Source organism: Rhinoderma darwinii, chromosome 6 (assembly GCF_050947455.1).
Source record: "Rhinoderma darwinii isolate aRhiDar2 chromosome 6, aRhiDar2.hap1, whole genome shotgun sequence".
Taxonomy (NCBI): Eukaryota; Metazoa; Chordata; class Amphibia; order Anura; family Rhinodermatidae; genus Rhinoderma; species Rhinoderma darwinii.
In genome coordinates, this window is record NC_134692.1 from 31,072,204 (window position 1) to 31,194,099 (window position 121,896).

General features: G+C 43.0%; 5 protein-coding genes across 11 annotated transcripts; 3 read left to right on the forward strand and 2 right to left on the reverse strand.

The window, feature by feature from the left end:
• Positions 1 to 3,363: 3,363 nt before the first annotated feature.
• Positions 3,364 to 20,652, forward strand: BBS5 (Bardet-Biedl syndrome 5). Its single transcript, XM_075831115.1, has 12 exons — positions 3,364 to 3,504; positions 8,364 to 8,446; positions 8,583 to 8,648; positions 9,110 to 9,159; positions 9,688 to 9,815; positions 11,223 to 11,358; positions 11,434 to 11,529; positions 12,938 to 13,000; positions 14,077 to 14,211; positions 16,708 to 16,791; positions 19,544 to 19,567; positions 19,671 to 20,652. Exons 1-12 carry the CDS (start codon positions 3,443 to 3,445, stop codon positions 19,770 to 19,772), a joined length of 1,029 nt encoding a protein of 342 aa, XP_075687230.1. The 5' UTR covers positions 3,364 to 3,442; the 3' UTR covers positions 19,773 to 20,652.
• Positions 20,653 to 25,549: 4,897 nt separating this feature from the next.
• On the forward strand, positions 25,550 to 40,302 carry KLHL41 (kelch like family member 41). The gene is made up of 6 exons (XM_075829411.1): positions 25,550 to 27,148; positions 30,672 to 30,829; positions 30,910 to 31,017; positions 32,043 to 32,228; positions 38,995 to 39,141; positions 40,107 to 40,302. The coding sequence occupies exons 1-6, from the start codon at positions 26,057 to 26,059 to the stop codon at positions 40,216 to 40,218; spliced, it is 1,803 nt and encodes a 600-aa protein (XP_075685526.1). The 5' UTR covers positions 25,550 to 26,056; the 3' UTR covers positions 40,219 to 40,302.
• A 2,482-nt stretch (positions 40,303 to 42,784) lies between these two features.
• LOC142655358 (FAST kinase domain-containing protein 1, mitochondrial-like) lies at positions 42,785 to 65,701 on the reverse strand. Of its 2 annotated transcripts, none has more exons than XM_075829409.1 (15): positions 65,505 to 65,701; positions 63,120 to 63,513; positions 60,943 to 61,011; positions 59,847 to 59,972; positions 58,005 to 58,403; positions 56,744 to 56,854; positions 56,409 to 56,540; positions 54,229 to 54,715; positions 53,606 to 53,720; positions 53,065 to 53,193; positions 51,075 to 51,206; positions 49,361 to 49,465; positions 47,440 to 47,560; positions 46,998 to 47,109; positions 42,785 to 42,923 (listed from the first exon to the last, which is right to left on the reverse strand). In XM_075829409.1, exons 2-15 carry the CDS (start codon positions 63,446 to 63,448, stop codon positions 42,834 to 42,836), a joined length of 2,457 nt encoding a protein of 818 aa, XP_075685524.1. In that variant the 5' UTR covers positions 63,449 to 63,513; positions 65,505 to 65,701; the 3' UTR covers positions 42,785 to 42,833. The 2 variants fall into 2 exon arrangements, with proteins under 2 accessions (XP_075685524.1, XP_075685525.1); XM_075829410.1 differs by having other exon boundaries at positions 65,454 to 65,701.
• A 2,237-nt stretch (positions 65,702 to 67,938) lies between these two features.
• On the reverse strand, positions 67,939 to 85,626 carry LOC142655360 (FAST kinase domain-containing protein 1, mitochondrial-like). 3 transcript variants are annotated; one of them, XM_075829413.1, is made up of 15 exons: positions 84,915 to 85,624; positions 83,082 to 83,557; positions 82,927 to 82,995; positions 82,151 to 82,276; positions 80,811 to 81,209; positions 79,076 to 79,186; positions 76,917 to 77,048; positions 75,132 to 75,621; positions 73,835 to 73,949; positions 71,349 to 71,477; positions 70,119 to 70,250; positions 69,890 to 70,003; positions 69,205 to 69,346; positions 68,196 to 68,310; positions 67,939 to 68,070 (listed from the first exon to the last, which is right to left on the reverse strand). In XM_075829413.1, exons 2-15 carry the CDS (start codon positions 83,414 to 83,416, stop codon positions 67,978 to 67,980), a joined length of 2,502 nt encoding a protein of 833 aa, XP_075685528.1. In that variant the 5' UTR covers positions 83,417 to 83,557; positions 84,915 to 85,624; the 3' UTR covers positions 67,939 to 67,977. The 3 variants fall into 3 exon arrangements, with proteins under 3 accessions (XP_075685528.1, XP_075685527.1, XP_075685529.1); XM_075829412.1 differs by having other exon boundaries at positions 84,889 to 85,624; XM_075829414.1 differs by lacking the exons at positions 67,939 to 68,070; positions 68,196 to 68,310 and having other exon boundaries at positions 69,240 to 69,346; positions 69,894 to 70,003; positions 84,889 to 85,626.
• Positions 85,144 to 105,128, forward strand: PPIG (peptidylprolyl isomerase G). Of its 4 annotated transcripts, none has more exons than XM_075829415.1 (13): positions 85,144 to 85,455; positions 87,446 to 87,514; positions 90,373 to 90,447; positions 93,991 to 94,098; positions 94,187 to 94,231; positions 94,598 to 94,685; positions 95,541 to 95,570; positions 95,656 to 95,801; positions 96,339 to 96,528; positions 98,578 to 98,739; positions 99,204 to 99,273; positions 100,968 to 101,104; positions 102,609 to 105,128. In XM_075829415.1, coding segments are annotated over exons 1-13 (2,334 nt in total). In that variant the 5' UTR covers positions 85,144 to 85,454; the 3' UTR covers positions 103,822 to 105,128. The 4 variants fall into 4 exon arrangements, with proteins under 4 accessions (XP_075685530.1, XP_075685533.1, XP_075685531.1 ...); XM_075829418.1 differs by having other exon boundaries at positions 85,144 to 85,371; XM_075829416.1 differs by having other exon boundaries at positions 85,145 to 85,479.
• The last annotated feature ends 16,768 nt before the right edge of the window (positions 105,129 to 121,896 follow it).

Genomic DNA, 121,896 nt, shown 5'->3' on the forward strand with positions numbered 1-121,896 from the left:
ATATTTTAATGTTATTCTTTACACTAGTAATTATTAATTCAATAACCCAGAGGCATGGAAATGTCACCATAATTATAACATTGTTTCCCAGAGAATATACTTAAAGTGACCCTACGGTCTCAGGACAAAATTATAAATGTGATGGGGTATATGGAGAAATATTAACTGGTGCCCTCCAGTTGTGCCCCTCCGCCATGAATCCGCCATTTAGGTTCCCCCGTGCCATCCGAAAATGGCCGCAGCGCTTCTCAGACTAAGACACTCCCTTTGTTCACGGATTGGACGGAACTGCTCATGTGAGCAGCTCTGGCCAATCCGAGAACAGTGGGAGTGTCTCAGACTCGTAGTCTAAGAAGCGCTGTGGCCATTTTTAGACAGAAAAGAGGGGACCATTAAACTGCGAATCCATGGCAGAGGCACCAGTTGATATCACTTCATATACCCCATCATATTTAAAATGTTGGACCGGAGGGTCGCTGCAAGGTGAATATTCCCCTTAATTTCATAATAAAGAGAATGGAGCTCCATTTATTCTTATACAGAGTGTTACAAACCAGTTTTTTTTATCCATTGCCGAACCTTCCTCTGTAGGACACCTGTCCACACTATTCATTAATGTATACCTGTATACTTGTTTGTAGCTGATGACACCCGCTAACCTCTGAACTCTCTCTCCCTATTCCAATCACTGCCCTCTGATTGCTCACACTTCTGACACTCCCTCAATGGCGTCATCACTCACTTCCCTATATAAAGTAGTATCGGTCTCTGTCTCATTGTCAAAACCACTGGTTCATTCCCCCGTTGCTGGTTCCAGTGCACTCGCATTACTGCTTTGCCGTATTTCAATTTGCTGCTGCTGACGCATGCTGATATTCTTGTTCCCCAGACCTTGGATCAAGTCTCACCTTGCCGAATTACTTGATACCCCAACCTCTGCTTGCCTGATTATTCTTTAGATCGTCTTCTGTACTTTGCCTCAGTCTATATTTGCCACCTAAAAAGACTGCCCATGCTGCAAAGTCCACACCTCCTTGCGAGGTCCTGGTGAATATTGGAACTCTGGGTTAGCTAGTGCCAGTTCCTAGTGTCAAATGATTCACTTTCACGTTACACAGAGTTCTGAATTCCCTTCATAGACTTAAAGGGAACCTGTCCGGTGCTTTATGCAACTCTATCTGAGAGCAACATATGATAAAGGAAGACCAGCTGAGCTCTGATTCAAAGCAGAATTTTTGAGTAAAATTAAGAGTAATTGCAAAAAAAAACATGCCTAACAAGATATCCAGTGTCCTCGCTGCTTGCCACCTATAGGGTAGATTCACACATAGCTTAAAAATTCCGCCACATTTTTCATAAGAGAAATTGATATGCTGCAGATTGAGAATCCGCACCACAGGTCAATTATCGCACTTCTTATACTCTGATTTTTTCAGCAGCGTTTGGATGAGATTTGTTGAAATTTTATTCACTTTGCTTCTTCTGGAACAGAAGGGTCTCTGAGCAGTTCATGCTGCAATATGTTTTAGGCAATGGAGTATATAATGAAAATATGGGCATGTAGATATGCCTTGCGTTGTATCAATGTAGCACAGTAGTAACAGTGACACCTTAAAGGGAAACATCCAGTGAAAATTATCTTCTGTTACATCATTATACCTCCCAATTATTGTAAAGATAACTCATGCGGCAATTTTTATTACTTTAAGCCATACCCTATCACTGTCCATACACACCCAGTTCCCTTTGGGCCCCACACACAGTATCATGCCCCCCGACAGTATCATGCTACAGTAGTGACTACCACCCAATATCTTGCCCCCATAAAGTATCCTGCCTTCATAGTGCCCCCACACAATATCATTCCCCCATACACACACAATAATGCCCCCATATTGCTCCCCACACAGTATAATGCCCCAATAGTGCTCCCCACACAGTATAATGCCCCACACACCAGTATATTGCCACCATAGTGCCCCCCACACACACAGTAAAATTCCCCTATAGTGCTTCCACACAGTATAATGCCACTATAGTGCCTCACCACACAATATAATGCCCCCCATAGTGCCCCCCTCACACTGTATAATGACCTCATAGTGGCTCCACACATTATAATGCCCCTCATAGCGCACACAGACATAGTATGATGCTCCCCGAAGTGCTCCCCCGCACACAGTATAATGCCCCTTAGTGCCTGCACAGTATAATACGTCCATAGTATATCTTACACAGTACAATGCCCCCCATAGTGCCTCCTCACACTGTATAATACCCACATAGAGCCCCCATGCAGTATAATGCCCCCAATAGTGTCCCCTACACACAGTATAATGCCCCCAAAGTACCTCCCCACAGTATAATGCCCCAATAGTGCCTCCCCACACAGTATAATGCACGCATAGTGCCTCCCCGCAGTGTAATAGCCCCATAGTGCCTCCCCGCAGTGTAATAGCCCCATAGTGCCTCCCCACATTGTAACGCACCCATAGTAGAATGTCTCCATAGTGCACCCCGATAGTTTGGTGCCCCCACACACTGTATAATGCCTCCATATATTATAATGCCCCCACACAGTTTAATGCCACCTATAGTGCTTCCCCACAGAGTATAATGCCCCCAGTGTGCCCCCACACAGTATAATGCCTGTACGCAGTGTAATACCCCCATAGTACATCCCACACAGTCTACTGCCTCCCATAGTGCTTCCCCACAGAGTATAATGCCCCCATATTGAAATACTCACCTAGCCCTGTTCCCACGACGGTTGGGGGAGATCCCTCTGCAGGTCTCCTCCATTCTGTGCTGTTGTGCGACCATTCTGCGCCAAGCCGCTCACGCAGGCATCACATAGTAAATGGTGGAGCAGGGAGCTGACCATTGGGGTCAACGGTATCTGCGTCCTGAAATAAACAGGCCATATTTTCTTATCTCAGATAAGCCCTTTAAGCCCCTCTGCACACCTTGGAAATGTCGTGTCAAAGTCACACCCATATGAAGTGCGCTTTACATGACAGGCCCGTACAAAGAAAATGTGGGTATGCGCAAAATTTTTAAATGTCATCCAAAGATTTTCAGATTAAAAAAATACAATTAAAATATAATTATCACAGATCATTTGTTATCTCTAGGATATACATATATATGTAACCCGCAGTTTTTTATGCATACTACTCATATAACTTGTGATAGTGGAAACTCTAATCTTTGGCAACTAATTATCAGAAGAAAACTAATTCTGAAGTTACTGTAACACGCGGGGAATTATCTTCTACATAGCAACAAAAAGGGCTTCACTACGCGTGCGCTTTAAAGCCTCTATGCCGCATGCGCAGCATTAGTCAAAGCGCATGCGCATGCGCTTCATGTCTGGTCGCCTTGGTAACCGGACCTGGCTTCATTGCGTTCTCTCCGTACAGGCCGGAAACCTTAGCGCAGCATGTTGTCCGTTCTGGATGCCCTGTGGGAGGACCGGGATGTTCGGTTTGATATATCCCCGCAGTGAGTATAAGTCAGTTAATCTTATGGTAGTCTCGGTAATGTAGGACTACAGGTCGCAGCATCTCCTTAAAAGAGGGCATGCGACTTTGCATTTTTCATGTGATTCTGTATTCGTATAGCAAGTGACTAGTCGCAGGGACTCTCCTTGTGTGACTAATGTCTGAGGTGTCATGTGCAGGCTTACAGCTGCCCTAACTTTGCATTACATTACTGTATCTCTATATAGTCCTGTTCAGACCATGGGTCTTCACGCAGGTGAAATTGTCCACTGCCGCTCATATGGTACAGATTTTTACGATGCGGTTTTGAAATTCGTGTTGTGGAAAATAAAGAGGTGACGTCACTGCTAATCCACTGTAGAAATCCAAATACCAGCCACGGATTTCTGCTGCGGGTTCTTGGGCACATCCGCAATGGATTTTTGCAATAGAAAAATGTGCGCGCAGCCTATATCTCCAACTTCATACATATCTAACCAGTTCTTTCTGACCGATTCCAGCAATATTTGACAGAAATCCATTGGATGTCATATAACAGAGCTATATTCCTCTAGTAGCACTGCTGTCACAATGTTACGACTACAGAGGCCATACACAATAAATAAGTGTTCAGCCGACCGCTATTCCTCCCAACGCCACTATTCACATGTACACTTAAAAGTATTTTATTCGGGTGAGGGGAATAGACTTAGAACAATGGATTAAGGGCTTATTTACACGAATGTGCTATACATCCGTGCAACGCGCGTGGTTTTTACGGACATGTGCAAGTCTATGGGGCCGTGCAGACTGTCCGTGATTTTTGCGCAGCGCGTGTCCGCTGCGTAAAACTCACGACATGTTCTATATTTCGGCGTTTTTTGCGCATCACGCAGCCATTGAAGTCAATGGATGCGTGAAAATCACGCGCACCACAAGGAAGCACTTCCGTGGGACAAGCGTTATTCGCGCAACAGCAGTAAAAGAATGAATGTAAACAGAAAAGCACCACATGCTTTTCTGTTTACAAACATCCAAACGGAGTGTCATAATGATGGCGGCTGCGCGAAAACCACGCAGCCGCCCATCCATATGAACAGGGCACACGGAGCTGTCAAGTGCCTTTTGCGCACGCAAACACCCTAAGCACGTTAAAATCACGCATACCCAGCCCTTCTTTCCCCCAACATCTGAGAGTCGGGAGACCCCCACACACATTAGATCGTCAGCTGAAATTGGTGGTTTCAGTAATTGGGTGTAAGCGTAAGAAAATGCCATTTATATATACCTCCTGTATGTGTGTGTATATATATATATATATATATATATATCTCCTGTACTTATACAGTATATACAGTGTGTGTGTGTGTGTGTGTGTGTGTGTGTGTGTGTGTGTGTGTGTGTGTGTGTGTGTGTGTGTGTATATATATATATACCCCCTCCTGTGCATCTATATATACCTCCTTTTACATCTATATACACCTCCTGCACATCTATATACACCTCGTGTGTGTGTGTGTGTGTGTGTGTGTGTGTGTGTGTATATATGTATATATATACATATATATATTCCCCCTCATGTGCATCTATATACACCTCCTGTACATATATACACGCCTCCTGTCCCCATCGTAAACGACTTCTGGGTTCTGAGTCCTGCGTATTATTTGTAGGTATACGGTATATTTGCTTTATTATATTACATTTGTGTTTCCAAACTCCCAGCCTGTCCTTGTAAGTAATCTTATTAGGGGACTAGAAAATAAGCGGCTCCAAGTATCAGATTCCAAGTCGCTGTGTAAATCCCCTGACGTAATAGTGAAGGGTTCACATAAAATAAGTGTGGGAGCAAACAGTCATTTTATGGGTATTTTCAGTATTAAGATATTAAGTATTTATTAAGTCAATAATATGTTTTAATAGTAGACAATGGCAGACGTGTACAACTACCCAGGCATAAAGTGCATACGTCTGGTCATATGAAAGCAGTGTGCAAATAACCGAGTGTCACCTGGGTCAGATCTATCTATCTGCAGCTGTTTTCATGTAACAATCTCTGTAGTCTGAGATAATCCCTGGAGAAATTTTATGAATCTATGGGACATTTGTATGGACAGTGTTGGGATTCCTGGACGGTTTAGGATTGGAGTTTTAGGAGCCACACCAGATGCATTTTTCTCCCAAGTCACACTGGGGCTACAGACTACCGTAAAACAGGAATCTGCTAATTCTCCTACTAATACACTTAATTAAAGGCTTTATCCAGGTTGCGATTTTTTATTTATTTATTTTTTTAGTAGGGACCGGAAATGAGAAAAAATAAACCAAAAAAGCAATACTTACCTATGCTTGCCACCGGCGATCCATCGCTGTGGCTCCGGTGGCTTTATCAACGGTTGTTTACATGCACGTAGCATGTGAGCCAATCAAAGGGTTTAGCGGGGCTCAGTGGTGACAAATCGTATTCCTTGCATAATGGCAGAAATACAACACATGACCGCTGAGGCCTCTTATTGGCTGCAGCAGTCACATGCTACGTGCATGTAAACAACCACCAGGAGTGCCTCTGGAGCGCCAGCGCTGAATTGCCAGGGCAGGAATAGGTAAGTATAGCTTTTCTGGTTTATTTATTACATTTGCAGTCCCTACTAAAAAAAAATTCACATCCCAGATAACACCTTTGCTCTCCTCCAGAAGTAAGAAAACTGTCTCTCTAGTGCCACCTATAGGTACATGTTTCATTAGGGTATGTTCACACGCCCTATTTACGGACGTAATTCAGGCATTTTACGCCTGGAATTACACCCGTAAAAACAGCTCCAAACCGTCTGCAAACATCTGCCCATTGAATTCAATGGGTCTTACGATGTTCTGTGCAGACAGGTTTGTTTTTTACGCGCCGCTGTCAAAAGACGGCCGCCACAAAGAAGTGCATGTCACTTTTTGGGACGTAATTGGAGCCGTTTTTCATTGACTCCAATGAAAACCAGCTCCAATTACGTCCGTAAAAGACACGGCGAAAAACGCGTGCGCTTGTCAAAACGTCTGAAATTCAGGAGCTGTTTTTGCCTGAAAACAGCTCCGTAATTTCAGACGTAATTGGCGTTGCCGTGTGAACATACCCTTACTATTTAAATGGATAGGACTTTGACTTAGAAGGTAACTACCTATAGATGGCACCAGAGAGACCGTTTTCTTCAATCTGTACAAAGGGGCGAAAGCTGTCAATCGTCGGCGGCTAGGCAGGGGGGAGCGGCAGCTCATGAATAAGCAGACTCCTTCCTCCCAGCGCTCCCATCACGTTTCAACATTCAAAATGTAATATTTGCATACTTTTTTTCCTGGGAGCATTGCTCGTAAGACTCCCTACACCGGCTGGATCTCCTCAAGTAGTCTCTGTACCTTCCAAGAACTGCATCAAAGGCATTTAAACCAGTCAACCAGAACTCTACTGCAGTGATGAGGAGCAAAAACTCAGAAACAGCGCTGTGTACAGATGGGTGTCTCTGGTTTGGCTGATATGCTTAGTCATGTTTTAAGGCTTTTAAGGACCTTGTTCACACAGAGTTTTTTGACACATTTTTTGCCGCGGAAACAGTGGCAAAAAATGGCCGAAACTGCCTCCTATTGTTTTTAATGAGAGGTGGAAGCGTTTTTGCCCTATCTTGAGGCGTTTTCTGCCTCAAAAGCCCCATTGAAATCAAAGGGAGACGGAAAAAACGCCGCGAACGGCCAACGGCGACAAAACGGTGTGTGGTGCAAAACAACTTAAAAAAACTGGGGCTGATTTTTTCCAGGCAGAATTTTCTGCCTGCAAAAAACTCAGTGTGAACATAGCCTTAATGGGTCGGACATTGACTTACAGGGTAGTCACCTATAGGTGGCACCAGGGAGTTTTCCTCCTTCGGGAGGAGAGATAATTTGCATACTTTTTCTCAGGCAGCATTGCCTATAAGTGTAAGTTCACATCAGCGTCGGATTCCGTTTGATGTTTCCGTTCATCCATTCCGTCAGAGGAACTGATAAACGGAAACCATAGATTCTGTTTGCATTACCATTGATTTCAATGGTAATGCTTCCGTTGGAAATGGTTTCCGTTTGTTTCCGTTCCATAAGGAACCTTCACGATCGTACAGTATACAATCTTATACTGTATAAGATTACTGTCTGCTGGGGCCCTGTATCTAAGCCTAACGTGGAAGGGTTAGATACAGGGTCCATGTGTGATACTGTCTGTTAGACCCTGTATCTAAGCCTACCACAAGGCAGGCTTAGATACAGCACCCCAGTAGACCGTAACGTTACACTTTCCTGCGCTCGGGAAGGAAGATGGGTAAGTATGTGTCGTTACTATAGCAACAGGGGCCTGTGTATTTGATTACATAGGCCCCAGTTACTATAGTAACTTTTACAGATGCGGCGCGGGTGGCTGCGGCCCGGTCGCAATTGCGACCACTGCGACACGAATGTGCCAGTCGCCGGGGCACCGGGCCAAAGATCCGGGGCTTGGGGCCCGAAAGGCCCGGTGCCAGCAACGCCCCTGAAGTGGTAATGCAAAGGGAAGCTATGGTTTCCATTTGGCTTTACGTTCATCTGATGGAATGGATGAACAGAAACATCAACGGGACCCTACGCTGGTGTGAACGAGGCCTTAGACTCTTTACACCAGCTGGATCTCCACAAGAAGTATCAGTACCTTCCAAGAATTGCCCTATTAATGAATGTATATGCATATCTCCTTACACACTATTTATTACCTTATGCTTTTTAGGTTTAAATGTCATGTATGGGGACCAAAAATGCCATTTTATGATATGAAGGTCGGTTCTGTTGTTCTTCCACATTGACACCGTCCACCGGTAATGTGCTGTTGTATTTCAGACAAATGAAAATGAGACCAGGAGAAGTTCTTATAGACTGCTTAGACTCTATTGAAGACACCAAGGGGAACAACGGAGACAGAGGTAACTCTACCTTGTAATAAATATGCAGATTTTTTTTTCCTGTTTTTATTGGTGCAATGAAAAAAAAACCACTGCCCTTCAAATGGTTATAATATTTATTTACTCACTCGAATATTTTTTTGAATTTTTTTTTCAGGGAGGCTTTTAGTAACCAACCTGAGAATCATTTGGCATTCAATAGCATTGCCCAGAGTCAACCTTGGTACGTACGTACGACTGTATTTATTGAGTAAACCAGTCACCTGTCAGCCTCTGGCCACAGTGTATAAGAAATGTTCATCTCCGGTTTTAGGGCTCATTCAGACGAGCGTGTTCCTTGTCTGTGTGCTGTCCGTGGATATAACTGACCACACACGGACCCATGCAAGTCAATAGGACTATTCAGACATGCACAATTTTTCACGCCGTGAGTGTCCGCTGCGTGAAACTCAAGGCTGTCGGGCCTTGAAAATGTCTGAAAATAGAACCAGTTCTATTTTTTTGATGTCCAGTATTCACGGGCCATTAAAAGGTGGGTCGTGTGAATACACTAATAGAACTCCATTGTTTTTTTTGTTTTTTTTTATTGGTTTCGAATTTTTATAATAAACATAATAACTCCATTGTTTTAACTGTCGTGTGAATATGGCCATAATGTATTTTCTCTTTGCTTTTGTTTTCCAGCCGTTGGTTACAATTGCCTAATAAACATTACTACGAGAACAGCCAACTCCGTAAGTGTGGAACATTATGCATGATTTCATATTTCTGGTAAAATTCAAAACATTGGGGGAGATTTTTTAATAGTGTCTTAAAGATACAGTATAAAACTAGACCAGACAGGCAGAAACGGCACCAAATTGACCAGTGGTGCAGTGTATGAGAAATTTGGCGCATCTTGCAAGACATGCTCGACACTTTTCATTCTTATACCAAATCTTAGTTGGCTTTGTTTTCTTTTGGTGCCTTCGGTCATACCCCTTTTTATGAAATCATTGTTGTAGGCAGTTCATCTCCCGTTGCAAGAAAGGGGATTTGCTGCCGACATTAGGTAAACTGTTAATCATATTAACAATAGTCGGTGCCCATACAGTTTACATTGGCCCATGTAAAGGGCCTTTAAAAAAGCGCTAGTCGACCTGTGATTATCGACAATCGGCGCTTTTTATGGGCACAAACCTGCCAGTGTGAACCCACCTTAGTTGTGCTTTTATGAGGTGTGCTATTGTGTGTACGTAATTTAAATATTTTTGCTCGTTTAGAAATTGCGTGGCCAGACGGAAGCGCTCTACATCCTGACTAAATGCAACAACACTCGCTTCGAGTTTATTTTTACAAATGTGGTACCAGGAAGTCCGAGGTTATTCACTTCCGTTATTGCTGTACACAGGTAATTTCATTATGTTTTCTATTGTTTTATTTCTTACATTTCCAACGTTTTACACTTGAATTGGAACACGGAAACACTGACGGGCATAATACATTGCAGTACAGTTGTGCTATGTATTATGGAAGCGATCAGACAATCAAAAGTTCAAGTCCCTTAGTGGTTTCAATAAAGTTTTTGGGGAAAAAAAGTCAGAAATAAAAAAAATAAATCAATTTTTTCACATAAAAAATGTTTTATTAGGTAAAAAATTAAAACAAATACGTATTTGCCATTGATGCAAACAGAAAGACCTGTAGAATAAAATGATCACATTTTTTAGACTGCATAGAGAACGATAGTAAATTAGCGACCGCTGCATTTGAGTTGTTTACAGAGGGAGGGAGCACCCTCTGTCACCCATCGGCGGCCCACAAATACAATTAGCAAAGGCCCCTGGGTCTGCCCTGGCTATATACCTATTAGGACATGCCAGAGGCATAGATGGTCAGTTTTATACTGACAGGAAGTATACCAAAGCATTATATCTGCGATCTAAAGATTACCTAGTGAAGTCCCGTAGTGGGACTGAAAAAAGTATTAATGTGAAATAAAAATTAATACAAAGGTACACCTAAAAAAAAACCACATTTTTTCCCCATAAAAAAAATTGTTTTATTTAGTAACCGTGTAAAGATAAAATAAACGACACATATATGGTATCCCCGCAATCGTAATGACCCAAAAAATAAAGTTAGCATATTAATTAAACCACAAGGGGTACGCCGTAAAAAAACAAACCTCAAAAAACAACGGCAAAATTGCTATTTTTTTTCACCCCCCCTAAAAAATAAAAAGGTTAATCAAGAAGTCCCATGTACCCCAAAATGGTACCAATGAAGTCCCGCAAAAACAAGCCCTCATATGGTGACACTGACGAAAAATAAAAAGGTTATGGCTCCTGGAAAGTGGCGATGCAAAATAAAATTATTTTAGTTTAAGTATTTTTATACTGCAAAAGTAGTAAAACATAAAAAAAACTATACCTATTTGGTATTACCGTAATCGTACCGACCCATAGAATAAAGGTAGCATGTTATTTACGCCGCACGGTAAACGGCGTAAATGTAAAATGCATAGAACGATGGCTAAATTGCTGGATTTTTTTTTTTTTATATCCTCCCCCAAATAAAAAGTTAATAAAAAAATTCTATATACCCCAAAACATTGCCATTGAAAAATACAACTCATCCCACAAAAAAAAAAGTCCTTATACAGCCATGTCCACGTGAAAATAAAAAAGTTTTAGAGCTGTTTGAATGTGACAATGGAAAAACGAAAAAAATAGCTTGGTCATTATGGCCCTGAATGCATGCAGGGGGAAGGGGTTAAGGGGTAATTTGTTTTTATTTACTTTTTGTATTTTTATAGAGCTTATGAAACCTCTAAGATGTATCGAGATCTCAAACTAAGAGGTTCACTGATCCAAAATAAGCAACTTAGACTACTTCCTCGGGAACAAGTTTATGACAAAGTCAACGGAGTGTGGAACTTATCCAGTGACCAGGTAATAAGAATATTTTATCAAGGAAATTCAATTTTATTGGATAAAAAAAATAATAATTTTATGTTACTTTCACAGGGCAACTTGGGAACATTCTTTATAACTAACGTCAGAATAGTTTGGCATGCCAACATGAATGACAGCTTTAACGTCAGCATTCCTTACCTTCAAATCGTACGTTTTTAATTCTTCATGATTTTATTTGTAAATCAGATCACATCTCAATTAATAGTTTTTTTCCTGTGATTTCATAAACTTGATCACTATAAAAGAAGGATTAGACCTCCTGAGCCATGTATTTTAATGATATCAATACATAATAACAATCACCTTTATTTATATAGCCCCAACATATTGCGCAAAACTTTATAATTAGGGGAAGCAGTAAAAACCGTAAAAAATAAATTAATCTGACAATGAAACAAAAGAGGGAACCTCCTGATAATCATATTATACTTTTAATGAAAAAAAATGGACGCATTCGGGTCAGAAAGACATGCTTTAAAGTGTCAGTCCAGTTAAACTTTCCCACCCGAACTAACGTAGGGAGACGGTCCTGGGCGCTACAGTTGCCGGTGGCAACCGTACGATGCTCTGAGAATATCATGCACAGGTCCAATTGATTAGAATTGTACCCGTGCACGGTACTCTTCGTGCATCGTATCGTTGCCCCGGCAACTTTAGCGCCCAGTGTGCAGCGTCTCTTCTCGCCCTATTTCTAATACCTCGTCCTAGCTCATTTATCGCATAGAAAGTACTCTTTCTGCACCAATTACTGCTATGAAGAAAATGTTTGGGAAAATGGACCATCACAGCAAAACGGCTAGCAGTGCCCTATGTAACTGCCCCCCTTACACACGCTTATACCCATTCCCGCAACCAAATCTCAATTGCCGCTGCATAACTATAGTATCGTTGGACAAGCATGCAAAGGAGAAATGCTGTAGCCTGTGTTTGTACAATGGAAGGAATTTGAACAATTGGAGCTTTTGTGCAATTTCCGCCCCTCTAGGTGGAGCACTCACATAACTGTGTGCCCCTGACCACTGTGTAGGGAAGAATCATTAATATGTTAATGACATTTTCTGCCTAAAAAAAATATTATGTTTTGCAGTAAAAAGATTTACTGTGTGCAGTTAAAAGACTATTCCCACCTTAGACATTTATGGGATATGCCATAAATGCCTGATAGGTGCAGATCCAGAGCAGGGACTTGCACCTACTCCAGAACGGGTGTCAGCAGACCTATGTCCCGCATGCTTCGCAGTTGCATCGAGGGGGAGAATTAATGGATAGGTGAACGCTCTTTGTTTTGACTTTTATGGGTGTTTCAGCCACTTCCGCTATGGACATAGGTGCCGGTCCTAGAGCTGGGCCCCAACTATCAGACATTTATGGCATATCCCATGGATATGTTTATAAATGTCTAAGGTGGGATTAACCCTTTTAAAAACAATGTGAATCCCGCTTATCCTTACATGTTAATTAATATACTGTCTCATTTTAGTACATTTCATAAACAACTGTTTATATTGTGTATCCAGGTAGCTATTATTTTTTTTGTTTTTGTTTTCCAAACTAGCGCTCTATAAAGATACGAGACTCCAAGTTTGGCTTAGCTCTTGTGATTGAAAGCTCCCAGCAGGTGAAAGTTGTTTATTATTATTATTATTATATTATTAAATTTTTCAACAGTAGATAAAAGTTCTGTTGTTGATCTGTAAATAGGGGGGCTGAATGTTGGATTAGTATAGGAACATTTATGGAATGGAAGCAAAAAGTTAGAGAACAAATAATTACAGAACATATTCCTGTAATAGAAATCAGAAGAAATATACAGTATAATGGTGCAAAGTCTCAAGTCAAGATGTTCCCATGTTTCCTGGAAATCAGATGCAGGATTCATTTAATGTGACCATATACAGTACGTGGATTAAGAAATTAAGGCTTTAACCTTTCACCCCTTGATAAATCATTAGGGCCGGAATGAGGGATAAGCGAAGTAGGCGCCCACTGTAACCCATCGCACTTTCTTGTAGAAGTAATTGGCTTATTCAAGAAAGCGATCGTTGGACAGCATTGTATGTAAGAGAGCTAATAGTTGGAGCCGTTGGACCCTAGCACAGATATGTGGTAGCATGGACAGCCAGCCTTGTGTGCAAAACCACACGTGTGTGGAGGGGATGGAAATGGAGGGATATGTATTCTATATAAGACCGCCAGTCATTGGTGCGAAAGTTGGGGGCAAAATGGGACATCTATATGAGTGAATGTTTACCCAACAGCAATGTTGCTGCGCTTCAGGATGGGGGGGGGCGCATTCTGAAATCACTTGCTTAGGCACCAAGACCGCTCATCCTTCCCCTGAGACTAGTTACAAGATTACTGCAGTGCCTATTGGTTTGAAGATTCATAAACCGAGCAGTAGAGACTGGTGACATCTTTTCGCCACTCTTCCCAGCTATCTTACAGTGAATGTTTCAAGATCTCCGTCTATGAATCACAAAACCCTAAAAACATTTTGTTATTATATGGTCATCATCTTCTGATATTATTGTGATTCTTATATTGTCTTGGGTTCATATATGTTGTAATATTTCTGGGTGGGTTTACGTTTCTTACATTTTCTGTTCATTTTACTTTATTTTATAGATATTTATCTTGGACTTTGTCGTTTTTAAAAATTTATTCACCAATCTTGTACCTTTTCTTGTGGTTTAGAGTGGTGGGTATGTGCTCGGCTTTAAAATTGACCCGGTAGAGAAGCTCCAGGATTCTGTGAAAGAGATTAATTCACTGCACAGAGTCTACTCTGCAAGTCCCATATTTGGAGTAGAGTATGAGATGGAAGAAAAGGTAATTTGTAGTTTTCTTCTAAACTGTTTTTAATGGTTGACAGAAATCTCCAAGCAGCATCAAAGGGCCGCGCTCCAGAGTAGTACAGCCTGTTTGAATTGGGAATTTCTACATTTCCAAAATCGCAGACCCCACACTTATATATTTAGGAAATGGCACCACTACATGTAGATCACAGTTTTACGCAAGAAGGTGGAGAAATGTTGTAGTACTGTTCTACGGTGCCAGCAGAGGGAACAAGGGAAGACTGGCCATACACTTGACACACCTGTCAGGTTCGGCCGTCAGCTATTCCTCCACGCTCCCCTATACACGTGCTCGGCTCAGGAGTGTGAATGTGTTTTCAATAGAGAGAAGTAAGAAAGTCGCTGCCAGACTCCTCTGGCAGTGGCTTATCTACTTGCAAACAAAAGGATCGGGCATGTTTAAATTCAGCAGCCCGATCTAAACATTAGATGGTCGGCTGGTGCTGTCGAAATCGGCGGGTTTGGCCAAAATGAATCTAATGTGTATAGTCAGCTGAAAGCTCAGCGGCACCTTATAGCAGGTTCACACTTTATTCACCTACACACAGACCTTTTCAGGTACCTACATTTATAATGCTGTAATGTCTTTATGCCATGTCAGAACATGGTTTAAGATTTAAAGAGTTTGGCCGTAGATATCCATATCTTGCCCATATGGTGCTATTTTACAGTAATTACTGTACTTTTCAAAAATGTTTAAAAGGTAAATTCGGCTTACTTAAAAAAAAAATTTTTTTATATATATATATATATATATATATATATATATATACATATATACATATATGTTACTAAAACTTAAAGGAGTTCTCTGGTCACGGGGTGTTTTTTCATACTGATGACTTATCCACAGGATAGGTCAATTTAACTATAGAGATTCTCTGCTTCGGACAATTCCTACTTATTGTCCCTTGACAATAAGTTAATACAAAATATTGTGATATGCGCAGCTCACGGTTAAGTTCAGGTGTATCCGTTCCATAAAGGAGTTAATTAGTTCATCTACTGCTGTTACCTGTAGTACAAACATAACAACATGTTGACAATAAGCTGATCACAAAACGTTACAAACAACTGTAATGTGTGGCTAAACCTGGCAGGAAGTGTTCAATTTCCCTGCAGCGCCACCACAGGGGAAATTAAGCATTACACAGTGTCCATTCATATCAATTGGTTTTCTGTATAATGCAGGACACGTCCTCCAGAGTGAGAGACCTTTTTGGAGCCGTTCTCCACTTTGACCGATTGATCACTTCCACTCTGACCTCCTATTAATTTGGAATTTCCTAATAGGATATATGGAAATGAGTTTTCTATACTTAACAATTTGTTACTGTCTGAGCTGGTATGATGGGTTTGAAGCTTGATGTGTCTACTTCTGATTGAGGCAGACGGAGCAATGGTTGTCATTTTTATTTATCATTGATAGGACATTTCTGATTTACACGTCATACGCAAAAGTTACTAGATCCTTAAAAGTATATTAGACTTGATTTGTCACAGACCTAGTAAGTTACTGGAAGGCTTATGTGTGTTCTGTAAAACTTCTGGCACAGGGGCACATAACTGCACCGTGAATCATGTTAAAGGTCTTTTCAAGAATATACGTGTATAGTTGCCTGGAGAAGATTAGCTGTACCATAAATAAAATGACAAGGTGCCGTGCAGTGAGTTATTCACGGTGAGGTGCCTGTTACTCATGGTTGCCCCAGGACACTTTAGTTCCACTGTTCATGACTTAGCGTGACACCTCTAAACTGTCATTGGCATGAGATAGTGCGAACTATAATCCCTTTTAACATTCATAGTATGTTAAAGGGGTTGTCTGATTTAGAAAACCCATTTTAAAATACCCTATCAGAGAATTCTGAGTTAATAGATTGGGGTCCACCATTCAGGATCCCCATCTATTAACCAGAGCAAAGAGTGGCTAACAGAGCTTCTCTTTCTTTAGAGCACCCACCACGTCCGTGCTTTACACCATCAGCACATTGATTTCAATGGGAACTGTGTAAAGCTTCATGTCATCTGTGATGGCGCTGCTGGGTTACCCCTCAGATTATAGCTAATCACTAGGGGTGCCAACAGCAGAACACCCTCTGATCAGCTTATCATCAGGGGACCCTTCAAACAAAAAGATTGTCCTAAGTGAACAACCCCATTAATAACATGGTTACTCTTAATACTTGTAAAACTACTATAATCTCTCCCAGCGCTGAAGGGCAGAAAAGTTTGCTCAAACAAGTTCTATGCGATAAAGCCCGGAGAACAATGTTTAACAGTGGTGAATATATTTAAGAATATACTGGTGTGAGTGTGTTGAGCGTAGGACCCTGCTCCTATATTGTCTTAGCAGTACTGACCATTCTTTGTAAGAAATAAAAAGTGTCTTCTAAAATATTTACCGATACAGAAGGTTCTTTCTTAACTCAAAGTGAATAAAACTATTGTGCTTTGTCACATTTTTCAGCCACAGGCTCTGGAGGAACTAACAGTTGAACAGGTTCAGGATGATGTGGAGATAGAAGCGGATGAGCACACAGACGCATTTGTGGTAAGTGGTTTGAAGCTAGGTTCACCTTAAAGAGGCTCTGTCACCACATTATAAGTGCCCTATCTCCTACATAATGAGATCGGCGCTGTAATGTAGGTAACGGCAGTAGTTTTTATTTAGAAAAAACGATCTATTTTCACCAAGTTATGAGTGATTTTAGCTTTATGCTAATGACTTAATGTCCAACTGGGTGTGTTTTTACTTTTGACCAAGTGGGCGTTGTGGAGAGAAGTGTATGACGCTGACCAATCAGCGTCATACACTTCTCTCTATTCATGTAATCAGCACAGCATGTGCTGTCACATACACACACATTAACATTACTGAAGTGTCTTGACCGTGAATAGACATTGCTTCCAACCAGGACGGGATGTCTATTCACAATCCTGACACTTTGGTAACGTTTGTGTGGGACTTACAGCACATCGAGATCACGTTGTGCTGTCATTTGCAGCGTGATCTCGCGAGATTACGCTTGCTGTGCTGTAAGTCGCACACAAACGTTACTGAAGTGTCGAGATTGTGAATAGACATCCCATCCTAGCTGGAAGCTATGTCTATTCACTGTCAAGACACTTCAGTAACGTTAATGTGTGTGTATGTGGCTGCACATATTGAACAACGCAGGATCACTATGTGCAGAGTAAATGAATGGGGAGAAGTGTATGATGCTAATTGGTCAGCGTCATACACTTCTCTCCACAACGCCCACTTGGTCAAAAGTAAAAACACGCCCAGTTGGACATTAAGAAAGTAATTAGCATAAAGCTAAAATCGCTCATAACGTGGTAAATATAGATTGTTTTTCTAAATAAAAGGCACTGCTGTTACCTACATTACAGCGTCAATCTCATTATGTAAGAGATAGAGCACTTATAATGTGGTGACAGAGCCTCTTTAAAGTTGGCCGTACACTTGTTTGGCCGACATCTATTCCTCCCGACTCTCCCCATACATATGCACGCTCAGCTCAGCTCAGCTTAACAGGGAGAAGTGAGGAAGCCACTCCTAGACTCCTCTGGCAGCGGCTTATCTATTTGCAAACAAAGGATCGTGTATATTGAAATTCAACATGCCCGACCCTTCTCTCCCCCGACCTCTTGGGAGAGTCAGGATGTCACCATATACATTAGATGGTTGGCTAGTCCCGCCGAAATTGGCAGGTTTGGCTGACATGCATCTAATGTGTATGGCCAGCCATGGGCAACGCTCAGTTTTCGCAACGAGAATCTACAATAAAGTGCAGTGCAATACATGTGAATTGGGTTTTGAAACCTCATTAATATGTGGCGGATTTTTTCCCTTTGGATGTAAAGGTATGTTTGGGAATTATTTCCTTCTCTTTTGTTAGTCTCTGCTCGCATATGTGTTGGGGCTTCCAGTCACATTGTAAGCCACAGTGCTGAGTCGCATCTGTCGAACAACAGATCCTAAAGGACCACGTTGATTTATAGTGGTGTTGATTGGGATTTCCGTCATTTTGATGGCATGAATAGTTCTGCTTGCTGCACTATTCTGGCCGTTAACTCTAACTGATTTGCTGATGGAGCCTCTGACGCAAATGTGAACGTAGCCTTATGGAGTTCATTACCACCTTGAATGAAAAGACATAAATAGCAGATCTCCTAAACACAGTGAAGGCGACAAAATCCACAATTTATCTAATGTGTATATGAAAGACTTTTTTTTTTTTTTTGGAAATGTATGCGCAGTGTCAAAGAGTAAAATGAAAACTTTATTGGCAAGTAGAAAAATCACACCATGTAATTACATGCAAAGAGGTTGAAACCATCCCCTGCTTAAGGAAGTCAGAGCGGTCTGAGATCACAGACTTCACCGATGTAATCTTTGTATGTGCATGTACGTACATAATGTATGATATATAAGAATACCAAATTGATTGGATTATCCTTTTTAACCTATTTACATCAACATAAAAGAGAAATTGATCCAGAAGCTGCAACTCTGCTCTGCCCTAATAAGAGTTTACCTGGGAGGGCTGCGGCCGAGATCTTTAAGTCAAATATCTCCATTCTGACACTTAATTCCTGTTGTCTACTTTACAACGTAAAGTGACAAGTTATGGGTTTCAGTACTGCTTATTGTGTACAAAAAGATGTGTATGAAAATTATGAGGCTGTTTTCTTCAAGGGAAAACAGCCTCTGATTTTAAGGCATTTTTTAACTGAAAATGTGGTTGTTTTTTTATTTGAAGCCTATTTTGAGGGTTTTTTTTAGCTGTTTTTTGGGTCGTTTTTCATAGTGTTAATGGAAAATCGGCTCCAAAAACGCCTCAAGAAGTGACATTCTACTTATTTTTTAAGTGGCTTCTTTTTTACGAGGCGTTTTTTTTAATTCAGCAGCGTAAAAATACACCTCATATGAACAGCACAGTGTATTTCCCATTGAAATCAATGGGAAACTGCAGGAGTATTTCAAGCGTATTTTGGAGCGTAATACGAGGCTTCTACGCTCTAAAATAAACCGTGTGAACTTACTCTCATGCTGGCCATACACATTAGAACACGGGCCACAGAGGTGACCATCCATACTGACATCACCACTGCGGCCATTGCTGCAACCAAGGAACAGCGGGGAACATAGAACGGTCGATCGGATAGGGTATTTAAACCGTGGGTATGTGTCTATTTATAATTTTTATCCATGTAAAGTTCCCCTTTGAAAGCAGATCTATTTTGGAATTTGTATATCATCAATGTTCTCTGATATAGCATTGTTTTATGTTTTTCAGGCTTATTTTGCTGATGGGAACAAGGTACAGTAAGTTCTTGACATTTCAGTGTTAGTAATGTGCAGTTTTATGATATTGCAGCACATTTATTTCAGCTTTTTTTATTTATTTATTTTCGTCCTACAAGCAACAAGATCGTGAGCCAGTCTTTTCTGAAGAACTTGGCCTCGCCATTGAGAAGCTAAAGGACGGTTTCACTCTTCAAGGATTATGGGATGTCATGGTTTAATTTTGTCAGAGCTTGTAAAAAAAAAAAAAACTGGATATAAGATGTCATAACAACTTTGTATCTTAGGCTATAATACATTTTGTAAGATTTGTTGCTAGTTCTTTTTAAGGGCTATGTACACCTTTTTTCAAATCAGTTTTTTTTGTTTTTAAATAAAAATGTCTATCCATGTGATTGGTGCAACTTTCAAAATACTTTTTATTTAAAATAATTTTGCATTTTTGAGATACAACTGCTTTGTATTCTGTATATAGAGCAGCTGTACCTAGCGCTGAATCCTGTATCTGACAGCTGGTCAGGATCGAGCTGCTATCGATCACATCTAAGTTCATAACTTAGATGTGATCGATCACAGCTGGATCCTACATGTCAGAGACATGCAGGACCCGCTGACACTGAACCAGTCAGTCACGCGGACCTGACGGTTTCAGGTCTTAGCGCAAGATACAGCTGCTCTGTATACAGGATATAAAGCAGCTGTAGCTCAAAAAGTACAAATATTTTTTAATAAAATATGTTGAAAGTTGTACCAATCGCACTGATAAGACATTTTTATTAAAAAAAATTCAAAGGTGTATATAGCCGTTCTCTCATGATTGAATATTTTACACAGTGGTTTACCAGGGCTACTTGTGCCTATCCGGTAACTATATATTTGAGAATTAACATGTCAGAAAATGTCTATTTATGTATTTATTAAATATTCTATAGTATCCAATTTTATTTTGGATATAAAAAATTATAATACATTTCATTCCTTATGTAATGCTAAATGAAAGGTTTCTGCTTATCTGTTTGTCATTTACATATTTAGTTTTTTCTATCCGTCAGTTTTAAAACATTGTGAAATCAAGTAATATTTTTATCAATGATGTAATGTAATAGTCCTTGAAAAGTAAAAGCTTAGCAATATTTAATATTTGTAATTGTTACTATTTTTTCATTTGTTATCGCTGTTTATTAAATTTAAGGTTATTTGCATCTTTATAAAGTGATGGCATATCTCTAGGATCGGTGGGGGAATCTTATGAATGTAGGGGCCACAGTGCTGATTTAGTGCTGTGTCCCCTTATAGGTTTTCCCTACAGAGCGGCAAACCTGGACACCCGGCTTTGCAGGAAACTGTGGCATGGCCACATTCACTTGAATAGGGCCGTGCTGTGGTTCCCTGCACAGCTCTTTCACTTAGACTGTTGTAAGATATGCCAGTCTTAGAGAGCCAAACTTTTTCAGCATGGGGTCTTTTTGTGGAGTCTGAGTTAGGTGATCGACTAGGTAACCAGGGATAGATACAAGTGGCTCACAGAGAATGCTGCTGTACATTTTTTGCATGCTTTTTCTTCGGCTACCCCCATAATAGTGATAGCAGCTACAGTCAGCTACTTATTGTTCTTGTTCCACATCCATGCCTTAATACACGGCCATGTTACTTCTAACGCCCCTCTGCCCTGCTTTAAGCTATAGTCTATATTCGCTTTCAGGCACCCACACCAGCTGATATCACTGATCAAAACATATGACCGTATATGATATTTGACAAGGACTTTTTCACTAGAAAAGTCTGGTGACCTGCACGCTGAAATAACCATATGAGGAGACCGTTCTAACACCTTTGTTTTCAAAGCCGTCAGGGCAACAGTCTAGTGGTCCAGGATCGAGATCTATTGGTCCCTACACAGTTCTGAAGTTATCTATACTGCCCCCAGTGTTGGCCTCCAGAAAAGCTAACTTCAGAAATATAATGGAAAAGATGAACCCATGCAGGAATCTCACCCTAAGTAGATTACATCTGTATTCTATATGATCGATTGTGTAGCGTCCATGGCCACAGGCCGTCGGGTTTACTCACCTCCCGAAGCCATGGATCCGTGAGCGCTGGTCCCCATCTCCTTCCTAGGAGATGCCAGCGCTCACTTCCGCTCCGTTCTGCTGTGTCCCATAGGGTGCGCGTGCACGCTTGTGCCCGGCCTTAAAGGGCCAGCACGCGCATATCAGGAAATCATCAACGGCCCATGATTTCCTGGTCTATAAGAAGGCCCCAGCCCTTCTGATCCTTGCCTGAGTGTTGTTAGTTATCCCAAGTCTGTCTTGCAAATGGTCCCTTAGTGTTTCCCGTTCCAGTTATTACCCGTGCCTTGTTACCTGTTCCTGTATCCCGTGCTGTTCTTGTTCCTGTGCCTATCAGTGTCGGAGTCGTGTCACGTCCTGTGTCATCTGCCACATCCGGAGGAATTCGCCACGTCTGGCGCAACCTGCGGCACCTGTGTCATTCGCCACGTTTGGCGTTACCTGCTGAACCTATCTCCATCTGTACCAGAGCTGCGGCCACTGTCTGGACTATCCAGGTACCCTTGTGCGGGACATTGTATTGCTGGGGTTCCCTGTTGTTTGGCCAGCTGCCTCCCCGCTACAGCGGTACGGCCTAGTGGGTCCACAAACCTGCTACGTGACAGATTGCCATATAGGCTGTATATGTGCTCCTAGTTTATTCATCATTTAGTGGAATATATACTATAAGAAATCTGTTTTGTACTCCTGCTCGGATTAATTATCTAATGAACGTTCTATCTGAAGATACAATAGGTTAATTCAGTTTTAGTTGTAACAAAGCCCCTGTAGTATCAAATATTTAGAGCATACTGTAGTGTACTTCTAGTTTGGCGTCACACAAAATCCATCATGAAGTTGCATTTTCTACAACTCCCTAATACCTCTTGCACACGACCGAGTTCGGGCCATGAAAAATGATCCGCGTGTTGGACGCATTTCCCGGCCTGACCACGGTACAGATGAACGGGACTCCTGGCATCATAGTCCTTTATGAAGCTAGGAGCATCTACCTCCTCACGGAACTGCTCTTCCATACTGAATAAAATTATACAGTACAGAACAGCAGTTCCGTAGGGAGGCAGAGACTCCTAGCATCATAAAACATCTATGATGGCAGGAGTCCCGTTCACCTGTACTGTGGTCGGGCCGGGAAATGCGGCCAATACGCGGACCATTTTCCACGGCCCGAACTCTGTCGTGTGCACTTTTATGATCTAATTACTCCTGCCGCAAGTAATCTTCAGCAATAGCAGGGAAAGCTAATTTTTCTGTCCTCCTTGCAGCCTGTTAATGGACCATAGACTGTTTTAAGTCAGTCTGTGGCTTGTACTCCACAGGCAAACTAAAGGTTGTCCATAATTTGCCATGGTGATAAAAGCAAAGCATGTATGATTCAATATCCTAAAAAAATAAAAATGTAGTACCTTCAAACTAGAGGTCAAATGTTGTCTGTTCATAGAAAAAAAAATTACAAAAAAATGACCCTAGTATCTTTACTAGCACGGTTACTGGACATCCATGCAAAGCTATTAACCAAGTGTAAATACTATTGGGAGATTAGTGCATAGTGTGAGGTCAGATGTTTCCTGCCCTGTGTAGCATTTTCCTTCTATTTGGAGAGAATTAAGTCATGTATATTGTTATAAGCAGTGTGGTACAGCTGCCAGTCCTTTAGATCACCGGCTACCGTCTAACATGTGCTCAGCTAAACATGGACTCAATGTCAACTGAGCCCTTTGCTCAGCTGTTGTTTTAGCAGCTGACTGTCCCAGTGTGGTGTGGCAGGGGTGTGACAATTTACTGACAGAATTATCTAGAAAAATATTACTTTTAGGTGAATTAATTGGAAAAAATTCTTTTAAAGGTTTTTTCACGTAATTAATGCCACAGAAATACAACCTGCTCATCATCTGCAGATCTGAAATCCCTTTATTCATTGTGAGTACAGCTCTGGGGAGAGAGACTGCATTGTATTAATAAATCTCGCCCATTGGGTTTTTTGTTTGTGGCCTTTTGTTGCCATTTATTCCAAACCACATAGTCTAGGTGTGGTATTTTTTAGGGCGTTTCCCACCAACAGACCCAAAAACTGCAACTGCCTTTGTGACGCGTTTTGGTATGTTTTTTAAAACCGATAAGTACAAATATTATGTCTTTTTCTCATTTCAGATATTTAGGGCATATCCATTAGAGTTACAGAAACAGTCAATCACACTTACTTGGCTGTTCTTGTAACTCCCACAGAATGAAATGGAGAGGGATGTGCACAAGCTCGGCTACCTCTCCATTGATTCTCCACCTGGATGCTGTGGACACCTATCAGACATTTATGACATATCTGAGGGTATACTGCTTGTTGGCATGTCACCAAGCTGCTGCCTATATCCCTGAACTGAGGTACGTGACAGAGGTAACCGGTGAAACAGACGTGGAGATACCTTATTCTGGCACTGCTTGCTGGGAGTAACAAACCTCAAACCGGTCCGTTGGTGTCTGCTTGACAAAGCGACAAGTATGGTCCCAAAACGCGTTTCATCTGTACATACTTGGCAATCAATAAAATGTGAACATCTACAAATGGACCTGTTTGAAGTTTGTTACTCCCAGTGAGCAGCGCCAGAACGAATAATCCATTTTTTCTTCAAGTACCTTGCTCATCAGTCACCTCAGTAAGCACCACCTATGGTTTGTGACAAACTAAACTAAATGACTAAGTGAGGGCGTAATATTCCATTCCAAGATTTCACTGCTGCGGCTGCTTTGTTTAGACTTCGTTCACAACTTCGATCGAGCCTCCATCGCAGATTCCATCAAAAATCCCAGACAAAATAGCGCAGCATGCAGCAATATTTTGTATGGTAAAGCGATGGAAACTTGACTGGATCCATCCTACATTTCTACATTTCTATTGTTTCTGTTCCTATGATGGAAAAGAAACACGGAAATAAAAACGCAGATGGGAACAGAGCCTTAGGGGCAGCTAAATTTAGAAACATCAGTAACTTTCACTGCCAACATACATAACCTTAATCTCTAGAGACACTTTTCACAGTATACAGCAACGTAAGGAAATCAAATTTAAGATGTCGAATAATTATAATTTAAGAAAAAGCATATGAAGAAAGGGGCAGAAGTGGTCTGCGAAACGTATCAGTTGTAAATAAATTTATTACACCCAAAATTGTTAGCATTTTTATACAGAAATACATTGTATGACTATTTTTACAATCAACCGTAATCATGTACAGTGAAATTCCTTTAATCTGTCATTTGCTAATCCCAAATGTTTAATAAACCAGCTTTTTTTTTCCAGCACAGAACTGTAATATAATGAGAGATGTCACATGACCAGTTTAGGGTAGCAGATTTTGGGGGGCTGTACAAAAAGGTAAGCTTTTTATTGTCGCTTGGGTTGAGTCAGGAATAATAACAGCCAATCAGAAATCTCCATTCAGCGCTAGAGATTCATGATGAGAGGGAATATATAGAGTGGAGTTCTGGCGCCATTTCCAGCATGGAAGGTGCACTGTACAGACCTGCCTTACACAGCTAGATAGGTGTGTGTTACTAGTGCTAAGCCCAGTAACTAGCCACTAAAGAAATCAGTGTTTTAGGCTACTATTTAGTTAGCATAACAAATTTGGCGCTTTTCTACATGACTTTAATTAAAAATTAGTTTTTACTCTTTACAACACAGCTTTTATGTATCCTGTCTACATAGAAGCATTATTCTCTCGCAGACGATTCCGTCAGTTCAACTCGGCTGAGAGTGGGTCCTGTGCATCTCTGACACACAGGATCCACATAATATCGATCAGTTCATAACTTAGATGTGATCAATATTATGTGAATGCTGTGTCAGAGACACACAGGACCCGTTCTCACCCGAGCTGAACTGACGGAATCAGCTGAAAGAGAACAATACAGCTTCTTGGTATACAGGATATATAGACGATGTTGTATCGTAAAAAGTAAAACATTTTTATAATAAAAGTCAATTAAAAAGAAATCTTAAAAACACAGAAAAACATTGATTTAATAAAAAAGTGTACATAGCCTTTAAGGAAACGATAGCATTGTTTATTGCACATGTACACGATAATTAGATTATAATTTCCAGGAAACCCAGTAAGAGAATTAGATGCAAAATGTTATCCTTTCAATGCAACAGTCCGTTTTTACAAAGCTATCTCACCCTAGTAACAACCAAAATCTACAGTTGTTTCTTTCAATCTGTGACAGCTGCAGGAGCCATTCCTCTTTCCAAATTGGCCAACCTGAATTCCATATTGTAAGAGCCTGTACCTATATTTAGCAGGCAGGCTTAAATTGCAGAGAGTTTAAGCTTGGCAGAGTTCACAGATCAGCCCTTTTACTGCTTGACTTGGGAGCTGACAACAGCTAAGGCCTTTTTGCTTTCTCCCTGGAACCCTCTGCTCTTCAAGCAAAGAAAAATGGAACCCACCCGGGATTTAAAGGAAGAACTTAGGCTTTATCAATCAACTCTTCTTCAGGATGGACTGAAAGAACTTCTTGATGAGAATAAGTTTGTTGATTGCTTCCTGAAAGCTGGTGACAAAAGTCTATCTTGTCACAGGCTGATCCTTGCAGCCTGTAGTCCTTATTTCCGGGAGTTCTTCTTGTCTGATGAAATCGAAGAGAAGAAAAAAAATGTGGAGCTGGACAACGTCGACCCAAGTGTAATGGAAGCCATTCTTAAATACCTCTACTCGGCCGATATTGACCTTAACGATGGAAATGTCCAGGATATCTTTGCATTGGCCAGTCGTTTCCAGATCCCATCTGTCTTCACTGTGTGTGTCACCTACCTTCAAAGGCGCCTCTCACCTGCTAATTGCCTGGCTATCTTCAGGTTAGGTCTTCTTCTGGACTGTCCACGCCTTGCAGTCACTGCAAGAGACTATGTGAGTGACCGATTCAGTCAGATATGTGATGAAGATGATTTTTTGCAGCTTGCTCCACATGAATTGATAGCCGTTATTTCTAGTGATATGGTAAATGTTGAAAAAGAAGAAACCGTGTTTGAGGCCGTGATGAAATGGGCCAAGACGGACAAGGAGAACAAAGTGAAGAGTCTGGCTGATGTCTTTGACTGCATTCGATTTCGTCTTATGACCGAAAAATATTTTAAGGATCGTGTAGAAAAGGAGGAGTTGCTCAAAGAGGATCCTGAAATCCAGAAAAGGATTAAAGTTATTAAAGATGCCTTTGGAGGCAAACTGCCCGAGCCCTCCAAAGATAAGGCAGTAGCTGGTGATGTTGGGGATGAAGATTTACTTCCTGGATACCTGAATGACATTCCTAGACATGGCATGTTTGTAAAAGATCTTATCGTAATGGTCAGTGACACGGCTACAGTGGCTTATGATCCTGCAGAAAACGAATGCTTCTTGGTAGCCCTGTCTGAACAGATTCCAAGAAATCATTCCAGTATAGTCACCAAATCAAAACAAGTGTATGTCATTGGTGGTCTGTATGTGGATGATGAAAGTAAGGACAATCCTTTACAGTCCTACTTCTTCCAGGTATGTAGAGGTGAAGAGACTTTTTTTTATTATGTTATTAATAGATTTTATGAGTTCTTACCTTTTTGGTTGCAGAGCATTTTTATTCTTGAATTCATTCTTTATAATAGTTTAAGAGATTATGCCAAAAAGTTAAGTTCGGAAATACTAGGATTACTAGCATCCTGGAACTATTCTACATCTCTTAACCTCATGTAATTGTTAGGTCCAACATTCTGTGCTGATGGATTTCATAATATATCTTTATAGCAGTGAGCGCTACATTTTTGTAATACAGAGCTCCAAATCCCCGACATAGTCAAACGATCTCATTCTGGCTGCCTGTATCCATCACTAGAGGGTTCTTAGAAGCTTACTGCATACTATATTATTATTGAGATCCTTGCATAAACCGTATGCAGTAAGCTCCCCAAAGTGGTACCTGTAGGCAGTGAGAATGTTACGATTAAAGGGATGTTCCAGGACTTCAGGATAGCGCATCAATATCAGATTGGTGGACATCCGACTCCTGGCACCCCCACTGATCAGCTAATTGAAGGGGCCTCTTTACTGCTTACCAGGCACAGCTCCATACATTTGGTAGTGGATATGCCTGGTATTGCAGCTCAGTCCCATTCCCTAGACTAGGACTGATCTGCTCTGAGCTGCAATTCTAGACACAGCCACTATCGAATGTACGGAACTGTAGGAAGTCAGAGACCCCCACTGATCTGATATTGATCGCTTATCCTGAGGGCAAGCCATCAATATAAAACTCATTAGGCCCTGTTCAAACTGAGTTTTTTTGCCATAGAAACCATGGCAAAAAACGTCCGAAATTGCCTCCCATTGATTTCAATGGCAGGTGGAGGCAACAAGAAGCGACATGCCTTATCTTGAGGCTTTTCCGCCCAAAAAAGCCCATTGAAATCAATGGGAGATGGAAAAAAACGCCGCGAATGGCAAAAAATTCTCACGTTTTTTTCCTTTGCCTGTTGAAGAAAGAGAAAAAAAAAACTTTAAAAAAAAAAACACGAGCTGATTTTTGAAGGCAGAATTTTCTGCCTGCAAAAAACATCGTGTGAACAGGACTCTATGTCCATGCAGGGGATTTGGAGCTCTGATCTAGAAAACTGATGGCTATAAAGACATATTAAGAAAATGATCACCACATAAAAGAAACAAAATGATGTTCAAGGGTGGACATTCACTTTAAGACACTGATGAGCGCTGTTGTACAGATTATTTAGATTAAAAATGACTATATTTTATAACTGGCATGGGTTGCAATATCCCATTCAGTGCACACACACCATACTTACTGAGCTTACACATATGTCAGCATTACTTGTGTAGATAGCCAGGCTGGCCATAGGAATTAGATTATTGCTGGACAAAAGATCTTCTGCTGGCAGTTATTACACCTGCTCTCTCTTTACATGCACGTTCATTTCAGCTGAACTGTTATTTCTGTGGAGAGGGAAGAGTGGCCTATAAAAGCCAACATAACCGATGGTCTTTTTCCTGAGAATGAATGATGGGGTGAGATCTGGCAGCAGCAATGCAAGACAATTTGTTAGAAGATTCTGCTGATAATGGCAGGATCTGCTGACACCCATTTACGGGCAGTTTTTTTGTAATCTTGGCACATGGATATATTTTGGTCAAAGTGACCATAGACAGATTTATGGGGACTGCACATCTATCTTCGTATGAACTGATCAATAATGTCCTATCTTCGTTATATATATATATATATATATATATATGGTGTCTGAGGAGTCAAACCAAATGTCCATAGTTGCATTTGTATGTGGAGGATTATTTTAAAATCTACACATATCGCTCGCTACTCACTGGATTAATTGGGTCATGCATGATGCCACATGGTCATTCTAAGTCTTGACAGCTATTGAGACTCAAGACTCTGAATAACCATGTGGCATCATGCATGAACCAATTAATCCAGTGAGTAGTGATATGTGCAGATTGACGGCCATTGACCAGTTTGAGGTGTTATCTTCCATTTCCCATACAGTGACATCTGTGGTGCTGAAAGAGTCTGAGAACCAGAAGTCTTACTAGAGGTGCCATGAGTCATCCCATTGTGTATAACTGCCCTTCAGTAAAACCGTGCAAAGGCTAGGCTAGACGTAAAAAAAATAATAATATCGATCTCTCATATAAAGTATATATAAATAGAATACAATGAAACAATTAATCCAATATTAACACAAAATAATCCAAATTAACTCAATATATTAATAATTTACAAACATGGTGGTGGTGTAGCCATCAAATGGTGTCATTATATAGTAGTCAGAGGTTCTGCATGTTTGTGTATGTGGGATGTGCATGTTTGTCAGTTCGAGGTAGTTTATCTTGGGAAGAACAATGACTCATCTGAAAAATCCAACTCAAGTGATTGCTTTACCTCAAGATTTGTTGGCCTGAAGTACCCATAGACATAAAGATCTAATATCTATGAGAACTTTTAGGAAATTTAGACTGAAATATTTTTAGAGGTATCGTCTGGTTTAGAAAACCCATTTTCAAATACTCTGTTGGGGAATTCATAGTTAATAGAGTGGGGTTCCTCATTCAGAACCTCCATGCAAGAGTGGAGACTGGTACGAAGAACATCTCTCTCTGGAGGACCCAGCAGATCCATTCATTACATGAACATCCCATTCATTTCAATGGACACCTTGTAATGCTTTATTTCCCCTGTGGTGGCACTGCAGGGAAATTAAACACTGCTGCGGGGTACATAAGGTACCAGTATACCAGTACTAGGACACTCTATGATCAGTTTATTTCTGGTGGCTATTCTAACTAAAAGGGTGTGTCCAAAGTGGTCAACCCATTTAAGAATAGGCTATTATGGTAAAATGAATATACAACTGTGCATTTATGGACTTATTCTGTTATATTGGTAGCCACATACAGTATTTTACTAATAAAGGGTGTCTGTGGACAGCTTTAAAATATATTTTACTGCTTCACTAAAAAAAGATTAAGGTGAGAGCAGATTAGAAAACGTGGAAACATTTACATTGGTGGAGGAAAAGAAAGGAAAGACTGTCTTTAAAATATCTTTAAAAGGAAACAGTGTTCCAAGTTAATTCCAAACGAAATAAAAATACCAATGTGCACAGGGGTGGTTGCAGTATAAATTGGCCTACGCGTTTCGGACAACGGTCTTTTCCTTATTCATGGCTTGTACATAAACTTGGAACACTGTTTCCTTTTAAAGATATTCTAGCGCTGGATCGAAGGTTTTTTCCTTTCTTTTCCTCCACTATCTTGTCGTGTGCCGTCACAAATGATCCGAGATCAGTCTGGACTGAGACATCCTGTTGGTGAGCTGGAGGATTCCTCCTGTTTTTTCGTTTGAACCTTTACAATACTCAGGATGATAGGTAATTACAATGAATTTTACTCTTCATTAAATTATTTCTAATAAATCTTTAAAAATATGTACAAAATACATATGTCACGTTTACGTAATATCATATTTTAATTCCGTTCTTCTGTACTGCAGCTGGACAGCATTGGTGGGGAATGGATTGGACTGCCACCACTACCATCAGCCAGATGTCTTTTTGGGCTGGGTGAGGCCGACAACTGTATCTATGCCATCGCTGGCAAAGACCTGCAATCTGAAGAGTCACTTGATACAGTGTTTTCTTATGATGTTAAGTATGTTGTATATAGTTACCAAGCCCGTTACCATTTGACACCCCCCTGACGTGTTATTAAGTTTCTTTATGCTCTTTCAGATCAGTGGCTTGGAACGAGGCAAAGAAACTTCCCATCAAGGTTTATGGACATTCTGTAGTGTCACATAATGGGCTGATCTATTGTGTTGGAGGAAAAACAGATGACAAGTAAGTGTGTATATGATACAGTATTACTATAAAGGAGCGTCATTTTCCAGTGTAGTCTTCTAGTCGGTTTGTCCAGCACATGACCCTACATAATCTCCTAGTAGTGCTGAAGGATTTCAGATGCCCTATAGAGTGCTGTAGACCCATTGTTTATGCAGTTGGTACCTAGATCCACCAAAGTTATCGTCTGACATGTAGGAACATGATTTTTGGTGTTATTCTCCTTTTGGATCTTTGGAAACTAGTTGTTGCTTGATAAATATTGTTAGGGTCGGTTCATGACTCATCTGTTTCTAAGCTTTTTTGGAATCCCTTTGACTTCTTATATGTTTGTCAGGTTTCTGTTAGGTTATTTTCCAAGACGAATAAAGCAGATACTGACAGAAAGGGACCATGAAGCCTGTGTGAACAGTGCCTTCTACAACTAGTATATCTGAACACAAAATCCATATATTAATGGGATTACACCCTTGAAGCTACTGAAATTTGGTTATCTACCTCTAATATCAGATATAGCATGCTAGTTCATTTGCCAGTAATTGATGCCACTTTTACACCATTGTCAGATAATAAGCCCGCCATCTTGAATCAAGCTAGGAAGCTCAGCAACCCTTTCTCGGCGGAGGCCCTGCCTAAATCTCCCTATATGAGCTACAGCCATACTTGACGACAAACTATAAACATCCATCGAAATCATTGGATGCACTTTAATTTCAAAGGGTGCCTCCAGGGCAGGATTTTAGGAAAGGTAAAGAGGGCTAGTGTTCATGGGCTTCCACCATCAAGGGGACTGCACCTCCCCCCTTCTCCTTTGCCAATAGGTTATAGACTGTACTATTCCCTTATACCTGCACCATCGGCCCACCTGAGACTGGATAGTCATTTAAGAAAGGTCTCGTGAATATTTGGATAAACTAGCCATCTTCTGGACATAAGATAAGAGCGTGTGGTAAGGCCTATAAAGCCTACATTGATGGATTCCTGTGTCATGTGATGGAAAGCAAAGTATGTGTTTCTCATTACAGCAAATGTACGGGCAGACTGTTTACATTCAATCCCAAGAAAGGAGACTGGAAAGACCTTCCCCCAATGAAAACACCTCGCTCAATGTTTGGTGTTGCTGTCCATAAAGACAAGATCTTTGTTGCTGGTGGAGTCACAGAGGAAGGACTGACCGCATCAGTGGAAGCCTATGATATTACCACAAATAAGTAAGTATGAGGGAGAGACACTTGTACGCTTTCTGGGTAACCCAATAGCTCCACTTATATCCAGGACTTCTACCAAGAAGAATTTGGTGAGGTCTGTTACCAGACAAAGCTTTAAAGCCTCCACTACCGTGTAAGTTGAAGCTCATCTGGACTTAGTTTTTATTGCAAGGACTGAGTGAAATATTCTCTAAATTCCTCTAACTAACATGAGCACCATGGCATAGTCACTATGTTTAGCTGAATGTGAGGTTTCTTTCAACGGAACACAGTTTTACGTATGGAGGGCGCACGTTTTGTAGAAAAATTCGGAATTTAGAAAGCCCATTTACAGAAAATTTGTAGCTGCCATTTTTAAATGCTATGAAGTAGAAGCAAAATAGCTCTCCTCCAGAGAGAACAAAACCGCTCTCGTAGTCGCCTGTAGGTGGCACTAGAGTTTTTTCTTTCTTCTGGAGGAGAGCTATTTTGCATACTTTTTCCCATTGAGCACTGCCCTTAAGACTCCCTACAAGCTGGATCGCCGCAAGGATAATCAGTACCTTCCAAAAGATTAAGTGGTTACATTAAAGGGGTATTCACGTCATATAATATGGCTTAATACTATACCAAGAAGGGAATGGATCAAGTGTAGTACCTGCTCAAGCTGAGGTTAGTAATCATCTCTGCCGGTGGTTGATGGGCCATCGTAGAGGGATGACAGAATGCCGAGGTGAGGGCAGGGAGCCACAACGGTCATCGCTCTGGTGTACGCATTTGGTTTAAAGGTACCATTTGTAGGTGACTGCCGGATCGAGGTCAGGAGGTCGGGTAGTTTGGAAGCACGAGTTGCTATGTGCCCCAGGGCTGGTGACCCTGGGGTGCCCTAACTCACTGGGGGGTGGGATCCCACTGAGTGAAGGCACATTTGCATGCACCTTTATTCTCCGGGCCTTCTGGCTGAGAGATGAGGAATTTTTTATACCTGGCAGATGTAAAGGCTCTATCACAGCGCACATCCACTTACTTAATTTTGTTTTTTCACTATGTGTTTGTCACAAGGATTTTGGAATGCGGTGCCCTTTTGGGACCCTCCTGAGGTCTAGGGGGAAATTGTGTGGCCATCTGGTTCCGTTTTCCCCTGCACCTGGCCTCCCATCTTTGGAGTGGAGGTGCGAACTTGATGCAGGCTCCTAGGTTGACACTGGGGTGGCAGCCCAGGTAGAAGCCTAGGAGTGTGTTTGGGTCTCCCTAAGCTTCGGGGAGGGGGGGATCATCGATCCTCTAGGCCTATCGTTCCGAGGGTCGGGGAATGGTTATGCGGGGCCTCTCTCTTTTAAGAGAGGGGCTGCGATAGACAGTGGCGGATTAAGTAAACCATGGGCCCTGGGCTGTTCCTCAAGCTTGGGCCCCTTGTCCACCACCGCCCTGCCACGTCATGTCTATATTAAACACCACCTTTCTGTGTGAGCATTGACAAATGAGTGCTACGATTCCCCTTGTCAAAGAGCTGTGTCCCTACGTACTGTCTCCAACCATCGCTGACAGTATCACACTGTGTAGGGACACGTCCTCCTGACAAGGGGAATGGTAACACGCATTTGTCTATTAGTCCTGGGTACACAAAGACTTTATGTGGAATACAAGGATTTCCGATAACTGACATGTCAGGAGAGGGGACAGATCTATAAAGGCAATGACTCACAGGAGATGTCTTCACTGATGGGTCGTTCTCTTTTCTTCTCCATCTGACACAGACCGTTATGGCGACTTCTCCTGATGACTGCAGAGTTTCCTGATGAGAAATCTTTTCCCCTTGATTCTGTAGCCATTTTCAGCGTCTATAGCAACATAAAAATTCAGACATAAACACCATAAATTGTCTTATACCCCAGACCCCTAAGCAAATTAAGACCCCAGGCCCATACATTAACTCAAACCAATAAATTCAGTCCCCAAGAGGTAACTAAACTTTAAAAAAACATTTGGCGTGTCATAGTGAGAGTGATATGTCAGAAGTTTTTATCGATGGGGGTCCCAGCATTGAGACCACCACCGATCACTAAAACAAAGCAGCAGGAGTGCCCGGGTGAGCGCTGTTCCACTTCATTTCTGATTGTCTTTCCTCGTCGCGGTGTACGGACTCATAGACTTTCTGTTGTGCCCTTACACCGCATGCTCGGCTATCAGAGGAAAGACGATCAGAAACAAAGTGGCTCCTCACTCACCTGAGCGCTTCTGCCACTTTGTTTCAGCGATTGGTGGGGTCTCCGTGCCCGGACCCCCACCGATTAGAACATTTGACATATCACTATGACATGTAATTTTTTGAAAAAAGTTAGTTAGTTACCCTTTAAGCAGTCAGACACCCCTCCCCAGTGCATCTGACTGACTTCTGAGTGCCCTATGGGAGGGTCTAAGCGTCTGACACTTAGGGTGGATTTACACGAGCGTGTGCGTTTTGCACACGCAAAAAATGCGGCGTTTTGCGCGCGCAAAAGACACTTAACAGCTCCGTGTGTCATCACCATATGATGCGCGGCTGCGTGCCTTTCGCGCAGCCGCCATCATTATGACACTCTGTATGTTTGTAACACGTGGTGCTTTTCTGTTTGCAATCATAGGTTTACTGCTGTTGAGCAAATCACGCATGTCCCACGGAGGTGCCTCCATGTGACATGCGTGATTTTCACGCACCCATTGACTTCAATGGGTGCGTGTTGCACAAAAAACGCAGAAATATAGGACATGTCGTGAGTTTTACGTAGTGGACACACGCTGCGCAAAAATCACTGACGGTCTGCACTGCCCCATAGACTTGCATAGGTCCGTACGACGTTCGTGTAAATCCGCTCTTATGGCTCTGGGGGGGAAGGAGTTATTCCCCTACAGAACCCTCAACAGTCAATCAAACGCTCTGACCCCCCCCCCCCCCCCCTGCAGTATAATAACTACTGGGGGCTCTATGGGGGAGATTATACTGCAGGGGGGGGGGTTCTGAGCATCTGACTTACTGCAGAGGGCTCTATGGGTGGGAAATTATTTCACACACAAAAAATGTGAGATTAAACACCCTATATACAATTCACACTAACACCACACACTATATATTCAAACCACACACACTACACGCACACACTATATAGACTTACATTATAGACACTATAAACACAGCACACACGATAAACACAGCACACACGATAAACACAGCACACACGATAAACACAGCACACACGATAAACACAGCACACACGATAAACACAGCACACACGATAAACACAGCACACACGATAAACACAGCACACACTATATACACAGCACACACTATATACACAGCACACACTATATACACAGCACACCAGTGGCGTAGCTATAGGGGTCGCAGCGGTCGCAGTTGCGACCGGGCCCCTAAGCCTGAGGGGCCCACGGGCCCCCCTCGCCACACTTAGAGTGACCGTATCATTACTTCTTAGATAGAATTAATTTTTACACAGCGCAGGTGCAGCAGCGTGTGTACTCCCCCCTCCCTTCTTGTGCTCTGAGGCACTGGATTGGAGGAGACAGGGGAGGAGGAGTCTAGATACACACGCTCTGTAAGGAGAAGCTCCTTTCTCATCGCAGGTCATTTCCCCCACATCCATGTGAGTTCTGGACAGGAATCAGTTACACTGTCTTTCTTTAGTGGTTTTTCCTATACTGTGTTTGTGCTTTGCTGTCTCTCTCTGTTCTTTCTATCCTGCAAATAGAGGACAGAACGGGAGGATTCAGCAGTGAGAGCAGCGCAGACAGGACACTGATAAGAGGTTACTGAGTGTCATAATTCATTACAGGACAGCTCAGCCTCCAGTTATCGGGAAGACACTGATAAGGGGTCTAGAGGTTACTGTGGGTCATGAATGATTGCACATTACAGGTCTGGAGCTGTGCTGTAATGTGAAGCACACAGCTCTGTATGCCAGTGTCCATTAGGAAGCTATAGATAATAAAGAGGCTCCTCCTACAGGTTTATAAAGTTGTTTTTTTTGCCAGAATCATAAATTACCACCTATCTTTAGGATAAGTGATCATTTTGTTTTCGCTGGGACCCCCACCAATCATGAGAACTGGGGTTCCAAACCCCCCATTTCTCCTCACTGTAAGCAGGACATTGAATGGAGCAGCGGTCGTGCATGCACTCTACTTGCTCCATTCAAAGTCTGAGGGAATGACAGAAACAGCCGAGTACAGCACTCGGCTGTTTACGTCATTGTCATAGACCGTGAATGGTGCAGCGGGCGTATGCTCAACAGCCACTCCATTCAAGCTCCTCTTTACTGCAGGGGTGCAGTTAGGTGGATCTGAGGCTTTGTGACCCCTGGTCTCTCGATCACCTCCAGCAATAAGAGAATGATCAAATATACTGTGGATAGGTAATCATTTATGATTCTGGGAAAACCATTTTAAATATGTTGCAATTAATAAAATTATCAACTGCCCAGGTGGAATTTATCCTGTGTAGGAGGACATAGGGGGCAGCAATCCCTTTGTGGGGGCAAAAAAGTTGGTATTATGACTGTACAAGGCACAAAGGAGGGTATTACTGTGGGGCACAAAAAAGGCATTCTGATTTTGTGGTGGGACACTATTACTTTGTAGGGAACAAAAGGGGGCACTAGTACAGTTTGGGGCACAAATGGGGCCACTATTAAGGTGGAGGGGGCACTAAGAGGGATATTGGGGCTAGCAGCATAATTTGTAGTTTGTGTGAAGAGACAAGTTGTGGCTGGAAGAAGTCTTGCCGGTCTGGCCTGGATAGAGTAGAAAAGGGAAATCGGGATACAACTGTAGTGTATTCATTTTTCACTGTGTAGAGCTGGTATATGACCTTTATTTGGTGACTTCATTATTTAGGTATAGTATCATACATAGAACTGCTCCGCTTTAAGCCTGCCATGTTATAAAAGTTGTTTTATTCGTCTCTGATGTATATATTTTTGTTATGAGGGGTTACTTTAGAGACCCAGTAATGCAGCTGAAAGTTAGAGAAAAGATGCGTAGGGGGGCCCAAACTGAAATTTTGCACCTGGGCCCATGAGCCTTTAGCTACGCCCCTGCAGCACACACTATATAGACTTACATTATGACACACACACACACAAACACACATAAACACACACTTACCACAGTCTCTTCCTCTGCGGTGCTTGTCTCTGGCAGCCTCCAGGACCTTAATCATGTGACTGTGACGTCACCACAGGTCCTTCACCCTCTAGTTTCAGTTTTGCCGTTATCAGGCAGCTGCTGGAGGTTTAGACAGGAGGGACAGTGTACAGCTACACAGAGGAGCAGACTGTCAGGGAGACTCCAGCACCTGCCAATCACAATCTGACAGTCTGCTCTCTACAGCTGATGTGCTGTGCCCCTGTTCCCTGGCCGCAAATGACTCCCCCTGCACATCCCCCCCTCCTCTTCATCAGCAGCACGTGGGACCGATGACCGCTAGAATGCGGCCGGCAGCAGCCCTGGAGAGTTTTTTTTCACTTCTGTGCGGTTTGGGCAGCTATGGGCCCCCGTGCAGCCTTGGGCCCCGGGCGGCCGCCCGAAACGCCCATATGAGGATCCGCCACTGGCGATAGACCGTATCCGTGTGCACTTTTTGTGTGGCACCTCTGCACTTTGGTGATAGAAAGCACAGCTCAGGCTTTCAAAAAAATGGGGCTGTGTTGCCGTTCCCTGCACAACAGGAGGCCAGACGTGCCGCTGTACAGGGAAATATTTGGAGCCACACTTAACTAGCAATGCAGCCCATTCATTGTGCAGATCGGTGTGGGTCCCAGCAGTCTAATCACAAAAGACCATCCCTGTCCACATGTACCATTAGGGCATATGGATATTATAGTGGTGGTCCTCTGCTCAGCATACCCCTCTGTGAGCCAGAGCTGAGAGATAATAACAAACAGTGGCTTTCGCTCTGGCGGACGAACCGTCACATGATACTACATGTATAGCTGAAGGCAACTTCCCCCAGCAAATTCAGCCATTTGCCTGGGGTATTAGAATGTAACAACTTTTATCCAAAAAGGGCTTGTCTCACAAGTACCGTAATGGCTATGAAACTTCATAGAACATCCTGGTTAGTTAACCGTTGCTGTTGAAGCCATGCCCATTAATCCCAGGAGATAAGTGTGAAACCGCTACAAAAGAAAAAAGGTTCATGATGTCATATAATAGCCTTCTTGGCAAATTTATATGAGTGACACATCCTACAGTAATCCCAAGATTAAATCTAAACTTGACTGTGCCCACGTCTAGGTATCCATGAAACCCTTGGCTCTGGGATATGAGATTTGTCGATAGAACACAATGCACTTTCCAGTGACTGGTGGAAAAAATAATTCAATGTAATGGAATTCTTCACAACAAATGTTGCATATTGTTTCCGTAGAAACTTGTACAGATATTTGCATTATCATTTTTTGCCCAGTATAAATTCAGTGTAAAAGTTTTATTTTTGTATTCATACCCTTTGTAAAACATCAAGTAAAATGGGTTGTATGAGATTTAAAAAATATAGCTGCTTTCTTCCAGAAATAGCGCCACAGTTGTCTGTAGGCTGTGTCTGGTATTACAGCTCTATCCCAAACAAGTGAATCGGGCTAAGCTGCAAAACCAGACGCAGCCTATTGACAAGAGTGGCACAATTTCTGAAAGACAGCATATTTATCTCATCTTATACAATCCAATTCATTATTTTGAGTTTTGCCTATTTAATATTTCACTTTATGCCATACTTTTTTTTTTTTTTTTACAGATGGGAAACAATAACCGAATTTCCCCAAGAAAGAAGCTCTATCAACTTGGTCACTTCATTAGGATCTCTGTACGCAATTGGAGGATTTGCAATGGTTGAGCTAGAATCAAAAGAATTTGCACCTTCAGAGGTCACAGATGTATGGAAGTAAGTTGAGCTGATCCTAAACAAGGAATGTAGATTGCCCTGTTGGTGCTGTGTTGGTACACAAGGAAAATATATACATTTGAAAGGTACCTAGAAGCAGGCATAAAAGTTATTTTTCCGATGTACAGAATGGGAAAAATTTATAGGTTCTGACTGACCGCTTTCATGGTCAACAGTTTACAGTTTGAGGCCTATTTGGGGTTTCCCAAACTTAGACATTTAAGGCATATCCACAAGACTTGGATCCCATCTATCGGGAAAATGGGTCTCCCTTGACCCCTATTCCGTCAGCTGAGACTGAATAGAGAAGTTGCTCTGGAGGATCTGTCCTATCCTGTATTATACAGGCATCCCAGTGGTTTAAATGGACGCTGCAGGGAAATTAAACAGTCACGGCCAGGTTTCCCCACAGATTACAGCTGATGGCTGGAGGTCTTCAGGGTGACACCGCTTATTGTTAAAGAACCCTTTCAACAAGTAGGTACTGTCCAAGCGGACAACCCCGTTAAGGACTCTCGGAAACCTGGACGACAACTTATGTGGAAGCTGTGATGACAGAATGTCAGAATAGATGTAATAGGGAATGCGGAAAGGGGTTATCATTATAAAAGAACCCATTTAAGGACTCAAACCTGGACGACAACTTCTGTGGAACCTAGAATAACATTTCGTATTGTTGGTCACCCATCTTTCCCAGAATAGATAGAACTAGCAAAGGGCTACAAAAGTACTTATATGTACCAGTAATGTTTGGATTTTAGGGGTAAATATTTCTTTCGGAAACTGATCTATGGGTCCAGAAACTAGTGATCAATATTTTATGAAGTTCCCCAGGGATTTCAGTTTCTTCAGTCATTCAGTAGGCTATATGTGAACAGACTCCCCAAACGCCCATAAGAAGGTCATGTTTACTGTACAGTATAAGCGTGTTATCCATCTAAACTTACATTTCTGTGTTCCTCTAGGTTTGAAGATGACACGAAGGAATGGGGCGGAATGCTGAAGGAAATACGATACGCCTCCGGAGCCACCTGCCTCGACTCTCGCCTTAATCTTTTTAAACTGACAAAGTTGTAAGAATAGAGCGTGGCTTATGATGACACCATTGATTAAAGTATTACAATATTTTTGTTCTCTACTGCTTGTTTAAAACTAAAGAAAGGTTGTACATACATTTATAGTTAAATTAATAAAGTTTTGGAAATCAGAAATTCTTCTTATCATAAAATTCATGTCATTTAAAATCTGTAATCTGTTGGTCTATAATGTAGAAGTAATTGAAACGGCACCATCCTTAGCCTCGGGCTGTATCTGGTATTGCTGACCAGCACTATTTATTTCATTAGGAATGAGCTGCAATACCAGAGACGGCCTATGGAAAAATATTGCGCTAGTTCAGGAGAAAAAAAAAGAGCAGCCTTTTTTTGTTTGTTTTTTTAATCTGGACAACCCCTTTTATACATTTTGTGCTCATTACTCAGGGCCTTGCTGCCTAGCGCGCAGCTCCTCAGGTAGCCATTACTGGGCAGAAATGACGCTGCCTACCCAGCCAGGAGGAAACTCAGAGGGTCGCCGCTTAGAAATGGCAGCAGCAAATATCTCGTATATGACAAAATAAAAGCAGAATGTATGGCCACAAATATAGAACAACCACTTTAATTCCTATCTTTTAATAATATTATTATGCTTGCTACACAGGAAATGGGCTAGGTGATTATATTCATTCAGTCTTGGGGAAAAGACATTCTGGGGGGAGATATGATTAACATATGAATATATAAATGTCCCATATAAAGAATATTGTAAACCGATAAAAGGCACTTACGGGGGTCATTTGGCCAAAAAAAAGTTTTTTTAATCCATTTATCTATACTTTTAATTTGCCTTCCTTTGGATCAACCAGGGTTAACTTGGATTTCTTGGATGTTTTTTTCCTCCTTTTTATTATGCTCTCTCCTCCCTTGAATTTTAAGAGGCTCTGTCACCAGATTATCAAATCCCTATCTCCTATTGAATGTGATCGGCGCTGCAATGTAGATTACAGCAAAGTTTTGTTGTTTTTTTTAAAAAAAAATTTTGCCCAAGTTATGAGCAATTTTATATTTATGCAAATGAGCTTTTCAATGGACAACTGGGCGTGTTTTCTCGTTTTACCAACTGGGCGTGTATTGTGTTTATACCAACTGGGCGTGTATTGTATTTTTACCAACTGGGCGTGTATTGTGTTTATACCAACTGGGCGTGTATTGTATTTTTACCAACTGGGCGTGTATTGTGTTTTTACCAACTGGGCGTGTATTGTTTTTACCAACTGGGCGTTGTGAATAGAAGTGTATGACGCTGACAAATCAGAGTCATGCACTTCTCATCGTTCCCACACAGCGTGACGTCCCCCACAGGTCCTTCAACCTTGGCGTCGGACAGAGAAGATACATGGGCTCCAGCTGTCCGAGAGGGTAATATGCTCGTCCCTAGGGAGTTTACTATGCTTACCTGCACACAGTGATGCTGCTGCAGATTCAACTGTACTCTCTCAGACGCCTGGAGCCGATGTGTCTTCTCTCTTCCGACGCCAAGGTTGAAGGACCTGTGGGTGACGTCACGCTGTGTGTCTGCAGTGAAAGAAGCTGGGTGGGAACGATGAGGTCAGAACCGTCTGGCAGTGGCTTATTTTCCTCTCCCTTTGAGATAAACATGCACGCTGCACCGATCCAATCATGCATGTTTCTTTGGGATTAGAGGGAAGACCGCTGTCAGTTGACAACGATCTTTGGTGAACTTCAAGCATTAGGACAACCATAGTTCTGAAAAGGTCTGTTTGATGCAATATCGGCTAGTTTGTGGGTATAAACTACAATTATCATGAAAAGGTGGAGTTTCCCTTTAAATATTACTTTAGGCAAAATGCCCACCTATAGTCAAATTTAAGAGAAACTCCAGAAGGGGGGACTCAGTCCCCTGCCGGGCCCTCCCCATGTCCCCTAACAATTGACTACTTGGGAATTCACTGGGTTCCAGGCGCCAAACAAGAGCAGGTAGTACCGGTGTAGTCCCCCACAAACCGCAAGTTGTGTTGCTAAGCAACGGCCCAATCATTCTGACACTACTTTGCACACAGCATAGCTAACAAATTATTCATTTTGGAGTTTGAATGACTCACTAAGGATTACAAGTTAAATAGATTCTCCGCTTTGGATAATCTTTACTAGTTAGAAGGGTCCCTTGAAAATAAACTAATCACAAATTATCTCCCTAATGAGACACCAGTGATCAGCTGTTATCTGTGGGGAAACCTGCCAGTATGTGTTCAATTTCCCTGCAGCACCCCCACAGGGCAATTAAGCATTGCAGTGTGTCCAATTATTTCAATGGGTTGTCTGTGTAACGCTGGACGGAAGAGGAGCTTCAGAGTGAGACGCGCCTGTTTGTAACCGCTCTCCACTCTGGCCAAGAGATAAGGATCCCCCCTCTATTAACTCAGAATTCCCTAATGGGGTGCACGAAACTGGGTGTCCTCAACGGGACAACTCTTTTGAGGAAAAATGCGCTCCCCCCCCCCCCCTATAATTATGAAACAATTTATAAGGTAAATAATTTGTTGATTAAATCGCAAAAGGCCATAACAAACACTACAATGTCACAGAATAAAATATTTTATCTTTTTTTTTTTTGTTAAATTACAAAGTATAGTTTTAATGATCAGCATTAATCTTTTTCTTGAGGTACTGTAGCTGGTTCTCTCTTTCTGTTATGGTCACTGAATTCCACTCATAACTGGGTATCTGTAAGGCCAAGAAAAAAACAAAACAAATTTACTGATAATAATTGGAACATTATAAAGTTGAATATTTACATCTTCATACAATCTTAGGGACAGCCAATTCCTGACTGGTTCTTGTAGTTAAAGGTGTTTTCCGAGACTTTACATTCGTGGTCCATTATTAGGGTTAGGAACCAATGTGTGATAGGTGGGGGGTCCAGCCCTGTTTACTTCACGGGATCGCTTGATGGAAATATTTATGGGTGTATTGATTGTTTGTTAGTAGTCTTAAAGGCTATGTACACCTTTTGAAAGGTAAACATTTTTTTTTTCATAAAAAGGTTAGTCAGTGTGTTTGGTGCAACTTTGTAAATACTTTTTATTAAACATTAATTTTAACTATTTGAGATACAGCTGCTCTGCATTCTGTATACAGAGCAGCTGTATCTAGCGCTATTTACTGAACCTGTCTGTCCCACGAACCTGACGGGTTCAGTGACAGCGGGTCCTGCGTGCCTCTGACACGCAGGATCCACCAGTAAAACCATAACTTAATGTGATAGATAACAGGTGGATCCTGTGTGTCAGAGACATGCAGGACCCGCTGTCACTGAACCCGTCAGGTCCGCGGGACTGACAGGTTCAGTGAATAGCGCTGGATACAGCTGCTCTGTATATAGAATACAGAGCAGCTGTATCTCAAAAAGTAAAACAAATTTTGAATTAAAAAGTATTTATAAAGTTGCACCAAACACATTAACTAACCTTTTTATTAAAAAAACAAAAAACTGCCTTTCAAAAGGTTTCCATAGCCTTTAGGGCAGATTCACACGAACGTTGCGTTTTTGCGCGCGCAAACAACGCGGCGTTTTGCGAGCGCAAAAACCATTTGACAGCTGCGTGTGTCATGCGTGTCTGATGCGCGGCTGCGTGATTTGCGCGCAGCCGGCATCATAGAGATGAGGCTTGTCGACGCCCGTCACTGTCCAAGGTGCTGAAAGAGCTAAATCTTTCAGCACCCTCGACAGTGAATGCCGAACACAACAGCGAAAAACCTGTAAAAAAAAAAGATAAAGTTCCTACTTACCGAGAACTTCCCGGCCGTTGCCTTGGTGACGCGTCCTTGGTGACGCGTCCTTGGTGACGCGCCTCTCTTGACATCGGGCCCCACCTCTCTGGATGACACGGCAGTCCAAGTGACCGCTGCAGCCTGTGATTGGCTGCAGCCTGTGCTTGGCCTGTGATTGGCTGGAGCTGTCACTTGAACTGAAGTGTCATCCCGGGAGGTCGGACTGCAGGAAGGAGACAGGAGTAATCGGTAAGTTAGAACTTCGGGTTTTTTTACAGGTTAATGTATTTTGGGATCGCAAGTCACTGTCCATGGTGCTGAAACAGTTTAACTCTTTCAGCACCATGCACAGTGAATGTCTCCCGACGTCGCGGACCGGAAATTTTTTGGCCGGGTTCGGCCAAAACGAGTTTGGCCGAACCCGGTGAAGTTAGCTTCGGTTGTCGGGGTTCGCTCCTCGCAAAGACACTCCGTTTGGATGCTTGGAAACAGAAAAGCACGTGGTGCTTTTCTGTTTCCATTCATCCTTTTGACAGCTCGTGCGCTGTTTCAGTCTGTTCGCACGGAAGTGCTTCCGTGCGACCTGCCTGGTTTTCACGCACCCATTGACTTCAATGGGTGCGTGATGCGTGAAATACGCAGAGTTATTGAACCTGTCGCGCATTTTGCGCAGCGAACAAACGCTGCGCAAAATACACGGACTGTGTGTACTGCCCCATAGACTTCTATAGGGCATTGCGAAAACCACGCGCCCTACACGCTGCCAAATCACGCTCGTGTGAATCCCCCCTTAAGGGAAGGAAAACCACTGATACATGAGAAGTCTCTCCACTGTGAACTATATAATCACTGGTGTGACATCACCACCACTTTTTGTCTGCAGTTTTAATACATGAGATCTACTGAGTTAAGTTGCATACTTAAAAGGTGTTTTCCAAGATTTTTACACTGATGGTCTATCCTGTCAATGTGTGATTGGTGAGTTCCACCCCCTGAACCCCCACTGATCAGCAGAACAAAAGGGACAGCAGCGCCTTTACTGTAGTACCTGACAGAGCGACGTACATACATGTGCAGCTATGTAGGGTACTGCAGTTCGGCCCATTCAAGTGAACAGGGCTGAGCTGTAGTACCAGCCGTAGATACATGGACCTCCACATTCACACAATGATGGCCTAATCTAAGGACAGATCATCAATGTACAATCACAGAAAAACCCTAGTATACAACTGAACACAGAGAAAAAGTGGCACTGCTGTCCACCGCAATAAACCAGGTCACACCAGTGAGTATATAGTCTGCAGCGCAGAGAGGCCTCACTTGTCAGTGTTTCTCTCTCCCCTAAGACCCCTTTACGCGGAACAGTCTTACAAACCACCAACAAGCAGTTTATAGTAGATTAGGGCTTGGCAATTATGACCTAAATCAAAATCACGATTAATTGAACATATAACCTTGATTACGATTATTGAACATTTCTTTAGGCCACACCCTTTTTGCATGCCACGCCCTGTATTTGCATGCTACGCCATTGAATTAATATTTATCCTGAGCCTGCTGTATACTACTGTATATAATATACCCCGACACAGTATATTGCCCCATAATGCTCCCCACACAATATAATGCCCCCATAACTGTCCTACACACAATATAAAACCCCCATAATTGTCCACACAGTATAATGCCCCATAACTACCCCACCGCAGTATAATGCCTGATAACCGCCGCCCGCAATATAATGCCCCATAGCTGCCTCTACATAGTGTAATGCCCCCATAACTGACTTCCACGTAGTACAATGGCCCTATAGCTGCCCTAAAACAGTATAATGTCCCCATAGCTACACCCCAGACAGTATAAAGTCCCCCATTGCTGCCCTCACACTGTATAATGCCCCCACAGCTGCCCCCAATAGTGCCAGATAAAAATAATATACATACTCACCTAACCCCGTTCCAACAACGAGTGGAGGAGATCCCTGTGGTCTTTGTGTCACGGCACAGACCGGCGCAACGATGTCACTGCCACGCATCCGGCGATACCTAGTGAATAGTAGAGCAGGTCCCCTGTTCTACCATTGGATTCAACTGTATCTGCGTCCTGAAGATGCAGATACAGTTTAAACCGGGAAAAAATAATTGATAAAACTGGAAAGGCTTATGAATCTACTATAGGGCTGGGCAATTAATCGAAAAATAATCAAAATAGAAATTCAGCGCAATGATTCAACGTCATTCACAAGGTGACATTGATTAGTTTCGCTGAATTTCGATTATTTTTTTATTAATTGCCCAGCCCTATAGTAGATTCATAAGCCATTCCATCAGGCGATCTTTGCTGCCAGCGGGTGGTTGAGGATCATCATCATTGTACTCAAGAAAGCCATGTGCTAGGCAGTCATGCCTATTGTAAAGGTAAACATCACTACAAGCGGCATTTAGATTTATAGACCGAGCTGGAGATAATTTTTACGGTGGCGAAATCAAGCAAGATGCAAGATGTAAGATACAACAGTTTTATATTTTCCCTCATTCACACTGCCCAATTATTGTTACGATCGTTCGAAAACAAACAAAATGTGACGGTAATTACCCAGTGTAAACTGGACTTTAAACTCAATTAAAACAGGGAGCTTCCAAAAAAAGTGGCAGCACATAACTTTAGCCCTACTGGAACTGCTAACTGGCAGACAGGGCACACATAAGCATACCAGACAACAGTCCGATTTTTGTGAACCAAAAGGTGGTGATGCTGATGCAAATGTAAATTTAAAAAAAGGCATTTCTTGTCTGTCTGGGGGCGTGCCTGTGCTGAGCGGGGGCGTGCCTGTGCTGAGCGGAGGCGGAACTTTGAAACCACGGGGCAATTAGATTCAAATGTTTGGAGATATGAATAAGTGCGAGTTCTAAATAGGACATGGACAATCACTAGTTTCTCAATCATAATCTTTTCTACTTTAGTAAATCATTCACTGTGCGCTCTGCTGCATGACCACCCTCAGTTATACAATATTCTCCAATATACCTGAATGACATGGTATCCTAATATTTCCAAATGTCTTTTCTTCATTGCAAATTGTCCTTTTAGATGTGTATTTTGGCAAAAGGCCTTGGGACTAAGCAATTCCACTGCAAATCTGTAATATATAAAATAAATTAGTATTTACATGTACAATTGTGAATTTACTCGTAGAAATTAAAATAGTGAATCAGATTATTATTTTTATTCTAATAAAAAATAGTAGGTGTAGCGAAAGAGAAGGTTTACCACTCACACCGCGAATTAGAACTTGGAAGGGAAGAAGTGACAAAAAAAAAAGTTAGGGGACAAATAGAGTCCAAATTCTCGGCGAGGGTTATGGACAAATCTTGGGATTCCCAAAAACAGAAGTGATATTGTATGGTTGTTAATAATTCTTCCTGAGCTTTGTCCAAAATAAAAGTATCGTGGAGAAATTGATGCTGACCTTTGACCTCCTTCTATTAATTGACCATCAAGTTTATGCATCTTTATTGCATTATCAGACACACTGTCCGGCTCCTGGTATCGAATTGGATTTTTGTCCTTGTCCAAAATGAATTCAAAATCTAAGGCAATAAAATATCACAAACCATTAAATAGGTCTGAATACGGTTATAAATTTGACATATATAAGATATGAATAAAGTGCAAATAGCTGTAACACATGCTGCCACTCAGATAAATAGAGCAATCTAATTCTCCACAGCTGAATTCACAATTCTGCAGGCTACTGAGATTGAATGTTACAGCATTCCTTATTGAATTAGTGTCTGTACTGAGATTGTTCTGTTGAATGGCGTCCTGTGTGTATGAGGCCTTACGGTCGGGAACATTTGTTGTGGTTTAGAAAACTTGTGACATGTAAATTGGCCTTGACCCTTTCACTGCTAAGGACATATGTAAGAAGCTTGACTTTAAACACTTGCGGCAACTAGAATATTAGGAGCAGTCAGAATCTTCGCTTACAAATTATATGTATATATATATATATATATATATATATATATATATATATATATATATATTTATTTCGCTTTAGGTTCAATTATCAGGATACAGCACCGGTTTTGTGCCTCTGTAAGGTTGGGGTGGGAGAGGAGAAGCTGCAAGTGACATCAGGAAAAAAGATCACAGCCCGTCACTGCCATCTCTTCCCCTCGAACAGCCTTCCAGTGACCCCAGGGAGGGAGGGTAAGGGGGGGGGGGGGGATACAGGAATTTTTCTTCATGTTATTTTTGGTCTGTTCATTTTAATGATTTTGTAAACATATGTACATGTAGGCAATATGTGAACTCTGCACATATTCAACTTTTATTTTTAGGAGGTGTTGCGCTTCTCAGGCTCTTCTTGAGTCAGACTTTTAGCCACAACATGACTTTTTATGCATTAAAAATTACACCTTGACGCTAAATTGCATGAAAGCTCCTATGAGTGTAAAGTAGCATTTCCCAATGTGGCAGGTGTTCACTTTTAGAAAGTATAGTAGGGTATAATATGATTTTTTTTATTCTATTAGTCAGATTTTAGGTGTTTAGGTCAAAAGTGTGAAAATTGTCCCGGTAGTGAAAATGGTTAAAGTGAATCTTCACCTTTAATCACCATGTAATTTTTAGGTCCCAAATTCTGTGCTGATTAGTTGCTTAAAGGGGTTTTTCCATGAAGGACATTTATGAGATATTCACAGGATATGTCATAAATGTCAGATAGATGCGGGTCCCACCTCTAGGACCCGCACCTATACAGACTTAAATAAATAAAAAATTCTGTTTTCCTGCTGCTGCCACTAGCGCTCTATGAGCTTACTGTATACCGAGTAATTATTGAGTTCAATGTATAAGCAGTATGCAGTGAGTTACTTAGCTCCCTCTAGTGGTGACTGCAGGCAGCCAGAGAGTTATCTATTAAATGTATATCTATGCAGCGGATTCAGAGCTCTATTTCAGGAAAACAAGCTCCCACTGCTATAAAGATATATTAAGAAACTTATCAGCACAACATCGTGAATCTAGAAAAAAAAAATGGTATTCAAGGGTGGACATTCACATTAAAATGGTGTATTGTTTTTGTAGGGACCCATCTGAATGAGCTTGTGACACTGCCGAGAAATGCACACAATTTAGCGTCATTTCTTTGTGCGGAGATCTCAGGATTGTAGCGGTGTGTACTTTATGCTTACACATGCACATTCATACAGTATATTCTATCGATGTGCTGTGAACATTGACCTCTAGGTTTGCACTTGCTTTAGTAGTCCTCATAAGGTTGTAATAACACATCTTCGTTTTCTAGTGGTTCATAAAAAGTCTCTTTAAAGTGTAGTAACATCCCTAAATTTAACATAGTAATTTTCTTACTGACACCTTACCTATAGAATAACAGTATGGTGTTGTTACCAAGACCTTTGTATAATGCTTTCCTCCTAAAATTTCCTCCAGCAATTCCTGAAGCAGCTGGTGCATGGAACTCACCTCTGCAGAATAAAAAGCAGATAATAATAATTATTAAATTATTATATTATAATTATTATTGCTACTACTACAGAATATCAGAGTTAACTGTTCTATTTTAGAAGAAGGTCGTAACAGTCAATTTTCGGTCATCCTATTACCAACATGATCGAGAACCTACGTTTTTAAGCTTCCTCCAGGGTGTTCATGCCGTCTCTAGGGGGAACTTGTACTGTCTACATGTTGTGTTTTTATTTACATTAAAATTGGAAAAACCATCTTAAAAATGTCCTTTTTTTTATTTTAGATTTTAAATTTATATCTGAAGTATAGTTGCCGCATAACTCAGGTGACATAACACATCTTAGCCTTAAAGGCTTTAACTCTTTGAATTTTTTTATTAAATCAATATGTTTTGGGACTTAAAGCACTAACACAGCTGTCAGTTGTATTTGTCGGACAACGGCTCCTGCGTACCTCTACATATTTTTCTACACACTTTAGTTGACTAATTCGGTGCAGAGTAGAGATTAGATGTGGTCTTCTAACATCTTTTCTTAAAATAAAACAAATTTAAAAAAAAGTGACAATCAGAGAGCAAGTATGCTTTCTCATTGATAGGGGTGAGAACATGAACAAAAGTTCATCTGTAGCCATACAGGGACAGGAGAAAGATCACAGATCCTCTTCCTGTATGCTGCCAGCACTTTCGCTACCCCCACCCCCCCCCCCTCTGCTATTCACACGGCTGAAGTGAGAGCTGCAAGTAATTGCAGCACTCACCTTAACCTGCTCTAGATTGTGGTCGTGATTAAGATTCTGGCTTTAAAACAAGACCAAGATCGCAGCTTTAGCCTGAGATTGGGAGCCATTAGTAGCAGCTCCCCCTGCACCTGCAGACTCACTGCTGTCCAGGCCGTGCTTGGGCAAAACAGTAATGGCCTTCTCCTCTTGCCCAAGCACATTTGGGGATAATCAGTAGGAAGTTAATGTGCAGCACAGTGTATGATTATAGCCTTTGAGATACGTTGTGCTAAGAAAGACTGAACTAGAGAGCGTTGGGTCTTCCTCGTATAACATGATCTTCTGGAATGTGTATAATAAAAAAAAGTCCCCAATTGAGATATTAATCTGGTGATGAGATGAGTCAATCAAGGTCTAGACACCAAAAACTGGGTATTTTGGGGATGCAGATGTAAAATTTCAATTACCAATTACCAATAACAATGTTATGAGGGTATCACGAACTGTATTGTGACTGCAATTTTCTTTTGCGGAGATAACAAGTGGGTCTGGGTTTTTAAAGGGCCTGTCACCACTCAAGTGACCCCTATGTTATTCCTCCTTATACCACTCATGTAATAGACATATATTTGTCACATGGATTTACTATGCCTGCTGCGATACATACATAGTCAGCAATATTTGAATGTATAGGTGAGGTTATACTTTTCCGTTATCTATTGAATGCCAATAAAAATAAATGTGTTTATTTATTTTTGGCAGCAGTGTGGAAACTAGAGCCATTCTCCAACGCCTGACCCAAAAATTCAACAAAATGGCAGTAAATAAATAAATGACAGGCAGACAGAGATATGGCAGAGTTTATGGCTTCAGAAATGTGCCTCTTACCTTTTTTCTTCATGTGCTGACAGTATGGATCATGGAACCATGGAATCTGATATTCTGGATGCTCAATGCAAACCGCGCGATTCAATTCCATAAGACAATGCCGTAAACTCATGCTCTGAGCATGTGGAAAAGCTTAAAAACATACATTTTGGGGATAGTATCAGGGAAGTCGTTCTCAGCACGCACCTCTTGAAATGTACAAGACTAAATAAACAAAGACTAAGATCATATTTAGAACTTGCACTGTTTAAGGCTATGTTCACACTGAGTTTTTTGCAGGAGGAAAATTCTGCCTCAAAATTCAGTTTGGGATTTTGAGGCAGATTTTGACCTTCCTGCACGCCGTTTGCCGCGATTTTCGCAGCGTTTTTCGACCGCGCCCATTGAGTGCTACGGGCAAAAAACTCAGCGAAATACGCTTTCTCTGCCTCCCATTGATGTCAATGGGAGGTCAGAGGCGTAACCGCTCGAAGATAGGGCATGTCCCTACTTTCTCCCGCGAGGCGGTTTTACCGCTCGTGGGGGAAAACCGCCTCCGCCTCCCATTGAAATCAATGGGAGGCATTTTCGGCCGGTTTTTGATGAGTTTGCGGAGCGGTTTCCGCTCCAAAAATCTCGTCAAAATACTCAGTGTGAACAGGGCCTAAGGGGTCCAGTCAGTCCCGGACTACTCTGCCAATACCCAACATACTGCATGTGCGACTTATCTGACCTTTTACCGGATAACAAGCAATATCTGCATAGTGGAGTTGTCAAGAACATCTAACAAAAAGGGTAGCTGGTGTACAATCACGAGAGCTTACACGTAAGGACAGTACCAGGTTTACATCTCAGAAGGCCGGTCGGCACAGGCTGTCTGGCACCATCATTTCTGCCTATCAAGTAAGCCGACCTTAAAGGGGTTGTGAACTAAGATAAAATTCAGGACCTATCCTCAGTATGGGCCATCAATATATGATCAATGGGGTAGACTAACTCTGCTTTGTAGAGGATAATACATCAGGAATGACATTATCAGCAATCCAAAATCTACTCTTTGTAGCTAAATCTCATCCCTTGAAGATATTGCTACTCAGTCATGAGAGAAGCCAGATTTCCTTGGTCTTCCTGGCAGCCCTTTTACACTGGCCAATTAGCGGGCAAGCGAGCGTTGCCTATAATTGCCCTGTGTAAACAGGACATCGGTCATCTGCTGATTCTAGTTTTAAAAAAGTTAAATATTATCGTTGTCAGCGGCACACCTCCCTGTGTAAACAGGGAGACGAACTGCCGACATGATAATGTATGGGGACGAGCGATCAAAGTAAACGAGCACTTGTCCCCATACTAGCTCCTTGTGACAGGAGCAAGCGAGTGCCGATCACTGAGCGGTCTCGTTGGTCGCTGCTCGTTGCACCGGCCAAAATTGGACCTTAATTCTGCAGACAGTTTAGAGACTACAGACAAGACATAGATGTTAGGCTCTATTGATGCGGTGTTTGAGTCTTCCGTGGAGGGTATATGTTGGGAGTATTTCCCATTCGATGCTTCCAGCGGAAGGCTTCGATGTATGCCACTGTACACGCATGCAATGACATTCGTCGCCCGTAGGATCCCATTGTAAAAAACACAAAACGTATACAGCGTAAAAAAAAGAAATATGCCAACATATACCTTCTCGTCGTATGCTGAAAGGACAAACTATTGCCATATGTCTTGTCAATGGGGCCATATGGATATGTTTGACGTTGAGCAAATGCAATGTGACTATATCCTTAATGCTACTTGTAGTTTTTAATAGACTTCATGGGCAATTGTAGGGATTTCTCTTGCCTGGAGTGGCCCTCTACAATTTGTAAATCACTATACGTTTAGAAACATCTTACAGACCCTACAAAATCATTTATAACCAACGTGTGAGATATATATATATATATCACACACACACACACACACACATATAAATAAATATATGTATATATAAAGAAAAAAAAAACGGGAGTAGACTTACATGTCAACTGGACATCTAGTTGACGTAAGAATGTGATATTGAATACAGCATTAATTAATTCTTTTGGAAAGTGTTTTGCCAAAGTAAAGACGTAACAGATCTGCATCAAGCATGAAGGACTCAATAAATCTGTGCACAAACAAAAACATAAGAAAAACTATGTTACTATAGATATACTGGAAATTCAATGAATAAGGTCTATGTAACTCCATTGTAACGGACAACAAAAAAATCTTGTTCAGTCTGATCCTGCAGTCACACTCCCTTCCATCTAATCCATAATTAATGCTAAAGCAAATTCAAAAGGTTAGCAATAAACATTGGAGAAATTGAAAGAAATATGATCAGACTACACAGGGTTTGCTGTCTGTTACCATGGAGACACACAGTTCAGAGCAGTAAAATTTTTATTATAAAGTTGAATTATTTTATTTTAGGACGTATTGGGACAATTAAAATTGGTTGTGAAGGTGGACACACCCTTTGAGGATTGACCCGCTGAACACCACACAATATTACTGAAAAATATCCAGATACCTACCCTTATGCTTCAGTACATGTTGCAGACATATGTTAAAAAACTCTCTTCCTTGAGGTGGCTCATAATTTAGGACACTGAAAGGACGTAAAACTATAAGGATACCGGATGGATGAATCTGTAAGAAAGCAGATGGTTATAGAAAACTGGATTGGAGCAAAAAAATGAATTTGAAAGGGGCTGCCTCATGAAGACAACCCCCTTACCATATAGACTCTGGCCAGGAACCCAGTCTATTAACCAGATTCACTTTGGCAGACCCGACCAGTTCATGTATCACATTGACGGCCACAGCTTCCCCCAGCAATACAGCAAACCCCCAGCAGTTTCTGAAGCTGAACCCATAGCAATCATCTGCTCCCCGGGCCAGCTTCAATTTATAAAGGGGTTGTCTTCATGACTCTCATGGGCCACATTTAATTGTGACAATAAAAGATAATATACAATGTAACAAATCCCTATATACTTGAATAACCCTGTAAACAGTGAAATGTGGGAAGAACAAGTATCAAATAATTTGACTTTTCATCAGGTACAGCCCGTCGGCTCCGCTCAGGTCTCACCCCAATCCCCCCCCCCCCCCAACAACTTGAGAACTTGCCATATAGATTCTCTTCCTGAAATACCTTTGCAATATCCTCCATGGTCACTGATGCAACTCTGTGGAGTATTGGGGCTCGTGCATGGTTCATCTGTATTAAAAAAATAGAAACTTTTGTGACGTTCCTCCAGGTGATCTTATGCAGCAAGCGCTGGCAGGTATCCAATAATCCCTCTGTAAATTCTTCATCCATCCATTGCCTGGTCTTCACTTGTATACATTCTTCTAGCAGTAGGTCAAGGTTGTCCACATGTTGGAGTCTCACTAGTGCACAGCTGCTCAGTTTTTGGAGGAGTTCCCTGTGAGTTTTATGGTGATTCCCAAATGCACGAGGTGTTTTTGACAACTGCATGAGAAAGACGGCTATCTTTTCCATGCTTGGTAAATTGCATTGCTGGATTATAGTATCAATTTTAGAAAGGACAGCGTCATCCACCTGGTTAAGGTTCAACAGAGAAAGTGCTTTGGCCATTGTTGCCACCTCAGACGGTACAATGCTTGCAATTAGGTTCCTGCAGGGAAAAAAATTAATTCAGTATAAAAGAAAGTTAGTAACAGCAAGTGTTCAATTCCAAGTAGGGGAAATAAAGCGGAAAAAATCCTGCGGTCCTGAAGGCCAAAATAGGCACAGTCCTGAAGAACGTAAAATGTGGCTCATGATCTGCAAAAGGCTGGGAACCTGCTATGGATTTAACTGTTAGCCACATCTGGTGATGTAAAATGCAAAAACAGACAATTTCTAATAATAATTTTCCAGAATCATGGGGTAACAAGTTTTTTTAATTTATTGGTAAATCCTCACCATCAGCAGTGATCACACTCAACATTCTGGAGACACGTATGGCAACATTCACAGGAGATCAAAGCAATTGTGCGACTTATTCAAAAAAGTGGCCAAGGTAGGAGGGAGGCATAAAAAAATAAAAATAAGAGCCATTACCTCCCAGATCACTGGCGTTACAGCGCCGCCGCTCCGGTCCTCCCCACCACTGCTTATTGACATGGCTGCAGCAATGACGTGCCCGTATACCCACAGGATCGCTGTGACCGGTGATTGGCCGCAGCTATGACGTGCCCGTATACCCACAGGATCGCTGAGACCAGTGATTGGCCGCAGCGATGACGTGCCCGTATACCCACAGGATCGCTGAGATCAGTGATTGGCCGCAGTGATGAAGTGCCCGTATACCCACAGTATCGCTGAGACCAGTGATTGGCTGCAGCGATGACGTGCCCGTATACCCACAGGATCGCTGAGACCAGTGATTGGCTGCAGCGATGACGTGCCCGTATACCCACAGTATCGCTGAGACCAGTGATTGGCCGCAGCGATGACGTGCCCGTATACCCACAGGATCGCTGAGACCAGTGATTGGCCGCAGCGATGACGTGCCCGTATACCCACAGGATCGCTGAGATCAGTGATTGGCTGCAGCGATGAAGTGCCCGTATACCCACAGTATCGCTGAGACCAGTGATTGGCTGCAGCGATGACGTGCCCGTATACCCACAGGATCGCTGAGACCAGTGATTGGCTGTAGCGATGACGTGCCCGTATACCCACAGGATCGCTGAGATCAGTGATTGGCTGCAGCGATGACGTGCCCGTATACCCACAGGATCGCTGAGACCAGTGATTGGCCGCAGCGATGACGTGCCCGTATACCCACAGGATCGCTGAGATCAGTGATTGGCTGCAGCGATGAAGTGCCCGTATACCCACAGTATCACTGAGACCAGTTATTGGCTGCAGCGATGACGTGCCCGTATACCCACAGGATCGCCGAGACCAGTGATTGGCTGTAGCGATGACGTGCCCGTATACCCACAGGATCGCTGAGATCAGTGATTGGCTGCAGCGATGACGTGCCCGTATACCCACAGGATCGCTGAGACCAGTGATTGGCTGCAGCGATGACGTGCCCGTATACCCACAGAATCGCTGAGACCAGTGATTGGCTGCAGCGATGACGTGCCCGTATACCCACAGGATCGCTGAGACCAGTGATTGGCTGCGATCACTAGGGTATATGAGCACATCATTGGTTCAGCCATGCCAGTAAACAGCGGCGGGGAGGAAAAGGGGCGGCGGCAGTGAAAGGCCAGGATTTTGAGGCTAGTAATGGCTCTTTTATTTAATGCATCCCTCCTACCTTTGCCACTTTCTTTGAATAAGTCGGAAAACCCCTTTAACAAGATTCTTACTTATGCAGATGCCGTTGTAGTTCTTTTAATAGCTTGGTATTATGGTATGACAGTTGCACCAAGGCATCCGTTATATAAAACAGTTGTGTGGGTTTGCAGGTATCCAGATGTTTCTGCAAGAGGGAGCCAATTCTAAAGAAGGAAACAAAAAAACGGTCCATGAAATACATATTCATACTATGTCATTACACGTATACTACTACTATATACTATAATGTGACAGGATGCGCCTTTATGTGACCAAAAATTCCTCAATGTCATGAGATACTTTATACTTTAATTCTAGAAAAAACGAATAATTTTAGCAGAAAAGAGTGATAAAAAAAAATAATTACTTTTGGATAAGCACGTGATTTCTGCATTGCATTTCTACCATTGCTTTCAGAACAGCAAGTAATTGGTTCAGGTTCATCTCATCAATGAACGTCAGTAGCTGTTCTTCAAGTCTGGATGGAAACCAAATAAATGACATAAAAAAAATAATAATCATAGAATAAACACATACCCAAAACATCACTAAAACATACGAAATCTGGACCAAACAAGGGTTTTTAAATACATTTTTGTATTGACTTAAAGGCGTTGTTTGAGATTAGAAAAATAGTGTGCTTTTATCATTCTTGAATCCAGTGGTGGTCTGGGATCCCAGACTCTAACAATGTGATTATGTCGTTTTTAGGTCTAAAATGATGCATTGATTCATTTCTTAATATAGCGGAGGTTTTTTTATTTATTTTTTTTCATACAGAGCTCCAATTTTCTTGTCTATTTCAGTAGACATGATGCGTTCCCCATCCCAAACATTCTGGAGAATTTTTTCTTAGAAGCCTGCGTTGTGCCGTTCCTCTGTTATTCCTCCTGGAAACGTATGAATTAATGGTCAACTGGGTGTTACCATTCCCCCTGTCAAAAGGGTGTGTCCCGGCACACCCTGACACTATCAGCAATGATTGGATAATGTCAGACTGTGTAGGGACCTGTAGGAGTCACATAGGAACCAGTTAGGGTATGTGCACACGACAACGCCAAATACGTCTGAATCTACGGAGCTGTTTTCAGGAGAAATGAATTTCAGACATTTTTACAAGTGCACGCGTTTTTCGCGGCATCTTTTACGGATGTAATTGGAGCTGTTCTTCATTGGAGTCAATGAAAAACAACTCCAATTACGTCCCAAGAAGTGTCCAGCACTTCTTTTGACGATCCGTCTTTTTTACGCGCCGTCTTTTGACAGCGACGCGTAAAATAACAGGTCGTCTGCACAGAACATCGTAAAACCCATTGAAAGTAATGGGCAGATGTTTGTCGGCATAATGGAGTCGTTTTTTCAGACGTAATTCGGGGCGTAAAACGCCCGAATTACGTCTCAAACTTGGTCGTGTGAACATACCCTTAGATTCCCGCTCTTGTTTTTCAGAGGTCAAAAGTCAAAGCATAAATTATTATACCATTATGCCAATAAAATAAGTATGGAATTTCTTTTCATGTCTATATTCATCCAAGGAGTTGGATTATGATGAAGTGGAAGAAATAATTGACATGTGAGCTGTTTACTACAGGGGAGAGAGACGTTTATACGTTTTTATTGACACTCACCTGTCTCTTATATGAGGAGATGACACTTTACTTAAGGCATCAAACAACTCGGCAAAAGTCTCGGGATCATTACACGTCTCTATCATCTTAACAAGTCTCGGCTTTGCCATCATTGGGAAGTCTGAATCGGTTAAGCGCAGGTGTTGGTACGCTCCGGTAATGTTGGACAGGCTTTTGCCATCCATTGTGCCTATATTCTGTTTGAAGAACGTGCCATATTTGTCCAGCAGTGAGACATAGGTAAACTTATACTTGTAGAAAAGTCTCATCACCCTGAATGCATGTCGGATGCCGGACAGGTCAAATCTTTGGATGACGGATTCTGTCCTTAAGATCAGTCGTTCTTGCAGCATTGGGGAACTTACTGCTTGTAAGCAAACCAGGAGGCTGGACAATATACTGGAGAGCAAAAAATGTGACCATGTGATTAGGTTTAAAAAAAAACAAAACATTATTTGGGCTGTTACAGGTGTATTAGACCACATATACATTGGAAAAAATACAAAATAGAACAGCCCGAGATTAAATCCACCTTCAAATGCAATTTTACAATGGAAACCCACATGTATTTAAAAAATAACTTGACAAATCTTGTCCTTTTCCCCATACACATCCCAAGCTGCATTCTAATTTCTTCTTCCTGCTACGGAGAACTGATATGCCCAGTTCCAAAATGATGAAAATAGACCTGCCTTTAAAAGGTAATGTATCGTGTACATATATATATATACACTAGTTAAAACTATACACTGTAGCATTTTCTTTTTTTTTCTGATTGCTTATTATTTTTATTCTATTTTATGTACATGATTATGGGGGAAGCCTTTTTGCCGGAGTTGCTGCATTAAGCTGTGAACCTCAGTCAGATAACAGAATTTTTTTTCAAATATAGATAATGACATGGAAAAAAAAGCAAAAAAAAACACTGCTAAAAATGGGAAAAAAACTAAAAAACCAAATATTTCACTTTAATTAAACAATAGGTCAAATTCTGTCAATATATTCTCATTACAAGAACTTTTTAAATTGAAGCCAGCTCAGCCATTGGATGATATTGCTGGGGGAAGCTGCGCATGGCCATATATTTCTCCTATAGTGGCCAACCATTCATTATTAAAAAGGTTTCTCCCACGGACATTTATCACCTATACACAGTATAGATGATAAATGTATTATCGCTGGGGAACCCACCACTGGGACTTACACCGATCTCTAGAACGAGGGTCCCGACCTCCGTTACTCCTCACTCTGTAATCGCAAAAAAAAGGAGGATATTGCATGAAGCGGTGGTTGTGCATGTGCGGTGCCGCTCCATTTAATGACTATGGAGCTGACGGGGACAGCTGAGTACAGCGCTCTGCTGTTTCCATAATTCTCATAGAAATTTAATGCAGCGCACACACACGACCTCCGCTCCATTAAAATCCTCCTCACTGTGTTCGCGCAGTGAGGAGAAACAGAGCTCGGGACCCTCGTTCTAGGGATCCGTCGGGGTCTTAGTGGATAGGTGATAAATGTCCTTCGTGGGGAAAACCCCTTTAAATGCCGGCCATTCAAATAAATGACCAGCCATGTCTGGCTCCAAGAAGGGGCCCCTGAACATGGGAGCCCTTTATGATGGTCATACGTTTATAGTGGAAATCATGACGCTGTAGCATTACCATCATACGACAGATCCAAACAGCGTCTGACTAACAGGACCCTACTGACTTATAACGGGTCGGTCTGGATTTCTGTTCACTTTAGGACAAGAATAGCATTGTATGCTGTGCTAATTTTGTAATCATAAGTGACTGAAACCCCTACCGTATTATTCTGATAAAATTTTTTACATATACTCACGCAGGATCATCAGCATATTTCAAATTCTGGTCAACAATGTTGGCTATCTGTCCTAAAAGCGGACTAGTCGTCAGATCCTGTTTTTTCAAGCATACCGCAAACTTTGACAATGCTGGAAGGTCAAGTCTATGTGTAAAAAGAGAAAAAGTAAAAATTAAATATTTATGTCAAAAAGTGTTGCAGTGGATTAATAAATATTGAATTTGGCCCAAACGCTATGTTTTCTTAATGTATCTACACCAGAAAACGGGAATAAGACAACAGATAAATTTGCCCCAGATAAGAGAAGCCTAAGGCCCCTTCTACACAGGCAGATTTTCGCCCGGTAACGAGCGCCATAGACGATAACAGCATGTCTATTGGCGCTCATTTTCCACATTGATCCCGCAGTGATCAGACGTATGGGGACGAACGAGCGTTTCTACTATCGATCTTCCCCATACCTTTGCATCCTGTCGGCAGAACATCCCGTTTACACAGAGATTGCTGCCGACAAGCGACCATTTAAAAAAATGCAATCAGCCGTCAAACAAGCGTTTGCTCGTTTGTTAGCTGATCGCTGCCGTGTTCACAGGCCAATGATTGCGAATGACCGTTCGTACGAGCGTTCGTTCCCAAAATCATTGGCCGATGTAAAAGGATCGTAACTCTGCAGTTTTAGCCCTCAAATCTGTATTTTTTCACAATTTTCCTCAGTATTATCACGGGCTGTAATATCAAAACTACTGGGCACTTCCAATATTTGAAAGCAATTTGGGTCGTGAAAATGGGCGCTGATCAACAAGAAAGCTTGTTGATCGGCGCTCGTTTGCTCCTTTCACACGGAGCAATGACTGGTTATGATGGGGACGAGTGCTTGTTACTTCGCTCGTTCACCCCCATACATTTCCATGTCGGCAGCGCGTCTCCGTGCTTTCGTTCATCCCCATACATTTCCGTGATGTCGGCGGTGCTTACACAGGGAGATGTGCTGCCGACAACAATGATTTTTAATGCTGCATAAAAGAGCAGATCAGCCGGTGAACGTCGTTTGCCCGATCATTGTCCCGTGTAATAAGGCCTTTAGATTGTCAGAATCAGAAATAAACTAACTCACCTTTCTAATCTTCTCCAGCCTTCGACCACCAGCTGCTGTATTACTGAATCATGCGCCTCCACCTGAAACCTTGAAATAAACAAATAATTCATTAATACCGTGCAGTGTATTGGGGTACGTCCATCGGCTGTGGTGGTCCCACTATCACACCAGAGTAATCCGAATAAATGCATTTTTTTGCTGTAGTTTTGTCACAATTGATGGTCACTTATTGCAGATCTACCAGCTGGAGTTTTCGCTATTGAAGTCAATGGAGAAAAACGCAACAAAAGTACAAAATAGATGCTGGACAAAGGGCATAATGGTGTTGGAAAAAGCTAAAAGATGCCCCATAAACGGCATTACTTTCAACATCATAAGGCCGGATTTTGCTGTTTTTTTGTGGTGCTTTTTTTTTTATGCAGCCAGATGTTACATTAAAGTCTATAGTAACATATAAAATGCACTATATACAACTGCGTTTTTGTTTGTGTAATTTTTAAGGCAATTTTGTGAGTCAAATGCAGCATGCTTTGGGTATGGCGATTTTTTTTCATGCGTTTTTCCCTTAATCATTTCTATAGGACTTCAAAAATGGCAGAAAAATATTATGTACAAAATAACACTAAAAGAAAAATGCCACTAAAAAATATGTTACATTTTAATACTGTTAGCGTCTTTTGATGTCGTTTAAATTGCCAGAAAAATTGCGTGTGAAGGAGGCCTAAAGCGGACATCCTCTACTACAAGATGCGCTAGGCCCGCTGTGTACCCACCGTAAACAGCATTCACAGTGGATCTATAAGAAAAATTAATTAAGTTGCCTGTACCAACCAATCAGAATGCTGCTTTTATTTCTCACCCTGACTTAGAAAATGAGATCTGCAATCTCATTGATTGCAAAGGGGCTAGCGCAGAAATGTTTTTAGAAAATCTTACCTTGCTTCATCAATGTGGTAATACCATACCTCCCAACCGTCCCGGACTCAGCGGATTCCGGGGCAGTGTTTTCTGCTGTCCAGGGCGGCCAGGGGTATGTCCCAATGTCCTCAGGATGCAGATACAGTTGAACCCAATGATGAAGCAGGAAACATCAGCTCCCTGCTTCAGAATTAGTTCGGAGCAGAGAGCTCCTGCGCTCGCCAAGGACTCCTCGGCATAGCGCTTGGAGAAGCCCTTGACGTCACTGTCCCTACTGATTGAGCGGAACCCCCGATGACCTGGCCGGGGATTCCGCTCCTAGAGGAAACCCCTGAGGTCACTCTCCATATATGGACAGTGACAACAGGGCTCTGGCTGGGGATTCCGCACCTAGAGGGAGTCCCAATGGCGCTATCTACAGGGGGTTGTAGAACTATCCTTAAGGGGGGTGTGGCACTATCAACATGGACACTGTAGCACTATCTACAAGGGCACTGGCACTTTATATGTGGGCACTGGCACTAGGGGCAGCTTTGGTGGAATTATACTGTATAAGAGCAGTAGGGGGGTTTTATACTGTATGCGGGAAGCTTTCGGGGGCATTATGCTGTATGGGGACATAAAGCTGTATGGGGCCAGCTATGGGATATTATGCTGTATGGGGGAATTTGTTTGGGCATTATACTGCATGGGGGAATTTGTTTGGGAATTATACTGCATGGGGGAATCTGTGTTGGCATTATACTGTATGGAGGCATCTGTGTGGGCATTATACTGTATGGGGCATTATACTGTATGGTGGCAGTTATTTGGCATTATAATGTATGGGCAGCGCTATGGGAGCATTATACTGTGTGGGCTGAACCGGGTATGTATGGGCAGGATTGGGTGGGATTAGAGGCGTGGCTTAAAATGAAAAAAAATTGCCACGGTTGTCCCTCTTTGTGATACTTGAAAGTTGGGAAGTAGGGGTAATACTTAAAAGGCAAGAGAGTTGCATCATTGGTCGCTCAGTGTTTAGCACTATTATGTTACAGCACTAGGATCCTGAGTTCGAATCTGACCAAGGACAAGATCTGCAGTGGAGCGTGTATGTTTGCATGGCTTTCCCCTGGGTACTTTGGTTTCCTACCACATAGGTAACTAAGTAAATTGGGACAATCTCTGTACAATGCGCAGAATATTTTGGCGCTATATAAGCAACAGGAAATAAATAAAAGCAAATTATTTTTTACACTGACAATAATAACAGACAGGAAGCGTAGACAATCAGTTACCTTATTAAGGTGTACAAAACTTCCACCAATTCTTTGTCATCTAGAAGATCAATTTTGTTCTGCGCTAAAGTGCAAAGTAAAATGAATTCTGGGTGATCTCGAATTTGGCCAAAATATTTTTCTGGTTTTCCTTCCTGAAAATGCCAAAGCAGATTTACCGCACAGCTCACGTGATGTACCGTAAGTGCGGACCTGTTCATGCCAAGCAGCTGGAACACTTGATATTCCGTTGTGCATTTTTTTAACTGGTCCAATAATGGTTCTGTTTTTATGCTAGGAGTCTGAAGCAGTCGGAGTGAGAAAAGGAAGGTGCTCCTCCAACGAAACATGGCGGCAACGCTTATCTAGAGAGCAAAGAGGCGAACATTGTATTCCATGTCCTCATTCTGCACACCTGTAATAAAAGAGTTAGAATTGATTTTATATGAGACGATCATCTCCAGGAAATCAAATGACCATAGAGAATCAACGCAAAAGTGAATTCCATTTCTGGAATCAGCATCACACATGTCCCGAAAATAACCGCCATGCATCTCAATGGGAGCATGTATATTGTTCCAGCAGATGTTGGCGCTATATATTATTATTAATTATTATTATTATATTGCCAAATTTTCATAAGATGGTATATAGTGTTTTTTTATGCAGACTCTGCCAAACCCCGGACGGGGAACGTAGTGAGATGATAAAGCACCTAGTACCCAACAGTACTAACCACAATACAGTTCCCTATTGTGCACCAGAACATGTGCATGAGGCCTTAGACCAAGTTGCATTGTCAGTATTTTTGGCCCATGTTTTATCCACAAAAACGGATCCAACAATATACTGTACATTGGAGATTTATGAAAACTTACGAAGAACTAAAACGGACTTGTCACCAATAGCAACCAATCAGAGCTCAGCTTTAATTTCTTAAACGGTTTTGGAAAATCTAAAGCTGCACAGAGATTGGATGTAAGGCTGGGTTCACACTACCTATTTTCAGACGAAAACGAGGCGTATTATGCCTCGTTTTACGTCTGAAAATAAGGCTACAATACGTCGGCAAACATCTGCCCATTCATTTGAATGGGTTTGCCGACGTACTGTGCGACGACCTGTCATTTACGCGTCGTCGTTTGACAGCTGTCAAACGACGACGCGTAAATTCACTGCCTCTGCAAAGAAGTGCAGGACACTTATATACATTATATGCAGGACACTTCTTTGCAACGTAATTTGAGCCGTTCTTCATTGAAGTCAATGAAGAGCAGCTCAAGATTACGAGCGTCAAAGACGCCTCGCATTATGCGAGGAGAAGCTTTTAAGTCTGAAACGACGCAGAAAACAGTCTGTCTTTTCAGACGTAAAAGTCACTTCTCGTGTGCACATACTCTTAAGTGCAAAATGGACGGTTTTTCTGCCTTATTTTGTTAAATGAGGCCCGACTTTTGCAGTTACAAGATCTGAATGTCGAGTTACAACTTCTATGAGATTTAATTAGCATAAAACGTAGCACCAATGCCTTGGCCCCGAGTTACTTTTATTGTAATACAAGTTATATGCAATGCAGAAGTTGCAGTCAAGAGCAACATTTGTGCGAGTTAACGTGCACATGGTCTGTATGGCTGCAACTGTCTCGGAACAGTGTGATTGACATGCCTTAGAGTCTATTCACACGTCACGGTCATATCGTGGTAATTTTACAGTTTTACAAAAATTTGGACGAAAACTACAACTTGACCACACGTGTCCATAGAGCTCGTACTGTACACACATGAAAGCCGCAACACAGAATGGGTTATCTGGCTGACAAATAACTAAATTTTCAGACAGCCTATAAGCGAAACTCTGAGTTAATAGAGGGAGGGGGTTACTTGTTGAGGTTCCCCATTTATTAGCCAGAGAGGAGAGAAGTTATAAAGGGCATCTCTGCATCTGGAGGACTGGCATGTCTGTGTATTACATGGCAGTCCATTGATTCCATTGGGTGTAAACCTTCAATTCACTTGTAGTGACACTGCTGGGAAACTGAACCCTTGCTGCAAGGATCCCCAATAGATTACAGCGGATCACTGAGGACCCCAGCAGTGGGGCACCCTGTGACACCCAGCTTATAACCAGAGGTGCTTTCTGACAAAACGGTATTGACCATAGCAGGGATCTATTTTGACAGTAATTTATCCGCTTGTCAACATAAGAACCTCCCCATTTTACATATAAGAAATTGAAAATATTGTATATTATATTCAACGCTCACTGCAATAAAATAACTAAATACAACGCCGCTGTAAATACGGAAGGGGAACACAATAGTTCGTATTTAAAGCAATACAGTTAAAGCCATATGACCCAAAATGTCGCGCTTGTGACGTCATCTTGCAAGTCCTGTATTCCTTACACGCAACTTTCTTCCCCAAAGAAGACGGTCATTGAGTGTATTAAAGATGTAACGCCAGGAAGTTATAAATGAAGACACATGAACGGCACGTCAGGAATCGCCCTGTAGGAGCACGGACGCTGCAGCCCACGCTGATAGAAGGTCAGGATCCAGGCAGGACTCCTGTTAAGCGCCGAGTTGACTTTCACTGACGCTCACGTGTAGGGGAAGCGCTAGACAAAAGAAGCAAATAACCGAAATATCGATTTTCACTTTACCAAAGGATATAGCGAGTGATCGTGCACGCCCCCTGCTGGTAATTAAGTGTAATGTGCTGTAGTCGTGGACAGAAAATTTGGGCAAACTCATATGCAAGGAGAAAATAAAGAGTTCCCATGGCAACATATCACGCTGCTGCTTTCATTTTCCAAAAAAACAAAAATTACAGCTGTAAGCTCATTGACCACCATGACACCAGACCCCTAAACAAATACAGACCCCAGACATGACCCTCTAAATAGACATTCCAGGAGCGTTGTAAAGTCTGGGCAATACAATTGTTTCGCACACACAAAGTAGTCTACGATTTCTTTTTCGTTGTTCTGTAGATTCAGAATCCAATAGAGAAAAACCTCCATATGTCTCTGTATAAAATCAGAGCACACGGAGGTAAAGGCCCATATTTTTGTATGTACAACTCAAGAGGTTGCACACTTGCCAACAGTCCCGAATTTGACAGGACTGTCCCTATGTTTAAAGGGCAATACCGGCAAAATATTTGCCCCAGGCACTGCGCCGCAAGGGCAGGGAGGGGGGTGCTTAAGAGTCCATTCACATGTAGCATTTGAGGTGCAGTTACAACCGCATTAAAGAAACGCAAATTTCACCTGTAAAAACAGAAAGTTTCCGCCATAAGATAAAGCGCACATTTGACAACCATTTTATGTACCTTAGGTGTCCTCGGTTATCATATAAATAACTACACATTAGAAGATATTTATACATTTATCCATAATGGTCTAGGTGTGGTAATACAGAGGTTTATAGTGATATGCGGGATGTGCGATATCACTTTTTGCGTAACTTTAACCCCCAGTATACCAAACTTAGGCTTTGTTCACATCTGCGTTGGGGTCCCGTTCAGACAGAAACCTCCGACGGAACGTCCGAACAGGACCCTGAACAGACACAAACTGACACCGACGGAAACCAGGTTTCCATTTCCATCACCATTAATTTCAATGGTGACGGAGCAGATGCCCGTGGTTTCCGTTTGTCTCTTGTGCACCGGATCTGTCGTTTTGCCAAAAGCAATAGTGTAGTCGACTACGCTATGGTGATGGAAACGGAAACCTCTGGTTTCCGTCGGTGTCAGTTTGTGTCTGTCTCTGATGGAACGTCAGAACGGGATCCCAATGTAGATGTGAACAGAGCCTAACCCCCTGGTTATCTGGCAGGCTAGATTGGTTTTTTCTAGGATACCCTGATCAGATGCGCTGGTGCTCACAATTTTACAGATTTCGCTGTGAGTAGTGTTGGCTAGACTTCCACTCTTAGGCTGGGTTCACACGCGCACATTAACGTCCGTAATGGACGGACGTATTTCGGCCGTAAGTCCCGGACCGAACTCATTGCATGTACGATGCTAGGAGTCCCTGCCTCTCTGCAGGACAACTGTCCCGTACTGTAATCATGTTTTCAGTACGGGACAGTAGTTCCACGGAGAGGCAGGGACTCCTAGCATCGTACATAAGTATGATGCTAGGAGCCTGGCTCCCTGCACTGAGTTCGGTCCGGGACTTCCGGCCGAAATACGTCCGTCCATTACGGACGTTAATGTGCTCGTGTGAACCCAGCCTTACGTGTATACTCTGTGGCCTATTAGCCAAGCAGCATTTGTGTATGATCGCTGTATCCACACGTTTTATAATGCGCGGGACGCGGTTATGACGGATCGGGCAAGTTTGCCCATAACCAATATGGCGCTTGTAATGAGCTCTATAACAATGCGCAGGGACACACACAGCGGCTGCATTCGGCCCCACTAATCTGCACTTGAACCTGGAAATTATCGTTTCATTTTGGACATGCGCATTCAACTTTAGTGGACGCCGATAGTTGAGCGGAGGGGCAAGATCGAGGTTATTGAAACCTTGTATTCACACTTCATTATTTACACTTGTGAGCCTTTTTAATTAATTGTCACACTAAAAGTTACGTTCACTTCACTTTAATTTTGCCTATGTTTAACGTATACATCAGGGAAAAGCTCCCGATTTCTACATTAATCGTAGGCTGGGGTGTGATTTCATTAAGGGGTCCGGTCTGATCTAATTTAGAGTTCTGGACCCCTTTAATTTTCATTGCACTTTCACAAAAAAAATCTTAGAAATATGCATAAGCCATCAGTTTTATTGTAAGTGTTCTGCTCCTTTAATACAACACACAGATCATATATAAAAACTATTGTTTATTTACAAGTTTGCATAAAACACTCTACAGCTCATTAGCAAATATTTTCTTTCGGAGATAGTTAATCCAGGTATCCTTTGTTCCAAGTTCCATCGAATTCCATTCAAAACTAGGGATCTGTAAAACAGAAAAGATATTTACTGTGGGGGTCACAAATAACATAGTATTTATGGTCTTCAATATTATATACAGTATAGATGATCCAGAAAATGGAGACAAAGTACCAAATTCATACAACAAACCTGCACTACATAATACCCCAGGATCTCCAGATGTCTCCTCTTCATGGCATTTAAGCCTTTGATCTTGGAAGAGTTTCTGCAAAATGCCACAGGATTAAGAAACTCAATGGCGACTCTATAAAGATGAAGGAATGAACATGTGTTAGTATAGGATGTCCTTTAAAAGAATGACAGAAAAAAAAAAAAAAAAAAGTTCCTCAAGAAGAAAAAGTTCTAAGAACAATTTGGCTAGTGTCAATTTTTTACAGTTCATTTTTAGTGCATTTAAAAGGGAACCTGTGACGTTTAACATGGCGCCCTCTTCAGGCAGCATGTTATAAAGCAGTAGAAGATGAGCAAAGCAATATGTTTTGTGAGAAAAGATTCAGCATAATTTATTTAAATCCCTGCTCATTCTGGGCATGAGTCCAGTACTTCGTATTTGATATCCTTTCCTGTAGGACTGTACATACAGATAGCTGTCAATCACCGAGTAGGACCGCCCACTGGACTCCTAAGCTCAGAACCAGCTAAGATTTAAATAAATAAAAGTTATACTGAATTTTTTGGAGCAAAATTATATATCAATCTGCTCAGCTTCTCCTGCTCTATAACATGCAGCCCTCAGATAGAGCAGCATGTTCAAAGCCCTAGCTTCAACTTGGGAGAACTTGCACTGTCCTCATGTTGTGCTTTTAATACACGCAGCAAGGTGTACCATAGTCTTGGGGGTACTTTGATTTATTTCAGAGGAAGGACATCGCTTACGTATCACTGTATTAAGGTGACAGATTATCTTTAACGATGCAAAATTAAAAAAAGGAATTTTTTTGTGAAGTTTCTCCTAAAGATGATTATGGCAATTCAGTCATTTGTAGAGGTTTGGTAGCTGGGACCGCCACAGTCTAACCAGTCATAAAAGTCTTTCATTTCGAGGTTCTCCTCCTGATAAAGTAGGTGCATATTGTAAAAAGTTACACTGTGATCTAGCACTTGTGAAAAAAGAACAAAACAAAAAAGACATTGTTACCTCTGAGCTCCTTGTGGTAAAGATTTGTTATCCAATAACTGATTGTCCAGGCCCCACTGTACTTCTCCCACATTAGAGGAAAGCTTGTTCTCATCCATATACGCAATGGGCTTTTTATTTTTGCTCAGAATGCACTCAAAGTCTAAAGGAACCAATGATCACACGGTTAGAAACGTAGCAATAAAACATCGTCAAGAAACTCACATCAAATTTAATGTCGTTCCCCCCCCCCCCCCCCGGACATCCAAACGGCCTAATAGGGCACATAGAAAGAGGCTGGCATGAGAGCGTCTTTTACAATTCCACGCAATTTTTGTTTTAGAAGGCTCCCCTAATAAGCTGTTCGCATTTTTCCTTGGCACATCAGCGCTCCAGGGAAACCACCAGCGAGTGTTCTACTTCCCTGCAGCATCCCCACAGGGGAAATAAAGTATTACACAGTGCCCATATAATTCAATTTTTCTTCCATGTATCGCAGAGACTAGAGAAACTCTCCTTCTGGGTAATAGAAGACGGTCCTAAATAATGTATCATCCTCTGTTTATACAGAGTTTTTAATAGAGTATTTGAAAACGATAATATATTAAAATTAAAAAAAAGATTTGAGCAAAACATTCCATATATTGACATGTCTGACACATACCAATACACACACACAAATACAAAATACGTTTTAAAATCTTACCTACTGTATAGTAATATGGGGTAGTTACAAACATCTTTGCATAATTAATTCCTCCAAAGATATCTCCCAGATATAGGTGAATTTGAGGATATATGGATCTTTTGGTATTCGTATCTGAAAAAAAATAAATTATATAATTTCTTTTTTTTTTTACCCTAATGTCATAAAATTACTTTAATTTCCTCTTATCATGAGAAATCAAAGAAAAGCAAAGAAACCAGGCCCGCACCTCTTTGCTTCATCTGGCGACAGTATTCTTCGTGAAACCATGGGACTTGGTATTCAGGGCTCTCAAGGCAGACCGCTCGATTTAACTGCATCAGGCGCATTCGTATCTTAGCACTTCTGTCAGGTGGAAAGGCTGTAAACAATACGGATAGCGAATGAAGACAAATACTGCGATACATGAAAAATCACAGCACCTGAACAAAAGCTTTATAAATATTTGTTGCATAAAAGACTTTGTTGTGCAGGTCTGGCGTCCAGGATGTCTAATGCCCATACACATTAGATTAATGTTGACGGGTTCTGACTGTCCCCCGAGAGCGGATTTAGGAGGAGGGTGTCATATTGGATTTAAAATTTCTGATCGTTTTGTTCAGCAGAGAGATAAGTGGCGGCTAGAAACAGGGGCGCACTTATGGGAAAGTTCCTAAAAACACTGAGCAGTTTATGAGCTTAATGAAATAAAAAATATATTTCTGCTGCCACTAGAGGGAGCTCTTTGTATTTTGATTTATTATTGAATTCAATGGGAGCTGTATAAATCCCTATTCAATGAGCTCCTCCTAGTGGTATCTGCTGACAGACATTATATAACTATGAATGTGAAGCAGGGGATCTGTAGCTTTGTAATAGAAAAAAAAAAAAAGGAGATGTAACCCATTTAAATAATTCTGCCTTAAATCACCTCTATTGTCCCTTGCACAATCCCAAACCACATGGAATATTAGTTGTCAACTAGGGTTGCCGCTGAGAGATATCTAACAGCAGCTTGTCTCCCTCTTCACAATGAAATTAACATGCTCCCTCGGCTGGGCATACATGGTTATGGGAGACTAGGAGGATATAGCTGTTGGTCGAACAAAGGTATGACAGACAGTTATCGTCACCTGAATGGTAGGAGGCTGTAATACTGCACTTCTCCGCTACTAATGTGTCAGCGTTGTACAGTTTGGTGCTGTGGAAGAAGTGAAGGAGAAGCAGCATTTGCCGGAGCACCAAAGCCCCATCAAAAAGCTGATCGGCGAGGGTGTCAAGAGTAGGACCCCCACCGATCAGATATTTATTGTCTATACTGAGGATAGGCCATTAATTTTTTTCACTTGACATCCCCAGAGGACTTAGATATTATATAACTAGTCATAATGAATGACCAATACAGAATCTAAAGAGGTAAGACATGTAAAGTGAAGCATTTACCTATGTGAAGCCAATAAGAAAAACACATCACACTTACTGTCAAGTTCAGAATCCAATTTGCTTAGGAAACCAATGTGGAAAATTGATTTAATAAGCTCTTCCGGAAAATACTGAGCAACAGCAAGTGTGAATCCAACCAGAACCAAGAGATGGGGAGAGAAGGAATCTGGGAGATAAAACAAGACAAACACAAATAGATGGATAAAGACGTATGCCGAACAACTGCAGTTACACGATCATTCTTCTTAGAGAGATATTCGACCTACAAAAAAATAAAAAATAAATAAAAATAAAAATCACTTTCCACATCTTCCCACGCACTCCGTACTCATCTGGTTAAGAGGGACACATTTAGTTGCAGAAAATTCGCAGAATAATACAGCAGTAGCAGCAAAGTGAATGAGATTTGAACAAATCCCATCCACACGCAGCATAAATGATGAGTTTTTTCCGCAGCATGTCATTGGTATTTGCTGCTCTTTTGTTGCAGGTTTTACCCTTTGAATTCAACGGGGAGTTAAAACCTGCAACAAATAGCAGATGTTGCGATTTATCTGGCGGAAAAACTGATTCCGCCCGCAAAAAAAAATCGTATACTTACTCAGAATTCCGTGCTTCCTCATCAAAAGCTGCAGCGGTCACATGGGTTGAAGCATCATCCCATGAGGCCAGACTGCAGCACGTCAGAGGGACGCGTCGCTAAGGCTACACAAGTATAAAACTTTTTTTTTTATATGCATTTTTCCGCAGCAGACACTCCGGCCAAAAAACTGAACCACAATTTGTTGCGGTTTTTCAGGCGGAATTCCCTGCAGCGCCCAGGGCGGATACGCGGCGCGCTTTATAATCCTGTGGAAATCCTATGTAGAACAGAAAAGGACAGCCTTCTCTAAATTATTTTTTTTCCTGATCCATTATTTTACTTCTACAGGGACTAAAGTTCAAAAGCTGAAGTATTTACAGGGGATGACCACTTTGGATACTACCTTCTTGTTAATAGCCAGATCACAAAGTGCCTCAGCATAATCTGTGGGGAAACCGGACATTAATTGTTCAAATTCCCTGCAGCTCCACCCCAGGGAACATTAGGTATTACACATTGACCATTCAGGTCAATGGGTTGTCTATGTGATGAAGGACAGGACAGGTCCTCCAGAGCAAGAGAAGCTCTTTGCAACTGCTCTCCACTGTGATCAAGAGATAAGGATCCTGAACAGAGGACACCCCTCTAAACTCAGAATTCCCTAATAAGTTATATGACAATGGGTTTCTAAATGGAACCAGCCCTTTAAGAATCTTGAGGATGACTCCTTTTGACCACTCTAGGCAAATTCCATTCATTTTTAATGAAATGCATATTTATCCTATGGCCAAAAAAATTGCAGAAAATGCATTGTTGTGGCAATGTCTCTCTAATACACTAGCCATTGTCTTGGTGCGCTTACACGAATAGATCAGGGAACTGCATATATCAGCGATATATATCAGCGTTTGCCTAATATACACCTATTATACAGATCACGCCCTTCACAAGCATAAAAGATTCCTATACAGAAATTGGCTGTTTTATGGTAGCCTGTGTCTGCTGCTTCATAGGTAGAACAATGGCTGCTGTAAATGGCAGCCTGTCCTGATGATGGGTTTGGCAAGTGTAGGGAATATAAATTCCCTGCAAACTACTATGAGAGCAATCCTAATAATAGGATTATATTAAGATATTTGTATGTAAGCCCCGAATGTTTAAGAACTTATACTTTAAGACTTCCGAAATCTATTTGGAATAAGCTATTAAGCATAATGCGAATGATGCGTATTACATGCGGTTTTGCCCAAATCCGTAGTCTAATACAGTGCAATCCACACATAATCTCATCTACACGTTGCAGAATTTTAAAATCTGCAGAACGTCAATTCATCTCAGAATTGTATCTGACAAGTTTCTGAAAAACATACCAAAATCCACATCTGCTTCCGCATCAAAATGTTAAATTCGCATAGAAAAACATATTAAAATAAAAAACGCTGCAATATTAAGTGCGGATTTAACTGCATTTATCAGCAGTTTTGATGCAGATTTTCCTAGTAAAATTCCGCAACGTGTGGCTGTAAATGAATGGGCTACTTGGTAATACATGGCCCAGTGCACTCGGGCGGAAGTCGCTATTTCTTAGCGGCTCCCCACTCTGGCTAAGAGTGGGGAGTCCTGAGGGGGGACCCTGCTCTATGACATCAATATGCTATTTGAACAGGGGTCGTCTTTTTTTTTTTCCTCTTTCCAGATTATCATCAAAGTTACAGTTTTCGCATTTTATGGACCAGAAATTTTCCAAGCATTGTAACGTATGATAGTTTATTTTTATTTTTGCCATGACACTTGATAAAGGAGGATTTTTCTCAGGGACTGTAATGACACAAATTGATCTTTAGCGAAGGCACAGTCACCACTCCCACGAACAATAGCGTGACCACATCTCCACTCATACAAAACACGGTCAAGAAGGCAAAATGAAATTGTATACATACGGAGATTAGCGAGAATATGCTGAATGCACATATTAAAGAACTCTTCTTCTTGTGGCGGATCGTAGTTTAGATTGACAAAGGCGTATAAGATTCTGTTCAAATCAGTGGGATGAATCTGAAAAATGTAGAAACCGCAAAACATATAAGATGGTTTGATACCACTAGTTATCGGACAAGTCAGTATGAATAGGATTTATACATATATTAACAGTATAATCTATATACATTACATAACCCTAATAATAGTTATGACTTCCAAATTCCATACAGGGTTATATATGGTAAAATGGAGGGAAGAACTAGACACATTTTAAGCATTTGGCAGCAACAGAATCCTTAGTGAATCATTACTTAAAGTTTTTTTTATTGTCCGGATGCATCTGAAATGAAACCTGAAACAATTTTGCTAATGGTTCGGATGAAAAATGTTCTATCGTTGGGTTTAGCAGCTCCTATGCAGACCTATAAGTTTCCATGGTGACAAACTACAAACAAACTCTGCGTAGTCTTATTGTGCGGTCATACTTCCTTATATTGGAATAGGACTGCAGAATCTGACTGCATAGGATTTGTTTGTAGTCGGTTACATGGAGACGGATAGGTCTGCATATGAGCTGTATACGCAATACGATAAGATGTTTTTTTTTAAATCAGGACCAATTGCAAAGTTGTTTCATTCTAGATGATTTAGAACAATAAATTGGTTACAAACGTGAACGAAGCCTTTGAAGGGGCTGTCAGACAGGTAAAATACATTAACAAACTCTGATTGGCTGATCCTACTATAAATGCGTTCTGGCCAACTACCAACCAAAACAATCAACAACGGTTGTTTGCACAACACATTGTGCCTAACTAAATACATTATTGGCATTCATGGGGTATTTGTAGGATACGTCATAAACGTCTGATAGTTGGGGGTCCCACCTCTGTTGTGCATGTAGCGCTCTCTATTGTAGTCTATGGGAGTTGGGTGGACAGCTGAGCACACTGTTGGCAGGGGGGCATTCTACGCTGCCTCCATACATACACAATAGATTGGCGGCGGATCCCAACGAAATTGATGGGCTTAGCTGATATTTATTTATTCTATACGGTCACGCTTTCGGATACATTTCTCAATCATTGACCCCCTATGTTCCTCCAGGCTGAGTCGGGGTGAGATACTGGGAGTTTTTATTTAATTTTATTATTTGGAATTACAGACAGTTCCCATATTGTGTGTGACATTACCCGAATGTTAATTTCTGCGACATGCCCACGAAATACATACAACAAACTGAACGCATGCGTCTACCTTTGTAACATTCTCCACGGTGACTTCTGCAATTTTGTCCAGTAGTTCAGAACACGGTGTATTACAGTAACTAATAACCAGTGCCAAAAATGGAGCGTTCTTCCAAGTGACTTGATGCAGCAGACAGCGACAGGTGTGCAGTATGTCATCTATGAGCATATTCTGAAGCCACTGCCCATTCATCATGTACGTCAGTTCCTTTAACAGATTATCAATGTGGTCTATATTCTTGATTCTCTCCAGTCCGTGTCTGCTGACTTTATGGAGGACTTTTTCATACAACCCAGATTTATTTTGCCTGGACACCTGGACCGGCTGTAACCACCTGATGATGCTGTTCGCGATACTATTTAAATCGCTGAGATTACACTGAGGAATGATGGCATCGATCTTAGCAAGGACGGCTTCATCCACTTTTGTAAGGGTCAGCAACGACAAGGATCTGGTCATCATAACCACGGTGGTTGGCACATAACACGTCTTCATGTAGCTATGGAAATGTCATCGATTAGAAACAAATTATTTTTATCCATACATAAAAGTAAATTAAAAAAGCAAATGAACGCCTACAAGGGTTGTCACACAGCTTTCACAGACTCCTGAACGGCAACTTTAATAGTTATACACGAATACAGGAGAAGGGGGAAGTCACACTGACTAACTAGGCAGATTTGATGTTCGGCATTCTAGCAAAGCTGGATAAAAACTTTTTTTTTTTTACCAGTAATATGTAAAATGCTTGGCAGGGATTTAATTAGCGGAAGAAACAATTTACAGGGGTCGTCCAGGAATAGAAAAACATGTCTGCCTTCTTCCAAAAATAGCGCCACACCTGTCCACGGGTTGTATGTAGTATTCCAGCTCAGTCCCATTCACTTCAATGAAGCAGAGCAGCAGTAGCAGATACAACCGAGCACAGGTGTAGCGTTGTTTCTGGAAGAAAGCAGCCATGTTTTTCTATTCCTGATCAACCCTTTAAATGAGGCAGTTTCCCCTTCTCCTACTTAACCGTGACTTTCCCTAAAGAAAAATAAGGTGACTGCCGCCATCTTTAAAAAAGAAATAAAGAATAAATTATAATAAAAAAAATATTTAAAAAATAAATAAAAAAAATCAGACATGGTTGGATTCCTTGCATGGTCTAAGGTTGCTTGTGGCTTTTTTTTTTTACTGTAGGGAAACACTGAAGTCACGGCAGGAGTCACAATATTGCCGCTGTTTAACCGCTACTTGTGGGCGACGCCATGAAGCCCTAGTCTTCATCATGAAAGACTAAAAAAAATTGAATGGTATAAAATCTAATGAGAACATTTTGATAAGAAATGTATTAAATTGCATTAACGGTACTGCTCCGGTATACACCTATTACCTGAAGCGTCCGCTATTAAGAGGGAACCATTGGGTAATACAGGAGATCAAGGAAATCAAATTCTCCTAATCTGCTCTTCCAAGCTGCATGAACAGAACACAAGCATGGTTTATAGCCTCTGTAGTCAAAGGACTGAGGCTGACGACCATCACCAGGGGTCAGCAACCTTTGGCACTCCAGCTGTTGTGAAACTACAATTCCCAGCATGCCCTGACAGCCTTTGACTGGAATAATAAAGCCCTTGGTCAAAGAATGCTGGGAGTTGTAGTTTCACAACAGCTGGAGTGCCAAAGTTTGCTGACCGCTGATCTATACCGAGTATAGGAAACTGTATTCAGCTATTTTTTTCCCCACTACTTGCTCGTCCCCATCACCCACATACCTTCCGCTGGTTCATAGACGAAAGTCTTACTTACGCTGTTAAACGTTTCTGTAGATCTGCAAAGAGTTCATAACTTTGGCAGGGCAGGCACACCGCGGCATCAGTTATTTTACATAAATAAAATCGCTGATAAAGATCCAGATTTTCCTGGATGGCTGAGCAGATTCTAAACCGATACAAAAAGGAAGATGAGAAAACATCAACGCACATCAAGCAGCGACGTGAACACAGCATGAGAAAAGCGGAGAATCTTTTCAACTCCGAGGCAAGATTCTGCCTTCAATCCACAAATATTCAAGTATCGGCCAAGGAAAGATCAGCACAATTGAGAGAAAACCGACATTACTATGAAGACCCATAATCCTCAAAATCAAGACACCAGTTTAGCTTAAAGTGAATGGCCCCCTTTTAACACCTTGTGCCTAATTAATTAAAATAGTCTAAGAGAAAGCCTGGCCTTATTGCCCATAGCAACGAATTACAGAGCAGCTTTCATATTTCCATAACAGTTTAAGAAATAAAATCTGATCTCCGACTGGTTCAAATTGGCAACAAAGCCAATTTTTCTGCTAGACAATTTTGATGAATGAAGCCACATTTTAAAGGTCTAACATTCTGTACTTATAACTTTTATTTTATAAATTCTATCATTTTATAGCGCTCAGAGCTCTGTTCTTCTAAAATATGCCGATGTACTGTGTAGTTGTCGCGTTTAGAAACGTTGGCAGCCGGGAATGGGTTTAATGAGTGCAGTCCGGCATTCCCATGTCTGCTGGGGCATTAAGAGCCCCAGAATACACCCCCACTGTAAATAGCGCCACCTAAGCTCCCTCTAGGAGCGGAATTCCCAGGCAGCGCTCTGGCCAGTGGATTTCCCTCCTAGAGGGAGCCCCCGACGTCTCTCCATCCTCGCCGTAGATAGTGCCACCCCCTGCACATAGCGCCACCGCCCCTGTAGATAGCAACCTCCCTCCTTCCCCCTATAGATTGCACCACCTAAACTCCCACTAGGAGCGGAATCCCCGATGTCAGATCGCTCTGTGCCTATTTGGACAGTGACGTCAGGGGCTCTCTCTAGGAGCTGAATCCCAGTCACAGAGAAATCGGACACCGGGGATTTCGCTACTGGAGAAACCCCCGGCGTCACTATCCATAGATGGACAGTGACTTCAGGGGCTACTCCTGGAGAAAAATTTGCCACTGCCATTGACTATGACTTGTACATTTAAAGAGGCCCGGTCACCTCTGACATGTCTGTTTTAGTAAATGATTGCATTCCCCATGAAATAATTCTAGAGCATCTTTTCTAAGAACTCCACATTGTGCCGTTCATTTTTTATTTCTTATAGAAATGTATGTATGTCTAAATTGACAACTGGGTGTTACCAGTTGGGGGGGGGGGGGTGTCTCTACATAGACTGATACTATCCAATCAGTGCTGACAGAGTGAGACTATGTAGGGACACATCCATTTGACAAGGAGAATGATGACATCAGGAATGTATGAACACATTCCTAGGAGGAATAACAGAGGAATAGCACAACGCAGCGTTCTAAATAAATATTTACCAGAGTTGTTGTTTCATGGGGAATAAAAGTATTTACTTAAATAGACATGTCACGAGAAAAAAAACATTATGCAGTAAGCGCCCTCTAGTGGCAGCTGAGGGCAGTCAGAATTTTATCATTATTTAGCGCTCTCAGCATATTATTATTCACAGATTTAGAAATATTTAAAAAATAAATACAAATTTAAAAAAAAAAAAAAAAAAAACACACACAATGGTGTTCATTTATTTTATAGCAGCACAAAGCATATTAATGAACTGGAGAAATGTGAAAAAAGTAGTGATCACGTGGGCTGACCTTTTCTCCACTTTCAGTCACCAATCCAATTGAAAAGCATTAGAGTAAGCCTTTCGTAGTCGGCCCGATAACGGAGAAACACCTGACTGCACATTGAATGTGCCACTTCAATGGGAGAAAGGGCTGCAATACCTGTGAATACCTTCAAAACAGCTGATCGGCGGGGGTCCCGAAAGTCGGACCTCGACCCATCCGCTATTGATGGCCGATCCTGAGGATAGGCCATCAATTTTTAGTGGCTGGAAAACCCCTTTAATGTCTGTGGGGGCCTATGTTTATTATGCTAAAAGAAAAAAACTACATAGAAAAAAATTCCAAAAAAGTTACTTTTGAATGAGCACTGGATTTTTACATTCCGCATCTGCCATGCACTCTAGAATATACACTAAAGTGATATGATGGATTTTATCTGCCAGTATCACAAGGTCGTCTTCAAGCCTAGAGATAAAAAATAAAATTAAAAAAGTTCATATTTAATACACAAGCATAAGCGTAAGTAAGACAACAAAACTGTCAATTTTTTCGCTTTACTGAAGGTCTAATGATCACAGGAAAATATCCATTCTGCTGCTTTTGATAATTATATGAGTGACATCATACAAATGCGTTTGAAATTAAATAAATTAATTGAATCCGACATTTTATAATCCAGAAGGTTTGGTAATCTGGCACTTGCTTGCAGAAAAGAATTGTAATATAATGTGGGATTTGCAGAGGTCTGACCAAATAAGGAAATTCCTCTGAATATAAATTATAGTGGCAGATGGTTTACTACCTTTAATAGTGGGGTTTACATACTTTTCTATGACATTTTGATAATCCAGAATATATAATAATTCAGCATTAATCAGGTCACATATATATATATATATATTGAGGATTAAATTAAATTTACTGTATAATAAATATTCTCAGAATTTACTCAACCTTGTGTCTCAATCCCTCACCATTTTTAAACTCGTTTTATTGAATAACATACATAAGACATAAAGTGTAGTTGTTTCAAATACTACATTGCCATATACATAGGTGATCAGTATATGATTGGCGGGGGTCCGACACCCGGTCCCGCACCGATCAGCTGTTCTGCCTGCCGGAAGTTATGTAGGGGTCGGTGCCAGAAGTAGAAGGCTCCGACCACTGTATAGTTGCCATAATGGGTTACTGCAGCTCTGCCGCTATACAGTGGTCGGCGCCTTCTGCTTTCAGTACCGACGACTGCATACGTTTCGGCATCCGGAGCAGCTGATCAGTATGGGGTCCAGGTCTCGGACCACCAACGATCATATACTGATGACCTACGCTGTAGATAGATCATCAGTATGAGAAACAGCTCCTAAGCTGGACAACCCCTTTAATGAGAACATCTCCGGAATTGTTGCGTCTAAAAGGGGTTATCCGTGTTAAATTATAATTTTTTTATTTTTTTTTTGCAAACGGCTGCATATGTCCTACAATATAAAAACAAATTACTCACCTATTCTTTTCCCTGGCAATCCAGCGCTCATGCTCCGGCGGTCCTCCTGGTGTTGGTTTACATGCGGGCTGCATGTAACCGCTGCAGCCAATCATGTTCTGTATTCCTGGCATGAACACTCAGTTATGGGCACCATGATGACAGGAATATGACACGTCGCCGCTGAGATCTCTGATTGGTTGCAGTGGTCACATGCTGCCCGCAGGTAAACAAGCACCGGAAGGATCGTCGATGAGTCAGTGCTGTATTGGGAAAGAATGAGTACTGATTGTTTTTTTTTATTTTAGGATATTGCAGCCATTTGTAAAATAAAAAATAAAAAATTTAACAACCCGGATAACCCCTTTAAAGGAGTGTTGATTGGCATTTTGGGTGAAAATAGTAAAAGGGGAATTGCACCACATTTTATGAAATTTATTGAGGCAATTCTCAACATTTCTAAGATCCTTGTTTGCAGTCACTGAATGGGAACATTCCGGTTTACATGCAAAAGTTTAAAAAAACACCATACAATTCTAATCCTTTTTAGATCCAGTCTCGGCAGTCCTCCGAGGACTAAACATGATACATTTTATGGCCACTTACCTATTTCTTGTCTCTTGGGAAGCCATTGGAAACAAGGCACAAAATATTTTCCCAAAATGATCAGCCGTATTCCACAGGTTTGATAGTTCAAGCAAAGACGACTTCGCCATCACCTGAAATTCAAACTGCTTGAAGGACATTTGTCGGTACAAACCAGTAACGATGCACATGGTGTCCGTGCTCATTTTCTTTATGTCCCGTACAAAAATCTGGTTGCATTTATCCAAGAGAGGCTGGTAGTCATATTTCATGAAGAAGAGAAACTGGACAACCCTGCGTACACTGTGCACGTCTACGTAATCCCTCCTCTCCATTAAGGATTCGGCCTTTTTGATCAGTCGATGCTGCAACCTTGTTGAGGTGACCGGGAATGTCTTCATCATGAGACTGGATAAGATTCTAGTAAAAAAAAGTAGACACTGTGATCAGTGATCTTCACAGAACACATAAGGAGCGTAACGGCTCTATTACACGGATCAATGAGCGTTCATATGAACGCTCGTTCCCGATCATTGCTCTGTGCAAAACAGGGCAACGATCGGCCGATGAACAAGCAAACGCTCATTCATCAGCCGATCGCATGGTTTTTCAGCATTAAATATTATCTTGTCAGTGTAATCAGGTAGATGTGCTGCCGACATGAAGGAAATGTATGGGGAGCAAACGAGCGCCGATCAGCGAGCGGTCTCATCGATCGTTTTCATATATTGGGCCGTGTAATAGGACCCTGACAGAGAATGTCTTGCGTCTATCATTTCATAAGTGGAGTTGTTCATCTCATGCTGAGGAGTAACGGTCAGAATTTTACATGTCATCTGGTAATTCTCATCTAAAATGGACTCACAGGGTTGTCAGATTTAGAAAACCCGTTTTCAAATACCCCATCAGGGAATTCTGGGAAAAAGGGTCTCCCTAAACTTTTGTCAGAGCAAAAACCAGCGTCTCTCGCTCTGGAGAAACCACCATGCATTACAAGGACAAGGGGACCCCCATATTTCCACCTCTGGGACCTTCACCTATAAGAAATTGATGGCATATTTTGCAGGCATTCCATAAATATCTGTCATGAGACAACCCCCTTTAAAATAAGCAAGATTTACTAGGCAGCTGTGTAATAAGTGGTGAGCGCAAGGGTGACGTATCTTACAAGTTTTGACAACATATTGAGTATGGGGGTCCTTACAAACGCCCCCCAACCAACCCCTAGCATTCAGGTAAAGAACCACTTAACATTTCCATGTCAACTAATAATGTGATCAGGCACAACTCTGCTCCAGGTGCTTGAAATCACCAAATAACTCCTGAACTGAGAAGGATTCGGTGTACTGATGAATGCTCACCTGATATTTTGTATATTATCCAGGTTCGTGTTCACAGCATTGGCTACCTGTCCCATCAGTGGACTGGTGCCTAGATCTATTTTTTCCAAACAAACTGAAAATTTCGATAGGGTTTCCGACTCAAACCTAAAAAAGGTGAAAACACAAAAACATAAGCTGAATGATAATGTATAACTTCGTATAGTATATAGAAATGTTATGTAGAAATAACAGCCAATTTTATTATTTTACCTTTAAGCAGTTGTAAAACCTCTATGGATATGTAATAAAGACCCAGTTACACCAACGCTACCAAAACATTATACATACAATTAAAGGGAGCTTACCAGGGACCAGGTCCCTGCTTAAAGGGGTTGTCCAGTTTCAGAAAATTAACATTACTTTATGTAGAATTAAAAAAGTTATACAATTTTCCAGTATATTTTCTGTAATAATTCCTCATGGTTTTCAAGATCTCTGCTTGTTGTTTATTCCGTAGGAACATTCATTGTTTACATCCAGTGGATACAATTCTGTCCACGTGATGGACACACAGGTGTTGGGATCGTTAGGAGAGACAGCTGACACTGATACACACACTAACGAGCTGTGCACCTGTGTGTCCATCACATGACCATGGACAGAATTGTATCCACTGGAAGTAATCAATGATTGTTCCAACTGAATAACAAGCAGAGATCTTGAAAACCGTGAGGAATTAATACAGGAAGTATATTGTAAAAATGTATAACTTTTAATTATACATAAAAAAAAGCAATAATTAACAGCAAGCTTACCTTTCCAGTCTTCTCCAGCCTTCCACTAGCAGCTGCTGCACCAAAGAATCATGTGCGTCCACGTTAAACCTTGAAATATAAGATAGACAATAATAGATGAGGTGTCATGTAACAGTAGGACAATGGAGACGGTAATTACGGTCCTTACATCTTACCGTATTATAGCATACAACGTATTCACCAAGGTGGTGTCATTCATAAAGTCAATTTTATTTTCTGCCAGGATCCGAAGAGCAATAAATTCCGGGTGATTCCGGACAGCCTCGAAACTTAAGCTCACGCTCTGTTTCACCTTCTGAATTTCCCATAATGTGTTGATTGCGCACCCCACATGCTGTACCGTGAGCTTGGACTTATGGATCCCAACAAGTTGAAAAATCTGGAATTGATTTGTGCAGGTCAACAGCTGGTCCAGGAGTGGATCTGAACTTATACTACGCATCTGAAACAACCGCAGTGAAAAAGGCAATGCCTTCCTCCAGCAGAACATATCTGGACTATAGGAAAGGACTCCCAGGACTTCAGAGAAATCGAATACTTTTGGGTCTTCTTCTGCACCATCCTTTTGGAAAGTCGATGTACCTTTCTCACATTAGTTTAAGATCGGTTAAAAGATTTTTATTATAGCCATCTGTAAAGGAAAAAATAAAAAACAGTTGAGTACTCGCACATAAAAGCTGTTCCGATCACATTCACACTGAACAGCTGCATTTTTAGCATGTATGGTATTGCTACACATTTGGATCGGTTTAATGGATTTTTTTGTATAATTGTTTTATAAAGATAACCACTTTCCATATGCTCTACTAGGGCATATGGATATTATAGGGGTGGTACCACACACAGGACAACCTCCTCCTCCCCCGCTAGAGCAGGGAGCCACTAAGTAAGAACAGATACCACTCTGGCAGACCCTGCCCGTCCATTTATTACATGAACCGCCAATCATTTGAGTTGACGTAAAGTCCGCAGTAAAGACAAGGCTTGAAACACATAATTCTGCCATGTAAAAAGGGTTATTTCATTAAAGTCACTGGTGGCATACTGCTAGGATATACCACTAATGTCTGATCGCAGGGGTTCCAAACATGGTGACCCCAGCAGATGGCTATAAGAAGTGGAAGTTGTGCTACGAAAGGGTTATACAACTTTTCCTATTGGCACCGTTCAGCTTTCTCCAGGCAACCGTTATAGTTAAGGGTCATGAGCCCAGCAAACCGGAGAAAATTGAGAAGAGCTGTCAGGAAACTAAGTGGCACAGCATTGTCTTAGCACCACTGCCACTTCCTTCTAGTGAACAGCAACAGTCACAATAGTTAGACCCCCGCCGGACATTCCTATTAATAGGACACCGATGTCTTCCATAAAACAACCCCTATCACAAGCAGATATTTTAAGAATTGCTAATAGCGGGGTATAACCCTTCCCTTCAAGGTCTACTTTGTGATCATCTTTTTCCTGCAACAATCTTACAAGTTTTTATTTAATGAATGAGATAATTTTCCAATTTAATAACATATCACACACATAATCTGTCACTCGCAGTTAGGAAAACACGCAAGTTAATAGTCTATTTTATAAACAAAACAAATCTTTCCAACTAGAAGTGAGCAAACGGTTCACCAGATTCCAGGTTTGACAAACCGTTCACACAATACACCAGGTCATAGAACACAATGGGAATAACAATTTTCATATAATTTTAGAGAATCTAAAACACGACATATAGATCCACCGAATGAATTCTAGTGGCAGGCCGACAGCGGATAGTATGGCAAATCGGCGAAATGTGAATCATTGCAAAAACTTGCTCACCGCTACATCCAACCGCTACATCCAACCCTATGTTATAATTTGAATTGACACTCAGAGCTACAGGACAGGCCATAATAATAATATCAGAATACATGTTAAAAAAACCCTGCTAAATGTCTACATACCCACAACATAACACATGCTTACATTAACCTTGATGATTGGGAACACACCCGAGATTATTTTTTTTCTTCTGGATATAGAGGACAACTTAAACTCCTGAATGAGTCTCAAAGACATGTGTTAGTGTCATTCCTGGGCTCAACAACTTCCTGTCGCATAAGTGACGTCATCCTGCAAGTCCTGCATGATTCCACAGTTCATCGCACTAAGCATGTTTGGTTGGAGGTCAGGACATCAAACTAAAAGCAATCTCGCGAGAAAATCAGGTCGCAGTCACTACCAGTCGAAGACCGATCATCTCGTTCATCTTTTATGCTGGACGCCAAGCTTGGTCACGTGACCTATATCACAGCGGCCATCTTTCTCGAAGACTGCAGCGGTGGAGAAACGAGTTGATTGGCGTTCGTTAGCTCATGTCTATGAGGTCTTCGTGCTGAGGAGGGAGGCGGATCCGGGCCGGATGGTGTTCCACTACTTTGGTTCCCGCACTCTTTTGCCGCTATTTTCGTGAGTCCTTCCGCTGGTCAATTTATAGAAAAAGACGAGCTGGCCCTCGGCTGCGGCTTCTACGGTGTCCGCCGTCCGGACTGAGTTGAGTGCGCAACGACTGAGCCGGTAATGGCCGCATTCTGAGCAGAGAACTATGAAGTTTATTTACGTCTCTAGATCATTTCCGCAGGGCACATTACTAACCATCTATTCTATTACTTACAAATCCCAGAATGCATTGAGGGTTCAGAGCCTGATCGACAGAGCTGGACACCCTGAGGTACTACAAGTCCAAACATATGCTAATATCCGGAGCCTTTCATTAGTGGAGATTAGGAGAACTACAAGTCCCAGCTTGTCTTAGTTTCTACATATCCTGATGGGTATAGCCAGGTAGATGTAGAGAAGTGGTCTCCTGTGGCTCAGGGCATGTTGGGAGTTGTAGTTTTGAAACAGCTGGAGTACCCCAGGTTGGAAATCACTGCTGTGGAACTACAAGTCCAAGCATAGCTGAGCGCCACTAATCACTAACTTGCTTGTTTAGCTTGGCCAAACAGCATGTTATTTCTTTAAAAGTAGGTAAGTGGCTGTCGGGTATATTTGGCACCGCTTATCTTAGAGAAAACAATAGGATAAGATCGATTGTAATCCCTGTCCCGGCAGCGGCAGACTTTGGTTTCCAATCGTTCTGTACCTATAGACATTTTCTGCGCCAGCAAATATCTCACGTCTGTCCGCTTTGGTGTGGGTTAAAAAGTGTTTTTTTTTAATGTAGGCTAAACAGCAATTCTGGCATTTTGTTTTTTATTCTATTTTTTACAGCGTTCACCGTGCGGGTTAAATAATGTGATCGTTTTATAGTTAGGGTCGTTATGGACGCGGCGATACCAAGTACAAGTAACTTTTTTTTTTCATACTGAAGTATTTTATTTATTTCAAACTTAATTTAACTTTTTTTTTTTGTTTTGTTTTTTAGTCCCTCTAGGACTTTACTGTGCGATCTTTTGATCGCTATTATAATACACTGCAATAATTCTGTATTGCAGTGTATTATTGCCTGTCAGTGTAAAACTGACAGGCACCTGTTAGGCCATACCTCTGGCATGGCCTAACAGGCAATCACTAAAGGCAGATCTGGGGGCCTTTGTTAGGCCCGCAGTCTGCCATAGAAAGCATCGGCACCCCACAATGCACGCGGGGGAGCTCCTTCCCTCTAAAATCACTCAGATGCGGCGCTCGCTATTGAGCGCCGCATCTGAGGTGTTAAATATGATCGGAGAACGCTGCTAGTGGTCTCCGATCGTTGCCCTGAAGCCCGAGGCTGTTAGCAACAGAACGGGCTTCAGCAGCACCCCACACGATGCAGGAAAAATTCTTCTGAAGTGCCGACGTGAAAAAGCGGGACTTCAGAAAAGCTACCCTAGACGGCTGACGTAAAAAGGCTATACGCCGGTCGTTAAGGGGTTAAAATAAATAGTGATGTATTTAATCACGTCAAAAATAGTTTTCCAGGAATTTTTGAGCGGTACTGCTAGTGTTTTCTCTGGCTCTGTTCACACTGGTGCCATGGTTTCTGTTTATATTGTAAGCCGTGACCCACGGACCCCATTACTGGGCTTTGTCGCAACCTGCGCTTTTCTTGCTGTCAAGTGACAAATTCCTCGAGAGGCTCGCGCCACAAGTGTGAACAGAGTCTTATTCGTATGACTAGAGAGAATTTTTGTTATGATTACTCCATGAGAAGATAATCTATCCACAATAGAGGGGGGGGGATCTTAACGGGCATTTTACAAATCCATATCATTTGTTGGCACTCTTAGCTCTTATTCACACGAGCATCTTACAGCACTGTATAGATATCGTATATGGGTACGGATCCCGTCTGCAATGCAGGAAAAGTTTTCCCAGATGTACAGCATCTATGCAGGACTGTAACCTGTCCCTGTGGGGAAGTTGTTTGTGTGACTGGGGAGGGGGTCTATTGGAAATGTGTAATGTATACTTAATATGTTACTATGTTACCGTTCGCTGTTGGATGGAATGACCTCTAATCAATAATACATTTCTCATATTTTATTTTTATTTTTTTCAGTGGGAATCATGGGGATCAAAGTGCAGCGTCCTCGTTGTTTTTTCGACATAACAATTAACAATGTGCCAGGTAAGTGTGGGTTAAGTTACAGTTCTGCAGGCACATGATGTATGTAGAATGGCGCCTTCCTCTCCTTGATTGGTCAAGACGATAAACCTGACTCATTCCTTGACGCCTTTGTAATTCAGTTCTCTGTCAGGTGATCGGTCTTGGCCAGTCAGCCTAGTGGGAGCTGTTTCTGGATGCGGTGCACGCTTGCCTTTGTGCCTCCCCATTCAGGAACTTTGGTAAGGGGGCAAGTACTCGGTGAGGGGGCACCCATCATATATCTTAAAGATGCGCAACTCAAGGAGGTCTTTCTTTAAATATTTGCCTTATAGGGCATGTGTCGCAAAGACTGCACTCTTTTACTTAGAGCAGAGGTCACCATTGTTTTATAGAATGTTGTCAGACTTGACAGCTGATGGAAAGCCACACTGAATATTAAAGGAAAAATTCCTATTTAAGGGTTTTTCCCATAATCCATATTTATCACCTATCCACAGGATAGGCAATAAATATCTGATCGGTGGGGGTCCGACCACTAAAACCCCCACTGATCACGAGAGCAGGCTTATCTTGCCGTTCCTGGGCATACCCGACCACCTCTCCATTCCTTTTTTTGGGGCTGCCGAGAGCTGTCTTCTTCAGCCCCATAGAAATTAAAGGAGCAGTGGTCGAGCAGGTACAGTAATGCTATATTTATATGGGGCTCCCAGGAATGGCATGGTAAATTGCACATATTTTCCTGTGGATAGGTGATAAATATTGATTATGGGAAAACCCCTTCCCGCCCAATCACGTACAGTTACGTCATCAGCACTAGTGTGTATGCGCCTTCTCACGTAACGACGTGATGGAGTGGGCTCAGAAGCTGAGCCAGCACCATCACCAGCGAGTGTCAGCTGTATAGTACAGCTGACACCCCGCTGTAACGGCCAGGAACGGAGCTTGCCTGATTAACTCCTTAGATGCAGCGATCAAAATCGATCGCTGCATCTAGGTGGTTAGATTGCACCCGATGGTTGCTATGGCAACGATCAGCACCTGCGGAGGTGTCAAGACCCCTAGCTGGACAAAAAAAAGTTAAAAGAAAGTTAATAAAAATGTTGTAAAAAAGTTTCAAAAACGTCGACTGCCTTTTTTCCCCATAAGACATCCCACAGCTTTTTTGACAGAAAAATAAAAAAAACTTATGGCTCTCAGAATATGGGGACACAAAAAAAAGGGATTTTATCGTGTAAACGTAAAATATTAAAAAAAACTATGTACCTATGCTATCGCCGTAATCGTATCCACCCGCAGAATAAAGTAAATGTCATTCATAGCGCTTGGTGAACGCTGTAAAGAAAAATGGCTGCAGCGGAAAAGGGTTCAACCTATGAACGGTTTTATATGGCTCTTACCCTGATGTTAACTACCAGTAACACGGTTTAGACCCTGGCACCAAGTTATAGTAATACTATGGCATCCCTGGTACCACTGGTGCACAGTCGTATCAGCTAACAGCTGGGCAGCCACAGGCCAGGGGCCTGACAGTCATATGTGACTCCCAAGCCACTGGTGGGGTGAACTATTGTAGGGTATGGAACTTGGGTGTATGTGTAACCATAAGACATACCTGTTAGGCCTCATGCACACTTCCTTCACCTTTTTGACGGATCCGTGTGCCTGTTTTGTTATCCGTGTGGTTTCCATGTGCACTCCGTGTTTACGTTTCTGAGCGCCGAGCATGGTACTGTCCAGGGTGCTGAAAGAGCAGGGTTGTTCAGCGCTAGTCACTGTACAGGGTGCTGAAAGAGTTAATGGGCTGCACCGATCGGCGGTAACTCTTTTTCAGCACCCTGGACAGTGACTAGCGCTGAAGAATGACCATGCTCGGCGCTCGCAAAATACAATTCTAATGAAATAAAAAAAAATCAGGTCATACTTACCCAGAACTCCCTGCTTTTTCCTCCTGTCCGGCCTCCTGGGATGACGTTTCATCCCATGTCACCGCTGCAGCAAATCAGAGGCTGTAGTGGCGGTCACATGGGATAAAAGTCATAACAGAAGGCCGGACTGCATGACGTCAGAAGGCCGGCCTCTTGGGATGACGCTTCATCCCATGTGACCCCCTCTGCAGCCAATCGCAGGCTGCAGCGTCATACAGGAAGGTCGGACCGGAGGAAGAAGAGGGACTCGTCACCAAGACAACGACCGGGGTACGTATGAACTGCTTTTTATTTTATTTTTATCAGCAGCCTCTTCTCTCTATCAGTGCTGGATAGAGAGAAGTGGCTGCCGATTAGTGTAATATCTCTAATGTACTTCCGCCCGGCATTTGCAAGGCAACGGCTCGGTCACACACGGATGACTTCCGTGTGCCTCCACTTTTTTTGACGGCCCCATTGACTTGCATGGGTCTCACGGTCACGGAATCTCGGACCAAAGTAGGACATGCTCTACTTTTGATGGAACGGAGCAACTGGACCGTAAAAAAAAAACTGAAGTGTGCATGGCCCCATTGAAATGAATGGGTCAGGGTGCTAGCCGTCAGAAAAACAGCTAGCACCCTGAAGAAAAACACTGAAGTGTGCATGAAGCCTTAGAGCCTTTTCAGGCTGACCGTGTGAGGACCTTCCTGACCCAATGAATTGTTTAAAGAAGAATTTGCTTCTGTTTCCCTGAGCGGCCGTGCGTGTTTGCATATACGGCATTCTACAATTTGCCCTTCCGATTAACACCTCGTGAGGCCTTTGAGTGGGTCATATTTTGGTGAGCTTAGTCTGTCCTGTTCAGAGATGTGCATTTCCAGGAACTTCATTGGCTGCTAGCTTTATGATATCTATTGATTTTCTACCGTTCGATTAGGGATTTTGTAACGGGTGTTTTATCTCTTCTTGTAGCTGGAAGAGTTGTCTTTGAACTGTTTACAGACAGTTGTCCAAAAACTTGTGAAAATTTCCGATGTCTCTGCACAGGTTGGTAGAAGCATTTTTTTGTATTTATTTATCTATGTATTAAAAGTATAATTTATTTTTTTAAACGAGATGTAACATGAGATTCTATTAAATGTCTTTTCTAAATCACATCAGCAGGTAGAGCTGCACCTGAGCTCCTGTTTGGGGGCTCCAATTTTAAATTGCACACCGTTTCAAATTAAGTTATCTCCGCATGATTTGGTGGAGAGGCACCACGTGGTTGCAGATACTGCACTTTAGTGATGGAACGAGTAGCAGACATTACCACATGGTGCCTCTTGACCAACCAGACTGAAAGACAACTTAAGAATTGACAATTCTCACCTCTCCACAGGAAAACTGATGTGTCTGATCACTGGAACCCCCACCGATAGTGAGAATGGGGATCCTGACCCCCTGTCCCTCCTTACTCCACACCCCCAGTGACGAGGAGCTTGAATAGAGCGGGAGTCGAGCATGCGCCTGCCACGCCATTCACAGTCAATGGGACTGATGGAAATAGCGGAGTGCTGTTTCCGTCAATCCAGTCCCATAGAGTTTGAATGAAGCTGTGCATGCTCAACCGCCGCTCCATTTAAAGGAAAAAGGGGTTAGGGACCCCCGTTCTTACGATTGGTGGAAATCCCAGTGGGGGGGGGGGTAGCGATTACACACTTATCAGCCATCCTGTATAGAGGTGTTAATTGTCAATCCTGGCAAAATTTTAATTGCCACCCTAAACAGGAGTTTGGGGTGCAAAAGCTATTTAGGGACAGACTCCCTTTCTATAGTATTCCTAGTCTACTAAATAGTGTCCCAGCTGATTTGTTTTAGGTCTTGTTGACGGATTTGCTGTACAGCGGACTTTGCATATATTTTTTTCAAGCAAAGAAATATATAAAGGAAGGCCTTATAGGTCTGCTCTCTGGAATCCAAATCTGGTTTTGGCTTAAAAAAAAATTGCATGTACAATCTGCATGAACAAGCGCATTCATTTCTATGGGACTTCATCCGGCAGCTCCATAGAAATGAATGGAGCGCTGGTCAAGCATGCGCTCCAGCGCTCCGTTCTCATGGAGCACATTGTAGGACTTTAGGTCTCCCGTTCTCAGTGCTGGGGGTCCCAGCGATCACACCTGTATCCCCTATCCTGTGGATAGGGGATACGTGTGCTTTTGGGAAAACCCCTTTAGGGCAAAAGCTTTTAGCGTGCACAATCTGATCTGCACCACAGAAATTTCCATTTAGTGCCTTAGGTCTTTTTCACCCAGCAGTATTCTGGTCAGTATTTGAAAGCCAAAACCTGGAGTGGAACCTACACCGAGAAAAACTATAAGGCCTCATGCACACGACCGTATTTTTTCCCACCCGTAAATACTGGCGTAAATACGGGTCCGGTGTCACACGTATTCCACCCGTTTTGCACCAGTATTTACGAACCCGTGCTCGTAAATATGGGTCCGGTGTCACACGTATTCCACCCGTATTTACGAGCACGTTTTTGCCGGCAAAATAGCACTGCACTAATCGGCAGCCCCTTCTCTCTATCAGTGCAGGATAGAGAGAAGGGACAGCCTTTTCTGTAATAAAAGTTAAAGAAATTCATACTTACCCGGCCGTTGTCTTGGTGACGCGTCCCTCTCTTCACATCCAGCCCGACATCCCTGGATGACGCGGCAGTCCATGTGACCGCTGCAGCCTGTGATTGACCTGTGATTGGCTGCAGCGGTCACATGGCCTGAAATGTCATCCAGGACGTCGGGCCGGATGTCAAGAGAGACGCGTCACCAAGGCAACGGGCGGGAGACCGGACTGGAGGAAGCAGGAAGTTGTCGGTAAGTATGAACGTCTTTTATTTTTATTTTTTACAGGTTTATACTGATCGGTAGTCACTGTCCAGGGTGCTGAAAGAGTTACTGCCGATCAGTTAACTCTTTCAGCTCCCTGGACAGTGACTATTTACTGACGTCGCTTAGCAACGCTGCCGTAATGACGGGTGCACACATGTAGCCACCCGTCATTACGAGAGCTCCATAGACTTCTATGGACTGTCCGTGCCGTTATTACGGCCTGAAATAGGACATGTTCTATCTTTTTCAACGGCACGGGCACCTTCCCGTGAGAAAACGGGAAGGCACCCGTCGCCAATAGAAGTCTATGAGCCCGTTATTAGGGGTCGTAATTACGACCCGTAATAACGGGAGTTTTTACGGTCGTGTGCATGAGGCCTAATGGAAAGATTTGTACCTCCACTGCTGGTTTAGGCCTGCAAAACACTGACCAGAATACTGCCGTGTGAAAAAGGCCTAAGGCTACATGCAGTTTTTGGTGCAAAGTGATGTTTTTTTGTATCTATTTCTGTGTTTAGCTTAAAGGGTAAGTAAATGTTCAACAAACTTGTGACATGTCAGGAGTTTTTTTGTTTTTTTTTTAACTCGTTTTATTAAGAACTGTTACAGTAACAAGTATAAAAACAGTCACACATTGCTAATTACAATATATGGCATATTAGATCAAGGATATGTACAAATAGCAAGTCAAGTAATGAGTACATATAAAGCATTACAAACAGATGATTTCCCATTAATAATGGCGCTTAGACTGGTTTGCTAGGACGTATGTATGACAGTTCAACAAAAAGACAAAAACCAAAAACAGATATACAGGAAAACAAAACAACCCAGGACCCATGTTACCCATGAGCAACTGATAGATCTGGTACAGCCAGTCCATGGAGATACATAATAAAAATTTGTGGGTCACCTATATTCCTCTCACATTATCTGGTGAACCAGCGGCGGGGTTGACTGTCAGAGGGGAGTTATTCCAAATATCCCAGACCTTAGAAAATTTAGTACTACAACCATGATTTAGAAATACAACTTTCTCAAAAGGTATTACAGAATTTACCAATCCCTTCCAATAACCAATGGATGGAGGTCGATCATTCATCCAATGTTGTGCTATGGTTTTCCGTGCTAGAAATAGAGTTTCTCTCAAGAAAATACTAGTGTGGTGATTCCATGTCTCCCCATCCGACATGTCAGGAGTTTTGATCGGTGGGGGTCCGAACACTGAGACCCCCACCAATTACTAAAATCGAAGCAGCAGAAGCGCTCGTGTGAGCATTCAGCCGCTTTGTGTTGGGCTTTTCCCAGAAAGCCGATGTAGCGGAGTATGGGCTCATAGACTTTCTATTGAGCCCGTACTCCCGATACATTGATTTCCGAAAAAAGCAGAACAGAAATGAATCGGCTGAGCGCTTCTGCCGCTTCGTTTTAGTGATTAGGTGGGGGGTCTCAGTGCTCGGACCCCCGCCAATCAAAACTTCTGACTTGTCCCTATGACATGTCGGAATTTTGAACGTTTACTTGCCCTTTAAAAAAAAATTTAAAAATGGCATTAAAACTGCAGGTGCGAATTCAGCCCTCGGGATTAGCAATGCAGCTTCCTGTGTACTTGGAGGCTAAAGCTGCCCTGAACATTGCTCTACATCCAAGCATTAGACTGGTACTCTGCTGTGCTCTTATTTACATACATGTCTTCCACTGCTTCCCTACCTAGGTGAAAAAGGCATTGGGAAAACCACACGGAAGCCATTGCATTACAAAAACTGCTTGTTTCATAGAGTGGTGAAAGATTTTATGATCCAGGGAGGAGACTTTAGTGAAGGTAAAGCTCTTGGTCTTTATCTGTTTATTAGGACAATGTTTGTTTTGGAGCTAAACATTTATTGCACTGTACAATTTTGTATTTTTAGGAAATGGAAGAGGCGGCGAGTCTATATATGGAGGGTTTTTTGAAGGTAAACCCTTATTATTATTTAGACTTTAGTAACTATTTTTATTGCTCCAATTTGTCTAAAAGTAATTATTTTTATTTCCTTATATTTTCTTCCCAGAATGTTTTGTCATATTCTGTTCGCACTGGCCGTTTCCGTTTTAACAGGATATGATGCATCTGTTATGATCTGTGGGGTTTTTTGTTTTTTGTTTTTTTAACTCATTGACTTATAATGGCCCATCAGACTTCTATCAGCTATTCGTTTTTTTCCCAGGATAGAGTAGCGCAGCATGCTGCGCTATTCTGACCTTTAAAAAGCAATGAAAACCTGACAGACAAATACCTGCAAGTGTGAACATAGCCTAAACATGTATTGTTTTTTTTCCAGATGAGAGCTTTTCTGTTCAACACAACAAAGAATTCTTGCTGTCCATGGCCAACCGGGGAAAAGACACAAATGGGTCACAATTTTTCATGTGAGTAGTTATGGGTTAATTAATTGTCTCATGAAGATAACCCCTTTTTAGATTCATTCTGTGGCCGTTCCAAGAGAAGGTCATGTTACCTGCTGGTCATTCAAGTGAATGATCATCCATGTAATACAGTGAGTGAGAGACACTGTTAACCTCTTTCCGATGTATGACATATACTTATATCATAGCCGGGTAGGGTAAGTATGAAGCGGGTTTATTGGCTGAGCCAGCTCCATTTAACGCGGACATTCGCTTTATGTTATAGCCGACGCTTCACAGCAACGAGCGCGATCCTGCTAGTTTAACCCCTTAGATGCCGTAGTCAACAGCGTTTGCGGCACCTAAGGCATTTGAAAGTGGGGGCGAACCCCTCTGACAACTCATCACGCCCACTCTCCTTCGACGCAATTGCAGGGCGCCGATGGTTGGCATGGCAGCTTGTCCAAATGCCCTATTTCGGCATATGACCATAATTGATGCCTCCCCCCCCCCCTCTCTGTTATCTAGATTGGAGATCCTCTACATAGAGCATCCCCGACTCTGGACCACTCGGAACAGAGCATGCTGGGAGTTTTAGCTTTGCAACAGCTTAAGATCCATAGGTCATTGGAGAACACTCCGCTAAATCATGCACGTCTTCTTACATTCAGTATAGGGAATGGGGGACGAGAGGAAATTGTTAAATGTAAAAAGCTTTAAAGGTGTGTGTTACATTTTCTCCTTATTTCTTGTCCTCAGGAAATACTAAGTAAATGTCAACAATCTTCTTTATTTTAGTCATTTTAATCCCTTCTTTGTATTTCAGCAGTTTTTAACTTTTTTTTGTTTTTTTGCTTCCATTTAACTGAACCTCTTCAGAACAACAAAGCAAACGCCTCATTTGGATGGGTAACTATTGCTTGCGTGTTGCTCTTTCGGCTATCTTTTCGTCTTGCTGTTGATTGACTCCTATCTTTTTTGTTGCCTTTCATAGACTTCATGTTGTTTTTGGACAATTATTGACTGGACAGGAAGTGGTAAGAGAGATTGAAAATCAGAAAACAGATGCCTCCAGCAAACCATCTGCCGAAGTGAGAATACAGAATTGTGGAGAACTCGTCCATGTTCAGAAGTCAAAATGTAAGAATCTTCTTTGGGGCACTTCAAGAAATAAAAAAGGCTATTGAATTATGAGTATATATGCACCAGCTGCCAAAACTGCATTATACTGCTTAGGACCCCCTCTATTAGCCAGAGGATAGAGCTGATATCCTAAGAGCGCTACCCAGCTCGTCCATGTGTTACATGGTCGGTCATTCATTTAAATGGCAGGCATGTAATGCTGCACTTCCCCTGCTTCGGCTTGCTTTTGGGCATAAACAGATGATCACCAGGCCGGCTTAAGTTTCATAACTGGTAGTTTTTATGAGACAACCGCTTTGATAGGTGAGAACTGTTTGCAGCAATTCTGGTGGTAGATAGGATGTTGAGGTGGGTGGGGAGGGTCCTGAATTAAAATTTTGTACAGCGGCTCTTGTCCTGTCACATCACTAGCGCCATTGGTAGGGACCGCAGGAGCGCTGTGTTTCTATGATCTTGGGTCACATGTTTATTCATAATATCAGATATTGTATATAAAGAAGGATCCCACCATAACAATTTCTTCAACTTCATTAGCTAAGAAAGAGAAGAAAAGACACAAGTCCTCATCTTCTAGCGATACTGGAGGTTCAAGCGACTCCAAGTCTTCTGATTCATCTTCTGACTCTGAGGAAGAGGAGAAATCCAAGAAAAAAAAGAAGAAACACAAGAAAAATTCAAAGAAGCAGAAAAAGGAGAAGAAAAAGCGCAAGAAGAGCAAGAAAAGGTGAATTCTATGTTCTGGTCTGCAGAGCGCATAGAAGTCGTGATTTACGTAACTATTTTCACTATTGGGTGAAGTTAGTCTATCGTAGCAGATCGCCATTAAAAGAGAAAAAAAAATATGACCGTATAAATAAAATTCTAAATACATAAAATTAGCAAAAGATGCTCGTTTTGTTTAGGGGGTAATCATTGTGCTAAATGAGAATGGCTGCCGCCACCGTACTCGTCCTACACAGAAACCCCTCCTAGAATTTAGAGGGCACGCTATAGGACGAGCAGCGCGAGGAAGCACCGCACAGAGACCTCTCCAGTTTGAACTTCCTTCCAGCAAGCTTTCCTGCCTTTGCGTTTCCACATTGAACATGTCTCTGTAATGGACCCACGAAAGTTTGAAGAGCTGCAGGAGTTCTTCCGATCTGTTGGTATCTAGTTTTTACTGTATGTTTTGTTGTAGAAAGTGATTACTAAATACTAATCAGTTGTTTTTTAAGGATCTTTCTCCCACTAAACAATAATACCATTATACCGAGCCAAGAGGAGTATATTTGATGATCGACATTTACAGCATGTCAATAAGATCTACATAAATGTCTGATTCTCTCCCCTTCTCCCCCCAATCAGCAGAAGACGGATCCTGTGCTTCCCATTGCTCATTAGAACCCAGTAACAGGGCAGGAGAAGCAGAAAACTCTTATTTTTCACGAGCGGCTAAAAGCCACCTGTGAAAGCAAAATGTCTCTGCCTCCTATTGGAATCAGTGGGGGCGATTTGGGGCTTTTCTTGACCCTAATTCCGACACTGTTTCCGCTTCAAAATCTGCGCCCAAAAAATGCTGTGTGAACTACCACTTAAAGATATGACGCAAATGTCTATCATCCGAATACATCTTTAAAGAGGCTCTGTCACCAGATTTTGCAGCCCCTATCTGCTATTGCAGCAGATCGGCGCTGCAATGTAGATTACAGTAACGTTTTTATTTTTAAAAAACGAGCATTTTTGGCCAAGTTATGACCATTTTCGTATTTATGCAAATGAGGCTTGCAAAAGTACAACTGGGCGTGTTTACAGTAAAAGTACAACTGGGCGTGTATTATGTGTGTACATCGGGGCGTGTTTACTACTTTTACTAGCTGGGCGTTGTGTATAGAAGTGTCATCCACTTCTCTTCACAACGCCCAGCTTCTGGCAGTGCAGCACTGTGACGTCACTCACAGGTCCTGCATCGTGTCGGCACCAGAGGCTACACTTGATTCTGCAGCAGCATCAGCATTTGCAGGTAAGTAGCAACATCGACTTACCTGCAAACGCCGATGCTGCTGCAGAATCATCTGTAGCCTCTGGTGCCGACACGATGCAGGACCTGTGAGTGACGTCACAGTGCTGCACTGCCAGAAGCTGGGCGTTGTGAAGAGAAGTGGATGACACTTCTATACACAACGCCCAGCTAGTAAAAGTAGTAAAAACGCCCCGATGTACGCACATAATACACGCCCAGTTGTACTTTTACTTTTCAACACGCCCAGTTGTACTTTTGCAAGCCTCATTTGCATAAATACGAAAATGGTCATAACTTGGCCAAAAATGCTCGTTTTTAAAAAATAAAAACGTTACTGTAATCTACATTGCAGCGCCGATCTGCTGCAATAGCAGATAGGGGCTGCAAAATCTGGTGACAGAGCCTCTTTAAGAAGGAACTATTAGAGGCAGGAGACAACAACGTTTTCACAGTTCTTCTAAGGCAATTTATAATTATTTACTTTGAGTAGAGAATGAAAAGTGATCGCTGAAAGTGCGAAAATTAAAAAACAGTTTGAACTTTCTTTGACACAAACCTAAAACTGATGATATTTCCTCCGTACAAATGGGGAAAATACTCTACTGGCAAATGGAAGAGCTTCTCACAGAGACCAATGGGGTTTATCGGTAGAAATGTATTTTTCTTTTTTTGCTTAAATCTCCTTAACTCATTTGTGTGGGCTTTTTATTTACATATAGACACTTATTAAATATTCCCTGTGTAACATTAATTTTTTATTTTTTTTCCTGCAAGTTCCGAGAGTGAAAATGAAGATCAAGAACTTCAGGTGACCTCCACTGTCCGTCCAGAAGAGATCCCCACTGTGCCAGAAAACAAGTTTCTGATGAGAAAAAGCCCTCAAAGAGCAGAGGAAAATGAAGGCCGAATAAATAACCGAGAACGTGAGCGGGAAAAGTAAGTTTGTACCAGACATAGGGACAGGGGGTATTGAGCTGGCAGACACCTCGGGTGCCACTTCTCTCCGGAGGATACACACTAAAATTCAGCGTGCCCAATCCTTATTATCCTTAGCCAGCTTAAAGGTACACAATAAAGGGCTTATTCACATCTGTGTTTTTAGAAGACCAGTCACTCATTCTTCTCTCAAAATAAAATGGTGCTAAGTCTTTTCATGTTATAAATTGCTGTGTGGGTAATTCGGAGCCTATCAATGCAAACTTGCATTTCCACTCTGCTTCCCGTGTGTTGCTTTTTAGCCAATCGCATGATCTGTTTAATAGCTAGTGTTTTTCTTTTTTTCTTTAATAAAGGAGTACAATTAAAGGAGCTGTGCCCGCACCATCCGCTGTGGGTGTCCACTGCAATTTGTTGTTCAGATAATTTGTAATAACGTTTTTGTAACTTTCTGTCCCTGGCAGTTCTTCACTTTATCAGAGAAGACTCCTGGTAACCAGATCTGGAAGGAAGATCAAGGGAAGAGGCCCCAGAGTAAGTTTTTATTATTGTCTCTGATTTTGTATTAACTGGGACACGTTCATTATGTCTTTAATGGAATTTAATGATTTCTGTAACAATGGAGAACTGCAATTTCCTAATACACGCTGTACCAGAATCGTTTTGCAGCAGATAACGTGCGCTCAAACTGTAGATCCCCATATTTTATTAATTTTTTGCACCGCTAATTTATGGATTGTATGAAGTTAAAAGTAAAAATCGGTATTAAAGGGGTTGTCCCAAGGTTAAAATTTATCCCCTATGATAACATGCTAATCGGTGGAGGTCCAACCTGTGGGACCTCCACCGATCACGAGAACAGGGGTCCAGTTCCTCCGAATGAATGGAGCAGCAGGTCGAGCATGTGCACTGACACTCCATTCAATGTCTATGAGACTGCTGGAGATAGCGGAGTACAGCGCTCGGCTATTTCCTGCAGTGCCATAGATAATGAATGCAGCAGCAGGGCGCATGCTCTACCAGCCACTCCATTCAGAGGAACGGGACCCCCGTTCTCGCAATTGGTGGGGTCCCCGCGGTCGGACCCCTACCGGTTAACATGTTCTCATAGCGGATAACATTTATCTTTGGGACCATCTCTTTAATGCCTGGTAATGAATACTGCCTGATTTGTAGTCTGAACCAATGTTTATGTGGAATATAACTTCTACATTGGCTTTAAAGAGACTCGGTCACCACATAAGTGCCCTATCTTCTACATAATGTGATCAGCGCTGTAGATAAGTGTTTTTTTATTTAGAAAAACTATCTATTTTCACCGTTATGACCTATTTTAGTTTTATGCTAATGACTTTAATAGACGACTGGGCGTGTTTTTACTTTTGACCAAGTGGGCGTTGTGGAGAGAAGTGTATGACGCTGACCAATCAGCGACCAATCAGCTTCATACACTTCTCTCCATTCATTTACTCTGCACATAGTGATCCTGCGTTTACTATGTGCTGTCACATACTCCCACATTAACGTGACAGTAAATAGACATCACCTCCAACCAGGACGGGATGTCTATTCACAATCCCGACACTTCGGTAACGTTTGTGTGGGACTTAGAGCACAGCAAGCGTAACCTCGCGAGATCACGCTGTATATGACAGCACAACGTGATCTCGATGTGCTGTAAGTTCCACACAAACGGTACCGAAGTGTTGGGATTGTGAATTGACATCACGTCCTGGCTGGAGGTGATGTCTATTCACTGTCAAGACACTTCAGTAACGTTAATGTGTGTGTATATGGCTGCACATAGTGAACAACGCAGGATCCCTATGTGCAGATTAAATGAATGGAGAGAAGTGACGCTGATTGGTCACTGGTCAGCGTCATACACTTCTCTCCACAACGCCCACTTGTTCAAAAGTAAAAACCCGCCCAGTTGTCTATTAAAGTCATTCGCATAAATCTAAAATAGGTCATAACTTGGTGAAAATAGATAGTTTTTCTAAATAAAAACCACTGCTGTCACCTACATTACAGCGCCGATCTCATTATGTAGGAGACAGGACACTTATAAACTGGTGACAGAGCCTCTTTAAACTTGCATTCTGAATATTACATGAAGTTGTTGCAAGACCGCAAGGTGAACCAATGCTCCGCCACGCTTCCAGATATGTTTTGGTTTAATTTGTAGGCTAAAGCTTTCTTACATATTTTTGTTTTAATTTTTTTAGCGCTACCGCACACCCTCGAGGTCAAGGTCCAGGGACCGTTTTAGAAGAAGTGAGACTCCCCCACATTGGAGACAGGAAATGCAAAGAACCCAGAGAATGAGATATTCTAGTGGAGAACGTTGGATCAAGGGAGATAAGTATGTTGAATTAATAAACATAACCCTTAAAGATTCATATCCATAATTTAGCTATATCTGTCTGGATGGGACCCAATACCCACATGCCTCAATCTGCTCGTACAAATAAATAAGCTTTGATAAGTTAGAATCCTGACCTGATCCCACAAGAACCTTCCGATATTTTTCATTCATTAAACCACCTTCGGAAAGTCCGTTCCTCTTATTAAAGGTAATCTGACATCTGGTTTATGCTGCCCTATCGGAGGCAACACTGTATTACTTGTCAATGAGCAGCTTTTTACCTATGCACAGTATGGAGAGAATCTGTCAATTGGCGGCCTTACATAAGGCCGCATAATTCTGTTGACCGATTCCCTTTAACCAGTTAGAACTCTGACTCCAGGTTTCTATTCCTGATCAATTGGTGTGTAAAAGTGTTTAAAAAACAAAACACTGGTTTCCCTTTTTTTACTTTTTTTTAAAAAAAATTAAAAAAAATCTGCCTATTTTAGGAATAGTCTACTTATGGTTTATTCACACACAGTCAATATGTTGCAGAGATTTCTGCAACTGTAAGGGCTTGTCCATGTGTAACGGAATTGCTGCGTATTTCCCGTCCGGCATTGCGGACAGAAAATATGCCGCGGAATACAGTGGCAGCAAAGTGGGTGAGATTTAACAAATCTCATCCACATGCTGTGTAAAGTTCCTTCCAGAAATTCACCTGCGGTGCGTATCTTTCGTTCTGCGGCATATCGATTCCTACTGCGGAAAGTGAACGGAATTGCTGCATCTCAAAATCTGCAGTAAATAACGCTTTTTTTCCGCAGCGGATTGTCTGCTAGTTTCAACGCAAATACTGCAGAAATTTTCTGCAGCAATTCCGTTACGTGTAGACAGGCCCTAAAATCTGTCACATCTGGGGCTGTTTCTGCAGCTTGGGTATGGATTTCCGCAGTGCTTATTCAGATGTATGGAACAGTCTCGGCTCTTGTGTCCAAATTCCCCATTCTTTATCATGTTTGCCAGATTATACAGGTGTGGTATCATCTCCGGGTTTGTCAAGTTTAACATGGACCATACCTTTGCTTCCATGGATGCTTGTCTTAGTTGCATGGTCAGTAATTAGCCTTCCACTTGGCGCATTTGCTTTTTCTTATTTTTTAAGGGGTTGTCCCATCAGTGCCATCTTCCCCACCCCCCAAATGACATAAACATGAGAATTGAATGGTTGGTAAAATCTTTTAAGACGTTTTCATAAGTCTTTTTTTATTCTAAAAGCTTTAAAATGTTGTGTTCTAGATTCTAACATGGTTCTTATTTTTCTTGGTGTCATTCTCCGTGGCAGAGCCATGGTTGCTGTGTTTGACAAGGAAATAATTTTATGTTGAGTGCTAAACATTCCCCCTCTTTTTTTTTTTTTCTCATCAGTTGTGCTATGTACTTTTCTATCCCTCTTGATGGGAATACTGTGAACACATCTTTGGAAAAGTAGCTTATGTATGTATTGCTTTTTTTACAGGAGTGAATTAAACGACAATCCGAAAAGTCCCGTTCGAGGAAGAGAGAGGAAACGGTCTGATCAAAGAGAAGATTCTGGGAGTCCGCACAAAAGAGGAGATCACAGGCGGAAAAGTCAAGACCGCAAACCCAGCAGCAAGGATAGGGAGTCTAAAAAAGATGCAGAAAATGAAGTCAAACGAAATAAAAGCTGGAGTAGAAATAGAACATCAGAAAGAAGCGAAAGCAAGGAGGATTTAAAAAACCTCAAAGATGATAAGCAAACCAAACGTGATGACAGGAGCAAGTCAAGAAGTAAGGAAAGGGGGCGTGAGAGGGGAAAAGATAATGAAAAGCACTCCAATAACAAAGCAAAAGACAAAGAGAGAAGCAGGAGTAAGGAGAGATCAAGGCACAGTATGTCAAAAAATGAAAGCGTAAGGGGTAGAAGCAAAGAGCGTGGCAAAGGCGCCGAGGGGCACGACAAAGGCGCCGAGGGGCACGACAAAGGCGCCGAGGGGCACGACAAAGGCGCCGAGGGGCACGACAAAGGCGCCGAGGGGCACGACAAAGGCGCCGAGGGGCACGACAAAAGCACCGAGGGGCACGACAAAACCAAGAGCAAGGAGAGAGAATCTGAGAAAAAGCATAGATCTAGTAGTAAAACCAAGGAGCGGAGCAAAAGCAGAGAGAACAGCAGAAGAGCTCGGTCAAGAAGTAAGGATAATGATCGAACCAGGGGTCGAGACCATGCAAGAAGCAAGGAAAAAGACACAAAGCGGAGAGGTCGTTCTAGATCCAGAGACCGAAAGGGAACGCCCGAAAGGTCCAGAAATAAAAGAAGTAGAAGTAGGGGAGGCTCAAAATCTTCAGATAGGGAGTTTCGTAAAAACAAAGACTCCTCCAGAAGGGATGAAAGTAGCTCCCAGAAAAAGACCACCGAGAGGGAAAGCCATAAATGGAGGCCGTCTCATAGCAGTAGTCCAGAGTGTAAACGGGTCAGGAAATCCAGTAGAAATCATGCCAGTCCAGACTCCAATACAGTACATAGTGCTTACAGAGAAGACCGTTCATCCCACCGCAGGAGCCGAGATGGGGAGAAAAGAAAACCTTCACATGACAAGGAAACAAACAAAAAGTCACGGAGTCGTGAAAGGGATTCTTCTCACGCTAAAGAAGCAAAATTAGATAAACAATCAAGTCCGATAAGTATTGATAACAAGAATGAAAAGTAAAATCTATACTACCTAGTTAGCCTAAAGGACATTCAGCTTTTTGTTGGAGGGATTATTTTTTGTTTGCAGGAATATTTTTTTTTAAGCATAAACTTTAAGTTCAACGTTTTTGATAATCCTCGGTCTGGGTCATTTGTATTCATGAAGTTTTAATACATTTTGGGAGAAAAACATTTTAGATGTAAAACGGTCAACCATTTTACATAAGAGCATGGCTCTCCCTGTATATTTTTTTTTGGGCTCTCTCCTATGTAACTGCTTTAAGAGAAATATATTTTATGTGGGAATATAAAAAAGCGCATGTTCTATGATTAAAATGATGCTATTTGGGAATACTTTAATACCAGTACTCCTCTTTTAATGTCATGTTTATAGTAGAGCATTTATTTTTTTTGTGCAGTATTGTGCATTAAAGCCAATTCTTCCACATGGAGAATTGTGATTTTTGGCCTTGATCAGATGAACATACACAGTCACGTTTTACATATTAATGGTCACTGTATTCTAAGGCTACATTTGCTAAATTACAGCACAAACAGTCCTTACATGCGACATCCATATCATTATGGGACAGAAAGTTGCAATTTATTTTTTCCTAGATAGGGGCGGCTGCATGCGAGTGGCAATGATTTTACCATGAATTCCAGGTGACTCCCGCACTGTGGAGCCCTAGCTTAAAGGCCAAACGTAGTGTGAACACAGTCTACGAAAGATCTACTTTTGACAATTGTAGACAAGGGTCAAAGGAGAACAAATGCCATTACGTCTGGGTTTTTCCACTCTTAAAGTGTCCCTCCGTTTTATATAGTAAAACTATTTTATAATGCAGGACTATACAGCTTGTAAACTGCAGCGGTCCGTGTTGCAGGCTGCTCATAACTGTAGTAGGATCACATTTCATTCTGCAACGCTGGCTCCCATTCTGGAGACTGTTATGGCAGCCTGCGGTCCGTGCCTTTTTTATAGAGAAGCAGTATAGACTGATGAAAGTATATAGAAAAGCTACTTCGTCCTGCACTAAAATTGTCTGTCTATACAAGAAACACTTTAAATATTTAGTTGATCGTTCATAAAGTCGTGTGATACTTTCTCGTTTTGTTTTCCCTCAAAACTTTACGAAGACCAAGTTTAGTTCTTAGAATTTTTTCTTTTCTTTTTCTTCATTATTGGTGTTAAAATGTTTAAGTACAAATCAAATTGTTTGCTGTACAACTATCCAGTGCTGTTTGTTCTTTAGCAATGTACATAGTTAAACTGAGGTGGTACTATTAAAGGTGAGACCTGCAGTCTTTTTTTTTAATAATCCAGTTTTGAGTGCTATGTTTGTTTTTTTTATAAATTCTTTTATTTTCCATTTTTCAAACACAAAGAAGAAAATGCAGACATAATCCGCATAGACATCGGCTCATAGGCCAGCATTTGTAGGTACAATAACTGCAATAGAAACCGTAACGGTCCGCTGAAACCAATCCTGAAGGGTCAGATAAATGATACATCCTGAACTAGCAGCCATGTATAAAACCCAAATAAAAACAAAATAGAAGTATAGGAAAGAAGAGGGAACAGGAAGAAAAAAGGGGGAGGGGAGGAAGCTGACCTCCCACACTTAGGGAGGCTCTGTCACCAGATTTTGCAACCCCTATCTGCTATTGCAGCAGATCGGCGCTGCAATGTAGATTACAGTAACGTTTTTATTTTTTAAAAACGAGCATTTTTGGCCAAGTTATGACAATTTTTGTATTTATGCAAATAAGGCTTGCAAAAGTCCAAGTGGGCGTGTATTATGTGTGTTACATCGGGGTGTTTTTACTACTTTTACTAGCTGGGCGTTCTGACGAGAAGTATCATCCACTTCTCTTCAGAACGCCCAGTTTCTGGCAGTGCAGACAGCGTGTTCGAGAGATCACGCTGTGTCGTCACTCACAGGTCCTGCATCGTGTCGGACGAGCGAGGACACATTGGCACCAGAGGCTACAGTTGATTCTGCAGCAGCATCAGCGTTTGCAGGTAAGTAGATACATCGGCCATAATAGTCCTATACTCCACTGACGATTGAAATCGAATCTACTCACGCCATGTTTTGAGAAATTTAGCATGGGCCCCTCTCATTGATGCCGTGAGGTCCTCCATTCTCATAATCTCCTGGATCTTGCCGAACCACATGCCCACGGTTGGCGGACAAGTTTGCCTCCACAATTTGGGAACACGCTCTAGCTGCATTCACTAAATGGCAAACCACTGAGTGTTGGTACGTAGACAGGGGGACATCGCACAGGTGGAACAGGAACAGCGCCGGAGAACACGGAAGGGAGAAGTCAGTGAATTTGGAAGAAATCCGCCACACCTCAGACCAGAAGTCTGACAGCTGCGGGCAGTCCCAAAAGATGTGTAAAATTGTGCCCACCTGGCCCCCACATCAACACAGCGGAGAGTCCGCAGGGATCATTGCATGCAATCTGGAAGGCACCCTATACCATCGCGACAGAAATTCTGCTCCCTGAAATCTGCTAGCCATGGAGGATTTATGTGTCAGTAAACAGACGGTCCGTCTGCTCCGCAGTAAATGTGAGACCAAAGTCCCTCTCCCAGCTACTTAAGTATAAAGGTGTGGTAAGAGTAGATGGAGAGATCAGCAGCACATATAGTCTGGATAATGAGTAACGCACCGTGGCCGTGCCCCTGCATAAGAGTTCGAAAGGGGAGCTATCTCGTGAGTATGCTTGTGGGTTAGGTAGGGATGTAATGAAGTGTCTTAACTGGGTGACCTGCCAAGAAGTAAAGGAGATGGGTTCTGACAAAGATGCCAGCTGGGGCCGGTCATCCATGCAGAATCCTGTATAAATTTAGCGGCGTAGCCCTTACCCGCCCTCAGCCAGTGTCGGAAGAGGCCCCCCTCCTGTCCCGGTGGAAATTCAGGATTGCCAAAGATAGGAAACAAGGGTGAGGGGGAACGGAGAGATCTCTTTCTGAGGGAAGAGCCGGGACGCGACCACCAGGGTGGGCTCTATTGTCGGATGAGTTCGTGCCGAGAGGGGGATGTGTGTGCCCAACCAGGGCAATGCCTACAACGGAACCTCAAAAAGTTCTGTTCCATGGACACCCACTGTTTGACCTCAGTGTGTCTAAACCAGACCAATATTCGTGCCAAATGTGAGGCCTGGTGATAGGAGACCAAATCCGGGAGACCAATGCCACCGTCACACTTGGCACGAAAAAGCATGGACCGAGCAATGCGTGCTGGTTTCCCCACCCATATGAATCTGTGGAGTAGGGACAACAGGGCTTGGAAGAAGGAGCGTGGGACGTGTACCGGCAAGGCCTGAAAGAGATACAGAATCCGTGGCAGAATGTTCATCTTAAATATGGCACATCTACCAAACAAGTGAAGGTGCCCGTCGACCGGGAATCCAAGTCGCTCTTCACACGTTGAAGAAGCGGAGGGTAATTCACCGCGTAAAGGCGAGATAGATCTCCGGTCAGCCAGACCCCCAGGTGTTTAAGGGAATCTCTAGCCCACTTAAAGGAGAAGGACTCCGACAGCTCGTCCACCAGGGACTGCGGCAACGAGATATTGAGAGCCTCTGACTTCTGGTAATTGATCTTGAAGTTAGAAAGTTTTAAGTATCTACTCAGCTCCGCCATCAGGTTGGGCAAGGAGATTCTGGGGCCAGTGAGAAAAAAAAAGAGCAGGTCATCCGCATAAGCAGCGAACTTATGGGCCCTTCCTCCCAAAGTTACACCCGCTATGTCTGGATTGGAGCGAATATGGCACAAAAAGGGCTCCAAACACAAAATGAAAAATAAGGGGGACAAGGTACAACCTTGCCTCGTGCTGTTTGAGATAGTGAGCGAGGAGAAGTGGCTGTTTACCTTAACCTGTGCCGTGGGGGAAGAGTAGAGACTCGAAATCCACTGCATCATATGTGAGCCAAGCTCCACATGCCGCAATGTAGCCAACATAAAATCCCAGTTGACCCTGTCGAAAGCCTTCTCTGCATCCGTAGATAGGAAGCACGTGGGCAGGGCCGTGGTGGCCCCCTGATACATCAGGTTAATTGCCCGCGTAGTGTTATCTCGGGCTTCCCTTAACGGCATGAAGCCCACCTGGTCGTTATGTATCACATTATGTAATAGTGGGGTCATCCTATGGGCCAGAATCTTAGCAAACAGCTTCAGGTCTAGATTTAACGATATGGGACGGTCATTTTGGCACATGGTTGGATCCTTCCCCTCTTTGGGTATCACCGTAATGTGGGCCCTCAACATGACCTTATAATAATGTAAGGGTAACCCATCCTGGCCAGGTGCCTTCCCTGTCCGTGAGTCCTTCAGTGCCCAGGACCACTCCTCCGGGGAAATAGAAGCCTCCAGTGCAGTGATGGCCTCCTTGGGGATACATTTCATCCCTGAGGACCGGAGATACGACTCAATCCTCTCCAAGCGGCCCCCTCCCTTAGAGGAAGGGGGGGCCCCCAGGAAGATTATAAAGAGAGTGATAATAGGCACGGAAGGCCTCCGTGATATCATGTGGAAGCTGCAGACGCCTATTGTGTGGGCCTTGTACCTGAGGGACATAGGTGTGCATACGTGATTTCCTTAGTGCCCTTGCCAGAGTTCTACCAGGTTTATTACTAAACTCTTAAAAGTGCCGTCTGCATTTAATTAAGGAGGCCCTAGCCTTGGAAAGACAAAGCGAGCAAACCTGCTCTCTCAGCTGCCACAATTCCGCCCCAACCACCCGATTCTGGGAAATCTCATGTGACTGCTCCAACCTGTATATGCGATTCAGGAGGTTCCTAAGGTGAGCGGTCCGTTCCCTCTTCAGTCTGGAACCAATTCAAATGAAGGAACCGCGCACCACACACTTATGCGCCTCCCAAATGCAAAGCGGGTCCATCCCCGGCGAGGCATTAGTAGCAAAATACTCCGCGAGATCCCGTTGGATGTCCGAGACCACCGTCAAGTCCTGCAGGAGCGATTCGTTTAAACGCCACTGCCAGGAGCGAGGGTGATTCGTTGGCAACGAAAGGGAGAGAGTGATAAGGGCATGGAAAGAGAATGTGATATCTATGGAGGCAGATGCGAGTGACGTAAAAATAAGTAATCTAATCTGGAGTATGAGTTATGTGGAGCCGAGAAGAAAGTGTAGTCCCTGGTCGACCAATTGATGCTCATGCAACAGCCGACGCAAACGGCGGTGAGCCGATCTGGATAAGGACTAGTGCCATCTAGCGGAGTCTAACGTGGGATCTAAGGTGGTGTTCAGATCTCCCCCCAAAATCGGAGTGCCTTCCAGAAAGTCATCCAATGCTACCAAGACCCTCTCTAGAAATGCAACCTGACCAGTGTTAGGGAGATAGTACGAGGCCAGTGTGAACAAGGTGTTAGCCAGCCTACCTTTCACTAAGAGGTACCTTCCTGCTCCATCAGTGCGCGTCTCCAGATGCTCCCAGGGAAGAGAGCGTGAAATCAGGATGGAGACCCCCTTGGTCTTAGAATCAGGGGATGTACTATGAGAACCTTCCGTGAAGTTGGTCGGTAAGTTTCGGTATGTTGTCGGCCCGGAAGTGGGTCTCCTGTAGAAAAGCTACTTGCACTTTTTTCTTCCAAAGAAGATGGAGGACCTCTTTTCTGGGATATTCGGACCCTGCGCCTTCAGGGAGACAATGGTTATGGCAGATATATTAGGAGAGTTAGAAGAAGACAGAGTGGAAAAGGGAGGAAGAAGAGAAAGAAAAAGAACCCTTCACGGGGACACAAAGTTTTGGAGCAATGGAATCCCACTACCCCTCTACTAGCGGAGTACAAAACCCCTCAACAACTCGTCGTGGGCTGTGTCGCCCTCAGAAGGAAAAATATCCTCCGACCACGACACAGCTACACGGGACCCTAGTGGGGAACAAAGAATGGCAGCGGCGTCACAGCCACAATTCCCTCAAAAATGGTAACAGTAAAACTAGCAATAACAAATAAAGCTCAACGGAACCCCGGACCCACCCATTCAACTACCGTCACAACCTCCCCACCCCTGCTAGACCTACCAGCTGTAGACCCCCACTTGTGCAACCCCTGGGTAACATACTGAACAAAAACATCCCGTTTGAATACACCAACAAAGCCGACCTCTGTATCTTCCGATGGGGTCCTGGGGAAAAAAAGGTGGTTAAGTGCAAATAACATGCAAACCATGGGCTAGGCCCCAGCTTGGAGCACTAGACTACACGTACAAATATGAACATCAGTCTCTGTGTGGAGAACGCCGTCCGGGGATCCGGATGTCGCTTGGCCCATCTCTGGAGCGAGGCGGGAGTGGACGCACATAATCAGGGTAAGGACCTCCCCTGGTGAAGAGTGCTTCTGGGGGTTCTGTCCAATCTGGTATCCACACCGGGGGAATCTCCAAAAACCGAAAGGCCTCCTCTAGGTCCCCCGGGGACCGGACCGCCAACTTATGCCCCTGTCTGCGGAGAATGATATGAAAGGGGTGTCCTCATCTGTAGGTGGCCTCCAGCAAAGGGCGGACGGTCCTCCGCATGTAGAGGGTCAATCTGGAAACATCCGGCTGGATGGTGATCTCTGAACCATTGAAGCAAACGGTCTCCTTCTCCCATGCTCTCCGTGCAATGTCCTCTTTCTGTTTGTAGTAATGAACTCTACATATGACGTCTCGCGGACGGTTACCATCTCTGGCCCGTGGGACCGCCAGTCTGTGCACTCTGTCCATCTCAATGGCCATATCACGTGGCCTGGCCAAGAGCTTGTTAAAGATATGCGTCACCGCATCATATAAAACATCCGGGGGCACAGATTTCGGAATGCCTCTTAATTTCAGGTTGTTTCTTCTCCCCCTATTTTCGACATCGTCCAGGTGCAATGAAAAGTCTCGCATTTGAGCGGACTGAGTGTCCATGGTATGGGAAAGAACCGAGATGTCCATGGTGTGGACAGTTTTGTCGCTCTAAGGACTCTACCCTTGCGGCCAGGGAGCGTACCTCCTGTGAGACCGCGCCAATAGCCTTGTTATGCTTCTCCAACCGCAAAAGGCGTAGGTCCAGGTCTGATTTGGTGGGGAGCACCCTCACCATCTCCCATAGTTCTGCTAGAGTCCGTTCCATTGAGAGCAGGGGCCTCGGGGAATGAACCGTCTGATGGTCCCCCAATCCCGCTGGCAGAGTGAGCGACTCCTTCAAAATTGCAGGCGTCCCCTGACTAAGCTGCTGTAAGTCCGGAGTGAGAGACTGCTGGGCGGCCTGCCAAGATGGCGCCGTGACTGCACTGTCCTGCGAGGCCATGCAGTCCTCGCCCTGCCCTGACACATGCTGGAGCTGAAGGGGAGGAAAGTCCTCTGCCGAAACCGGGGGGACCGGCCCCTGAAAGCCCACTGCTCCCTGTTCTACCTCCGAAGACATGCTGACAGATCCGGGGACCAGGGAGCTGCTGTGCAGACTTACCGGCCACGCGAGACAGGAAGGCGACGAGTGCCCACGTGGTGGCGGGGTCCGGCTGCGGCCTGAAGGAGGAATGGATGCTCGCTGCAGTGAAGTTCAGTCCTGCGTGGAACGAATGTACCGACTGATAGAAGAGGCGCCAGGAGTGACCGAGTGGCTCTTACGACTTCTCCCCTTTGTCATCGTGTGCAGGGATCAGGTAAGTGAGCCCGTAGGGGCAATTTTCTGTACGATGGGTCCGGAGCTCCAAAGAAATGCATCTTCACACCGCCATGCCAAAGCCACGCCCCTGTTTTGTTTTTTTTTTACTCTCCTTAAGTTCAGCTGCATAATATGTCACGAAGTGGTAGCTACAAGATTTGAAAATAGAAACTTTGGGTTTTAATCTGAATTTACTTTCAGAATGTCAGTTTTTAATTTGTGTAGGTCTTATGCTGACTATAGGGCTATCATGCAGAAAAGCAGATTTCCCTCCACAACTTTGAAATATCAAAAGTCCTTAAAGGGGTTATGCGTGGACCAAAAATCATTAGCTGGAATGTGGGTTCTCAGCCGGAGGTGGGTGCCTGCTCATCATTACCCCCTCCTGTACTGACTGTGCTGGGGGAAGGGTGAACCCTCCATGAGTGATGTATTTATGGCCATTACAAAATGCAATGCCACACTGTCCTCCATGTCACTGCAGTTGGGAGGTGTACGTGAGGGTGTGGGGCTAATCCGACATGATTTACAAAAAGTATCAGACAGGATGTCTGCTGTAGAAGGTCGTGTTCGTGAGATTTGAGGACGCCATTTTACCAATGCAAAGTGATATCTCAAAGCATGATCATGCCATTTTGTATCTGCAAGCTAAGGCGGACGACATGGAGAACAGACTCCGACTAAATAATATCCGATTGGTGGGGCTGCCTGAACATACAGAGGGTACTGCCCCGACTGAATACATTGAGTCATGGCTGAAAACTACTTTTGGAGATACAATTTTGTCACCTTTGTATGCTGTAGAACGTGCTCACAGGGACCCCCTGAGACCGTTACCGCCGGGATCACAGCCGCGGACCATGCTTGTCAAGCTTCTACATTACCGTGACAGATGCCATTTTGAGAGCGGCCAGAGATATGAAAGATATCACTGTTGATGGCAACCGTATAGCATTTTTCCCGGATTTCTCAGCGGATGTCCAAAAGAAGCGTATGTTATTCCAAGAGGTGAAGAGGAGATTGCGTACTCTCTAAATCCCGTATGCAATGCTGTATCCGGCGAAACTCCGAGTGGTCGCCATGCTGATGGATAGATGGCGGAATGGGCTCTACTATCTTTGTAAACTGTTCTCTCCAGGGAGCCGGTTGCTCCGAAACACACACACCTCCTACATGTTGATTTGACTGACTTTCCTTTGAATCCAGGAGTAGTTACAGGACACTGAGGATTGCTTTGTCCGACTCATGTTGTCCAGGTTCAAGGACGACTGGTGCCCTAACTTGCTTTGGCTAAAGCAAGTCTTTTGTCCGACTCATGTTGTCCAGGTTCAAGGACGACTGGTGCCCTAACTTGCTTTGGCTAAAGCAAGTCTTTTGTCCGACTCATGTTGTCCAGGTTCAAGGAGGACTGGTGCCCTAACTTGCTTTGGCTAAAGCAAGTCTTTTGGCATGTGTGCGTTGTTTTGGTATGGGGGGGGGGGGGCGGGGGAATTTTTGGGGGGTTCTTCCAGAGTATGCATCTTTGTTCTGATGTTATTATGGGTATGTATCATAACTGTGTGAAAATACTATCGTCCTCTTGTTTTATGAATCTATGTACAAATTATGGCTCTTAATATCAAGATTATATCCTGGAATGTGCGGGGTCGGGGGGACCCTATTAAGCGTACAGCTATCTTTGAATATATTAAGTCACATTTTCCTGTTATACTGTGTCTGCTAGAAACTCACCTCTCCAGGGAATAACTTTCCATTATACACCGTGCATGGATGGGCCATGAATATCACTCTGTTCACACCAGTTATTCGAGAGGTGTCAGCCTGATGATACATCGTCTGATACCTTTCCCATGTCTTCAGGCGGATATTGATGTGAGGGGAGATATGTCTGTCTTCATTGTACTATATATTCTATACAATATATATTTGTTGGAGTTTATATTCTGCCTCCCTTTAATGATGGAGTGCTTAGACAGGTTTTAAATTTCACTGGTGCAAGACCAGGTATACCGTTTGTCTTGCTGGGGGATTTTAATAACTATTGTGAGGGTTTAGCATCAGGAGAGGTTGGTACAGCGGTTTCTTAGTAGCCAGAGACACCGTGCATTAAAGTTTATAACAGGGCTTTGCCTGTGTTTTATTCTTGTCAAAGAAACAGCCTCTTGTACAACAAGGCAAAATACAAAATAAATCCTGCTCGTCTGAGCACTAACTAAACAAGATATTTATCTAACTATACCGAGTGCCTTCCTACCAGGCACTGGACACAAAGTAACACAGGTCTTTACTCACATAGAATACAGGCTACTCCAGACTTAGTAGTCTCCAGTCTGAGTCAGGGGTGAGACTCACACACACTGTGTCTGCACCTTTTTATACACAGGCTACAGGTGCAGCTAATTGAGCAGCATCCTTGTCCTACAAACAGAGATGGACTAGGGATTGGGGAACCCGCCCTGCTCTTCCCCAATCCAACTCCAGGCCCTTTTTCCGGCTTTTCCTTAAGCCGAGATTGGAAAGCTAGAGCTTTCTATTGCAAAAAATACTCATTCCCTGGAGCCTAGGATACATATGACAGGATTCTAGGGGAAATGTACCTTCCCTCAATGACTTTACCTGTCACTGTCTCACACTATGTACATCCTTATTGGGACAAATTTAATAAATGCTGGAGTAGGCGCGGATGGCCGTTACTGCTTTCGGATCTTTCCTTCAGGAGGTACAGTTGTTGGATCTGTGGAGACTGAAGCATACACACGATAGGCATTATTCATGTTTTTCAAGCTCACCTAACAGCCTCTCCCGCAGAGATCTTGGTCTGGACCCTGAAACTGTAGCCAGAGCGGTTATAACTATTGAATTCTTACCCAGGGCGCTTTCTGATCATTCTCCCCTATTGATGGTTATCGCATTATCTCAAGGTCCTTCTACTCATAGAACGCTATGGCGATTGAGTGCCTTTTGGTTAACTATTATTGATGTTTCTGTTCTCTCTAAGGTGTTGGGAGACTATTTCTTGGAGAATGTGGGTACGGCGGACATAGGTATGGTCTGGAACGCTATGAAAGCTACGCTACGAGGGTGTTTGATCCAGTTAATAAGTCGGATCAAGAGGAAGACTAGACAACTGGGTGATACTCTTAGGAGTAGAGTGCAACAGACTGAAGTGATTCATGTTTTGAATAATACCACCCAATCTCTGGCTGATTGTCGTGAAGCTCAGGAATTGCTGCGGAAATATTTACTGGAGATGGCTGCAAATAAGAGGATGTTTCAGCAACAGCGCTCTTATGAGGAAGGGGAGAAGGCGGGACGTATGCTTGCAATGGTGGCAAGAGCACAGTTTGGTCAAACATATATTGCAACTATACAGAATACGGATGGGGCCCTGGTATATGGTAATGCGGAGGTATTTCGATCTTATTACGCATCTTTATACAGTTCGCATGTTCATGTGTCTGAGACTCAGTTGGATACATATCTGTCGGCTATCTCCTTACCCTGTTTAGCTTCTAGCGATAAAGAATATTTAGAGACTACTTTAGCTCTGGAAGAGCTGCAGGAGGCGGTGGCATCCTTAGCCAATGGCAAGGCTCCGGGATCGGATGGCCTGCCGGCAGAAATTTTTGAAAAACTAGGTGACATACTCCTGCCGCATCTTTTGAATGTTTTTACATCTGCGGTTAGAGACCAGAGTTTACCTGACACTATGAGAGAGGCGGTGATAGTGGTTCTTTTGAAACCTGGTAAAGACCCCTTGTTACCAGACTCTTATAGGCCAATATCTTTACTACCAGTAGATATTAAAATTATTGCTAAGGCCATAGCTATACGACCAAACTGGCTTTATGCCAAATAAATCTACAGCTATTAACTTTAGACGGTTATTTGTGAGTCTACATCTTCCAGCTGACAACTCGGGTAAAAGGGTACTCTGCTCTCTAGACGCAGCAAAGGCCTTCGACAGTGTGGAATGGGCATACCTCTGGGCAGTACTTCAGAAAATGGGCTTTGGGGAATCGTTTATATCCTGGATTCGGATGCTATATGACAGACCGGTGGCTAGAATTAGAGTGAATAACTTTTTAACTGAGGCATTCCCGTTGGGTAGAGGTACAAGGCAGGGGTTCCCGCTTTCTCCATTACTTTTTTCCATAGCCATAGAAACGTTAGCAATATTGATTAGGGGTTCTGTCGACATTGTTGGGTTCAGACATGGTGAACAGGAGGATAAACTGGCGGTGTATGCTGATGACATGCTACTGTTTTTGGAGGATGATGTTCCTCCTTGGATGCAGCTATGACAGCTATTAGGGAGTTTGGTCGAGTCTCAGGATTGACCATTAACTGGTCCATGTCCGTCCTGATGAAGGTGGATGATACAAACTCACAGGAGCCATATGACGATCTCCCTATGAAATGTGTCACCTTTAAATATCTAGGAGTTGAAATATCTATGAAACTGGAGGAATTTGAACGATTGAATTTGACCCCCTTACTGGCCCGATTTAAACTCAAGCTGGATGTATGGCGTAAATGATATCTTTGTTATTGGACGATGTAATTTAATTAAAATGATCTGGATGCCTCAACTGCTGTATCTCCTACACAATGCACCAATATGGTTACCTCAGCGGTTCTTCTACAAGGTTAACAGGCTATTTCGGTCTCTTATCTGGAGCACGGGCCATGCACGTATTAAATTGGAGACTATGCAGAGAGATAAGACAGACGGAGGTCTGGCGGTTCCTAACCCCCGCTTGTATTATCTAGCCTCTCAGCTGCAACATCTCAGAGGGTGGGATATTGATGACTAATTTCCTATGTTCAGACTCTTTATACGAGGCGCTAGAGGCACATAAATTTAAACAGCATACTAAACATTATCCAACGCTGCATTTGATACACAAGGTCTGGTGGAGTGTCCGAACTGTTCAGGGTATCACTGATTGTACACAGTATACGGCTATCTGGGATACGCCGTGGCTACCCCATATGAACTCTCTAACAGATTTTGCCCTATGGAAAGACCAAGGGGTTCGTAGAATGGGTCAGTTGTTGGATAATCAGGAGTTGAAATTATTCTTGGGCCCATAGAAGAGAGTCAGTGGGGAGATATATTGTCACGGATCCCTAAACTATCTCTGAATGAGGCACACCGTATTTCTCATCTGTTTCTGATACATCGGGTGTAATGGATCTGCCAGGCACTACGTCTGTGGAGACTCCCAGGGTTAATCAGTCGACACCTGAGGCCAGACCTCTTAGACTGACACCGGCTCCCACCAATCAGGGTGGCAGGCTCAGGAGTGGGAGAGCCTATCGCGGCCTGGTCAGTCAGAGTTAGCTCCGCCCCCTGTCCATTTATACCTGCAGTTTTCTCTTCCTCATTGCTTGTTATTCTTTTGGATTCCTGGCCCCACTGCTGCTTGCTCCAGCCTGCTTCTGCCGTGCTTCTGCCTTGCTGCAGTTCCCCTTGTCTTGCTTTGCTTTGCCCCTGGCTTGCTTCTGTCTCCGTGCCCGCTCGGGTTACTCACTTCGTCCTGGTCCTGACTGTTCGTTCGCCGCTCCGTTTCCTCGTGGCGTTCCGTGGCTACTGCCCCTTCCCTTGCGTGTTCCCTGTTTGTTTTCCTGTGCACTTAGACAGCGTAGGGACCGCCGCCCAGTTGTACCTCGTCGCCTAGGGCGGGTCGTTGCAAGTAGGCAGGGACAGGGCGGTGGGTAGATTAGGGCTCACTTTCCCTTCACCTCCTTCCTGCCATCACAGAATAACAAGCCCTTACCTAGTCTACCATTTCTCCTACGCTGTCGCTATCATGGACCCCCTTGAGACCCTGACCCAGCAGATGCAGGGCCTCTCCCTACAGGTCCAGGCCCTGGCCCAAGGGGTTGGGCGCACCACCTCACCTCTAGAACCCGACCTCAAGTTACCTGACCGGTTTTCAGGGGACCGTAAGACGTTTCTCTCCTTCCGGGAGAGTTGCAGACTATATTTCCGACTTAAGCCCCACTCCTCAGGTTCCGAGAACCAGCGGGTGGGTATCATCATATCCCGACTCCAGGAAGGGCCCCAAGAGTGGGCCTTCTCCTTGGCTCCTGACGCCCCTGAACTTTCCTCTGTTGATCGTTTTTTCTCTGCCCTCGGACTCATTTACGACGAGACTGACAGGACTGCTTTAGCCGAGAGTCAGCTGGTGACCTTACGTCAGGGTAGGAGACCGGTTGAGGAATACTGTTCTGATTTTAGGAAGTGGTGCGTAGCTTCTCAGTGGAACGATCCGGCCCTAAGGTGCCAGTTTAGGTTAGGATTATCTGACGCCCTGAAGGATCTGCTGGTTAGTTACCCCTCGTCTGACTCCCTTGACCAGGTTATGGCCCTAGCAGTACGACTTGACCGACGTCTCAGGGAACGTCAGCTAGAACGCTTCAGTGTGCTCCCCTCTGACTTTTCTGCGATCCCCCCCGAGGTCCCGCCTCCTCGCCCCTCCACGGAGGACTCGGAGGTACCCATGCAACTCGGGGCCTCCATGTCCCCTCGACAACGTAGGGAGTTTCGCAGAATGAACGGTCTCTGCTTCTACTGTGGGGACGACAAGCATCTACTGAACACCTGTCCCAGGCGCAAGAATAAGAAGCCGGAAAACCTTCCGCGCCTAAGTGATCATCGGGGAGGTCACTTGGGCGCACAGGTATTTCCCGTTAATGTGAAACGCAATAAAATTTTGCTTCCCTTTCAGGTCTCGTTTGCTGGCCGGTCTGCCACGGGCAGTGCTTTCGTGGATTCTGGTTCATCTGCTAATATCATGTCTGTGGAATTTGCTATGTCTCTAAAGATGCCTTGTATTGATTTACCTTATCCTATCCCTGTAGTAGGTATCGACTCGACTCCCCTTGCTAATGGTTATTTTACTCAGCATACTCCTGTTTTTGAACTCCTTGTTGGCTCCATGCATTTGGAGCAGTGCTCTGTACTGGTGATGCAGGGATTATCGTCTGATCTGGTATTAGGTCTTCCCTGGTTGCAGTTGCATAATCCCACGTTTGATTGGAATACTGGGGATCTCACCAAATGGGGTAATGAATGTCTTACGTCATGTCTCTCTGTTAACTCTATTTCTCCCCGGGAGGAGGTAAACACGCTTCCTGAGTTTGTTCAGGACTTCGCCGATGTGTTTTCTAAGGAGGCCTCCGAGGTGTTGCCCCCCCATAGAGATTACGATTGCGCTATCGATTTGGTGCCTGGTGCCAAGCTTCCTAAGGGTAGGATATTTAATCTTTCATGTCCTGAACGTGAAGCCATGAGGGTGTATATCCAGGAATGCCTGGCCAAGGGTTTCATTCGCCCCTCGACTTCTCCTGTAGGTGCTGGCTTCTTCTTCGTGGGGAAGAAGGATGGTGGTCTTAGGCCGTGCATTGATTATCGTAACCTGAATAAGGTCACTGTAAGGAACCAGTACCCACTTCCTTTGATTCCGGATCTTTTTAATCAGGTTCAGGGAGCCCAATGGTTTTCTAAGTTCGATCTACGGGGGGCATATAACCTTATCCGCATCAAAGAGGGGGATGAGTGGAAAACTGCGTTCAACACACCCGAGGGTCATTTCGAATACCTGGTCATGCCCTTTGGGTTGTGTAACGCCCCTGCTGTCTTCCAGAATTTTATTAATGAAATCCTGAGAGAGTACCTGGGTAATTTTCTTGTTGTGTACCTTGATGACATACTGGTGTTTTCCAAGGACTGGTCCTCTCACGTGGAGCATGTCAGGAAGGTGCTCCAGGTCCTTCGGGAGAATAATCTGTTTGCTAAGACTGAAAAATGTGTCTTTGGGGTACAGGAGATACCATTTTTAGGGCAAATCCTCACTCCTCATGAATTCCGCATGGACCCTGCCAAGGTTCAAGCTGTGGCGGAATGGGTCCAACCTGCCTCCCTTAAGGCGTTACAGTGTTTTTTAGGGTTCGCCAACTATTACAGGAGATTTATTGCCAACTTCTCGGTCGTCGCTAAGCCTCTTACGGACCTTACCCGCAAGGGTGCTGATGTCCTCCATTGGCCCCCTGAGGCCGTCCAGGCCTTTGAGACTCTCAAGAAGTGCTTTATCTCGGCCCCCGTGCTGATTCAGCCCAACCAAGAGGAGCCATTTATTGTGGAGGTTGACGCTTCCGAGGTGGGAGTGGGGGCCGTCTTGTCCCAGGGTACCAGCTCCCTCACCCATCTCCGCCCCTGTGCTTACTTCTCTAGGAAGTTTTCGCCCACGGAGAGTAACTATGATATTGGCAACCGCGAACTTCTAGCCATTAAATGGGCTTTTGAGGAGTGGCGGCACTTCCTGGAGGGGGCCAGACACCAGGTAACGGTCCTTACGGATCACAAGAATCTGGTTTTCCTAGAATCGGCCCGGAGGCTTAATCCTAGACAAGCTCGGTGGGCACTATTCTTTACCAGATTTAATTTCTTGGTTACCTATAGGGCTGGGTCCAAGAATATTAAGGCTGATGCTCTGTCACGTAGTTTCATGGCCAATCCTCCTTCCGAGAAGGATCCCGCTTGTATTTTACCCCCTGGTATAATCGTCTCTGCCATGGATTCTGATTTAGCTTCTGATATCGCGGCTGATCAGGGTGCAGCTCCCGGGAACGCCCCTGGGGACAAACTGTTTGTTCCCCTGCAATACCGGCTGAGGGTACTCAGGGAAAACCATGACTCCGCTCTATCTGGTCATCCTGGCATCTTGGGCACCAAACACCTCATTACCAGAAACTATTGGTGGCCTGGGTTGCCTAAAGATGTTAGGGCTTACGTCGCCGCTTGTGAGGTTTGCGCTAGGTCCAAAACCCCTAGGTCCCGACCTGCGGGCCTACTACGTCCCTTGCCCATTCCCCAGAGACCTTGGACCCATATCTCCATGGATTTTATCACCGATTTGCCTCCATCTCAGGGCAAGTCGGTGGTGTGGGTGGTAGTCGACCGCTTCAGCAAGATGTGCCACTTTGTGCCCCTTAAGAAGCTACCTAACGCCAAGACGTTAGCTTCTTTGTTTGTGAAGCACATCCTGCGTCTCCATGGGGCCCCAGTCAATATCGTTTCGGACAGAGGGGTACAATTTGTTTCCTTATTTTGGAGAGCCTTTTGTAAAAAGTTGGAGATTGATCTGTCCTTCTCCTCCGCCTTCCATCCCGAAACTAACGGCCAAACGGAAAGGACCAACCAATCCCTGGAACAATATTTAAGGTGTTTCATCTCTGACTGTCAATTCGATTGGGTCTCATTCCTTCCCCTTGCTGAATTTTCCCTGAATAACCGGGTCAGTAACTCGTCAGGGGTCTCCCCGTTTTTCTGTAATTTCGGGTTTAACCCAAGGTTCTCCTCCGTCTCCCCTGGTTGTTCCAATAATCCTGAGGTAGAGGATGTTCATCGGGAACTGTGCACTGTCTGGGCCCAGGTTCAGAAGAACCTAGAGGCGTCCCAGAGCGCACAAAAGATTCAGGCAGATAGTAGACGTTCTGCTAACCCCCGGTTTGTCGTCGGGGATTTGGTCTGGTTGTCGTCCAGGAACTTGCGCCTTAAGGTCTCGTCCAGGAAGTTTGCTCCCCGATTTATTGGGCCTTATAAGGTCATTGAAGTCCTCAACCCTGTATCCTTCCGTCTGGAGCTGCCCCCATCCTTCCGCATACACGACGTCTTTCATGCCTCCCTCCTTAAACGCTGCTCCCCGTCCTGGTCCCCCTCTAGGAAACCTCCTGTTCCCGTTCTCACCCCTGAGGGGGTGGAATTCGAGGTGGCCAAGATTGTGGACAGTAGGATGATCCAGGGCTCCCTCCAGTACCTGGTCCATTGGAGAGGATACGGGCCGGAGGAGAGGACTTGGGTACCTGCTCGAGATGTTCACGCTGGGGTATTGGTCAGGAGGTTCCACCTTCTCTTCCCCACTAAACCGGGTCCTCTTAGTAAGGGTCCGGTGGCCCCTCATAAAAGGGGGAGTACTGTAATGGATCTGCCAGGCACTACGTCTGTGGAGACTCCCAGGGTTAATCAGTCGACACCTGAGGCCAGACCTCTTAGACTGACACCGGCTCCCACCAATCAGGGTGGCAGGCTCAGGAGTGGGAGAGCCTATCGCGGCCTGGTCAGTCAGAGTTAGCTCCGCCCCCTGTCCATTTATACCTGCAGTTTTCTCTTCCTCATTGCTTGTTATTCTTTTGGATTCCTGGCCCCACTGCTGCTTGCTCCAGCCTGCTTCTGCCGTGCTTCTGCCTTGCTGCAGTTCCCCTTGTCTTGCTTTGCTTTGCCCCTGGCTTGCTTCTGTCTCCGTGCCCGCTCGGGTTACTCACTTCGTCCTGGTCCTGACTGTTCGTTCGCCGCTCCGTTTCCTCGTGGCGTTCCGTGGCTACTGCCCCTTCCCTTGCGTGTTCCCTGTTTGTTTTC

What these genes read in the sequence shown, in the direction of transcription:
- BBS5 (XM_075831115.1), top strand. Translation starts at nt 3,443, where the DNA reads ATGTTGTCCGTTCTGGATGCCCTGTGGGAGGACCGGGATGTTCGGTTT. An exon ending in GGGGAACAACGGAGACAGAG is followed by an intron (nt 8,447 to 8,582) that starts GTAACTCTACCT and finishes TTTTTTTTTCAG; the next exon opens with GGAGGCTTTTAGTAACCAAC. An exon ending in ATTGCCCAGAGTCAACCTTG is followed by an intron (nt 8,649 to 9,109) that starts GTACGTACGTAC and finishes TTTGTTTTCCAG; the next exon opens with CCGTTGGTTACAATTGCCTA.
- KLHL41 (XM_075829411.1), top strand. Translation starts at nt 26,057, where the DNA reads ATGGAACCCACCCGGGATTTAAAGGAAGAACTTAGGCTTTATCAATCA. An exon ending in TACAGTCCTACTTCTTCCAG is followed by an intron (nt 27,149 to 30,671) that starts GTATGTAGAGGT and finishes TCTGTACTGCAG; the next exon opens with CTGGACAGCATTGGTGGGGA. An exon ending in GGAGGAAAAACAGATGACAA is followed by an intron (nt 31,018 to 32,042) that starts GTAAGTGTGTAT and finishes TTCTCATTACAG; the next exon opens with CAAATGTACGGGCAGACTGT.
- LOC142655358 (XM_075829409.1), bottom strand. Translation starts at nt 63,448, where the DNA reads ATGTTTCGTTGGAGGAGCACCTTCCTTTTCTCACTCCGACTGCTTCAG. An exon ending in GGCTGGAGAAGATTAGAAAG is followed by an intron (nt 59,973 to 60,942) that starts GTGAGTTAGTTT and finishes TTTTACACATAG; the next exon opens with ACTTGACCTTCCAGCATTGT. An exon ending in TCTCCTCATATAAGAGACAG is followed by an intron (nt 56,855 to 58,004) that starts GTGAGTGTCAAT and finishes GTTTCCATCCAG; the next exon opens with ACTTGAAGAACAGCTACTGA.
- LOC142655360 (XM_075829413.1), bottom strand. Translation starts at nt 83,416, where the DNA reads ATGTTCTGCTGGAGGAAGGCATTGCCTTTTTCACTGCGGTTGTTTCAG. An exon ending in GCATATTCTCGCTAATCTCC is followed by an intron (nt 71,478 to 73,834) that starts GTATGTATACAA and finishes TTTATCTCCCAG; the next exon opens with ATTCCTTCTCTCCCCATCTC. An exon ending in CCCATATTACTATACAGTAG is followed by an intron (nt 69,347 to 69,889) that starts GTAAGATTTTAA and finishes TGGTTCCTTTAG; the next exon opens with ACTTTGAGTGCATTCTGAGC.
- PPIG (XM_075829415.1), top strand. An exon ending in GGGAGGAGACTTTAGTGAAG is followed by an intron (nt 94,099 to 94,186) that starts GTAAAGCTCTTG and finishes TTGTATTTTTAG; the next exon opens with GAAATGGAAGAGGCGGCGAG. An exon ending in CGTTGGATCAAGGGAGATAA is followed by an intron (nt 101,105 to 102,608) that starts GTATGTTGAATT and finishes CTTTTTTTACAG; the next exon opens with GAGTGAATTAAACGACAATC.